The 144,179-nt window shown below is 37.0% G+C and overlaps 5 protein-coding genes and 2 long non-coding RNA genes across 7 annotated transcripts; 3 read left to right on the forward strand and 4 right to left on the reverse strand.

The window, feature by feature from the left end:
- The first annotated feature begins 17,429 nt into the window (after positions 1–17,429).
- Positions 17,430–18,179, forward strand: LOC110866910 (protein ANTAGONIST OF LIKE HETEROCHROMATIN PROTEIN 1-like). The gene has a single exon (XM_022116055.1). The coding sequence runs from the start codon at positions 17,430–17,432 to the stop codon at positions 18,177–18,179; it is 750 nt and encodes a 249-aa protein (XP_021971747.1).
- A 7,407-nt stretch (positions 18,180–25,586) lies between these two features.
- Positions 25,587–27,896, forward strand: LOC110868545 (L-tryptophan--pyruvate aminotransferase 1). Its single transcript, XM_022117738.2, has 5 exons — positions 25,587–25,768; positions 25,848–26,154; positions 26,256–26,536; positions 27,073–27,374; positions 27,541–27,896. Exons 1-5 carry the CDS (start codon positions 25,641–25,643, stop codon positions 27,717–27,719), a joined length of 1,197 nt encoding a protein of 398 aa, XP_021973430.1. The 5' UTR covers positions 25,587–25,640; the 3' UTR covers positions 27,720–27,896.
- A 3,275-nt stretch (positions 27,897–31,171) lies between these two features.
- Positions 31,172–38,145, reverse strand: LOC110868546 (AP-1 complex subunit mu-2). Its single transcript, XM_022117739.2, has 11 exons — positions 37,795–38,145; positions 36,288–36,437; positions 36,148–36,210; positions 35,888–36,064; positions 35,714–35,817; positions 34,777–34,884; positions 34,183–34,279; positions 33,950–34,047; positions 32,569–32,710; positions 31,656–31,778; positions 31,172–31,441 (listed from the first exon to the last, which is right to left on the reverse strand). Exons 1-11 carry the CDS (start codon positions 37,927–37,929, stop codon positions 31,343–31,345), a joined length of 1,296 nt encoding a protein of 431 aa, XP_021973431.1. The 5' UTR covers positions 37,930–38,145; the 3' UTR covers positions 31,172–31,342.
- A 25,123-nt stretch (positions 38,146–63,268) lies between these two features.
- Positions 63,269–63,855, reverse strand: LOC110868547 (uncharacterized proline-rich protein). Its single transcript, XM_022117741.2, has 2 exons — positions 63,684–63,855; positions 63,269–63,589 (listed from the first exon to the last, which is right to left on the reverse strand). Exons 1-2 carry the CDS (start codon positions 63,778–63,780, stop codon positions 63,411–63,413), a joined length of 276 nt encoding a protein of 91 aa, XP_021973433.1. The 5' UTR covers positions 63,781–63,855; the 3' UTR covers positions 63,269–63,410.
- Positions 63,856–71,435: 7,580 nt separating this feature from the next.
- On the forward strand, positions 71,436–86,976 carry LOC118485147. Its single transcript, XM_035981415.1, has 5 exons — positions 71,436–72,438; positions 84,246–84,686; positions 84,775–85,210; positions 85,308–85,879; positions 86,696–86,976. The coding sequence occupies exons 1-5, from the start codon at positions 71,436–71,438 to the stop codon at positions 86,974–86,976; spliced, it is 2,733 nt and encodes a 910-aa protein (XP_035837308.1).
- An 11,498-nt stretch (positions 86,977–98,474) lies between these two features.
- LOC118484683 lies at positions 98,475–98,907 on the reverse strand. Its single transcript, XR_004873961.1, has 2 exons — positions 98,848–98,907; positions 98,475–98,708 (listed from the first exon to the last, which is right to left on the reverse strand). It is a non-coding gene; the product is annotated as an uncharacterized LOC118484683 (long non-coding RNA).
- Positions 98,908–99,268: 361 nt separating this feature from the next.
- On the reverse strand, positions 99,269–100,058 carry LOC118484684. The gene is made up of 3 exons (XR_004873962.1): positions 99,756–100,058; positions 99,574–99,637; positions 99,269–99,402 (listed from the first exon to the last, which is right to left on the reverse strand). It is a non-coding gene; the product is annotated as an uncharacterized LOC118484684 (long non-coding RNA).
- Positions 100,059–144,179: the final 44,121 nt, after the last annotated feature.

The raw sequence follows: 144,179 nt of genomic DNA on the forward strand, positions 1-144,179 counted from the left end.
TGGTGCAACTGGTGCAGAATTCACCTCTGCAGGGTGACCAGAAGGTTCCCCTAACTGTGGTTCTTCAGGCACTGGCGGAAAGTGACTTGCACTCGAGTGGCGAGGGGTGCTGAAGTGGAATTCCCCTCCTCGGGTGGACATCCGTGCGCCTGATCTCCTACGCCTTGGCGGATCAGGAGGTGCTGGTTGAACTGGTGGCGGAGGAGGCGGTGGCGTAACTGCCACGAAACGCGAATCCTCGGAAGGATCCTGTTGCTGTTGCTGCTCATGAGGCGAGAAGTGATGAGAAGGTGTGAAGTACCAATCACACTGGTTAAACCTCGCCTGGTAACTGTCGGGACCTTGATAGGGTGTTCCATGGAAGGATGACCCATCAGAGATCTCGATTGGATGGTTGGGAGTACCTCTTGCAGGTTCTATGGGATCCGTGTCTTCATCCATATCTACCGCATTATCTTCGGAGAAATGGTCTTCAGGTCCTAAAGGGTTATAACCTATTGGTTCTTGGACATAATCAGCCGGGTTAAATCGGCCTTGAAAGAAAGGAGTAGGATCGCCATAGGAACGGTGCGAGGCAGATCGCTGAAGAGGTATAAACAAAGGTTGAGGGTTACTGGGATCGTTCTCCGAATTTGGTCCAAAAGAGTGACGGTATGAAGGTGTCGAACTGTGCGAGGTAGAATGTCTTGCAGGCTCAAAGAGGTTTCTCCTACGTCTCTGAGGTTCTTCGCTCCTCGTGCTGGAAGGAGCTCGCATGTTCGAAGGTCCGGCCTCGTGATCATTATGAGTAGTGATCGGCCCTTTGCCTCTTCCTCCTCTTCTAATTGCTGGTGGCATATTTCCTGCTTAACAAATCTTTAAATCATAATAAACAATAAAAGACAAACTGGAATAACAAATTCGAATTTGTCCTATGTTCCTGTCTAGACTCAAGTATGTGCAATTGTGTCATTGAGATTAAACACTTAAGGATAGTGTTTAATTCACTCAACGTTGGCTCTGATACCAACCTGTCACACCCCGATTTCCACGTGTATCACCGGTGGGCCCGGTGGGGGATTACCGTGACGTAGTTGGCAACAACATAGTCAAACCATACAATATATAAATGCACAGCGGAAGCAATAAGATAAATATATTTCAACCTTTGAATGTAATATCAAAGTATCACAATTGTCGAAATATAATCCACAGAGGATCAAAATAAATTATAAGTATTGTTCAACAGACGTAGGCATCTTAAGCTTGCGAGACTCTTTATTGATGCTAAGGAGAAAAATATCCAGCCAATTACGCTTAGAACCTGCATTTAATCTTTTTGGGGAAAATACGTCAGTTTACACTGGTAAATACATTCAACCGACACTTTTGTAAAATGTTTAATAAAATTGATTTGAATGCACAAGGCACAAACTCTTTATAACTTGGGATAATTTATAATTAAATCTTGTAAAAGAATTACATGTTACTATGCGTTCGGTCGCCCGGGCCGTGCCGGGTTAAAGGTTAATAGACACGCCACAAAACATAAAGCCGTGGCTGGAAAACCAACGGTTATACCTTTAATAATATAGACACATTACGGGTGCACGCCTACACCCGTGTGTCGGGGTCGTGGCCATTTCGTAAAATGATGCCAAGGATATCCGGGACATGGTCATTAAGCTCCCAAAAGCGTAAAGCCAACAAAACAAGTTTTTAAACGGGTCACATTGATAATACCCAACTACTAATGAGTTGGGGTCAATTGCCCGACCAAGCGGTATTTTAAATACCGTAACCCAAGCCCGTATAATGGAAAATAAGTTAAAAGTATTTACCTTTGCAAGTAATATCCTCAATCAAATAAATGCAAGTATCTTTTACTGGTCTCCTATTCTGGAACGAAGGTTTATAACAACCTATTAGAATCCTAACGGGTCTTTAATGTAGCCTTAGCTAGATCGGTTGGTTTCAAAGGATAATTACGGTTTAATCGCGTGAAAGGCGAAAACCGGGAATGGAATGTGGTTTGGACCCAAAAAGTTTGAAGACTTGTTTTATATGGGTAATGTAACCACACTCTGGATTTTGAGGTCAAAACAGTAAGGTTTGACCCATTTCGGCTAGTTTATGTAAACTAGTTACATAAACTAAACCGTGCGCGCAAAAGGCGTAACGGGTAACCGTAAGAGTCCTACACAAATTTCCTAAGTCAATATGCTTTAAAGAGGTTGTGGTATCAGTAGGATACCTTCCATAATGCCCGTAACGAGTTTTAATCCCAATATGTGTCACGTAGGGGTATTTCGGTCACTTTTAAAGATTATAAAAGAGGTTTCTGAGTTCTACAGGAAATCTGAGTTTTCCGAGCAGTTTATAAAGTCCAAAATACTCTATTTATTATTTAAAATCAGTAGCAACTAGAATCGGGTCAAAATACCTTGTAAAACTCAAGTTATGCTCGAAAAGGGTATATTCGGTATTTACCGAACCGATGCAATAACCGCAGGTTATGAGTAGGTTAAAAATAATTAAAAATATTTAAAAATCTCAAAATATTATTTTACATCAGTGGGTAAAAGGTTTGGTGTCGAAATTTGGGTTTAGATAGGCGTTATGCTAATTGCGCCATTTAATTACTAAAGTTTCCGTAATTGCGCTTTTTAGCATATCTCCTATTCTGGACCTCGGATTGGCGTGAAATTTTAGGGACACGCTTAGAAATTAGTGACTAAGGTTATTGTCCTTTCACATGTCAAAAATTCTCGTTTTAAATTGAAAAGGGCGTTACGGTCAACTTTTAAGCATTTAACGGAAATGTGCTAAAGACTCGGATAAACAACTAACCGGTCACAGAGGGTTATACCATCATGTAACCTGGCCCTAAGAGAGTCCTAAGGCATATCTAAATCATACCTTAACGGGTCAGAACTGAAGTCAAAGCAAAAGTCAAAGTTTTGCGACTTTCGGTTCCGAACCGGGTCAAAACAGTAAATGGTCGGATCAAACAAGCTTAGACTAGTTAATATACTTATTATCATGTTATATGAGTGTTAAAACAGATTACACGCCATCTACATTACTGATTATGCTTAAAATCGCAAAATAGCATTCTGTTGACTTTTTCTAAGCAAGTTTGACTCGACATTCGGACTAGTTAGAGTGGGAATCAGAGGGTGCCCTTTTAGGGGTTTAATGCTCACATGATTACCAACATATAACTACTTTTGATTCGACAAACCACTGGACCATTTGTGATTTATCGTCAAGTCAACCGTTAATTACGACGGATTGACTTTTAGGCTATAACTAAGCAAAAACTAAGCCACAAAGGGTTAGGCATACTTACAGAAGCTTGGTGCACGACCAGAGATGTTAGAAGAATGCTCTTGAGCTCCAGAAGTGGTCAAGAAAGCAGGTTTGAGGTGTGGTTCAAATATGTGCACTACATTGCCTTTTATAGTGAAAAATTGTGCATAAGATCATCACAACTAAGTCTAATTGCTCATGGATGATCAGCAGCTGTCCCTGAGTGTTAGGGGACATGTAGGGGGCGCCCATGCTGCCATAATTGCATCCAAGATCGTTTAAAATAGCAAACAGTGAACCTGTGTGAGTTTTCTGCATCTGGGGACTTGACGCGGCCCGCATTAAGGATCAGGCTAGGCTCACGCGGGCCGCCTGAATCCTTATGTCAGGAACCGGATCTTCACATGGCTCGCGGCCCGCATAAGCTTCCTTGTTTCTCTAACGCGGGCCGCCTGAGGCCTGTAATTCAAGATTTTCAAATCTTTTGCCATTATTAGCCTGACCTTTTGGTTTCGAAGGGGTAACTTTGCAATTTGGGCCTCGATTATTTACGAATAAGGGCCTCTTGACTTTTACCCGCGCCGTTAAGTCCCCGGTTAGTTTAATTACTATCCGAAAAGCCTTATCTTTCATTGTTGACGCTTCTAACCCCTTGCATACGGAATTGATCATAACTTTCTCGTTTTCAAACGGAACTTCGCGAAATTTATATCGTATATTCTTGTGAGCGTAATTTACTGTTACAAAGCCTCGGGTATGTTAAAGGGTCACTCAGAGGTATCACTTAAACATGTTGACACAATTAACCCCTGTAGTTTGTAATCTCTCACTTCCTTCCGCATTTCGTTCCGTACGATCCATGATATATCCGTTTGAAGGTATCAGCATCATTTAGGGTTACTGTACAGTGTATTTATCCCTCGTTGACATTTTTAACCCTCGAATTTACATACTTTCAATGTTTGTCAACTCTAGTCCTTTATTCAGTATTTATCACCACGTGTAAACTCAAGACACGTGTCAACACGTTATTGGACGCAAAAATTTTGAGGTGTTACAAAAGTTAACATATAAGCATGCATATTCAGCCCTTGGAAAAATAGAGAAAGACAAAAAAGAGCTAATCAGACGACACCAAATAGGATGCGCCGGCTAAGACAACTAGGGCGAAAAAGACATGTGTAAAGCGTAGATTAAATTCATTTAGCATATGAAAAAGTGAAGGTTAAATAGTCGGTGGATGAAAAAAAATGGGCTAAATAGTTGGCGACTAAAATTAGGGCGCTAAATCCCAGTCGACGGCTATTTCGTATTTGCTTTACACTTGTATCGATCTGACTGACTATTATTTAGTCCCCATTGTACTTCATCGTGAGGTTTTTTTTTTTTTTTTTTTTTTTTTTTTTTTTTTTTTTTTGCAGACTAAGTCATATATGTCTTGTCGGATCCTATTTGTTATTTTTTTTATTGTCTCTTCCTTCACTTATTTATTTTATTAACAACTAAATATGCATGTCTAAAAAATAAAAATCTAACTTATTTATTCTAGAAATTTTCTTTAGCTTAAAAGCAAATTTTTATGTCAAACTTTATCTACCACACTAAAAACCATGACAATTTGATGTTAACTTAAAGTTTCAAGGGATAATGAATTCCTAGAGTAAACTTTACTTATGAGTTTTTATTTACTTTAATGTAGGTTCAAAATTTTATTACTTTTATATTATTATTACTAGATTATAAACTTGTGTATAACACATGGTTATACAACAGAAGTGATATGATTATATAATCTGTAAAAAAACTGTATATAGCAGACGTATTGTTATAATCATAAGACAATTCACACAACTAACTTGAATTTATCACAAAGACCGACACATATATTAACTAATAAACTTAAATACCATAATAGTCCATGTATTATACGGGTTAAATACTGAAATATATGCAATACACCAGCGTGCGCACGCGCGCGCACACACACACATATATATATTCTTCATATGACTCGAACTATGTATTACATTACATACGATAGTGTATATAAATAATATTGTTTTTATTTCAATGTATATTCTAAATATAACTTCTATTTAAAGTAATGAAAATAGTGTTGTTGTTATGTCATAAATTAGATTTATTATTCTTATTAAGAAACTTTATGCAGATTTAATTAATAATTAGTTATTATAAAATTATAATCTAAGTTAATGGTTAATGATTTTATATATGACAAATAAATTTTTTCCATAGTTAATGGTTAATTTATTATGTCATAGATGAGTAAAAAAAACTAATAATATTAAAATATAATTGAATCTTTAGCCTATGTAAGTGGTTATGACTGGAGAGATTTCCCCCTTCCGATTTAGTAACATTTTTGGTATCGAATTCGAAAAATTTTGGGGAGCTAGAAAATTTGGGATGGATCACGTCCCGGCGACTGGAAGATCTGGAAGGGTTGTCAGCATATGGGACCCAAGCGTTTTCAATGTACATAATTTTGTCAAACATTCCAATTTTTTATTTACTATGGTTGTTGTGAAGGGGAGTAACAAAAGTTGTTAACATTATTAACGTGTATGCCCCGCAAAAATTACTCTGAAAACGACTCTTTGGGATGAATTTTTTTTTTTTTGGGGGGGGGGGGGAGGTCTTCGGAAGTTATTCGGGGTGGTGGGTGATCATGGGGGATTTCAATGCGGTTCGCTTTTTGGGCGAAAGAAGGAACTCTTTTTTCAATAAGAAATATGCTTCTAACTTTATTAATTTTATTTTCGAAAATGGTTTGAGAGAATATGACATGAAAGGGAGGAGATTCACGTATCTTAATGATCACGGAAACAAACAAGCAAAATTGACAGGTTTTTAGTTTGTCACGATTTTTTCTCAAAATGGCCGGTGGCTTGCCTTCGGACTTTGCTGAGGGTTCACTCGGACCACTGTCCTATTGTTTTGACATGTTCGAATAAAAACTTTGGGCCCAAACCCTTTAGATTTTTCAACTCCTGGTTGGAGAGAGGGGTTTTGAGGAGGTGGTTAGTAAAGCTATGGAAATTTTTAGCGGTGGTGGGGAGGCATATGTGGTATTAATGCAGATATTTAAGGCTATCAGGGAGGGTACTAAAAATGGAAAAGGAGGCTTTAGCTAATGATGAGGAAACGGAAAAGATTATAAAAAATGACCTAGAAAAACTAGATGAATTGCTTGAAAGTAGAGAGCTATCATAAGAGGAGAAATGGACCAAAGCGGAATATCTGAAAGATCTAAAGGAATTGAAGGATTTAAAATGAAAGATCTCAAACAAATAGCTAGAATAAGATGGGATTTGGAAGGGGGTGAAAACTCGGCTTTCTTTCATGGGTATATCAATAGTAGGCGTGCGAATAACAATATTCCTGGGCTTATGATAGATGGGGTGTGGACATCTAAACCTTCGCTAATAAAAAAGGAGATTATGGGGTTCTTCAAAAAGGCTTTCAAAGAAAAAACCAAGGACAGGCCTAAGCTTACTTGCCATAATACTAAGAGGTTGTCGGAGGAGGAAGCGGCTACCCTGATTGTTCCGTTTTCAAAAGTGAATAGATCAAGAATGCGGTTTTCGAATGTGGGGCGGACAAAGCTCCGGGGCCAGATGGTTTCAACTTCAAATTCATCAAAAAGGTATTAGCATTTATTTGAAAAGGATTTTTCTGAACTGTTAACTTCCTTTTACAGTAAAGGGTCGATCGCGAAGGAATGTAGGTCTTGTTCCGAAAAACAAGGATCCGGTGGGGCTAAGGATTACAGACCGATAAATTTGATTGGGGTGATTAGGAAAACTATATCCAAGATTCTAGCCAAATCGGTTAAAGAAGGTGATCGGGGGCATCATTTCAAAAAATCAGACGACATTTCTAAAAGGAAGGTATATCCTAGACAGCCCTTTAATGTTAAATGAACTCATTTCATGGATTAAAAAAGAGAATAAAAAAGCTTTTCTTTTAAAAATTGATTTTGAAAAGGCTTATGATAACGTAAATTGGAAGTTTCTTTTAGACATCATGGGTCAAATGGGTTTTCCAAGGTTATGGTGTAAATGGGTCGAAGGGGTTCTAGTTTCGGCTAGATCCTCGGTTCTTGTGAACGGGTCCCCTACTTTTGAATTTAGTTGTTCCAAAGGTGTTAGGCAATGAGATCCACTGTCTCCGTTTTTGTTCCTTCTGGTTATGGAAGCTCTATCTGGCATTTTTTGCAAAGCTGGGGTTGAAGGATTATTAAAAGCAATTCAAACTCCTAATAATGATTCGAAAATCTCTCATTTGTTCTATGCGAATTATTCTATTTTGATGAGGGAATGGGATAGGGATAATGTGGTAAATGTAACTAGATGCTTGAGAATATTTTATTTGTGTTCGGGTTTAAAAATAAATCTTCATAAATCTAACTTATACGGGTTGGGAGTGGAAGAATGTGAGTTAAGGGATATGGCTAAGGTGGTCGGATGTAATTCTGATAAAATTTTGATGTCTTATCTGGGGATTACGGTGGGAGCCAACATGAACAGAATCAATAATTGGACTCCGATTATTGAGGTTTTCGACAAAAGATTGTCAATGTGGAAAGCTAAATCTATTTCGATAGGGGGGGGAGACTCACTTTGATTAATTCTGAATTGGAAATTCTCCCTATCTGTTACTTTTCGTTATATAAGGCTCCGGTGGGAATTATAAAGATTCTTGAAGCGAAAATGAGGAAATTATTGTGGGCGGGAACAAATGAAAATAACAAAATGAACTGGGTGGCTTGGGATTGGATCATGTGGCCCAAATCAAAAGGGGTTGGGTATTAACAAACTCAAAGAGATCTATCTAGCTCTCCTTTTTAAATGGGGATGGAGGTACAGAGTCAAAAATCAAAATTTATGGAGAAAGGTGGTGGAAGCGTGTCATGGTAAAAACAATCAAAGGAACTTCCTTCCACTCAATGGAAAAATTACGGGATGTTGGAAAAATATTGTGAATTCGATTTCTAACTTAAAAATTAACGGGAAGGGTATAAACCGGTTGATTTTGGGTAAGGTAGGGAACAGGGAGGAGATTCGTTTTTGGTTGGACACTTGGATGGGCGATAAGCCTTTTGTGGAAAGGTGGCCACATTTCTTTGGTTTGGAATTGTTTAAATTGTGCAGGGTTACAGATAAAAGGAATGTGAACCTGGGAAATATCGAATTTGTGTGGAATTGGTCTAGGCAGCCAGAGTCGGATGCTGAGCTTAAGGAATGGCAGGAATGTCAGGAGGTTCTCCAGTAGGACGTCATTTTCAAATAATGAGGATTTATGGATGTGGAATTGATGTGCGTTAGGTGTGATATAATTTAGATGTATATTTAAGCCCTTTTTACACTTTTAGCCAAGTTTTAAATTTATAAAACACGATATTTACTAACACTAAGCACACATATGGGCAAGTGCACCCATCGTGGACGTAGTATAGTGTTGGTAAGATACCGAGGTCGTCCAAGGACACAAGAGCTTTTAGTACCGGTTTATCCTCAACGTCTAATCAAATCAAAAAGAAGTTATAAAAGATTTTTAAACTAAGAAAATAAAAACTAACTAAATGCTGAAAATTAAAATAAAATAAAAACAGATAGACAAGATGAATCACTTGGATCCGACTCGTGTATTAGTATAACCTTTGATTATTTTCGCACTTTTGCACTTGTTTAAGAGATTATCTTAGTTATTGTAGTAGGCCCCTCTTTTGAAGGCGACGTTACCCTCAACCCAGTAGTTTGAGTCAGCAAGGATACAATCCTAAAGGGTTGGATTATTGGAAGATAATGAATTAAGTTATTAATGCAAATTATGGTAGGCCCCGCTTTTGGCGGTGACGTTACCCTCGGCTAAGTAGTCTGAGTCAGCAGGGATACAGTCCTAAATAGCCGGGTTATAGTATTAATAGTAGTTAACTTATGAGGGGGTCAAAGAGTTTGGATCCCCGCCATCCAACACCTATGGGCGTTGAAGGAGATCCTACTAAATTTGACCCAGGTCCCTTGCAGGACCTCTAAACGCTGAACAAGGGCAAGACCCTTACCAAACTGTTCCCTTAACCCCCCACCAGGTAGCCAACATACCTCCATATAGACCGTGGAGATATGAATGGTGAAAATCTTTTATTTTATATAGACAGTAAAATAATGCCAAGACACCACGGACAAACGATAAGGAAAGATCACCTTCAACATAAGCAACTAGTTATTAAAGTCATTAATACAAAACCAAATAAAAAGTGCAAAAGATTAAAAATAAAAAGTATTATACTAAACACTTGTCTTCACCAAGTGATGTAAGAGACTTAGGCAAACATGGCCTTGATTGTCAAGAACTCTTACGATCAATCTTGGATCCCGAGACGACTCACACACTCTATGATGGACAATGGATGATGGTGGTGGATGATGGTGTTGTGATGGTGGTGGGTGGTGGATGAAGTGTGAGAGAGGTGGTGTGCCAAGGGATGAGTTGAAATGAAACCAAGCACTCCTATTTATAGGTTGAACAGAAGGCTGGGCACGGCCCCGTGTCCGCTGGACACGCCCCCGTGCCTGTCTGACACTCTCTCTCTTCATTAATTGTAATTCGCAATTACAATTAATGCGCCTGCTGTACTTTCGCCACGCCCCCGTGCTCACTGGACACGGCCCCGTGGTGGGCAATAGAAGCTTCTATAGGTTTGTCTTTTCTGCTGCTTCTTGGGCACGGCCCCGTGCTGGCTGAGCACGGGGCGTGTTCAGTCTTCTGACTTCTCTTTTCTGCTTGGGAAGATGCCGTTGAGGGGTCGGGCAATCCACTTTTGTTCCTTTTCTTGTATTTATGTTAGATTTAGCTGTCTTTTTGCTTCTTTTGTGAATTTGAGCTCATTTTATCCTGAAAATACAAAAGGAAGACAAAAACACTCTTTTTCCAACATTAGTACTTAAAAAGGGTTAGTTTTATGCCTCAATTGATGTAATTTATATGTTGCATTTTACACACATCAAATACCCCCACACTTGAACTTTTGCTTGTCCTCAAGCAAAACTCTTTAATATGTGGCTCACATTCCCAAATGGAATGGGTAGAAGAGAAGGTTTTTGGCTTGTCATAGAGTGTCGGGAATCCAAGATCTTTTTGGGTTTTATTTTATTTATTCACAATCCTATTTGTTATGATTTGTTTAGAACGTTTCATAGGAGAAATTACTAATTTGGGCATAACATGCCTTTTTTTAAAATTCCATTTATATACAAGTTCATATACCTCACGGGAGAAATCACTCACACTCGGCCGAAGGTGTATTTTTAGTGAATCACTCGAGAGCGGCGTGGAACTTATTCCTACCATAAGCTTGCCAAGCAATCAATCTTCCTCCTTTTTAACTTGTTACCTTTGTAAATATCAAGAGGACTTTTTGGGTATAGGCTTGGGCTAAAGGTGGGTGAATGGGTTAGTAGAAAATGGTGAAAAGCGTAAAAAGCGTCGGTTTTCGTAAAACACTTTGTTTTAGTGACTTTTTATTTCGAAGTATTTCTCCAAACAAGCTTTTGTTTTAATAGCTTTGTTTGTTTATTTCTGACTTCATCATATTTTTTTTAGTCACACGAAAAACCGAGCTTGTTACTAAAATAAAGGGTGAAAATAAAAAGGGTTTTTGGTGGGTGAAAAGGTTTTAGGGTAAAGAAATGAAAGGTTTAGGCTCAAAGGGGTTAACTAGGGGGATTTTGGGTAGGTGGTAAAAAAAATTGAAAAATAATGGTGTAGAAAGAAAAATGGTTAGTCCTAATGCCTCCATCATTTACTTACTTGGGTTTAAGTTGGTAAGGACCGGGAATGAATCGTCGTGGCAAGTTTTAGAGTCGTAAGAACCAAGCGGCTATTCACACAAGAAACGAAAAATGAACATTTAGTCTAAAGATGTAAATTTGTATGCTCAATAAAGGCTCAAAACTCACTTTTGTGGGAATGGGTTTTTATGTGATCAAGTATATATAATCGAACTTTAACCAAGCTTGTCATGCCGTTTCATAATTTTCTTATGTTGGTTCTTTTTATCACGACGCTATCGGTTGTAAATTTGTAAAAATATAACCTTTTTAGAACTTGTTATTCCCAAATTAAACCAAGACAAGTAAAAAACGAAAAGTTTTTGAAAAAAATTTGGGGTGATTAGCGGTTCCAATAGAGTTTTGTGTAAGGCTTGTTAATAGGACTTGCAAAATTTCAAGGTTTTAGCTCCCCCCCCCCCCACACACTTAAATTACACATTGTCCTCAATGTGTCCCAAAAATAAATTTTTAGGTTGATTGGATGTGTAATGTGGTGTTAAAAAGCAAAGATTTATGTTACTGGCAGTCTGGACACGGCCCCGTGGGGACCGGACACGGCCCCGTGTTCAGGTGTCAGTAACAAAAATTAAAGAAAAGAGACAGAAGCCTGGACACGGGGGCGTGTCTGGTGAACACGGCCCGTGTCCAGTTACCTGAACTGGGCATTTTTCTGCAGGGGGTTCAGCACGGGGCCGTGTTGGTTGGACACGGCCCGTGTTGAACCTTCTGTAATGGAGAAATTTATGTCGGGTTGCCTTGTTCTTGTGCATGGGGCCATTTTTCTCGTTCCCCTTTTCATCCTTTACCACCATGAGTGTGTTTTATTCATTATGAACCATCCAAATTTTAAAAACCATCATTTCATTGCAACCATAGAGAGACCGTACATTAAACTAAACAAGGAAATACTAAACCATGGAGTTCTAGCCTATACTTTATTCTAATTAGCAAAATTTCCAAGAAGCTACTAATCTTGGTTAGACAAGGCCTTTTTAAAACTCCATCTTCCGGGTGTGGCTTTCCTCACATGTCGGCGAGCCACTCCTCCACCTCCCTTGGAAGGAGAAAAGTAGGCTCATTGGCATCAGTTTGAGGAGTTTCGATTTCCACCGGGATCTCTTGTTGGTGCTCCACGGGAGGTTCCGCCGGAAAGTCTTCCCACCCGGTAGGGTTGTTAATCCCGAGTGCCAAGTTCCAATCCTGTTGTAGGAGGACTGGTTCCATCGGGGGTGCTACAAGAATATTTAACCTCTGGTGCAAGAGGTTAATTTCTTGGAAGCTGCTTTCGAGTCCCACAGTAAGATCGTTAATACGGTCGATTAGGACCTCCTCTACCGACGTCATTTCGTCGAGAGCCTCCCTTAATGCTATCACATAGTGCACAAGCGTAGCTTCAACGGAGGGCCTTCTTCCTCTTCGGCTGTTTGATGAATGTACGGAAGATGTTTCGCTGTTTTCACTTGACATTCTATGAAAAATAAACTGAAAAATAGTTTATTTGATGAAACAGTGTCTGGACACGGCCCCATGCTCATTGAGCACGGCCCCGTGTTCATCTTTCTGCAGAATTTTGAAGCAAGGAAACTTGAAATTTTAAGTTATTTTCAGAACTTGTGGGGTCCTTTTAAACATTAATAACTTAAAACAATGTTACATAACATATTTTTACCAAGATTCCTTGAACAAAACTCATTAATCCCTACCACAAAGTTTGAAGAATTCAAACTTTTAATGGTAGTTCTTGGAGAAAGATGGAGAAGAAGGAAATGGCTAGAAGAGGAAAGGACAAGATGGGTTGTTGGAACCTTCTTTTAGACTTACCTAGGATAGTTGAGAGAAGATTCCTTCAAATCTCTGTCCCAAGTTGGTCCAAATGTGCATAATTCTTGGCTGCATTTATAGAAAACGACAGCATCCTGGACACGGCCCCGTGTTCGTTGGACACGGCCCCGTGTGCAGGTGGAGTTCTGACACAGTTTGTATGTATTCTGACGTACTGATCAAAAGGGAATCTTTTGGTGGACACGGGGCGTGTTGGCTGGACACGGCCCCGTGTCGAGGGACTATTTTATGAAGTTGTCTAGTTTTTTCAAGGAACTTACCAGTATCGGGTGGCTCTTGATTGGTTGGAACAACCCCAAAGTGCCTAAGATACCTTAATTGTCCTAGACTAAGGCGAGAACGCAAGAGGTTGTCGGTGAGGGTAATTCCTATTTTCATTCTAGGTGGACAAGTCCAACCCTTTCCCGGGCTCTCGTTAAAGAAGGTGTATGCCGAATCGCTCAGGTCTATGTATGCACCGAACGAAGTCGATGGAGAGTCCTTCACGGCACAATCGGCACAGGGACGACTATCGTCCAAGTCTTCGCTAGGTATGAAGGTATTTTTGGGAGCAACGAGGTTGTCGGAATGCGGTTCCAACATTTCTTCATGGTCATCGTCTTGGGGCGGATCGATAAAATCCTTCCTAAGTTCTTTTGACCAATTTAGAATTAGCTCTTCTAATTGAAATAACTCGTCAAGGAGCATTTCCCCTAGAATATCTGGCTGGGCGCATTCGAGAGAGAGATAGTTCTTATTTTTACTTTCGCCCCTCTTAATGTTATAAGGAATCAGTGGGTCTATGTAGTGGGGCCTATAATTTAGAAAGTAACATTTTAATTCTTTATGTTCGCCTCCACATAATTGACACCACGTACCATAAGAGTGCCGAAAGTAAAAAGAATTACTATCACTCATGTTTATGTCAGAAATTACCAACCACCGGGATCTAACGGTTCTGTTTTCAGTAAGTGAATCTTGGGCACGGGGGCGTGTTGAGTGAGCACGGCCCCGTGTTCAGCTTACTGTCTGACTTAAAACAGGATTGCCAGTTCCAGTGATTGAGCACGGGGGCGTGTTCAGCGGGCACGGCCCGTGCTGAGCTCTGCAGAAGCTGAAAAATTAAGAAAAATCCTAAAAAAAATAAAAAGAAAGATAAAAGTATGATTAGGCCGTTGATTCCTAACTTTCTTAAAATCCTTGTGTCCCCGGCAACGGTGCCAAAAACTTGATGTGCGTTAGGTGTGATATAATTTAGATGTATATTTAAGCCCTTTTTACACTTTTAGCCAAGTTTTAAATTTATAAAACACGATATTTACTAACACTAAACACACATATGGGCAAGTGCACCCATCGTGGACGTAGTATAGTGTTGGTAAGATACCGAGGTCGTCCAAGGACACAAGAGCTTTTAGTACCGGTTTATCCTCAACGTCTAATCAAATCAAAAAGAAGTTATAAAAGATTTTTAAACTAAGAAAATAAAAACTAACTAAATGCTGAAAATTAAAATAAAATAAAAACAGATAGACAAGATGAATCACTTGGATCCGACTCGTGTATTAGTATAACCTTTGATTATTTTCGCACTTTTGCACTTGTTTAAGAGATTATCTTAGTTATTGTAGTAGGCCCCTCTTTTGAAGGCGACGTTACCCTCAACCCAGTAGTTTGAGTCAGCAAGGATACAATCCTAAAGGGTTGGATTATTGGAAGATAATGAATTAAGTTATTAATGCAAATTATGGTAGGCCCCGCTTTTGGCGGTGACGTTACCCTCGGCTAAGTAGTCTGAGTCAGCAGGGATACAGTCCTAAATAGCCGGGTTATAGTATTAATAGTAGTTAACTTATGAGGGGGGTCAAAGAGTTTGGATCCTCGCCATCCAACACCTATGGGCATTGAAGGAGATCCTACTAAATTTGACCCAGGTCCCTTGCAGGACCTCTAAATGCTGAACAAGGGCAAGACCCTTACCAAACCGTTCCCTTAACCCCCGACCAGGTAGCCAACATACCTCCATATAGACCGTCGAGATATGAATGGTGAAAATCTTTTATTTTATATAGACAGTAAAATAATGCCAAGACACCACGGACAAACGATAAGGAAAGATCACCTTCAACATAAGCAACTAGTTATTAAAGTCATTAATACAAAACCAAATAAAAAGTGCAAAAGATTAAAAATAAAAAGTATTATACTAAACACTTGTCTTCACCAAGTGATGTAAGAGACTTAGGCAAACATGGCCTTGATTGTCAAGAACTCTTATGATCAATCTTGGATCCCGAGACGACTCGCACACTCTATGATGGACAATGGATGATGGTGGTGGATGATGGTGTTGTGATGGTGGTGGGTGGTGGATGAAGTGTGAGAGAGGTGGTGTGCCAAGGGATGAGTTGAAATGAAACCAAGCACTCCTATTTATAGGTTGAACAGAAGGCTGGGTACGGCCCCGTGTCCGCTGGACACGCCCCCGTGCCTGTCTGACACTCTCTCTCTTCATTAATTGTAATTCGCAATTACAATTAATGCCCCTGCTGTACTTTCGCCACTCCCCCGTGCTCACTGGACACGGCCCTGTGGTGGGCAATAGAAGCTTCTATAGGTTTGTCTTTTCTGCTGCTTCTTGGGCACGGCCCCGTGCTGGCTGAGCACGGGGTGTGTTCAGTCTTCTGACTTCTCTTTTCTGCTTGGGAAGATGCCGTTGAGGGGTCGGGCAATCCACTTTTGTTCCTTTTCTTGTATTTATGTTATATTTAGCTGTCTTTTTGCTTCTTTTGTGAATTTGAGCTCATTTTATCCTGAAAATACAAAAGGAAGACAAAAACACTCTTTTTCTAACATTAGTACTTAAAAAGGGTTAGTTTTATGCCTCAATTGATGTAATTTATATGTTGCATTTTACACACATCAGGAATGTTGACAAGCAAGAAGGATTCTCGGTGAAGGCCGTCAAATTGGCTCTTATTGAGGGTAAAGGAGTTAGTCATCCCACTAACTTTGAATAGTGTAAATGGCTCCCGCTCAAATGCAATATTATGGCGTGGAGAGGTAATCTAGACAGATTAGCTACAAGAGTTAACTTAAGAAGAAGAAATGTAAATATCACTTCGGTTATGTGCCCATTTTGTGAAGAATTTGAGGAAACGATGGAGCAATTATTTACTGCATATCCAGTGGTGGAGAGGGTTTGGCCGGCTTTCAGTGCTTGGTGTAAATTGCCTCAGATGTATGCTTTCGACTTCAAAGACATTATGGAGATACACAATTTCACGCAACTAGGTAAGAAAGCTAAGAGTCTCATTCAAGGTTTGGTGATTATTTCGTGTTGGTGTACCTGGAAAGATAGAAATGAATTGGTTTTCAAGCACATTAGACGAAGCCCGCAAGAAATTTTAGGGGAGGAGAAATCGTGGGGTTATGGGTGGGTTAGAAATAGGTATTCTTGTAAGTATATTAGTTGGGCGGATTGGTGTAAATACCCAATGTATATGCTGTAATTGTTTACCCTTTGCCCGTTTGGGTCAGGGGTGTTGTTTGTTGTTTGGCCTTTTGTCCGTTTGGGTCGGAGGTGTGTTCTAATGAAGTTTACTTTTCAAAAAAAAAATATAAATATGAAGGCTCCAACGTTAAGGGTGAGCGGAGTGGTGCGGTAAACACCATCGGTAAGCGGTTTACCGATCGGTAACACTGCCGCCGATGGTGTTTACCGATCAGTGAAACATGGTGAGCGGTGAAGCTTTACCGATCGAGAAAGGTGGGTTGGTTTTGACCGTTGGAGACTTCAACGGCTATAAAGCCGTTTAAAACAAAAAATAATTTTTTTTTTAAATTTAACTATAAATACCAAACATTTAAATTCATACCCAAACACATTCAAATTCATACCCAAACCAAACCAAAAAATACCAAACATTTACCCAATCATTCCAAAACAAAATGGCGGATAAAATCCCATTGTTTTTTCCACCTGATAGTAGCGACGAATCATCCGGTAGTAGCATTCTTTTTTTCCAAAATCTCATCGAAGAAGCCGAACTTCAAGAGACGGGCACATCTAACCAAAGAAGATATATTGAACGTCAACGTGAGCTTGGGTATGAGACACTCATGGCGGATTATTTTGTCGAAGACCCGAAATACAACGGAGATATTTTTCGGCATAGGTTCCGTATGTCAAAACGTTTGTTTCTAAAATTTGTAAGCGAAGTAGAAGCGAACGACTCGTGGTTTCAAGAGGGCTACAATGCGCGAGGTAGGAAGGGCTTTACGCCGTTGCAAAAGGTTACATCGGCTATTAAATAGCTCACAACTGGTAGCACTCAAAACGAGAACGACGAGTACTTGTATATGGCCGAAAGAACTTCCCGCGAGTGCCTAGAATATTTTTGCGACACGATTTGCAAAATATACGCTCCAGAGTTCTTACGTAGACCGACAAGCCACGACATGACACTTTTATACGAAGCTCATGAGGAAAAACATCACCTTCCAGATATGTTCGGTAGCCTTGATTGCACCCATTTCGTTTGGCGAATGTGTCCCACAGAGTATCGAGACCAGTATATGAGAGGAGATCACCGATACCCGACTGTTATGCTTGAAATGGTTGCATCTCAAGATTTATGGGTTTGGCATGCTTTTTGCGGTCCACCAGGTTCACAAAATGATATCAATGTGCTACAACAATCTCTTTTATTTTTAACGGAACGAAATGGAACCGCGCATAAATGTCCATTTTACGTTAACAACCATTTATACAAACGTGGTTATTTGCTCGTGGATGGAATTTACCCTACATGGTCCGTGTTTGTGAAATCGATCCCATACCCTCATGAAATAGACGAAAAGAAGTTCAAGAGGCAACACGAGGCGGCAAGAAAAGACGTCGAACGACCTTTTGGTGTTATGACGTCGAAATGGGGTGTATTGAGTCGGCCGATGCGAGCAAGGAGCGTTAAAAAAATTAGGAATGTTGTGTACACGTGTATTATTTTACACAGCATGATTTTAAAAGACGACGGAAACGCGATAGCACCGGTACACATTCAGGATCCTCCGGTCGAGCCCGCTCTAGACGATAGGCTGTTGGACGAGCTTATGGATGAAGACACGCATTGGAGACTAAAACACGATCTCGTGAATCATCTCGCTAGTCAACATTTACCTCACCTGTTGGTCGATTCTGACGAAGACTAGTTTAATTTATTTCAATTTATTGTAATTTTAATTTTTTAACTTACTGTAATTTTAGTTGTTTTTAATTTAACGTAATTGTATTTTTAATTTATTCTACATTTATTATGTTAAAATACATGTTTAAATATTAAATATACTAGTTTAAAAAATAAAAAATAAAAAAAATAGTTTACCTAATCCAAGATAGGAAACCACCGTTAATGTTTTTGAGCAACACGTAAACTAATTAGGTAAATTAACGTGACACTGTTTGATTGATTAAATAGAGAGTTTACCTATTCCAAAATTGTAACCACTCGCATCACCCTAATGCTCTTACCTACTCTAGTTTGTGTAGTCTTAGAAGCAAATTTTTATGTCAAACTTTATGTCAGTACACTAAAACCTATGACAATTTAAAGTTAACTTAAAGTTTCAAGGGATAATAAATTGCTAGAGTAAACGTTACTTGTGAGTTTTATTAACTTTCATGTAGGTTCAAACTTTTATTACCTTTTTGTTATTGTAGTATGGAAAGTTGAAAATATTAAAATTCATCAAATATAAATTTGACTCTTAAAATAATAAATGCAACCAAAAAGTTATAGAGTGAGGTAGGATCCGGATACATGGAACATGATAAATCTTTCTATACTAATAAACAAAAATCCTTTTTGCACACGTGTCATTCTCTGGTAATTTCTTAGCTTTTAATTTTTATTTATTTATCTTTTTTATAAAATAATAATAATAATAATAATAATAATAATAATAATAAGAATATAAACATCAATTTAACTACATCTATTTATCTCTTTTATTTTCATAATTTGAAATTGATTTCTTTTTTCACTCTAAAGTTTCAATCTTTGGAAATTTAAAGTCTAAAGTTTCAATCTTTGGTATTTTAACCCCTTTGATTAATTTGATTTTTCACTTCTAATTTCAAAAGTTTACATCTTTTGCAATTTAACACCTTTGATTTTTTTTTTACTTTCAACCCAAAGCTTTTCATCTTTCGCAATTTAATCTCAACATTTTTTTTACTTTCAACATTAGTCTCTTATATACTTTTCATCTTTCATAAGTTCTCCGTTTAACGTGTCGTTCTAAATTTCTGAGTTAACACACCGCAACGTGCGTGTGGGGTTCAACGGTTTTTCATCTATTTTTTCCTGTTTGAAATGTCCGTTGCAGCACGTCTATTTTTTCCGTTTGATAGGTCTATTGCAACGTGCGAGTCAGAGATCGACTTAGTTATTTTTTTCTCGGTTTTACACACAGGCTCGTGATCATGTGAGAAACATTTGCCTTTAACTAACATGATATATAACTAATGAATCCCCCGCCGCATTACGGCTACAAACAAACAGAGTTGCAAAACATGGGCCGGTGGGTCTCTTATATTATTAAAATCCAAGATAACCATATTCTATTCGCATTATCTTATTAAACTATCTAATCTATCTACTTTAATAAAAGAAACCAATTTTTGGACACGTGTCATTCATTGAATGTATTCTCAAATACATACTTATCTTATATTAACTAAATAAATAATAAATTAATAATAAATCTTTTTAGAATTTTTAAAAGCTAAACATTAATTACTATATGTGTTTTATTATGTATTTACTTTTAGTCATTTAGATTTTAAAATCTTGATATCAGATTATTAGAGAATTTCATAACTAATACAATTAAGTGTCATTCATTGAATGTATCCTCAAATATATACTTATCTTATATTAACTAAATAAATAATAAATTAATAATAAATCTTTTTATAATTTTTAAAAGCTAAACATTAATTACTATATGTGTTTTATTATGTATTTACTTTTAGTCATTTAGATTTTAAAATCTTGATATCAGATTATTAAAGAATTTCATAACTAATACAATTAAACTTCCTAAAAAATGATGATAAACGTGGATTAAGTTATTCCATTTATATCTTAAATCAAACAAATTATATGTTTATTTAAAAATAAAATTCGGATAAAGAGAGGTTTGATAAATCAAATTGTGATAGATAGGAAAATACATGGTTTTAAAAATATAATATTTTTATTATTTAGTATATAAAATTACATTTATTCAACCCGTGTAATACACGGGGTTATAACCTAGTAATTTACTATTTAAAAATCATTTGAATCATGATAAAGTTCCTTATTTATAGTAAAAAAATCACAAATTTAAGCCGTATAAGGTATACATTTGAATGTTGAACTTTTTTTAGAATTTGAAGTTCATTTTCATGTTATAATAGAAGATAAATTCCACTAGAGAAGTTAGCCAGAAAAAAATGAGAAGTTGAAAAAAATGACAGTTTAGTTTAGGTCACACATATACAAAGAAAAAAATAACTAACATCTTTTTTCAAACTACTTTTATATTATTTACTAAAACATCCACCCTTTTTGGTTAATATTATTAATACCAACACCGTTTAGCAAACTACTTATTTATTTACTTAAACATCAACCCTTTTTAGTTAATAAAATATTAAAACCTGTTAATCAAGAAAAAGTTCCCACCATTTAAAACCCCTTTTTGGTAAGGAATGATATTGGAGTGAGGTTAGGGTGGGTTTAGCTAATTTCAACATCAAACCTAATTAGATAAGTTTGTCCAAAACTTATCGGGTTTCTACTGGGTATATCCGTAGATTTTAGATAAACCCGTTAATTTAAAAAATTACACGTTTGGTATACCCGATTTCAAAACTCGCCGTATATCTATCAGGTAACTACTGATCAATTACATTTAGCAGTATCACTATTATAAATAAGTAAAATAACTACATTGTATATAAATAAAATAACAAAATGTATATAAAAAATACTCAAATGGATACACCACAAAAATGTTTATTATAATACTTGATGTATTATATAGATACACCAAGTTCACTTCCCGTGTAACACACGGGTTGAACAATTTAAACTATATAATAAATATTTCGTGTAAATGCAAAATCAAAGATAGAGACATTTATATACCAAATTGACATAAGTGAATTAATATAAAAATGATGTATGTTAGTATTATAAAATTCATCAGATAAGCATGTAAACAAAGCTGCCTTGGATAGTGACTGGCCTTTGCTTAAATTAAATGTCATTGCAAAACCGATACATATTGGAAGTGGAGAATTATGGATATATGGCCACAATGCAACACAACAAAATTAGATGTTGATAGTAAAAACGGTCAGTGCTTATACACACTCCTAAACCGACCCGCATACTTTTCGGTAGCCTAATTAAAATCTCATACACAAATATATCAATATCAGAAAGGTAGACCAATTATAATAATAATAATAATAATAATAATAATAATAATAATAATAAGGATAAATTACAATTTTCGTCTTTTATGTTTGTATTAGATTGCAATGGATAGCCTTTAACTTCAATAATTACACTCACAGTCCTTTATTTGTAAAATCCATTACAATCTAAGTCCTTTGACTCTAATCAAGTTAATTTTTGTAGTTAAATCAAGTCACATGAATCGCACATGAGGGCAAATTAGTCCTTTCACCTTTTTAATACACCCCATCACCTTCACCTCTCCATCTCTTGACCCCATCACCGCCATCACCACCCCATCACCTTCACCCTCTCCATTTCTTGACCCGTGACCTAACCACCACCACCACCACCGGATCTGCCGCCATCAACGCCCCATCACACAGAAATTAAACTTCAATATATTATGAGATCCAGAGGTTTCTATAAATATAAAAGGCTTAAATAAAGATCCAACGGCAGAGTCTAAATCTAAATCTAATCAAACCCAAAACAATGGAGCCAGTAAACTCTGAATTCTCTAATAGGATTAAAAATCTCAATGTTTGCTTGCTTGCTTGCTTGAAGAGAATATTTCATCAAGTTTTAATATATGAACATAAAAATATGTTGCTTACCTCTTTCAGATTATTGATTCGCAGTTCTAAATCATTGTTGCTGGAGCGTAGCTGTAATTTGAGAGGAGTGACGAAAGCAACAAACGTCTTCAGATTATTGATTCGAAGTGAATAACTCTTAAATTGGAGCCCTAATCTCAGACTAAAAGCATCAAACGTTCCGAGTGACTAACACTAAAATTAGAGCCCTAATTGCTGCTGGAGGCGTAGCTGTAATTTGAGAGGAGTGAAGAACAGGGACGAAGTGTGACCTAATTGCTAAAGCCCTAATCTTCACCGATACCGTCATCCCGTTCGGCATTAGGATTTTCAACTTTCAAGTTTTCTTCATCATTAATCATACAATCGAATCTCACCAAACTGCTCAAACTTCAAATCAATCAAATCATCTTGGTGTTTCGGTCCTCATGATCCGCTCATGATACAGTTGTTGATTACGTCATCTGCTAGTGTTTTGATCTTCTAGTCCGCTGTTTAGTTCATCTAATGGCGGTTTATCGTCGTCTGTTGGTGATTATTGTTGTGTTTTTGTGGTTTGTTGCTTGTATTGGCGCGAGTGATGGTGATGCTGATCGGATGTTGCAGCGGCCATTGGTTTTGGGGAAGGAGAAACAGGGATGCGAATGGCGTCTGGTTGTTTGCAGCAGGGAAGGGAATGCAAGTTTGACCATTTCATTAGGGTTATGAAATTGGGGATGAGGTGGTGGTGGTTTTATTTATTAATTATTTAAATAAAAATGTGAATTGACCAAAATACCCTTAGTTGAATAAACTTAACTGAAAATTTTAACCTTGTTAATACTAAAGGACGTAGAGTGTAAGGGGTTTTGCAAATAAAGGATTGTGACTGTAATTATTGAAGTTAAAGGCTATCCGTTGCAATCCGATACAAACATAAAGGACGAAAAGTGTAATTTATCCTAATAATAATAATCTAAATTCTAATAAAAGACTCTAAATAATGTCACATGGCATTCTCTCCTTCCACCTCATAAATTTTATTTATAATTATTTAATAAATTTCTTTTAATATTAATAACTAATATATAGATATCACTTATTTTTATCCTTATATTTATCTAAGATTAATAAATAACTTCAATTTTACAATTTAGACCATTTGTTTTTTTTTTTTTTACTTTTAACCCAAAGTTTTTCATCTTTTGCAATTTAATTCAACTCTTTTTTATTTTCAATTTTGGTCCACCATACTTATCATATTTCCCAAGTTTTTCGTTTCGTTCTAAATTTTGTGAGTTAATGCACCGCAACGTGCGTGTGGGGTTCAACATTTTTTTCGTATATTTTTTCACGTTTGACTGGCCCGTCACAGCACATCTATTTTTCTCAGTTTAACAAGTTCGACCAACGCGCAGGTCCTGGATTGACTTAGATATTTTTTTCTATGTTTTACGTTTCGGTTTAATTTCTCTGCAACGAGCGTTTGTGATTCAAAGATTTTACGTCTGCGTTTTGCTCGGCGTTATTTTTTTCGTTTTTATTTAATTTGTTTTTACGAGCTTTTCCGGTGTTGGTGGTCGCTGACAGTGGTATAGCATTGGTACTACTTGACATAGTTTTAAAACAACCGCTGCAACGCATGGACTTAATACTAGTAGTAGTAGTAGTAGTAGTAGTAGTAGTAGTAATAATAATAATAATTGTAGCAGTTATAAATAATACAAATAGAAGTGATAATAATGATGCTAATAAAACAATAATATTTATTGTCATATATATATTAGAGTTATATTAAAAAAATATAACATTTATATGTATAAGAACATTAAATTAAATAGAAGTAGAAAGTATAACAAAAATATTAAAATGTAATCCATTAGAAATTACAAACATAAACCCTAAAGGGTGTTGATTGAATAAATATTTACCAAATGGGTGTTTTTTTTCCTTACCTTTTATTTTTAACTAATCTTTCATAATTTATTATATTCTCTTTTAATCTCAATAGACAAAACTAATTTTAAGAATATCTAAAGAAAATATGGTATTTTTATTTACTAACTAATATTAGGCTTATATAAATTATAGATATAAAACTATAAAGAAAACACTTTGTTAGATAATGATATTATATAAATGTTGTTTTAAGTTTTTTTTTTCTTTTTTTAATTCTTCTCGAAAGAATTTCCTTAAATTTTTAAACAACTTTTTTATAATTTTTTTTGAACGAACGAAAAGAAGCTATTTAATAGACAACTTTTTAGAATTCATATATGTATTTTAAATTCCCGTTAATTATTTATAAACCTTTTGTTTTTACGCTTGTTTAAACTATAAATGTATTTTTAAGAAAGTTTTTAAATAGTTTAGAAAATGTAATATGTAAAAGTATTTTTAATAGCATATATATGTTTTACAGAACATCAAGACTAAACAAAATGTTTGGTAAATGATTTATTTATATCATTTTATATATTTTTACCGATAAAAGTTTGGGAATAATTTGTCAAATCATGATATTTTACGTAACTTAAATAAAACTGTTTAAAAACTTATTTTATAGCTATCTATTCTTTTAATCTTACACCCGCAATAATGTTGGTCTAAAATTACAATGTTTGATGAGGAGTTTTAAAAAAACTAATTTACATAAAATTTCGAATTATTTGACGTGTGATCTTTTACAACTTAATAAAACAAACATTTTAAAAATAATTTACATAAAATTTAGAATGGTTTGACCTGTGTTTTTTACACCTTAATGAAACTAACATTTTAATAATAATAACTCCAGCTCATAAACATATTGATTCATAAAAGGGAACTTATTCAGGACTAAAAGTTCAATGATAAGATGTAATTAGATTAATTTGTTAATTTTTTTGAATTTAGAATTATCTATTACCGAGATTTCAAGATTTTCTTTTAATTTAAAATTAACTATGAAACTAAAGAGATTATGTTTTAGGCGGGAAAATAGAATTCTAGATAGCTTCAATGATTGTCATATGTCTCAAATTGGTTTACTTTATTATATCTGTAGATATAAATATCTAAAAAATAAAAGAAACTATATCAGGTATACAATTTGGTAAACGGTTACACTTTATCGGGTAATCGGGTTGGATAAACTTATATATCACTAAATCTCAAAACCGTCTTAAACCCATGAAAAAATAAAAACTAATCCTAAACCTTGTCTCATACTCTATTACTCTTCTCCAAACCCGTCGCAAATATGTGAGGTTCGGGTTGGATTCTCATCCCTAATTCCTCTTCTCCAAACCCGTCACAAATATGTGAGGTTCGGGTTGGATTCTCATCCCTAATTCAAAAATCACCGATGACCATATATTAATCTTGAATTTTTCACAACCTTTTTCCCATAAATCTGCAATAACGCTCTTTCCCAGTCCTGTGAAAAAGAATATCCGATTAATTTACTACATTAAAGTCTGTTAAATCGCATCTTTTAAGCTATTAATCCCATTATCAATCTCACGTACTATAAATAGACCATCAAATCATTCACAAACCAACACTCAAACTAACATACATCAACTACATTCCAAAAAATCACAATGGGAGGAGCTGATCAAGTGCACATCACCCGACGTTCATCGATGACAGCCAACGGCGACAACGTTAAGGAGAATCATGGAGGCGATACCAGAAACTTACCAGTAGACGCTGTGATCAATCTGGATCAGTAAATCTTTTATTCAAATTTAATATTTATTTGGTTTTCTTTTGTGAATCTTTTTTAATAAAAGTTGTGAAAATGACAGTGGTGATCCAACGATGTATGAGTCTTATTGGAGAAAAGTAGGGGACGAGTGTACGTTTGTGATTAAAGGGTTTGAATCTTTAAGTTACTTTTCAAACCCTAATAACCCTTGTTGGTTTCTTGAACCAAAGCTTGAAGAAGCGATTAAGAATCTGCATGGTGCGGTAGGGAATGCGGTAACCGATGGTTACTCGATTATTGTTGGGACTGGTTCGAGCCAGTTGCTGCAAGCCGTGCTTTTCGCGGTCACAACGCCACTTGAACATGCTAGCCAGATCAATGTTGTGTCACCTGCCCCTTATTATTCTGTATGTATAATCTATCTACATTAATTGTTTTATTATTATGTTACAAATTAAGATTATTTCCCACATTGATTAATGAATGTATCTGATAATAATAAATGTAGTCGTACCCGGAGATTGTGGATTTGGTGAAGTCTGGATTGTACAAGTGGGCGGGTGATGCCCATGAGTTCGAGAAAGATGAACCATATATCGAGCTCGTGACATCACCTAACAACCCTAGTGGTGTGATCCGAGGTTCGGTGGTGAACCGTGAAGGTGGGGTGTTGATTCATGATCTTGCTTATTATTGGCCTCAATACACCCCCATCACCTCTTCTTTAGATTTCGACATCATGTTGTTTACCGCTTCTAAATGCACTGGCCACGCGGGTTCGCGAGTTGGGTACGTTGTTATTTTACTTATATGGTAACAAAAAAATAGATTATTTTTTTGAAACGCAACTTTTATAACCAAACTCGCCCAGTTAGAAAAAAAAAAAAAAAAAAACTAACTTACAATGGGCATTTCATGGGACTATTCATCCAATGGACCATACAATTTTACATTTGTTTGAGCGACTAGAAAACACAAATAAGAAGTTTACGTTTTTTTTTTTCTAACCCCTTTATGTATTAATTCCAATCACCAATCGCAAATTACATAGATAACAGCTAGACGGGCAACAAACTGCGCCGTCATCCCCTTTTGAATAGAAAACCATAATCTATATTAATTACAAAAGGACCCACCTCCCAATATATTATATATGAATGTCAAACATGCATTAAAAACACTAGACTGAAATTTGCAAGACATAACAGAAATACACCCATACATTGGTTAAAAATAGTTTTTCATATCAAAATAACCATTTTATAGTTGTTCTTCAAGGATGCACATTATAAAGTTTATACTCATGCTTTTTGATTAATTAATAGATGGGCACTTGTTAAAGACAAAGAGGTGGCGAAAAAGATGACTAAATTCATGGAAGTGAACACAATAGGTGTGTCGAAAGAACCACAACTCCGCGTTGCAAAGATCTTGCAAGTGATTGCTGATCGATGCAAACGTTTTGGATCCCCCGAAGGCGATGACTTTTTCGAATACAACAAAAATTTGTTGACAGAAAGATGGGAGATTTTAAGGGAAACTGTGAAAAAAACTCAGATGTTTACTCTACCAAAGTATCCTCTCCAGCATTGCAATTACACTGGAGATGTTACACAAGCACATCCAGGTAATAAATAATTAACTGAATATAATACTAGTTTGACTTGTTATGGCAAATGTGCTAATGTAAGCTTTCAATATTATTAATAAATATGTGTCACATGCATAGATTAGTTAAAATGGGAATATAATTATATGGAAAACTTAATTTAATGTGAAATGTGTGATGACAGCTTTTGCATGGATGAAATGCAAGGAAGGAATCGAAGACTGTGAGAAGCTGTTTAGAAATCACAAGATCTTAACAAGGAGTGGAAGGAGATTCGGGTCGGATCCGGGGTTCGTTAGAGTTAGTATGGTTGGTAGAGATGAAGAGTTTAAGTTGTTCATTGATAGGCTTTCAATGATTTAGATCTTCAACAATGGTGATGGGAATCTTCTAATATAAATATGAAACTGGTGTAGATCCAGAATGTGAGGTGTTTGACTAGCAAGCCACCCCCTCTTTATGTTTAAGTATGTTATGCTTTTTAATTATGCTGAATTCCCTATCTATAATATATATCATGATTATGATGTCTTATTAATCTATTTATTATTATTACAATTTGTCTTGGGCGGTCCTGCATATAAATACCTTCAGGGTCTATGACCATCCGTAATGGGGTTTTTTGGGCGTTTTTCCCTTAAAAAACGCCCCATCACGCCCAAATGCCACCCCCAGGGAGTTCATCCAAGAAATTTGCTTTTGGCGTGATTTTTTCCACGCCTTGCATCATTGATTTTGGCCAATCACCATTAATCTTTCTTTTGTTTGTCCAATAAGATTTTTTGAGGGTTTTCTTTTTATTTAAATTTATTACACATCTTTTAACATAATACTCACATCCCCGCTAACTGGTCTGCCATATGGCGCAAAACGTCCAAGGGTAGGGACATTACCACTACACATGGTCTAATCAGCTATTTTTTACTAGAGAGCTGTCATATGGCACAAAACGTCCAAGGATAGGGACATTAACACTACACATGGTCTAATCAGCTATTTTTTACTAGAGAAATTAAAGTAATATAAAATATGAATATCATAAACGATATCAAAAGAAAACAAATATTATTGGAAAAACATGTATATTAAATTGTAAAAATAAATAATGAAACAATTTTATATATCATAAACGATATCAAAAGAAAACAAATACTATTGGTAAAACATGTTAATATATTAAATTGCCCCCATGATGCGAGGGAGTTTTGTACTTGTATATTTACAATTTGACGTATTAAAGTATGTGTGAAAGTCGTTTACGATACCAAAATATATATTTTCGAATATCAGAATGTTGAAGAAAAAACTAAATATAGGTGGGTTTAGAACTGAAAAAAACAACGAAAAAAAGTTATTAGACAAAAATAAATTTAATTGATAAATAAAAGATAATTTATACTAAAACAATTAAAATGGATTTTTTTTTTCAATTTGTGCTTTAAGATTTACTATTAAACAAACATCAAATTGTTATAATTGTTAATATAAAATATAAGTCAATTTCATATTGTTCTTAAAATATAAAATATAAAATATAAGCCATCATCATTTTAAGATCGTGTTATAAGTAGCATGTATAAGTAACCGAAATATAAGCATACATGTTATTAAACTAATAAATATTCGGTTTAGGGCCCTTCAACGCGGGTGGTACATATACCAACAAAATGCAAGTTAAAGTGGCAAAACTCCTTAACCAATCAACAAAATGTAGGTTCAAGTGGCAAAACTCAATAAATAAGATAAGGACAAGTGCAGAGCATAGTGAAAAAGTTTGCTGGGTCGATGTGGGACTTGTACTTGCGAGGAAGGGTAGTTGCAAGCAAATCTATTGAAAGTTCGAAACAATTGGCCACTTCTATCTCACGAAAGATGGCAAGTTTATCTCAGGGTTTAATGGTTCAAGAGAAACTCACTTTTTTTCAAGGCTGCAAGTTTATAAAACCAAAACAAAAATGGTACAAGCTTTAAGCTTAAAAACTAAAATCTTTTACTTCAAAATCAAAATGTATTTTTTAACAGCCTGCCTGCATGAATGAAGAAAGTAGAAAGAAACATGTGCAATATTATATATCAGTAAAAGGCCGGTTAATGATTAACAAGAACATGAATATATGATGGAGTCATCTGATTGAAAGAGGGACGATGATTATGGGTAATGGTGTATATTCCCTTGGCAACTGGAAAGCTAAATTTAATACCTCGAATAATCAGAAAAAGATGTTATAAAGTTAAATAGATAGCTTTTTGAGTGGTAATAGAATATAAATTATTATTATTATTATTATTATTATTATTATTATTATTATTATTATTATTATATCGTAAACTATAGCAAGTGCTAGTATCGTACCATTACCGTGATAAACCGAACTGATACCATCAGTACCACGTTGATCTCGACTAATTAAACAACATCGATGGCAGCATTGGTACTATTGGAACCGTTACTGATATATGTATTTGTCGTTTTATGTTCGATTTAAAACACATGTCGATATCCTTTTGGGCATATCACAATTTTATTTTTGAGTTTTTATCTTTCCGTTGCAATACCGAGCTGTAATGAACCAAAGTCATACGCAAGGGAATTCCGTTAGTTATATAACATCTAATCAAATTCGTACATTATTACAAATTATTGATATGATAATGGTACGAGTATGGAGACTTTTTATTAAAAAAGAAGACATTATTAGGTTCGTTTCACTTGTGCTAATCATTTGTTGTTTATTTTTATTATTATAAAATAAAGACCATCATCATTTCACATCGTATACATTGTAATAGAACTCAAATTCATAGCTAAACATAGATTTAATACACACGATGCGAATCACAATTTCGTATATAAAATTTGGTTTGTAATCATAGATCTATGATGCTTCCAACAAGTTTATCAATGAAATATTATATACGTCGGTCCCAGTGACGGATTCACGATTTTTTTCCAGGGGTTCCTTTTGGTAAATTTACGCTAATTCTCACTATTTTTTCCAAATCATACAGGGTTTCCATTAAATTTTTCCATTTTTTCCGAACTAAGATGGTTCCTGAAAACCCCCAAAACCCCCCTGATCAACCCATGGTCAGTCCCACCAAAACATCCTAGATGACATATTTTATTATATGAACCTCTATCAACATATATATACCCTATCTTATTCCATATTTTATCTTTAATTACTATCTTTTATTTATTGTAATCAATAATGTTTAGGTGTGCATAGGTTGTTTTTGGCTCAACCAGTTTTTAGGCAATAACATTTTATCTTTAACATACATATAGGCGTGCCATTATTAATCTAGTTGTTTACCAATGTTAGAAAATTCATGAACACATGCGAAGATAGTTAATTGTATAAGACCAAGTGTAGTGGGAGTTTTTCTTAGTCAATCACATGGTGCCACATTACCCAATGACTAGGCCAAACACCATTACGCTCCTACGAATGTGTAGTTAATGAAAGCCACACTGCCTACGTGACAGTTAAAACCTCCCTCACTAAGAGCGTCCCCAACGGGGATGAGGTGGCAAAGTCTAAATTTGTAATCCCATCCCCACAGGCCACGCATGCATTGTGGCAAAACTCCGGTTTGTAAAATTGAGCACATTAAGGGATTAACACCACCAACCCTTTAACGCCCTTCACTTGTATGTTGAATTGGCTTCACGGGCGTCATTTGTTGAGGTATAGTGGGGCTCTAACTCACTAAAAGTCTAATGAATTAGAAAAAAACGTTCCCTTTAGTAACATGAGCTTTTGCACATAAAACTGAAATCAAACCACAATTTTCGGTTAATCGGCTATGGCTTGATCAAATCATCAATTACTTAGTCGCTTCACCAAAGATTTAGTTTAAAAAGAGGAACAACACAACATCACATCTTACAAATTTCTTCTTTAGTCCATGAAACAACAATTGTGCCAAAAAAACACACCAACTAAAACCTATTCGCTTACAAAAACTACATTGGTTCATTCTCACACAAGTCTAAGTTCATATTCTCCGGCCATCGTTATATACCGAACCCATGGAAGAGCCTGGTAACCACTTTTTTCGATGATTTTCAGGTACCGAACCTGTAAAATTCCAAAGGATTAACTAACAAGTGAAAGTAAACCGAGGGTATTCATATGTATAAATACCTCCTAAATCGCTTACTTAAAAAACAAGATTATTTTGTAATCAATTTATCAACAAAACGGATAGGGACAGGTGTCTAAAGGGTCGGGCCACAGTAAAAGATTATCTATTTTGAACATGCCCTGTAGAAAACTAGAGAGGAGAGTTCACCTGTATTCCTGAAATTGTAAAATATGGTATTTCGAATTTAACACGAATAGGAGCTTTTCTCTCGGGAAGTGCTTCTTCGGCTGTTATACTGGGAAGATTAAACTCTGCTCTCAACATGTATTCCTATACAAGTTTTAAAGCGATCAATTTATGGCAAACATAAGAAATTCATCTTTGACTTGGTCAACTAGCAGAAACTGGGCGATAAAATAGGAGCAATCAAGTGTTTTAGAATTGATTACCACAATATTCACAAAAAAAATCGTTTCATATTGTGAAAAAAAGCGTAAATCCATCTGTTTATAATAATAATAAGAGTTAATTACTGTTTTCGTCCCTATGGTTTGTCAAAAATCACTATTTCAGTCTATTAGTTTAAAAATTGCGATTTAAGTCCCTGTGGTTTCACTTTCGTAACCATTTCAGTCCCTGTGGTTTCACTTTCGTAACCATTTCAATCCATTATTCTGTTTAGTACAGGGACTGAAATGGTTACAAGGTGGACTGAAATGGTTACGAAAGTGAAACCACAGGGACTGAAATCGCAATTTTTAAACTAATGGACTGAAATAGTGATTTTTGACAAACCACAGGGACGAAAACAGTAATTAACTCTAATAATAAAAAAATTAATAATAATAATTAAAATATAAATATAATGATGTAAAAAAAAATAACATGTTAACAGCAACAATGATGACAGGAATCATATGTTATATGTAATACGAGAAGCAGAAAATAATATAACAATAACTTCTAACATATTGCAAGAATTCAGTAAAATGAATATGTCATATTGTCATGAGAGATGCAAGTCAACAAAAAGGCAACTCAAATCTTGTGAGAAAATGAAGGTTTTGTTAGTGAATTGATATATAAGGAGAATTTTAGGATATGGTAAGAAAGTTATTACCTTGCCACCCGGAAAAGATTTTATTTTCCAGCAAAGGGCATCGTTTTCTGGTGCATAAGCAGCTGATCCCATGGAGGTCCGAATATTCGGGTTAATAGCATCAGCTGGAACAGGCAATTCAATTTCAACATTTGTTGCAGTGCTGCAAAATCAAATTATTCTCATGAGATAAAATCAGTATTTTTATTAGAGGTGAAAAGGGCGGGTTGGAAATGAACCAAACTGGCTTCGGTCAAAGTTAATACTTTATGTGGCACAACGGTTCGGGTAGGATTGCCTTGAAAAAATGTCCCTTCATAGATAAATGATATCAAACTAGTAACAATATCAATCTAAATTTGTGAATATAGCGATTGTATGCAATAAAAATATACTTTAGGTTACTTTCAAGTTTCATCCATTTCCGTTTTAGCTATTTTTATAAGGATCATTGGATTTTAATATCCAAACTTTGACCAATTGGCCGGCAATAATCCCAACTTAAAAGTCCCCCCCCCCTGCCAGTCCCAACTTTCAAGCTATTTTCCTCCACCAAGCCTTCAGTAATTGGGGTCTAACGCAGTTAGTGTTTTGCTGATGTGGCAGTTATTTACTGATGTGGAAGCTTATATGGCACCATCACCATCACCACCCACAACCACCGTCTGCCGCCACCACCACCACCCACCATGTTAGATATAGTTTGTAATAAGAGGGGTTAGATTGTAATAATGTGATACTTGGGGGGTTAGTTGTCTAATTGAAATAGTTGTAACAGTGGTAGTTGTTAGTTACTATCCTTCTCATTAACCAACCTGGTAGTTATAGTAACTAACAACTACCACTGTTACAACTATTACAATTAGACAACTAACCCCCCAAGTATCACATTATTACAATCTAACCCCTCTTATTACAAACTATATCTAACACACCACCATCACCACCACATCAACAAATAACCAGGTTTTGTGCCACATAAGCTGCCATGTCAGCAAAACACTAACTGGGTTAGACCTCATTTAGTAAAGGTTTGGTGGAGGAAAATAGCTTGAAAGGTGGGACCGGCAGGGGGAAATATTTTAAGTTGGGATTATTGCCGGCCAATTGGTTAAAGTTTGATTATTAAAATCCAATAACCTTTTCTATAATTGATTAATTAGATATAATAGAAACCCAAATTAACCCAATTGGCACATTTTTGCCTATTTCACCCATCAGAGATAAAGCCTTATAACCAAAATTGACTAATTTGACGTGTTTCCTTGTAAGCCAAATATCATGATTTGGCCAGTTATAGATCAACCATTCCCCGAAACCACACATACATAAGTAAATGGTCAAAACTGACACCTCCTATATTCTTCTCTAGACAGCTTTTCATAACTAAAAAAAAGTGTACCTACGCTCCTTGAATTGGCTCCGAGCTTTTACCATAATTTCCACACGGCTTTTAGAATGTCTTTCTACTTGAGCTTCCACCCATATTAGAGGCTTTACCTAAAAGAAACCATGGAATGAGTAGATTATTGTTAGTGGTTTGAAATGGTATATGTGATATTATAAAACTTCTAAGGATACACATGAAATTTAGAACTATTAGAAATATATAAGGGTAGGAGTTGGGAAAGCAACCTGAGTACTGAGTCGATACGTCATGAGGTCAAAGGCTCCATCAGGAGGTACAAATGATATTGTTCTATCATTTTCAAAACGAGCCAACCGCACACATCTACACCAAGTTTGTATATTGGCTGAAAACTAGTAACAGATAACGATAACAAAAAGGAAACAAAATATACCTATATATACGTAACATACGTAGTAGAAGTGGCCAAATGGGTCAGACGGGTTGGGTAATGGGTCAACATGGGTAACGTTGTAGTATGGGTCATGATGAATAACTGAAACATTTCCTTTTTTCGCTAAATTTATTGATTTGGCTCGTTTTGCTCACTAGAGATAAAAGCATACCCCAAATTTGAGCAATTTGACTCATTTCCTTTTACGTTAAATCTCATGATTTGACCCGTTAAGAAATAAACATAATCGAGATCTACCCATTCAACTTGAAACCGTCACCTTCAATATTCATCCTAGAATTAAATTTGGTTGTTTCCTTTTTAAGTGAAGTTTTTTATTTTTATTTTACCATATGACCTAGCGAAATAAATATTACCCAAACTAACCCATTTATAAGTACATGTTTTAATATTTAAGAAAACGTACTGATGGAACTTGATGTCATCCAAGTCAATAGCTTTTCCTTTAGTAGTCCTGCCTTGTGCCTCTAATAAAACTCTATCGTTTAGCCCAAGCTTACACTCAGGCATACCACTGCAACCAATAAACGCACAATCAATTATTTTTAGGGTTGTAAACGAACCGAACGTTCAGCGAACAATTTGTGAACCGTTCGGCGGGAGTTCATTTGTGTTCATTTGTTTAATAAATGAACGGACATGAACTGAGGCCGCGTTCGTTCATTTAATTTCGTGAACGTTCAGTAACGTGTTCGTTTGTGTTCGATAGTTCATTAGTGTTTTTAGTTTTTATTTTTATTTAGATACAGACAAATAAAATATTTAATAAGTATCAATGTACATTAGATTATGTTCATGAACTCTTGTTTGTGTCCTTTGTTTCCGTTTGTGTTCATGAACGTTCAATGCCTAAAATTAACAAACGAACACGAACACGTTCATTTCTTTAATGAACGAACACGAACATAAAATCTTGTTCGATAAGCGTTCATGAACAGTTCGTGAACGATAACACATATATTTCCTTAACGAACGGGCAAGGTCTTGTTTGTGTTCGTTCGGTTCGTTTGCAGCCCTTATTATTTTATAACAGATTATCACAAATAGTATTTGTAACTTGGCTCAAGTATAACACATTATAGGGAAAAAAAATGCACAAAATATAGACAAACTTTACATCTTTCCAGATTTTAGCGTACAAAATAGAAATTTATAGTTTATTACTAATTTCAGCAACCAAGATACAGTTATTATCAGACATAACTTTTAATGATCGCTTTTCAAATTTTATACAATTTTTTTAAGTTATTTTCACATAAAAGCTTGTTTATATTTCATGCAAGTTTATTGTGGTAAATGAAACACGGATACAAATGGATGCAAATAAAGATAAATAAATCAACCTCAAATACGTTCGCATCTTCAATGCTCCAATAACTTCTGATCTTACTATCTGTCCGTTACTGTTGACAAGTATATTCACATTCTCCACAACATCCAAAAACACCTGGAAAAAACATATACATGTATAAGCTGATCAAAATAATCACCTAACAAAATTACAAAAGTAGCCCTACTTCATTCTTTTTGTAATGTATTCCTTCACTACGCCAAGACACAGCATTTGTGACAGCCATGGGGGGCCTTTGTGAAACTTCCATCCTATATGCATCGGTCTTGATAAACTCGCTAAGAATTGTAGCTTCGGTGAACTGAGGGTAACCAAAGTCCATCATTTCATCAAGCAATTCATACTGCACGAAATTATAAGCCTTTGTTGAACGCGTTTCCTTCCGATAGTGTGAGTAAATATTATTAAATGATTATAGTTTCGTACCACTACAACAAAGTTATCTCTAAGTGATTCCTCTTCTAATTCTTCAAAGTAATGCTTAAATACCTGTTACCAATAACAAGTTAACAACAATAATCTGATAAATATCTTACTGAATAATACAACCAACAAATGCCACTTACATCAACGAGGCGGTGTAGAAACAGAAGAAGACTCGCAGCATTACAGTTCTGCCTGGAAGCCGTCATTAGATATAAGTTGTTGTGTTGAATGAACATATAAGTGACACCCTTGTCATACACAACTGGACCTTGAGAACCAGCATCATCACCCTGAAGTTCATCAAAACACCAAAATCTTATGATATGTACCACCTTCTCATGTAACCCATGCATCATCCCATGTTCCGTTTATTTTCATGCATTTCCTTTGCTTTTATTTTATGTTAATGAATATAAGTGGGTTAGTGTAGTAGTGGTTTAATTTGTGTCAGTTAAGTTTCTGTTTTCTTTGTAAGCCTATTAAGGCATGTGAATGTGATGTTTCGGGTTGAAGGTACGTTGAAAATTGCTTCGAAATAGCCTCCCTCTTTTATCTTCTGTTACCTACTTACCCATCTTCTGTATTCTTTCTATTCTATCTTTGATCCATATTATCTTAAAAACTAGTTATTAACATACTTATTTTACATAGCTCCATGATTAATAATAAATATAAAAAATTAAACCTTAATCTCAAATTCTCAATATACTTTTGTGAGATTAACGTAACAAAAGTACTTCTAGTTAAGAAATAAAATAAAACTACAAAAACCATGTCAAGTTAGAACTCAACAAACATATTTATTCATCAAAATATTGAGCTCAACTAAAGAGATCTCATACTCACTACCTATGTTGTCAATATTAGACTATATTATTATGGGCCCACGGGCTCAGTTAGGTTACTAGGCTTACTCGTAATCTGGGCCGGCCCTGAGAATTCGTGTACCATGTTCGAGCTCGAAAAAATGTGCCCGTAGGCCTTAACGAAATTGGGTATCGGGCTCACTAAAGGTCTAAATCTAATGCCAAAAAGGTTAATAACTAATCTAAACCATAAGAATAGTTTTGTAAGGGAGCCTATGTTGGTGTTTGTATGAGTGTACCCTATTAAAAAAATATTTTACAAATACATATCGGGTTCTTTTTCAGAAAAAAACGTGCCCCTCGAAATATCGGGCCCTGGCCGGTGGTCCTCCCCGCCCACCCTCAGGGCCGGCCATGCTCGTAATCTCTATAAATTGTAACCTACTCATTCAATAATGATCATTCAGGATTTCATAAACCAACATTCAAAAGCCCTTCCGGAAGGTGAGGTGCAGGAAAATCTCCCTACTGCCAACCAGACGCTCCAGCGACCTTCAGGCAAGATTCAGGCCATATTTCTATCAGATTCCGGCAAAATTTTAGCCAAATTTGGGCAACTTTCTGCAAATTCCGGGTAAACTGGTCTAAAACATCCAAAACTGGCCTATAAGAAGCCTAAAACCCCCCAAAATTAACTAAGAAACAAACAATACAATTTCCTTCATCTTAATTCTTAACCTAATTAGCCTAGTTTACAAAGTAATTGTGTTTTACTTCTCCTTCTAACTACAATTATTGATGGTATAAAAAAGAGCAATGAAGATGATAATATTATTAATACCTCTTTTTCAATGTGCTTGGTGAAGAAACGTTCGGCCTGAAGAGCAGAAACGTCTCCACGGTAGTCGCGCCACACCAGAACACGGCCTTTGATGTCAAGAAGGAACAGCGCAGAGGCCGCCCCTGCCATCGACATAGATCAGATCCGTCTTGTTTGATTTCGAATTCAGATCTAGTTTCCGATCGATCAGCTTGTGAATGAACGATAGATGTTATGTAACTGCTCGAATTCGCAAAACGAGTTTCGGATTTCGTGATCTATCTGTGTGCTTTATCAGCGTCTTTCATAAAGAAATCTCGAGCTGGTGATGATGACGCAGCTCAATCACCCGTGAGGTAAAAAAAAAAAAACCCCGAACCCGGACCCAGACCTAGACCCAGTATTAAAAAATCTGGGTTTTTTAAACCCGAACCTGATCCTACCCTACCCTACCCTACCCTATGGGTATACATATTCTCATCAGTACCTGAACCCGGGTACACAAAGTATGAATTCCCTGACCAATACCTAGACCTGGACCCGGGTATTAAAAAAACTCAATTTGTACACCTCTAGGTGATAACGAGTACATAGTTATAGTTAAGCCCATTTCTCTTATGGGAAGCCCACTTTGAGGCCCGGTAGCAAACTCAGATAGCTCGCTTTTGCTTATTTGTACACCTCTAGGTGATAGTGAGTACATAGTTAGAGTTAAAACCCACTTTTAACACTTAACGGATACCTACTTATTTGTGTATTTAGAAATTTAGGAATAAGATGGCCTTCGAAAACAAGAAAGTAACTCCACAAGATATTTATTAGCAAAACCAAAACTGACAAGAAACTAGAGAAGCTGAGGAAAATATAAACAGACCCAAAATACAAGGCAAAAAACATAGCCCTCAACACACAAAGCCACAACAAAAAATACATACCCCCTTACACCCCAAATTCAAAACCTCTCCATAAGTTCCAATCTTCACTATTGATTCTTGACTTGCTTGTAAGCCAAAATATAGACAACTCCTTAACATCATCAACTACTTTGTACTAAGCCACCCGCTTCCTACCAAATACCATATCATTCCTTGCCAGCCATAGCTTCCAAAGTATCGCTAGAGCAATCAAATGATTAACTTTTTGTCGTCCTTAGAGCTCCCAAAACCTTTAAACAACTCTAGCATCCACTTAACAGAATCAACCATCAGATTAAAAGTGATTTTTTATTTATATTGTTTTTTAAATAAATATTTAAAAATGCAGCTAATTTTATACTTTAAAAAACATAGATTATTATGCATTATTCTACATGTATAAGAATCGTCCATTTTCACATAAAGGCTTTAAAAGCCCAAATGTTATAATAACATCTAAACCATCATGGGTGTTCAAAATTCACAAAACAATTGTCCCATCTCTCATCCATATCCTCCCTCACCATCAACGGCAATTTCTCCAACAGGAACAAGTAATAAGAAATCGCCATTGCTTCGGTAGCTTCTCCAATGGTCAAAAGTAAACGGGTGGGGGATTCCCAAGTCTCAAACATTCACATCCCTTCTCCATGCCCACAGTCACCACCACACGGTGCCCCGTGCTCCCAACCACGTTGGGGTGTGGCGGTGTGTTTGCCGGTGACACGGCCGACGTGGCATAGCCACACACTCAACGATAACACATAGCCTATTAACGTATATTACTTTAGATATCAAGATTAAGAATTGATTTTAATGTATGAATTGTCAAGAGTTTCTTTTACGAGTCATCTATCTACTTTTCCTATGTATTAGTTGATAACAAGTTAGTTGATATATGCATTTTTTAGGCTTTTTAATTTAAAAGACATTTTTATATAATAATATCATATTTATGTAATTAAAAATTAATATTAAATAGGAATAATGGATTTTAATAATCCTAACTATTAGCCGTTGGCATGCAACGGTCTCAGCTTAAAAAATAACCAGTGGTGGTCCCACCTTTTCGTATATTGTAAATCAATGAACCTTTACTAAACCGAAAAGGATAATGAGACAAAAAGAAATTAAGGTTTTTTAGTAAAAGTCCATTAGTTTACAATATGTGAAAAGGTGGGACCACCACTGGTTATTTTTTAAGTTGTGACCGTTACCGGCCAACAGCTAATACTTTGGATTATTAAAATCCATTATTCCTATTAAATATAACATTAAAACATTTAAAATTTCCTATCTACTTATTTTATTAAATAATAATACAATATCATCATTATTTTAAAATTCGAGTTATTGTACGTTTTGACGTCGCTACGTCTTAGTGCAAAGTTAAGGGTGATGTAGTCGTTAGGTCAAACCCATTAAACAAATCAACCAGTGCTCAATTCCATTTCTTTTGTATGGTATAATTTCGAATTACTTTACTTATATAGGTTATGTAACACCTCGAAATTTTGTGTCCAATAATGTATTGACACGTGTCTTAAGTTTACACGTGGCATTTAATATTTAATAAAGGACTAATGTTGACAAACCTTGAAAGTGTGTAAATTCGAGGGTTATAAATGTCAAACAAGGGTAAGTATACTGTATAGTAACCCTAAACGATGCTCGTACCTTCAAACGAAAAAATCATGGATCGTACGGAAATGAAACGCGGAAGAAAGTGAGAGATTACAAGTTGCGGGGGTTAACTGTGTCAACATGGTTAATTATACCTCTGAGTGACCCTTTGACGTACCCAAGGCTTTGTAACAGTAAAATACGCTCACTAGTATATACTGTATAAATTCCGCGAAGTTCCGTTTTAAAACGAGAAAGTAATGATCAAATTCGTACGAGAAGGGTTAAAAGCGTCAACAATGAAAGTTAAGGCTTCCCGAATAATTAACAAGATAACCGGGGACTTAACAGTGCGGGTAAATAACACGAGGCCCTTAGTTGTAAATAATCGAGGGCCAAATCGCAAAGTTACCCCTTCAAACCCGAAAGGTCAGGTTATTAATTACCAAAGATTTCGTTATTAATTACCAGATTCTAGTCATGATTACAAAAGATTTAAAAAACCTGAAAAACCAACCTCTCGCGGGCCGCGTAAAGGTTTGGGTTAAGTTGAGGCGGGCCGCGAGCCTCCTGGTTGAACGCGTCTGATTTTAAACTTCAGGCGGCCCGCGTAAAAAGTGCATGGTTCTTCCATGCGGGCCGCGTGAGACGCCCAGATGCAGAATGTTTGGACAGACTTGCCTTTTGAGCTAGTGAACGACCAAATGAGCAATAAGTGAAGCATGGGTGCCCTCTACTTGCCTCCTAGCATCAAGGGCCACCTGCCCATCATCCATACTCACTTGTAGACTAATGTGTGATGATCTAGAGGCCTTTCATGCACTATAAATAAGCATGCTTGGTTCACAACTAAATCACACTTCAAAACACACCTTTTGCTCATTTCTCAAGCTCCCAAGCTTTCTTCTAACATTCCCAAGTCGTGCACAAGACTCTGTAAGTATGCCAAACCTTCTATGGCCTTGTTTTTGCTTAGTTTAGCCTAAAAGTCAATCCGTCGTAAATAACGATTGACTTTGCGATAAATCACGAATGGTTCAGTGAATTGTCGAATCAAAAGTAGTTATGTGTTGGTATTTATGTGGGTAATAAACCTCTAAAAGGGTTCCCCCTGATCACCACTCTAACTATGTCAAATGTCGAGTCAAACGTGCACTTAAAAAGTCAACAGAAAGTCATTTTGCAATTTTGTACATAATCTGTAATGTATATGCTATGAAACCTGTTTTGATGATCATAAAACATGATATTAAGTATATAAACTTGTCTAAGCTCGTTTGATTCGGCCATTTGCTATATTGACCCGGTTCGGAGCCGAATGTCGCAAAAGTTTGACTTTTGCTTTGACTTCAGTTCTGACCCGTTTTAGTGCAATGTAGATATGCCTTAGGACTCTCTTAGGACCAGGTCACGTGATGGTATCACCCTCTGTGACCGGTTCGTTGTTTGTCCGAGTCTTTTACGCATTTCCGTTAATTACTTAAAAGTTGACCGTAACGCCCTTTTTAAAATAAAACGAGTATTTTGGACACGTGAAGGGACCATAACCTTGCTTACTAAAATCTAAGCATGTCCCTAAAGTTTCACGCCAATCCGAGGTTTAGAATGGGAGTTATGCTAAATAGCGCATTTATAAGAAACTTTAGTAATAAACGGCGCAATTAGCATAACGCCTACCTAAACCAAGATTTCGTCACCAAAACTTTTACCCACTGTAGTAAAATAATATTTTGGGATTTTTAAAGATTTTTAATTAATTTTAACCTGCTCATAACCTGCGATTATGGCTACGGTTCGGTAAATACCGAATATGCCCTTTTCGGCCAAAACTTGAGTTCTACAAGGTCTTTTGACCCGATTCCAGTTGCTACTGATTTTAATTAATAAATAAAGTATCTCACACTTATTAAACTGATCGGGAAACTCAGGTTTCCTGTAGAACTCATAAATCCCTTTAAAAGTCTTTAAAATGACCGGAAAACCCCTACGGGGCGTATAATGAACTAAAACTCGTTACGGGCATTATGGAAGGTATCATACTGATACCACAACCTCTTTAAAGTGTATTGACTTAGGAAAACAGTGTAGGACTCCTACGGTTACCCGTTGCGCCTATTGCGCGCACGGCTCGGCATATGTAACTAGTTTACATAAATTAGCCGATACGGGTCAAACCATATCATTTTGACCCCAAAATCCAGAGTGTGAATATTAAACCCATATAAAACAAGTCTCCGAACTTGTTGGGTCAGAATCACATCCCATTCTCGGTTTTTGCCTTTCACGCAATTAAACCGTATCTATCCCTCGAAACTAACCGGTCTAGGCTACGGCTAATATGAAGACCTGTTAGGATTCTAATAGGTTATTTTAAAACCTTCGTTCCAGAATAAGGAGCCCCAGTAAAAGATATCTGTGATTTAACTGATAAAGGACAATACTTGCAAAGGTAAATACTTTTAACTTATTTTCCCTTATACGGGCTTGGGTTACGGTATATAAAATACCGCTTGATTGAGCATCAAATCTTCCATCGCTTAGGTGGTTAATTGAATAATTTGATCGGCTCATTTAAACAGTCTTGTTACTTAAAAGCCTTTGGGGGGTTAATGACCATGTCCCGGATATCCTTGGCATCATTCGAAGAAATGGCCACGACCTTGACAGTCGGGTGTAGGCGTACACCCGGTATTATGTCTATACTATTAAAAGACGTAGCCGATGGTTTACCCACCTCGGTTTTACGCAATGTGGTGTGTCTATTGATCTTTAACCCGGACAGGATCCGGGCTACTGAACGCATAGAAGGAACATGTAATTCGTTCACAAGATTATAATTTTAAATAATTCTCCCAAGTTATAAAAGAATTTGTGCCTCGTGCATTCAAATCAATTTTAATAAACATTTTTACAAAAGTGTCGGTTGAATGTATCTATCAGTGTAAACTGACGTATTTTCCCAAAAAGATTAAGTGCAGGTACTACACGTAATCGGCTGGCAATAGCTCCTTAGCATCTTAAGAAGTCTCACAAGCTTGATGTCTTATCTGTTGAACAATATTTTTGTTTATTTTGATCCCTCCTGTGGATACTATTCAACTACTTGTGATACATTTGATATTATAGTAAATGGTTGAATCATATTTATCTTTATGCTTCCGCTGTGCATTCATATATTGTGGTTTGACTATATTGTTGCCAACTACGTCACGGTAATCCCCCACCGGGCCCACCGGTGATACACGTGGAAATCGGGGTGTGACAGGTTGGTATCAGAGCCAACATTGAGTGAATTAAACACTATCCTAATGTGTTTAATCTCAGTGACACAATTGCACATACTTGAGTCTAGACATGAACATAAGACAAACTGGAATCATATTTTTTTAGTTAATCTTTTCCTTTTATTATGGTATTTAAAGTTTTAAAAAGCAGGAAATATGCCGCCAGTGATATTCCGAGGAAGGGGAAGAAGAGGCAGAGGAGAGATCGTTACTCATCACGATCACGAAGCCGGACCTTCAAATACGCGAGCTCCTTCGACCACAAGGAGTGAAGAACCGCAGAGGCGAAGAGACCTTTATGAACCTGCGAGGCATTCCACCTCGCATAGCTCGACGCCATCATACCGGCACTCATTCGGGCCAAATTCCGAAAATGATCCCAACAACCCGCAACCCTCCTACATACCTCTAAAGCGTTCGGTATCCCTCCGAAATTTTGACGACCCTACTCCATACTTCAGAGGTCAGTTTAATCCAGCTGACTACATCCAGGAATCTTCAGGCTTTGTTCCGTTAGGACCACAAGATCACTTCTCCGAAGATCACATGGACGAGGATACTGATCCGACAGAACCTGCTCGTGGTACGCCCACGCATCCAATAGAAATCTCTGATGGGTCATCCTTTCATGGTACACCCTATCAGGGACCAGATAGCTTCATGGCGTTGTTTAATCAACACGAGTGGTACCACACGCCACAGACATCACAACAGCCGCAACATACGCGAGATCCCTCCGAGGATCCACATTTCGTGGCAGTTACGCCACCACCTCCGCCACCGGTACAGCCAGTAATGCCTGATCCGCCAAGGCGTAGGAGGACAAATGCCCGTATGTCCACACGAGGAGGAGGGGATTTTCACTTCAGCACCCCTCGACACTCTAGTAGTAGCCACTACCCGCCACTACAAGAAGAAGGACCTTCAAGTCCTGTACAGGAGGCGAACTCCGCACCAGCTGCACCAACTTCGCCACCATTTGGGTATGACCACCCAATACCTGCATATACGAGTCCAACGGCTTACAACCCGTTCGAACCGTCATCACAAGCACATTACAATTACAACTATGAGCGCGACCCATATGTGGTAGGGGCTAGGTATAATGCCCGCTATCCAGACGGAGCATATGGAAACATGGGAATACCGGACTACTCAGCTCATGGGTGTCCAGCACCTCCTAGACCTCCAGTTCCGCAACAGGTGCCACAACCACGTTTCTCTCCTCCCGAACAAGAAGAAATACTCCACCGTTTGAGCCGTGTGGAAAGAGACTTCGAGGAAGAACGTAAGAGCCACCGAGGATTCCTCAAGGGCTTAGCAAACCTACTGAAGGGCAAGAAGAAGAAACGTGACCATTAGTCCTTATGTATGTTCTAATGTAATGTTATTTTAAATAAGTCCCTGCGTGGACGTTTATCGTATTTCAGTCCCTACGTGGACTTATCTTTTAGTCCCTGCGTGGACACTTATCTTGTATTAGTCCCTGCGTGGACTTGTCACTTATTTTAAACCTCTATGTAGGTATGTACTATTTAAAAGTCCCGTTTAGGGCGGTGTGTAATCGTATTAAAATTTTGGAATGTTATATTATGAATTTCATGTTGTTATTACTATATATGAAATAAATCAAAACCATTCCTTTTAATTTGATCTGCCTAAATAAAGAATCTTCAGAGTGAAACCTAGACAGGTGTCTTTTAAGATCCGGCTAAGATGGTAAGACCTAAGTAAAAGATTCTGATTCCCTGTTAACCTCTGTAAGCATGTTAACAATCATGACAGATGTGATTCGTTAAAGTCGCACACGTCATTCTTATACAAGAATCCTTTAAAGGATTCCAAAGCCCAAATTAATGATATAATAAATCATGGGTTAAATCATCAACAAAGATGATCACTTGTTAAACATCCATTAGCGATGTAGCGCCTACGGACCGAACTATCAAACGTCCGTTAGTGATGTAATGCCTACGGGCAATACATATTGTCATAATAAGGCAAAAGACAGTGGTGGTCTATGACTCCCTGTCAAGAGAAGGTAAAAGGACTACGGTTCAAACCTTCATACCTTGATTCTCCGTAATCTCGGCTAAATATTATAATAACGTCCTCGTGACTAGGCTTTTATGCCACTAGCAATATTAATTGTGATTAGGATAAGTATGTTCAAATCCTAAATAAAAAGTGAGTAACAAATTAACCGGATATGGTCTTCGTTACCATGGTTAATGAATTGCCATTAAAGACAATTCAATAATAAACTCCTAAATAGAATTTTCATTATCTTCTGCAGCAGATACAAGCTACTATGACGAATCCTAATGGAGGAAGTAGTCATACAAATGAAGATGATTATGATAATGCCCAAATAAATCTAACGGGCGCTCAACTCAAGGTTCTTGTCGACAACGCTGTGCAAGCAGCTCTGGATCGACAATATACAGAATCTCGAAGCATAACAGTTTCCAAACCACCATCAAAGCCAAAGACACAATCAAAATCCCACAGCAAACCACTATCCAAACCCAAGAAGGACGACGATAACCACTCGTCCAAGCCCAAGAAGGACGACGACAATCACTCGTCAAATGAAAATAGTGTTCGTCGCGAAAGGGAGTATACTGATGCTTCCCGTGCCAGGGGCTGCACATACAAGTACTTTGTGTCTTGTAAACCCCGAGACTTTACGGGGGAGAAGGGTGTCGTTGAATGTATGACGTGGTTGGATGAGATGGACACTGTGGTGGACATCAGTGGCTGCGCGGAAAGAGATGTAGTGAAGTTTGTATCGCAGTCGTTTAAGGGCGAGGCCCTAGCTTGGTGGAGGGCGCTGGTTCAGGCCTCGGGAAAAGCTGTGCTTTACAGCATGACGTGGGAGGAATTCGTTTCTCTCATCAGGGAAAATTACTACCCTCAGCATGAGGTGGAGAAGATAGAGTCCGATTTTGTGTCATTGGTGATGACAAATCTGGACTGCCAGGCCTATTTGACGAGCTTCAACACGATGTCTCGCTTGGTTCCTTACCTAGTCACCCCGGAACCAAGGAGGATTGCTCGTTTTATCGGGGGGTTAGAACCCGCGATAAAGGCTAGTGTGAAGGCCTCTCGGCCAACGACCTTCAGGTCTGTGACTGACCTCTCTTTGTCCCTCACGATGGACGCGATCCGACTGAGATCGCAGAGGAACAAAGAGGCCGAAAAGAGGAAGCGTGAGGATGATACCTCACGAAGGCCGGGAAAGAAGCACCGTGGGAACGGTGATGGCAAGAGAGGAACAGAGTCGAGAAAAGAAGGGCAACAAACCGGAGAGAAGCCTAAGTGCAAGAACTGCCAAAAATTCCACTTTGGGAAATGCAGGTTTGGGCCGAACTCACAGTCCCAGTCAAAGACGCATACTTGTGGGCTGTGCAAATCCAAAGACCACAAGACTGTGGACTATAAGAAGATTAAAGACGCGACCTGCTACAACTGTAGTGAGAAGGGGCACATCAGGAGCAACTGCCCCAAACTCGCCAAGAAGACCGAGGAAACCAAAAAGAATAACGCTAGAGTCTTCAAAATGGATGTGAAGGAAGCGTTGCAGGACGACAACGTAATCACAGGTTATCACACCCCAACCAATGGCGGAAACATCGGGATGAGACGAAGTGTGAAGATTGCTCGAGACATCATAACACTATTTGTGACAATAATTTAATAATCCAAGTTTCATTTCATAACTTCAACTAGTCAACATTACAAGAAATTCCAAATACAACAAGTTTAACCAATACAACATGATAACATAACAAAATTTGATACAACATATTCAACCCTAACGTCTATATGTGTATCTAGGCATCAACGCTACTTCTTTTATAGCATCATCATCAACCTGTAACATGTTTAAAATACAATTCAATGCAAAAGCAAAGGCGAGTATACAAGTTTGGTACGTACATAGCATAAGATAAAAAGTGTGAACAATTCCTCATGGCAAGCATATGATTCAAGATAAACATTAAATATGGCATGTGTCTAACATATCAAACCAAGAAAACGCAATATGCTCAAGACATAACCTCAAGTTTACGGGCGGGTCGTTAATCCTATAGCGCTACATATGTCAAGGTTTGGCTCGTACGAAGTTAATGATAAGTTCAACACATAAGAATAACCCAAGTTTAAAGTATCAAGTCATCACGTATACAAGCATGTTATAGGAACGTTCATGTGTTTAACAAAGTGTTCATGTGTAAGTTTTTCAATAGGTAAACATGTTACACCCCAAAAGTGGTAAAAGTAAAAAAAAGGGGGAAGTACGAGTATACTCACAAAATTGCACATGCTTTCCGATTATCCATGAGTGACGAGTTGTTAGAGAATAAGGATTTATTGGCAAGGTTTCTTGATATTTAGGAAGTGGTGAGATTCGGGATTTGGAAATTAAAGTATCAAAAGTATGTATACGAAAATAATATCTAGTTCTAAGAGCTCGTTTATGACACCATATTAAGTGGTTTCATGGGTCCCAATTTGCCCATTGGAATCATAACAAATAACTTAGAATCTTAGATATGTTAGCATAGGTTCATGACGAATAATCATAACTTGATTACCATCACAAATTCAGCCATGTTTTATATAATTATATGTATATTTATAAGGTAATAATATGACCTAAACTATGTCCAATCAAAGAATGTCATGTAGTATCATGTATTGTCAAGCATGGAGGTTGAAAACCTCATTATAAGATTCACCACTACACACACCATCATGAAGATGGTGGGAGGGTCATGAATAACAATAAAGTAAATCTAATCTAATCAAGTCATAAAAGTGTTCAAATGAAGGAGTGGAACTTAGTTTGGAAGGCCAAAGCCTCCATTTGTTCACACTTCACAAGTCACAAGTTCATCATATAGAAGATGATGACTTGTGCTTGTTTTCATCATTCAATTATCAAGTTTAAACAGAAATTAAATGGGTGTTTGAACCCAAAACTTTGATGGAAATCCCCTAAACACAAACCCACAAGCATGGACTAAGTTGTGAGCTTGGTGGGAACAAGATTCCACTAAGTTTTCTATCAAAACGTGATCATAAAAAGAAATAAAAACGAGCAGAATTTTATGTGTACTTTGGACCTCAAAAATGGTGAGGTTTCACCTTAGTTTGCCCAAGCAAACTTGCGAAAACCTTCCTAGAGGTTATCCAAGTGTTAAGAAGAAAGACACAAGAAGAAAATAGATGATGAAGTGAGTTAGAACTCACTTTGAATCCCTTAAACTTTCTGCTCAAAGCTGAATATTTTTGAGTGAAATAGAGTCTATTTTGAGAGTATTTAGAAGGTTTGTAAAGTGGAAAAATGAATGGAGGAAGTGTTTCTTATATAGGGAGGAATTAGGGTTAGGTTGGTTGGTATTAATTATAAGTTGGTGGGAGTTTAACCACAATAAATAAAGGAAATGGAGCCAAAGAAAATCACCCAATAACTGGCCAGCTTGCGGCCGCACATGATTCTGTTTATTACATATGTATTTATTTTTTTTTGTTATGAAATGGTAGTTGGCACATTAACTTGTATAACAATCTAGAAGTGAATTATAAAAAAAACAATAACTAATGGCAAGTGGATGGCAGGCCTTGGACATGGTGTAGCCGAACACCTGCCTTCCCATTTGGCAACACTATGTTTGATTTTAATTTTTTCTTTTATACTCACTACGGAATAAAATTAGTAACGTATAAAGAAATTGTTTTCATACTTGCCATATAGGAAGTTAAATAGAATATCTCAAAATTAGTATATTATTGTACTATTTAAAGATTTTTTTTTCTAATTCTTAGCAATTTAACTAAAGATAGCAAAAGAATGTCTGATAATGTGGTTATTTTTATCTACAAATGTCAAGTAAAATGCTTTATAAAATTTAAATATATTGATATAAATCATGACAACCAAACAAATATCGTTTGTTATCGTACCACTATGGTAACAAATAGTTACGATATCGACTAAATGCTCACCCCAACGCGCGTGGATATTTACTAGTTATTAATAAATGGTGCAGTAATTTACTAATCATAAGAATCTAGTTTATGTATTAATGTCTACACTTATGAAATGAATAAAGAAAATGCCAAAGATCAAAAGGGTGTGGCCAATTATGGCTACTTGCTGGCGTGAAGGGATTAGCTTATTATATATATATATTTTTTTTCCTTTTTTTTTTTTCAACTAACATACTATAATGTATAGTATAATGTTTATTATTTAATATCAATATGTAACTAAGTAATTTATTAAGCATATAAGTATAGTAAGATTTAATTTACATGAAATTAAGTAGTAAGTTGGCATAAAATAAAAGTATAGGTTGTGTGTTGTGAACGTATAATCAAGTGTTTGTATGTAATTAGCGTCTAAAGTCATGTATTTCTTTACGAAAAGCACGAATATGTATCGAATGAATGTATGAATCAAATGTCTAAATAGATTTAAATGTACAAGCATGATTAAATAAATGAGGTATAATTTGTACAAGATATTAAATTTTATTACAATCGAAGTTACGAATTACGAAAATGGAAGCGAAATACGAATACGATACGGATGTAAGTTCCCAAAAATAAGTAAATGAATAATCGTTCTAATTAAAGTAAGTTTCAAAACGCGAGGCGTTACAGTCTCCCATCCTTTAAGGAAATTTCGTCCCGAAATTTATTTAAAAGGAAGACCTTGGAAAAAGTGTTTTGACTAAAAAGAATGATTGGCTAAAATTGAGATTTTAAGTTTGAGACGTGTTGAAAAGGTATAATTTTTTTTTTTTTTTTTTGGGGAATGAAAGGATATGTTTGTTATGTGTGTTGGATAAACGAAAGTGACGCGTTAAGAATGAGGTTTCGTCGTGAATAATCGGATATCGCGCGTTTAGCAATGTGTTTGTGAGTCGTTAAAGTTTTATATTAGGTCTAAGAGGTCTGCAACACACTGAATTTCTCATGGCACGTTTACGAAAGTTTGGTGGCATGGTGAAAACACTTATGTATAGGAAGTACCAGCGGCGTATCCACCATGTTTTGACCATGTCACGCCCGTTTCGTATTCGGTATTATGGTACATTCCGTGTCTTCCCATACACAGTAGTACACTCTAGGGTTCTCATGCGCTTATCATTATAATCCCGTGTGCACCCGCGATTCTATTGATCGTCGCATGATCCGCATAGCTTGTAGTAGTTGTGTATGAATTAGGGTATACATAATTTAAAAATTAAGAATGGGTACGTGTAAGAATGTAGTATGTATGCAAGTCCTTGCTTAAGTATGTAAAGGACCCACGCAAGCGAATCCCTCGGATTACGCTCGTGTATAGGTACGAATGTTTGAATCATGTGTATGAATGAAAGCCCAAGCATAAGTATAAGTTTAATATGAATATGCACGTAAGTATGGGTATCACCATAAAACGTACGAGTAGTATGAGTATACGTGTAAGCATGAAACGTATAAATATAAGTATAAGCATGAAACACATGAGTATAAGTATGAATACGATTATAAGTATGAGCACAAAATGTATTGTTATGAATATGAGCGTGAGTGAAAGTATGAATACTAATGATTTCGTATATAGTATTAATTGAAACGTAAAACAAGTTAAGCATGTAAAAGTGTTCAAAAGGTTGAGCATGTAAATACGAATGATATAACTGAAATTTTCGCGATGCAACGACTAAAACGTGTATGATGATATGCATGTATAGTTGTTTAAACGAAACGTTGAGTTTATCGAGTCAAAATTAGATTGAGCTTGGTTTGAAAGGTAGAATCTAGCTTGCATATGTAAGAGGATACAAAGTACTCATTGGTTATGCATAATATATTTGGTAATGAATGGAATGCTACTTTTGTTTAAAAGGTTTTATGTAATTCGAGGATGGTCGGTTCCCATGAAGTCTTCTTGCCCACGTGTTTTGTAAATTGGTGTAGGAAAAAGGTTTTCGATAAAAAGTAAGTTCGTTTCATAAAACAAGAAATTATGAATTTAGGAGGTTCTTGTGAAAACGAGGATCCTTAGAAAAGAATTTAGCAAAAGGACTTAGTGATTGTTAAAAGCTTTAACAAATGATTTGTTGATGTTGAAAAGAGTATTTGGTAAAACGATCATATAACATCTTATTAGTAATTTGAGAAAGGTTAGTTTGATTTCGATTAAGAGTGGAAGTTTCTAGTATGATGATATAATATGAACGTGTTTTAGTTAATAAATCGGATGTGAAGTTCATGGGCAAGAGATTCACTAGACCGATTAAATAGCTAGGTAGCATTTCGTAAGGTTTGGAAATTCGTGTAGTAAAACGTTTAAGACGTGATTAAGTATCTCATGTATATGATCCATGTGAAATGTATAATGGAATAAGAATAAGTTTGATAAAATAATAAATTTTGAAAATCGCATGAGTAGGGATTTGGTTAATGATAAACAATTTAGGTATAAAATATGATCGAGTTTGCATAATAAGATATTTTGAAGAGACGTTTTGGAAACGATCACCTAGGTAAGGGAATCACCCCTAACTCGTTGGTGAGGTCGTTTTTAAGAAAAGGGGAGTGGAGTTAATCGTCAAGGTAAGGAAATCACTCCTATCTCGATGATATGTCTCCACTTGTCGTTACAAGGATTATGAATTTAAATTATATGAAATCATGCATATGTATAAATGTATGGAAAAGATTCAATATGTTGTGTGTGTAAAAAAAGAGAATATTGAAAGTAAATTCAAATTTGAAAGATTGCATCGTATAAAATAAATAATAGAAACACATGTTTGATCAAAATTTGGATGGTTCCAAAACGGAACTTTGACTAACCAAAGTGGTCGAAAAGTCTTTTGAATTTGAGGAGCATGCTTTGGCCTAATAAGTAAAATACTCTCGCCGACAAGTCGGTTAACGGTATTTACCCTTCCGGTTACTACATGTCCCAAATCAATCGAAATTTCGAGACTTGGCGGGATTTAACAAAAATATCAAGGAGTGGAACTAGTCGCCAAGGTGCGGGTTTCACCCCTAACTTGACGATTTCGTATCCTAAGTGTGGTTGGTACTCGTCGGGTCAAAATTTAATTTCAACACTTTGACGAGGGTCCACTAGAGTTTGAAATTCGAATTTCTCCATCAAGGTGAGGATTTCACTCCTAACTTGGTGGTGAATTCCGTGTAAAAAGAAAAGTAGAAGGATTGAGAGTCATTCACCAAATTGTGGGTTTCACGCCTATTTTGGGTGAACTCGTCTCGTTTGTGTAATATGTGTGTTTGTGGATTTAAAATAGTCGAGTAAAATGTATGAGGAATAGTGTATGTCGAAGATTAAATAAACAAGTATAAACACGTCAAGTATGGCTCATAAAGAATGACATATTAAAACAAATATTAACACATAATAAAACATGTATTAACACATAAGAATAGTATGTCAAGTATTAACACACAAGCGACATATATGTTTAAAAAAAAATCAAAGCGAATAAATGAGAAGCGAGTAAAGTAGTTTCAAGCAATACACAAGAATAAAGCTCTAAAACTATAGACTAGGTTAAAGCATTCCTACTTTCCCTAATTCCCTATAGTTATGGCTCTGATACCAATCTATCACACCCCAACCAATGGCGGAAACATCGGGATGAGACGAAGTGTGAAGATTGCTCGAGACATCATAACACTATTTGTGACAATAATTTAATAATCCAAGTTTCATTTCATAACTTCAACTAGTCAACATTACAAGAAATTCCAAATACAACAAGTTTAACCAATACAACATGATAACATAACAAAATTTGATACAACATATTCAACCCTAACGTCTATATGTGTATCTAGGCATCAACGCTACTTCTTTTATAGCATCATCATCAACCTGTAACATGTTTAAAATACAATTCAATGCAAAAGCAAAGGCGAGTATACAAGTTTGGTACGTACATAGCATAAGATAAAAAGTGTGAACAATTCCTCATGGCAAGCATATGATTCAAGATAAACATTAAATATGGCATGTGTCTAACATATCAAACCAAGAAAACGCAATATGCTCAAGACATAACCTCAAGTTTACGGGCGGGTCGTTAATCCTATAGCGCTACATATGTCAAGGTTTGGCTCGTACGAAGTTAATGATAAGTTCAACACATAAGAATAACCCAAGTTTAAAGTATCAAGTCATCACGTATACAAGCATGTTATAGGAACGTTCATGTGTTTAACAAAGTGTTCATGTGTAAGTTTTTCAATAGGTAAACATGTTACACCCCAAAAGTGGTAAAAGTAAAAAAAGGGGGAAGTACGAGTATACTCACAAAATTGCACATGCTTTCCGATTATCCATGAGTGACGAGTTGTTAGAGAATAAGGATTTATTGGCAAGGTTTCTTGATATTTAGGAAGTGGTGAGATTCGGGATTTGGAAATTAAAGTATCAAAAGTATGTATACGAAAATAATATCTAGTTCTAAGAGCTCGTTTATGACACCATATTAAGTGGTTTCATGGGTCCCAATTTGCCCATTGGAATCATAACAAATAACTTAGAATCTTAGATATGTTAGCATAGGTTCATGACGAATAATCATAACTTGATTACCATCACAAATTCAGCCATGTTTTATATAATTATATGTATATTTATAAGGTAATAATATGACCTAAACTATGTCCAATCAAAGAATGTCATGTAGTATCATGTATTGTCAAGCATGGAGGTTGAAAACCTCATTATAAGATTCACCACTACACACACCATCATGAAGATGGTGGGAGGGTCATGAATAACAATAAAGTAAATCTAATCTAATCAAGTCATAAAAGTGTTCAAATGAAGGAGTGGAACTTAGTTTGGAAGGCCAAAGCCTCCATTTGTTCACACTTCACAAGTCACAAGTTCATCATATAGAAGATGATGACTTGTGCTTGTTTTCATCATTCAATTATCAAGTTTAAACAGAAATTAAATGGGTGTTTGAACCCAAAACTTTGATGGAAATCCCCTAAACACAAACCCACAAGCATGGACTAAGTTGTGAGCTTGGTGGGAACAAGATTCCACTAAGTTTTCTATCAAAACGTGATCATAAAAAGAAATAAAAACGAGCAGAATTTTATGTGTACTTTGGACCTCAAAAATGGTGAGGTTTCACCTTAGTTTGCCCAAGCAAACTTGCGAAAACCTTCCTAGAGGTTATCCAAGTGTTAAGAAGAAAGACACAAGAAGAAAATAGATGATGAAGTGAGTTAGAACTCACTTTGAATCCCTTAAACTTTCTGCTCAAAGCTGAATATTTTTGAGTGAAATAGAGTCTATTTTGAGAGTATTTAGAAGGTTTGTAAAGTGGAAAAATGAATGGAGGAAGTGTTTCTTATATAGGGAGGAATTAGGGTTAGGTTGGTTGGTATTAATTATAAGTTGGTGGGAGTTTAACCACAATAAATAAAGGAAATGGAGCCAAAGAAAATCACCCAATAACTGGCCAGCTTGCGGCCGCACATGATTCTGTTTATTACATATGTATTTATTTTTTTTTGTTATGAAATGGTAGTTGGCACATTAACTTGTATAACAATCTAGAAGTGAATTATAAAAAAAACAATAACTAATGGCAAGTGGATGGCAGGCCTTGGACATGGTGTAGCCGAACACCTGCCTTCCCATTTGGCAACACTATGTTTGATTTTAATTTTTTCTTTTATACTCACTACGGAATAAAATTAGTAACGTATAAAGAAATTGTTTTCATACTTGCCATATAGGAAGTTAAATAGAATATCTCAAAATTAGTATATTATTGTACTATTTAAAGATTTTTTTTTCTAATTCTTAGCAATTTAACTAAAGATAGCAAAAGAATGTCTGATAATGTGGTTATTTTTATCTACAAATGTCAAGTAAAATGCTTTATAAAATTTAAATATATTGATATAAATCATGACAACCAAACAAATATCGTTTGTTATCGTACCACTATGGTAACAAATAGTTACGATATCGACTAAATGCTCACCCCAACGCGCGTGGATATTTACTAGTTATTAATAAATGGTGCAGTAATTTACTAATCATAAGAATCTAGTTTATGTATTAATGTCTACACTTATGAAATGAATAAAGAAAATGCCAAAGATCAAAAGGGTGTGGCCAATTATGGGTACTTGCTGGCGTGAAGGGATTAGCTTATTATATATATATATTTTTTTCCTTTTTTTTTAACTAACATACTATAATGTATAGTATAATGTTTATTATTTAATATCAATATGTAACTAAGTAATTTATTAAGCATATAAGTATAGTAAGATTTAATTTACATGAAATTAAGTAGTAAGTTGGCATAAAATAAAAGTATAGGTTGTGTGTTGTGAACGTATAATCAAGTGTTTGTATGTAATTAGCGTCTAAAGTCATGTATTTCTTTACGAAAAGCACGAATATGTATCGAATGAATGTATGAATCAAATGTCTAAATAGATTTAAATGTACAAGCATGATTAAATAAATGAGGTATAATTTGTACAAGATATTAAATTTTATTACAATCGAAGTTACGAATTACGAAAATGGAAGCGAAATACGAATACGATACGGATGTAAGTTCCCAAAAATAAGTAAATGAATAATCGTTCTAATTAAAGTAAGTTTCAAAACGCGAGGCGTTACACAGGTACTTTTCTCGTGAATAATATATTTGCAAGAGTACTTTTCGATTCAGGCGCTGATAAATCCTTTGTAGACCAAAAATTTTGCAAATTGCTGAACATGCCTATCAAAACCCTAAATGTGAAATACGAGGTAGAGCTAGCAGACGACACTGTAGAAACCGTCTCCACTATATTAGAGGGATGTATGATATCCATTAAGAACCATTCCTTTCCTCTATCTCTACTTCCCTTTAATCTAGCTGGTTTTGACATCGTTCTGGGCATGGACTGGTTGTCACACAACCAGGCCCAGATTGTCTGCAATAGAAAACAAGTTGTGCTAAAGACCCCAACTGGTGAATCGCTCACCATTCGAGGGGATACGCAGTATGGATTGCCCGAGAACGTATCTATGCTCAAAGCTTCAAGATGCTTAAAGAGAGGCTGTGTCATCTATATGGCACAAGTGATTATCGAAGAACCCAAACCAAAGATAGAGGACATTCCTGTCATTTCGGAGTATCCAAAAGTTTTCCCCGAAGACCTACCTGGGTTGCCACCAGATAGGCAAGTGGAATTCAGAATAGATATCATCCCTGGAGCAGCTCCCATTGCTAGAACACCCTACAGGCTAGCACCGACTGAAATGAAGGAATTGAGGACCCAGCTGGATGAACTGTTAGCAAAAGGTTTCATTAAACCGAGTTCATCTCCCTGGGGAGCACCTGTCCTGTTTGTGAAGAAAAAGGACGGATCGATGCGTCTGTGCATCGATTATCGTGAACTTAATAAAGTCACGATAAAGAATAGATACCCATTGCCAAGGATCGACGATTTGTTCGATCAATTGCAAGGGGCTAGCTATTTCTCGAAGATCGACTTAAGGTCGGGCTACCATCAGCTGAAGGTCAGAGATGAAGACGTGCATAAAACAGCATTTAGGACTCGCTACGGTCACTACGAGTTCCTAGTGATGCCTTTTGGGCTCACAAATGCACCGGCTGCGTTCATGGATCTCATGAATCGCGTCTGTAAGCCGTACTTGGACAAATTTGTCATCGTATTCATCGACGACATTCTTATCTATTCAAGGAATTAAGCCGACCATGAGAAACACCTACGATGTATTCTCGAATTGCTGCATCGCGAGAAACTTTATGCCAAATTCTCTAAATGTGAATTTTGGCTACGAGAAGTCCAATTTCTTGGACACGTCGTAAGTGAGAGTGGTATCCAGGTGGATCCCGTTAAGGTAGAGGCGGTCATGAATTGGCAAGAGCCAAAGACGCCCACAGAGATCCGTAGTTTCCTGGGATTGGCATGATACTACAGGAGATTCATTGAGAATTTCTCAAGGATTGCTGCGCCCTTAACTTCTCTAACCAAGAAGAAGGAAAAATTTAATTGGGGCCCTAAGCAGCAAGAATCCTTTGATATTTTGAAACAAAGGCTGAGCAACGCCCCTGTGTTGACGCTATCAGAAGGTACCGAAGAGTTCGTGGTTTACTGCGACGCGTCACACACTGGTATGGGGTGTGTGCTCATGCAAAAAGGCAAGGTGATTGCCTATGCTTCAAGACAGTTGAAGGTGCACGAAAAGAATTACACCACCCATGACTTGGAGCCGGGTGCCGTTGTATTCGCACTAAAACTGTGGAGGCATTATCTATATGGAATCAAATTTGTGATCTATTCAGATCACAAAAGCCTTCAACATTTGTTTAATCAGAAGGAGCTAAACATGAGGCAACGCCGTTGGATGGAGACCTTGAATGATTATTATTGTGAGATCAGGTACCATCCCGGCAAGGCGAATGTAGTCGCTGATGCCCTGAGCCGGAAAAAAAGGATGAAACCCATCCGAATCAATGCTAGGAGAATGGAAGTAAAGAATAACTTGATTGAAAAGATATTAGCTGCACAGCGAGAGGCTGTGTTGGAAGCTAATTATCATAAGGAAAAGTTAGGAGTAACTGAGGAGCAATTAACTCTTCATAAGGATGGACTTTTGAGATTGAATGGACGGATATGGGTTCCTATTTATGGAGGACTACGAGATGTTATCCTCCAGGAAGCCCATAGTTCCAAATATTCTGTCCATCCTGGAACAGACAAAATGTATCAGGATTTAAAGGCAAACTATTGGTGGATAGGCTTGAAAAAGTCTGTAGCCGTCTATGTAGCCAAATGCTTAACTTGTGCGCAAGTCAAGGCTGAGCATCAAAAGCCATCTGGCTTGCTACAGCAGCCTGAACTTCCTGAATGGAAATGGGAATGCGTAACTATGGATTTTATCACCAAGTTACCAAAAACGAGCAAAGGAAACGGCACAATATGGGTTATAGTCGATCGACTAACTAAGTCAGCTCATTTCTTACCCATTAAGGAGACTTATAACTCCGACACTTTAGCCCAGCTGTATGTTGATAAGATTGTGGCCTTACATGGCATACCTGTATCTATTATCTCTGATAGGGATACTAGGTATACGTCACATTTCTGGAAGAGATTCCAACAATCTTTGGGCACACGTTTGAACTTCAGTACGGCTTACCATCCTCAGACAGACGGTCAGAGTGAGCGTACTATTCAAACGTTAGAAGACATGCTGCGGGCATGTGCTATCGATTTAGGTGGTAGTTGGGATAAGAACCTACCCCTAATCGAATTCTCCTACAACAATAGCTACCATACCAGCATAAAGGCTGCGCCTTTCGAGGCATTATACGGTAGGAAGTGTAGATCGCCTGTTTGTTGGGCGGAAGTGGGAGAGGTCCAATTATCAGGACCAGAGATAGTTTTCGAGACAACGGACAAGATTGTCCAGATTCGGGAACGTCTCAAAGTTGCCCGTGATAGGCAGAAAAGTTACGCTGATCCGAAGCGTAAGGATTTTCACTTTGAGGTAGGTGAAAAAGTGTTACTAAAGGTATCACCCTGGAAGGGGGTGATGCGTTTCGGTAAGAAGGGTAAACTGAGCCCGCGATACATAGGACCTTTTGAGGTTATCGAACGGGTCGGGTCAGTTGCCTATAAATTGAACTTACCAGAAGAGCTCAATGGAATTCATAATGTGTTCCACATCTTCAATCTAAAGAAGTGTTTCGCTGATGAATCATTAGTGATCCCACACACAGATGTGCATATAGATGAGAGCTTGAAGTTTGTGGAGAAGCCTTTGTCGATTGAAGACCGACAGGTGAAAAAGCTCCGAAGAAAACATGTGCCAATAGTTAAGGTTAAATGGGATGCCCGGAGAGGTCCCGAATTCACGTGGGAAGTTGAATCCACGATGAAAGAGAAATATCCCTATTTGTTTGAGTAAATCTCGGGTCGAGATTTATTTTAAGGGGGTGAGGATGTAACACCTCGAAATTTTGTGTCCAATAATGTATTGACACGTGTCTTAAGTTTACACGTGGCATTTAATATTTAATAAAGGACTAATGTTGACAAACCTTGAAAGTGTGTAAATTCGAGGGTTATAAATGTCAAACAAGGGTAAGTATACTGTATAGTAACCCTAAACGATGCTCGTACTTTCAAACGAATAAATCATGGATCGTACGGAAACGAAACGCGGAAGAAAGTGAGAGATTACAAGTTGCGGGGGTTAACTGTGTCAACATGGTTAATTGTACCTCTGAGTGACCCTTTGACGTACCCGAGGCTTTGTAACAGTAAAATACGCTCACTAGAATATACTGTATAAATTTCGCGAAGTTCCGTTTTAAAACGAGAAAGTAATGATCAAATTCGTACGAGAAGGGTTAAAAGCGTCAACAATGAAAGTTAAGGCTTCCCGAATAATTAACAAGATAATCGGGGACTTAACAGTGCGGGTAAATAACACGAGGCCCTTAGTTGTAAATAATTGAGGGCCAAATCGCAAAGTTACCCCTTCAAACCCGAAAGGTCAGGTTATTAATTACCAAAGATTTCGTTATTAATTACCAGATTCTAGTCATGATTACAAAAGATTTAAAAAACCTGAAAAACCAACCTCTCGCGGGCCGCGTAAAGGTTTGGGTTAAGTTGAGGCGGGCCGCGAGCCTCCTGGTTGAACGCGTCTGATTTTAAACTTCAGGCGGCCCGCGTAAAAAGTGCATGGTTCTTCCATGCGGGCCGCGTGAGACGCCCAGATGCAGAATGTTTGGACAGACTTGCCTTTTGAGCTAGTGAACGACCAAATGAGCAATAAGTGAAGCATGGGTGCCCTCTACTTGCCTCCTAGCATCAAGGGCCACCTGCCCATCATCCATACTCACTTGTAGACTGATGTGTGATGATCTAGAGGCCTTTCATGCACTATAAATAAGCATGCTTGGTTCACAACTAAATCACACTTCAAAACACACCTTCTGCTCATTTCTCAAGCTCCCAAGCTTTCTTCTAACATTCCCAAGTCGTGCACAAGTCTCTGTAAGTATGCCAAACCCTCTATGGCCTTGTTTTTGCTTAGTTTAGCCTAAAAGTCAATCCGTCGTAACTAACGATTGACTTTGCGATAAATCACGAATGGTTCAGTGAATTGTCGAATCAAAAGTAGTTATGTGTTGGTATTTATGTGGGTAATAAACCTCTAAAAGGGTTCCCCCTGATCACCACTCTAACTATGTCAAATGTCGAGTCAAACGTGCACTTAAAAAGTCAACAGAAAGTCATTTTGCAATTTTGTACATAATCTCTAATGTATATGCTATGAAACCTGTTTTGATGATCATAAAACATGATATTAAGTATATAAACTTGTCTAAGCTCGTTTGATTCGGCCATTTGCTATATTGACCCGGTTCGGAGCCGAATGTCGCAAAAGTTTGACTTTTGCTTTGACTTCAGTTCTGACCCGTTTTAGTGCAATGTAGATATGCCTTAGGACTCTCTTAGGACCAGGTCACGTGATGGTATCACCCTCTGTGACCGGTTCGTTGTTTGTCCGAGTCTTTTACGCATTTCCGTTAATTACTTAAAAGTTGACCGTAACGCCCTTTTTAAAATAAAACGAGTATTTTGGACACGTGAAGGGACCATAACATTGCTTACTAAAATCTAAGCATGTCCCTAAAGTTTCACGCCAATCCGAGGTCTAGAATGGGAGTTATGCTAAATAGCGCATTTATAAGAAACTTTAGTAATAAACGGCGCAATTAGCATAACGCCTACCTAAACCAAGATTTTGTCACCAAAACTTTTACCCACTGTAGTAAAATAATATTTTGGGATTTTTAAAGATTTTTAATTAATTTTAACCTGCTCATAACCTGCGGTTATGGCTACGGTTCGGTAAATACCGAATATGCCCTTTTCGGCCAAAACTTGAGTTCTACAAGGTCTTTTGACCCGATTCCAGTTGCTACTGATTTTAATTAATAAATAAAGTATCTCACACTTATTAAACTGATCGGGAAACTCAGGTTTCCTGTAGAACTCAGAAATCCCTTTAAAAGTCTTTAAAATGACCGGAAAACCCCTACGGGGCGTATAATGAACTAAAACTCGTTACGGGCATTATGGAAGGTATCCTACTGATACCACAACCTCTTTAAAGTATATTGACTTAGGAAAACAATGTAGGACTCCTACGGTTACCCGTTGCGCCTATTGCGCGCACGGCTCGGCATATGTAACTAGTTTACATAAATTAGCCGATACGGGTCAAACCATATCATTTTGACCCCAAAATCTAGAGTGTGAATATTAAACCCATATAAAACAAGTCTCCGAACTTGTTGGGTCAGAATCACATCCCATTCTCGGTTTTCGCCTTTCACGCGATTAAATCGTATCTATCCCTCGAAACTAACCGGTCTAGGCTACGGCTAATATAAAGACCTGTTAGGATTCTAATAGGTTATTTTAAAACCTTCGTTCCAGAATAAGGAGCCCCAGTAAAAGATATCTGTGATTTAACTGATAAAGGACAATACTTGCAAAGGTAAATACTTTTAACTTATTTTCCCTTATACGGGCTTGGGTTACGGTATATAAAATACCGCTTGATTGAGCATCAAATCTTCCATCGCTTAGGTGGTTAATTGAATAATTTGATCGGATCATTTAAACAGTCTTGTTACTTAAAAGCCTTTGGGGGGTTAATGACCATGTCCCGGATATCCTTGGCATCATTCGAAGAAATGGCCACGACCTTGACAGTCGGTTGTAGGCGTACACCCGGTATTATGTCTATACTATTAAAAGACGTAGCCGATGGTTTACCCACCTCGGTTTTACGCAATGTGGTGTGTCTATTGAACTTTAACCCGGACAGGATCCGGGCTACTGAACGCATAGAAGGAACATGTAATTCGTTCACAAGATTATAATTTTAAATAATTCTCCCAAGTTATAAAAGAATTTGTGCCTCGTGCATTCAAATCAATTTTAATAAACATGTTTACAAAAGTGTCGGTTGAATGTATTTACCAGTGTAAACTGACGTATTTTCCCAAAAAGATTAAGTGCAGGTACTACACGTAATCGGCTGGCAATAGCTCCTTAGCATCTTAAGAAGTCTCGCAAGCTTGATGTCTTATCTGTTGAACAATATTTTTGTTTATTTTGATCCCTCATGTGGATACTATTCAACTACTTGTGATACATTTGATATTACAGTAAATGGTTGAATCATATTTATCTTTATGCTTCCGCTGTGCATTCATATATTGTGGTTTGACTATATTGTTGCCAACTACGTCACGGTAATCCCCCACCGGGCCCACCGGTGATACACGTGGAAATCGGGGTGTGACAGGTTACACTGAATTAGACTAGATACGTCAAAACATGCATTTTGATATAATTAACGCATCATATAACGTTTGTATTAATCCACTTGATGTTTGCAACGGGCCCGCGGCGCATCCTCCATGGGTCATATTACTAGTTTAATTCAAATAAGAATATTTATGGAAAAAATTGAAAATTAAGAACATTTATGATTCTTTTGATAGCAAATGTTATATTATTTGAGTTTTTAAAGAAGATGTAGATTGATTATTGAATTTATCATGATTCAAAACAAGCATAGATTTATTGGCTAGGATCTTACAATAATATTTCTACTTTTACATTAAAAAATAAACACAACAACATTCAAATACATGGAAATTTCAATATTGTTCAAAGTTCATTTGTACTAAGGTGCCGATGATGGTGGTGGCGGTGGAGGTGGACATGGCGTTGGTGTATGTGATGGTGGTGGAGGCGGGGATGGCGTTGGCTTTGGCTTCGGACTTGGATTTACACTTATCTTCGGGGGCGGTGGCGCTGATGAAATCCTTCTAAGCATTCTATTTCTACCGGAAAATGCATTTCCTACACGTAAATTCTTAATCAATATATTTTCTCAACCACCATTGCGATTGGATCTAAACATCGACAGAAACACCAAAATTAAACATAAATTTACCTTGGTCATATGAAGAATCTGCTTGCAAAACATTATGAATGATCAGAATAAACGCAAGCAATAGAGCAACTCCTCTTGCTTCAAAAGTCTTCTTCATAGTGGTAGGTATATTAATTTCTTCGAATGGTCCTTCTATAGGAAATAAATTACTATCTAGGCAGCCACACAACCCTACAAGTATTAATGCAAGATTGATATATATCAAATGCATTGTTGTGTATATATATATATATGGTAATATTTTAATAGGATATAAACTAGGGTACTTCTTGTTCATTATTGAAGAATAACACCGACAACTAATAACGAGATCAATGTTTGGTGGAGAAATGTTTGGCCTACTGTAGTCGGGCTCGGGTCACACCATCATGCGGCCTTTGATGTCAAGAAGAAGCGTCGAAGAGGCCGCTCCTTCCATCAATTATCGAAAACCAGATAGGTCAGATCTGTGTTGTTTGATGATGAAGTAGGTCATTTAGGAGTTATAAAAACAGTTTAAAAGTTAAAACCAATGTAGGTAGTTATTACAACTTATCTTTTTTTAACACAACAATATATGTAAAGAAAAATTTATTCGTTGGGCTCAAATAAATATTCCGGTGGGCCTTGAAATGAATTTACTAATTACTAAGAATGTTGTTGACTTTGTTCTAACGATCAAAAATAAGAATTAATTAATTATACAGATTGGACATGCGATTTGGTCGTGTTGTATTTTTAATGTATACATTTTCTGTCACACCCCGAAATATCAGAGCTTGGCGTGACTGGACCGGTATCTTCATTGCACAGCGGAAGCAAAAAGCTAAAACTTCTAAACAGTGAACGCCTGCTAGGTACTCGAATTCCCATGGGTTCTCCTATTCCAACCGTTCCTTAGGTTTAAAAAATGCAACCTGAGAAAGAACATGCGAAAAAGTCAACATAAAGTTGAGCAAGCTTATAGTTTGTTTTGAAAAGATTTAAAATAAATCTTTTTGATAACCGGTTTCAAAGTTGTTGAGAAAATATAGTAAAATTATTTTCTTGGCATGATATATGAAAAACTATGAGTCTAGCCCACAATAGTCTTTGTGCATTTTGCACGAGAGAGGATGGGCCGAGCCCAAAAGAGTATTTGTAAGCAGGACCAACACATCCTCTTACTTGTACATAAGTTGAAAACATTATCAAAGTTTGTAAATACATGTATTATGAGTTTGCGTCAAATGAATGTTAAAAACATTTGATAGTTATAGTGTTGTAAGTTGGTATGTAAAGCGTCTATGAAAATGTTGATCATTAATGTTTCGCGAGGACATTAATATATGCGACGACATAGGAGGTACTCAACCCGCGTAGGCAATTTAAGTGTCGAACTCTCGACGCTGGATACAACAGCACTCTAAGTGGTCACCCATGGACCGTGAGTGGGGCTCGCCCGTACCCATTAGATCTAACCTTTGTTCCTTGGTCCTCAAAAGGATTAATGGCACCTCAGTTACAGCCTATGCTCACATGATCTAAGAGTTCATTCCATAACTTAATCATACCTAAGTTTGACATGTATTTCCCCTCCGAAAGTTGTAAACCGAAACGTTGAAAGAAAAGGGGGACATGATCTCTCTGAGTTGTCTCGTTTTTCGTACGTAGAACAACCCAGTCCCGTTGTAGTAACTAGGACATTCTCGTCACTAGTCATGAAAATCATGCACGTTTGCGAAAATACGCGTTTGTTTTGTAAACCGGTATGTTTAGTATAAACCTTTCGTAAACCTTTCGAGTTCGTTGAAATTCGTTTGCAATATGATTTATAAATATGTGTTTTCGTTCATCGAAATAGTGTTTTCTTTTGCAAAAACTTGCATGTCTTTCCACCCCCGAAAACATTTATAAAATGTAAAACCGTAAAAAAAGTGGGGGTTATGAACTCACCAATTGCGTTCCATGCGTATGCTAGCAAACCAAATGTCCAAAATAATTCCCGACCTACACGTGTCCTAATTCAATAAGACACTAGGTTTATGTACGTGTCTACCCGACAAGTCGTTCACCAAACTTGTTTAGACAACGAGATGTTAACCTTTTTAAATAAAAGTGTTTAATTCTTACGACGTGTTGGTGGGTGGTTATCTGAGAATTCCCAAGTATTTATATATATTACAACAAATATATATATAGTGGAATAGATACTCCTTGTAATTATGCTAGTATATTTAAGACCGTTTTTTTTTTGTAAAATATATAATTATAATTCACCAAAAGTATATATAACCTTCACTAACTTGACTTAAATGTCATTTGACTTATAGAAATATATAAATATATATTTCTCCTCATGAAAGAACCAAATTTGTCTACGTAGGTTATATTAAGGGTGTTGGTTCTAATAACACACTTTAGGATCATCTATATATATATATATATATATATATATATATATATATATATACACATGTATGTGCCCAGATAAAAAAAAAATATTTGACAAAAGCCATATGCTACTCCTTTGAAACAACTTGATGTCCATGTGTATATATCCACAAAGATGTGTGTATCTAGAACCGCAAGTTTACGAACATTTTACAAGTGAGTAATAATTAAATATAGCATCAAATCTTGGATTATCTTCATATGTATATATACACAAAAAAAAAACTTATATACGTTGGTTATAACAAGTGTGAATATGTTTTGTGATATGTATATGGACAAAGACTTGAGTTATTAATTCCAAAGATTAACATGTATACGTTTATACATGTATGAAAATAGCAAGATATAATCCTTTTAGTTTAACTTTTAGATTATAAACATATAATATAGACAAAGTTAGGTTCATATCATATAAAATCACAAAACAAAACCTCTTACAACACATATACATATCCACGACCACCCTTCACATACATATACACTTCATATTTTCATTTTTAACAAGGGTTTTCTTTGAAATAAAATAGATTAACATCTCCTTGGTGAACTAATACTTGTAGGAATAAACATCTAACAAGATTTATAACCAAGTGAGTTTAAGTTCTTACCAAGCTTAGAAACTCCTTAAAAATGATGGATAGAAGCCTTGTAAGTTAAGGTGTAGCTCCAAAATCCTCCTAAACCTTCTAACACCTTAACTTATATATAATTTTAGTGTGGTTTATAAGGGATTTGTGAGATTCTAAAGTATAAAAGAAATAAGGTTTGGGTGGGGGGTTTGGCCTCCGACAGGAAGAGGGAGAAAAAGAGTTTGGTGTTGTGTGTGTATTTTTTTTCTTATGAATGAAAGACCCCTTTTTTAAAAAAATTCTTACAAGGACCTTACAATACAATCATGCTACCACCTTACTTCCATGCACAATTTCTTCCAAGACTAAACAAAAAAAGTCAAGGGGAATGGGAGGGCATGTGACCGTAAGGGGAGTGATTGGGGTTGGTGATTTGGTTTGACAATTTGGATACTTGAAATGATGGTAATTTTAGATATTTTGGTCATTAGGGAAGTTGGAAGGATTAGGACCCTAAATTGGGTATTAGTCCCTAATCATCACTAACTAGTTCACTAGCATCGATTAGTTAGTGATTTGGTGCCATACTATTATTATTTTGGCTAGTTATTCGTCTAACTAACGGAAGTTTATAAAATAAAACCGGGGTTTGTCATATAATTATTCGTATTATATCTTTTATCCCCTAACATACCATACATTAACCAATGTCACTTATTGATTATCTTTTAGAGTTCGCTTGGTGAAAAGCGCTTTTAGAACAATTAATTTTTGTCAAAATTAATTTATAAGCGATACGAACCAAAAGTATGATATTCAATATCCGCATTATGTTTTCATTTATTTTTCACACCGAACATATACTAGTGCCATAATTTTAATGTTCTAGGCACATTGGACCGTAAGTCGTAAATAGACGTGTTCGTTCGATTAGTGGTGTTAAATCGCGTAAAACGGGTCGTTTCGTCGTTTCATGTCGTTTTGTGATCCGTTTTCAACTACAGATAATAAAATTTGAAAACAAAGTTAAATATATCATAATATTTCAGTTTTTAAGTTAATACGCGTGTCCGGTGCTTCCGTTTCGTTGCCGGTGCGTTCCTGTAGTCGTGTTTTTTTCGTTCACGTTTGCGTGTTGTGACATTCGAGAGCGTCGTAAATTTCGCAAAACAAAATCCATAGGTTTAAATTATACGTATAAAATTCGTATTTGTTGGCGTGGTCAGTATTTCGTATGGCACCAGTTCGTTATCGTTTCTCATTACGCAGTTCCTCCGCAGATCATCATTCGCGTACTGTAAAGTCGAGTAGGCGTTCCTAGGCATTCCAATACGCTAATTAAGTTAATTTGTGCTTTAAACACTAATTATTATCGCCTTGAACGTTTGTTAATCTCGTAATTAGAAACCGTTAATTACCGGTTATTACATTTCACAAGCGAAAAACACTTAAGTAGACTATCATCATAAAGTTATACACGGGTGTAACAACTAGGATATTACAATAATAATATTCATACTTTTACATTAAACAACGGCATTCAAATACAAATATTGATGAGCTTTGGTTACACTTCAAAGGGTCATCTGGACTAAGCCGCTGATGGTGTTGATGGTGGTGGAGGTGGAGGTGGGGATCGCTTTGGTGACCTTTGCTGCGGATTTCCTCTTATTTTTGGGGGCGGCGGCGCTGATGAAACCCTTCTAAGCAGTCTATTTCTACCGGAAAATGCATTTCCTACAAGTAAATTCTTAATCAATATATATTTTCTCAGCCACCATTGCGATTTGATTTAAACATGGATGGGAACAACAAAATTAAACTTAAATCTACCTTGATCATGTGCAGAATCTGCATGCAAAACATTATGAATGATCAGATTAATTATCACAAGCATTAAAGCAACTCCTCTTGGGTCAAAAGTCTTCTTCATAGCTCTAATCCTTTGCTTTGATTTTTTTTTTTTGGGTGGGCCTTATATATGGTGTACTATTATTAGTAACCATCTTCAACGTCAACTGTTTTAATACTCTCGCCAACTTCTCTATTTTGAATTCTCGTAATTATTGTTCAATACGCGTAAAGATTGACTATCTTTGATAAATTTGACTTGATTTATATTTAAGTTATATTATAAACCTATGTATTTCATAGGTTGAGTATTAAATTTTAAAAATATATATATAAAAATCATAAATTTGTATATAACAGTTATGAGTTATGTTTGAGGTTCATTGGGGAACACTAAAAAAGTGGGAAAAGTGGGGAACCGACTCAAATAAACTCTGATTGGACTCATTCCAGCGGCGTTGGAACCGGCTCGTCGAACCCTAACTAGGATCTCTTAACCCTAAACCCTAAATCATAACCCCTAAACCCTAAATATATTAGGGTTTGGCTTTTAGGGTTTAGCTTTAGTATTTAGCTTTAGGGTTTAGGGTTTAGCTTTAGGGTTAAGTTTTAAGGTTTAGCTTTAGGTTTAGCCTTTAGGGTTTAGCTTTTAGTGTTTATAGTTTAGATTTTACGATTTAGCTTAAGTTTTAGCCTTATTTTTTAGCTTTAGGGTTTAGAGTTTAGGAGTTATGATTTAGGGTTTAGCAGTGGCGGATCTAGGATTCCGACCAAGCGGTAACGTTTTATAAATAGGCGGTAACGAAATCAAAAAAACGTCAAATTTTTCCAAAATTTATACTAAAAACGTCAAAAATTTTCCGACCAAGCGGTAGCGGAGGCTACCCCTTGTTCCTCTTTACATCCGCCCCTGGGGTTTAGGGTTAAGAGATCCTAGTTAGAGTTCGACGAGCTGGTTCCAACGCCGCTGGAATGAGTCCAATCGGAGTTCGTTTGAGTCGGTTCCCCGCTGTTCCCCACTTTTTTAGTGTTCCGCAATGAATCAGTTATCAATCAAAAAATTTGTTACATAAAATATTGAAATAAAAAGAATAGGTTACAAATCAGTTTTCCAACTATTGTTTTCTATTATAAACCGATATGATATTGTATATAGTTTTTAGAAAGTCGGGATCTTTGTTCTTAGTACTACCAAGACATTATATGTTGGGATTAAGTAAAGGGTTTCCTTTCACCATTCGAGTTTTTTTCGAAGGAGTTGCATAGGGTGCTTGAATAATTATTGCTGAGAAAGGTGTTCTTAAGGTATATTACGTTAAGTACCCGTGAACCATCCATTGGAGAAGAACGCCTTTCGATTAAAAAAAACTTGAGATGGCTAATTATCTTATGTAGCTGCAGGGGTTGTATCCTTTGACCAGATTTACGACAGTTTTCATTTTTTAGAGTTTTTGTCCATAATGGTTCTTAATAATTACATGTCAGTTATTTCTTTCTTTATTTGAAAATCATAAAGGTCAAATGACCACAACCGTTTGAACTTTGAATCTGAAATCAACCAAACCAGACGGCTCTCTTAGGTTTGGGTGGTTGAGATGGTTTCAATGGTTTATAAAAGGGTGAGGGTATTGGTACATCCTCCAAAAGTAATGACACCCCCCCCACCCCCCAAGCAGTCCCGTATAAGGCAATGAGGGTTGTATAGGGTTTGAGTGCATTAATTATGTCAGAAAAAGTAAAGTTATACGAGCCTCCCTCATTGCCCTATGAGCGCTGTATTAGAAAGGTGGTAGTTGGAGCATTAAACCCTATACGCCTCTCATTGCATTATACACTGCTCATTGGTACTATAATCTCTGAATTTAAGGTATATTGCTGACAAGACAGCTGAGTTCAGACTGAAAAGGCTGAAAAGGTGATCCGCATATACGCGCTCATGGCCCTATACGCTGCGTATTGTTTCGAATTTTTTCCTTTTACCCCAAGCTTACGGGATTTATGTAATACAAATGTTCAAAAATCCCAAAAAAGTGATGAAAATGATAAAAATTTTCAAATAAACGGTCTGGTTAAATTAGATTCGAATCACGATGTCAAATTGGGACTTTGGATATTTTTTTGGTGAAATTTCGAATGAGTCTCCGAAAGCGTTTGGTTACCCGGCGTTGATCGAGGTGAGGAGGAGGTGGTTTCCGTGCGTCCGCAACACGCCGGAACTTACCATTCGCATCAGGAAGGGAGTGTGCGGTCCGTGGTGCCTGATTTGAACCAGGTAAAAAATTCATATTGTCGTTTTGGTTATTTTAGTATAACCATTAAGTTGTTTCAGGTCGTAGAGGAGACGGGACCATCTTACGTGGCTCAAAGCTATCCGCAACAGGAAAAACATGCATACGGGACTTACCATTCCCATCAGGAAAAACAACGCAAGCTGAAAAAGTCCGAGGAAGGTGCTTTTGACATCGAGGAAGACGAGAACGAAATCGAGAAAGGTGTTACACACTTCGAGGAAAGTGACCAAGACGAGGAAGATGGTGGTGGCTGGGACGATGGTGGTGGCTGGGACGATGGTGGTGAAAAGGACGATGGTGCTAATGACCCGAAAAAACAAGGAAAGGTATAACATTACCGTCACTTACGTGTTATTCGTTATGTATAATGTTTATTAAATTTTAGACAATTTTGATTTTGTATACGTGTTATTCGTTATGTATAGGTTTATTAGAAGGGTGCCTAGTAGAATTTAGAAAAAGTTGATTTTGTTTACGTGTTATTCGTTATGTATAAGGTTTATTAGATTTTAAACAAATATAGTTTTAAACATAGTTTTAAATTACCGTTGTTTCAGGTATTTGCGACACTTCACGAGTTAAAGAATTGGGCTTACAAAACAGAAATTGCGAAAGGTTACGTCATTATGACCCAACAAACGGTAACAAAAGGTGAAGATTCGTCAGCAAGGACAGTGAAGATATGGTTGCAATGCGACCGTGGAGGCACATGCAAAAGTAAAGCAACAGTTCGGCGTTCTGGTAGCAAGAAGATTGGGTGTCCTTTTAAAATGATAGGGAAACTAGACGCAAGTAGTGGCAATTGGAGCTTAGTGGTGAAGCAAAAGGATCATAACCATGAGCCTGCGGTATTTCTCGAGGGTCACACGTTTGCAAGAAGGTTGACCCCAGACGAAGAATTATTGGTAGAGAGACTTTATATTCAAAACATGGAGCCTACGAACATACATTTAACCATAAGAAAACAAAACCCACAGAGCGTGTGCATTCTACGAGACATACAAATCGTGATAAAAAAGATTAAAGTCAAAATGTACGGTGATCGGACTCCAATGCAGATATTGGAGCAAATGTTGCATGAAGGAAGGTATGTTTACCACACCCGGGTGAATCCCGAAACAAATGCGGTCGAGGAGGTTTTTTTTGTTCATCGGTACTCGTACGATATGTGGCGTGCTTTCCTACATGTGTTGATGGTTGATACCACTTACAAAACTAATGAGTATAGACTTCCGTTTGTTCAAATTGTGGGTGTGACATCGACACACAAGTCGTTTTGTGTCGCTCATGCTTTTATCTCTAAAGAAAAACATGATAACTTCTTGTGGGTCCTACAGAACCTCAAAGGATTGTTGGAAGAGGGTATGGAACCGCGCGTGATAGTAACAGATTGCGATAAAGCTTTGATGAATGCTTGCGATAAACTATTCCCAAAAGCATCCAAATTGCTATGTCGGTGGCACATCTCACAAAATATTCTAAAACACACCAAGGCAAAATTTGCAACGGCTGAAGAATGGAAAATATTCAAGCTTTCTTGGTCTCGATTGTGTAATTCTCCCACTGAGACGCTATACAATTATAACTTTGAGCGGCTATTTACGCGACTGACTGACGACCATAGATCAGGTACGTATTATATTACAAACTATAGGGGCCTATTTTGACATTTTATGAAACTATAAGTTGAGGGACTTGTTTGTCATTGTTTGAAACTTGCTTAAAAAATGGTTAAAACAAAGTCCAGGGACTAAACTGTCATTTATTGAAAGTTATAGTCTAGGGGTTATTTTGACATTATTTAAAAGTACAAAGTATTGGGCATAAAATGTAATTAGTAAAATCTAAAGTAAAAGGGTTGAAATAGCCTTGTTTGAAACTTATTTTAACTCTAAAATCTTAACCAAGTTAAATGTTGAATAAGAAATCCTTAAAAAAAATTAACTTGGTTAACTATGTTAATTAGAATAACAAAAATGGTTAAAACCAAGTCCAGGGACTAAACTGTCATTTATTGAAAGTTATAGTCTAGGGGTTGTTATGGGTGAAATTCTGAGCCCATATCCTGGGAAATATCTTGATATATATCTTGTTTATGCTGTATCTGTTTACATCCGGGATGCTAGTTCAGGATATTGGTAACATCCTGATTGGTATCCTCGGGATTCCTAATGGATTATGTGCAGGCACGTGGGTTAGAAGCTAGCAACGTTAACAAGACCTATTCCACGGAAGACTCGGTCCAAGTCGTTCAAGGGAAGACGTTGAAGCCGTATTACTCGGTCCATAACGTTCATAATGGAATATTCGGAGTAGCCCATATTTGTAGGGATTATTGTTTGTAATTCGTTACTATAAATATGTGGGTATATCAGATCAACTAGGACATCACAATCACACTCTCTACACTCGCTCTCTCGCAACTTTCACTTTCATACAAATTCATTGTAACACTTAGCGATCTGATCTATATCCTGCACTGTATCCTGAAGTTTAAAGCAATAAGAAGAACGAGACAGCTGCGATTGTCAGCTCCCGAGGTTTTATGCCGGCGATCTAGATTGATCAAGGGCTTTCCTCGTACATCTTGTGTCATTTACTTTACTTTCTTGCTCGTTGTTTGATCGAAGATACAGCTCAATATCCTGAGCCGTATCCTGAACACTGTTTTTCCAAACAACATAACCAGCATATTTTCAACACACTTTTTAGCACACTACCTCACTTAACTAATTTGATCACTTAATTTCTTCGGTAATTTTTGACCAAAACAATTTGGCGCCATCCGTGGGACGAGTGGTGCTCTCTTTACTAAAAATCTCGGTGAAATCGTTAATCGGTTTTCTGTTTTCAAAACTTTTTGCCACATTGTTTACAATGGCCTCAAGATCAAACATGAGCTCTTCTACTGTGTCTGCTACAACTTCTGCAACAGTTGGTTCGGTGCTTCCACCACCTCCTCCAAGGATGCCAGCCTCTACACAATCTCAAGACGTTATCCCTACTCGGAGTGTCCAGGGATCTGCTCCTGTTTTAGCTTCTAACGATGAAATTCTAACCTTGTTTGGAAGTGTGCAGGAACAAATGAGGCAGCAACAGGAAACGAACCAAATGCTTTTAAGGGAAATACAACTCCTGAAGTCTGGCTCGAGCAGATCTGCTGAGGATAATGTCACTCAATTACATCCCAGAGCGTTGAACTTTAGTTCAGCTGTGTATACTGAGGATAACAGGGGGAATATTGTGCCCAGCCTTCCTCAGAATCATACTCCTGAAATACCCTCCTCGGTCAGGATATCAACCATGAGGAGCTCAGGATATGCTCCAGGATACGGGCAAAATCCTCAAACGGGTAACGTATCAAATAATAATAATGCTATTACCACTAACAGTGTTGGATCTTTGCAGGATACAACTGTAACGTCAGAATTGTCCAGGGAGCTTCAGAAATTAAAAGATATGATATCCAGTGTACCTGGGGTGGTGCAGCCAATTCCTGAAGTATCCCAGGATAGCCACAGGATATCTCGATTCGTGCATCCTATATGTGATGCTGAAATCCCAAAAAGATTTCAGACTCCGAACATGAAGCTTTACGACGGAACCACGGATCCTGAGGAGCATATTGCCCAGTATAGGGAAAGGATGGAGATCAACCCTATCCCTCCAGAGCTCAAGGAAGCGTGCTTGTGCAAGGGTTTTGGTTCAACCTTGACAGGATCGGCTTTGAAATGGCTCTTGAATGTTCCTCCACATTCGATTACATCTTTTGCTCACTTAGTAAATTTATTTAATAGTCAATTTTCTTGTAGTAGAAGCTTTGAAAAACTAACAAGTTATCTCTACAGGATAACACAAGGGCCTCAGGAATCCCTTAGGGATTATGTGAACAAGTTCAGCCGGGAATCACTAGACATTCCCCATCTTGATGTTCCAACAGCTGTGCAAGCTTTCAAGATGGGGCTGCAAAAGGATTCTCAATTTTATCAAGACCTTGTAATGAACCCATGCAGGAACCTGGATGAAGCCCGGAACAGGGCTCTAAGATATATTCGGTTGGAGGATGACAGAAAGATGCAAGAAAGGATGAATGCATCCTCAACATACAAGTCGACTAACAGGAAATCGGAATCCTCATATAAGCCATATCGCTCTAAGCCATATGGCAGAAATGATAACAAGAGAGTAAACGCTGTTGAAGACGAGGATCCTGAAGAATATCCTGAATTATCTGAATATTGTTTTTCTGTTAACATACCTGAACTAATGTATGCTATGCAGGGTTTGGGAGACAAGGCAAGATGGCCTAGGAAAAATCAGCAAAAAGCAGATTGGAAAGACAAATCGAAATGGTGTGCTTTCCACGAAGATTTTGGACATATGACCGAAGATTGCATCGCTCTGAGGAAAGATATAAGCTATCTTCTAAGCAAGGGGTATTTGAAAGATCTCTTAGGAAGAAAGAAGAATAAGGGTCAGGATACTGAGAAGGATCCTGAGCGAGCGGCATCACCTCCCGCCGATGCCAAGATAATCAACTTCATTTCAAGGGGATCCGACATTTGTGGAACTTCGTATTCGGCAGCAAAGAGACATGCAAAGGAAGCTAAAGCCGAGAGGGGAGACAAACCTGTCAGGATGACTACCCTCACAACTGACAAAGTGATCACTTTTGATGCAGATGACAGGGATACTGTCCAGGATCCTCACCATGATGCTCTGGTAATAATCTTATATGTGGCTAACCATTTTGTACGCAGGATACTGGTTGATAATGGCAGCTCCGTCAACATAATACAACTGGAGACTCTGAAGAGACTGAATGTGTCTCCGATGGATATCACTTCAAAGTCCACTGTGCTCGTTGGTTTCAGTGGAGAAGCTAGGAACACAGTGGGAGAGATAAAGCTGCCCGTATATGTCGAAGGAGTCAACAAGATGCAACGTTTCTGTGTGATGGATTCTCTATCCTGCTATAACATCATCCTAGGAAGACCATGGATCCATGATATGAAGGCCGTACCATCAACATATCACCAATGCATCAAGATCCCTACCCCTTGGGGGGTTGGCAAGATCGACAGTGATCAGCAGGAGGCGAAAGAATGCTACTCATCCTCGATGAAATCCTCAACCAAACCTAGTGCAGCATAGCAATTAAAGACGCGGGCCCAGGATATCGTGGAGGATCCGGAGCAGGATGTGAAGAAAATTATCCTGGACCAGGATAATCCCGATATTTCGGTGCTCGTGGGAACCAATATCCCTCAGGATATTGAAGAACAATTAATTAACTTTTTGAAATGCAGGATGTCAACGTTTGCATGGAAGCATGAGGATATGACAGGTATATCTAAAGACATTATCACTCACAAGCTTGGAATTGACAGGTCATTCAAGCCTATACAACAAAAGAGAAGGAAATTCGCCCCTGAGCGGAATGCAATTATCCAAGAGGAAGTTGAAAGATTATTGAAGTCCAGGATGATTAGAGAAGTCAAATTCCCTAGATGGCTAGCAAATGTAGTAGTGGTTCAAAAGAAGAATGGGAAGTGGAGAGTCTGTGTAGACTACACAGACCTGAACAAAGCTTGTCCAAAAGACCCATTCCCTCTGCCTCATATAGACTCGATGGTGGATGCCACTGCCGGTCATGAAATGTTGACCTTCATGGATGCATCCTCAGGATTCCAGCAGATTCAGATGGAACCTTCGGACCAGGAGGATACTGCTTTCATGACACCAACAGGTATTTACTGTTATACTGCTATGCCTTTCGGTTTAAAAAATGCAGGTGCAACGTACCAGAGATTGGTGAACATGATGTTTAAAGACAAACTGGGGGACACCATGGAGGTGTACATTGACGATATGGTGGTCAAATCCAAGAAAGCTGAGGATCATCTTCAGGATATTAAAGGGGCATTCGATATCCTGGACCAGTATAATATGAAACTTAATCCTGCAAAGTGCCATTTTGGAGTGGGGGCAGGAAAGTTTTTAGGATACATGGTAACAAAAAGAGGGATAGAGGCAAGCCCGGAGCAGATCAAAGCTATCTTGGATATAAAGTCACCCTCGAATTTGAAGGATGTTCAACGGTTAACAGGACGAGTGGCAGCCTTGAATAGATTTATTTCAAGATCCTGAGAAAAGTGTAAAGAATTCTATGATATCCTGAAAAAGAATAAGAAATTTGAATGGGGCGAGAAGCACGAAGCAGCCCTGCAGGATTTGAAGCAGTATCTCTCAACCGCGCCTCTATTGATGAAGCCCGAGGATGGTGAACCATTATCCCTGTATCTGGCAGTATCAGGGAATGCAGTAAGTGCAGTACTCGTAAAGGATCACGAAGGTCAGCAGTATCCTGTTTATTATGTTAGCAAAAGTTTGTTAAATGCTGAAACTAGATATTCTCACCTAGAAAAACTAATACTGGCTCTAGTAATGGCATCAACAAAGCTTAGACATTATTTTGAAACACATAGGATTCATGTTAAGACTAATTATCCTGTTAAGAATGTGCTTAGAAAACCGGAAATGTCAGGTAGAATGGCTAAGTGGTCTGTAAAATTAAGTGCCTATGATTTAGTATATGAACCTAGAAATGCCATAAAGTCTCAGGCTTTAGCTGACTTTGTGGCTGATTTTAGTAGTGACATTCAGGAGGAGGTAGACCTAGAAGTCCAACAGTTGGGAGAATCCTCAGGATCCTGGACATTATATACTGATGGTGCATCTAATGTAAGAGGAGTAGGATTAGGAATACTACTAAAATCGCCACAGGGGGACATAATACCCCAGGCTGTTAGATGTGAATTCCCTGCTACTAATAATGAGGCAGAATACGAAGCTTTAATCACAGGATTAGAATTGGCTAAGAATATGAATATCAAGAATTTGCAAGTATATGTTGATTCCTTGTTAATTACTAATCATTTTAATGGATCTTATGCAGTCAAGGGTGAGAAACTAATTGAATACCTCGGTATTCTTAAAAAATTAGCAGGATATTTCGATGTTTTTACACTTGAACAGGTACCAAGAGAGGATAACGCTGAAGCAGACACACTGGCAAATTTGGGATCATCAATCAGGATACCAGAAGGAATCCCAATACCGATATTACATATCCTGTATCCTGCAACGGATCCTCAGCATAAGGAAGTAACAAGTATTCAAGATCCTAAAGTGGTGTATCCTGAAGAGGATCCTAAATCCTGGACAACTCCAATTATGAGATATCTCAAGGAAGGACATATCCCCGAAGATGAAAATCCTAAGGCATTTAGGATGAAGGTATCACGATTCACTATCATAAATAATATTCTATACAAGAAATCTCTTGCAGGACCATACTTGAGATGCTTGGAGGATCCTGAAGCCAAGGAAGTACTTCAGGATATACATGAAGGGGATTGTGGTAACCATACTGGGGGCAGGTCATTATTTTCAAAAGTGCTAAGGACAGGTTATTATTGGGCAACAATGAGGAAAGATGCCGCAGAATATGCTCGAAGATGTGATGCATGTCAGAGGCATAGTAACATATTGCATCAACCAGCTGAACCACTATATCCTGTAGCGTCCCCTTGGCCGTTCATGAAATGGGGGATGGATATAGTAGGGAAGTTACCAAAGGCTCCGGGAGGAAAAGTCTTTATGCTGGCAATGACGGATTATTTCTCTAAGTGGGTTGAAGCTGAAGCATTTGTTCAAGTTAGAGACCAAGAAGTAGTATCCTTCATAAAGAGGAATATCCTGACCAGGTTTGGAGTACCAGCTGAAATCATTTGTGACAATGGGTCCCAGTTTATAAGCAGAAGGACTACTGACTTTTGCAAGAGTTGGGGAATCAAAATGATAACGTCTACTCCGGTACATCCTCAAGCGAATGGACAAGCTGAATCTTCAAACAAGATAATAGTGAATAACTTGAAGAAGAGACTTGGAGCCAAAAAAGGAAGATGGGCAGAGGAATTACCCTTTGTGTTATGGGCTGACAGGACGACGGTGAAAAATGCAACCGGCCAAACTCCATTCTCCTTAGTATTCGGAGCAGAAGCAGTAATTCCAACGGAAATGGCGATACCTGCTGCAAGATCTATCCTACAGAATCCTGGGCAGAATCCTGAAACCTTATGTCAAGATTTGGATACCATAGACGAAAAAAGAGACGCAGCAAGGCTAAGGATGGCAGCATATCAACAAAGAATATCCAGAGCATATAACAAGAACATAAGGACTAGGAGATTTCAAGTTGGTGATTGGGTGCTAAGAAAGGCTTTTCAGAATACTACTAATCCTGCCGATGGCAAGTTAGCTCCGAAATGGGAAGGACCATACGAAGTTGAATCAGAAGCAGGGAAAGGAGCATACAGACTCAAGAATATGGAAGGGGATATGCTACCAAGGTCTTGGAATGCTATACACTTAAAGCTCTATTTCAAGTAAGAATAGAATTTAATTTCTATCCCAGAATGGTATGTATTCTATCTCTTTTAAATATATTTGTTTATTATCTTGAACCCAATACTGACTTAGGCATCGGAGGGGTGTTAGCCAAGCTAACACCCACCTTAGTTTACAATTGTTTTGCAGCATATGCTCCAGGATATAGCTCCAGGATATAGCTCCAGGATATGTACTCAGGATAACTCGGAAGATTAGAGGATTGGCCCCCTCTCTCTCGTTTAAGGGATACTGATCCCTTCACAGGTTTAAAGGTATTCACCTTTCTCCCGAATTGGGTTTAAACACCCCGCCTGGAGCGCAAGTTATTCAGGGATAGTTCAAGGTGGCGGGACCAGTCCATGTAAAAGTGGCTGATAATTTCGTTACTGTTGGCTATATCCTGAATCCTAAAGGTATATGAGGATTGATCACCCTCTCTCGCGAAAGGGTATTTTCATACTCTCTAAGGTTTAAAGGTTTTCACCTTTCTAAGTCTTGGAGTTTATACACTCCCGCCTGTAGCGCATGAAACTCAGGGTTTATCCCCAGTATACTAAGGGTTCATTTCAAGATATCAAGGGTTTTGCCCTGGGGTATTTGGAATTCATTCGAGTCAAAATATGAATACATTTGTGTTTCTGTGTCAAGCACAGGGGACATACATTATACTATTCAAAGGATGGATTCAGATTTATAAGAATGCACTGGGGACAAGCTTATAATGGAAAATTGAAATTGATTCTCTAAGAGTCTCTGGTATGATCTCTCCTTTTTATTTAGACAACTAATAGGTTGTATTTTAATATCCTTATCAGAATATCTTTCAGGATATCTACCGGGATATGTTTATAATATATTCTCAAAAATGTTCAAACAAAACAATTTTCACAAGTAAAATGTATAACAACAATAATAAAGTCAAAAGAGGAGTTATATTATTAACATATCAAAAGATGTGCTCTTAATTTCACCTAAAAACAAGGCCCATCCACTAAGAGCACTAATAGTCCATTACCATATTTACCCAACAGTTGAAGGCTTCATCTCAAACCGAGACCCATCCACCTCCAACTGTTGTATTGTTCAAAAGCCATGCAGGAAATGTAAATTGTTCAGGGGCAGAAAAGTAAAGTGCAGAAAAGTAAATTGTTTAGGGATTACAGACCAACATCAAATCTAAAAAAAAGTGGGCTCCGGCCTAAGCATCAACATCCATCATCGCCCACTCAGATGCCCTCACACAGCGGCATCCTCTCCAGCCTTCCCCGGCTTCTCAGCACCAGCATCCTCACCAGCATCCTGTCCAGCATCCTCACCAGCATCCGCTCCAGCATCCTTCTTATATCCAGCCTGATCCACCGCCTCTGGTGACTTAGAAGACTCACCGGCTTCAGCTGGGAATGGCACAGCTTTGCCTCCGAGCTCCTTCAACTTGGCCACCCAGGATTCAATTGGCCAAGATGGACAAACAAGACCCGTCTCCTTGGCCTCGTAGGCCATCTTGATGCGTGCTTGTAACAGGGAGACGATAGCGGAAGTCTTGATTCCCTCCCGGAAATTGATCATGGCTTGATCATGATCCATTTGAACGGTGGCAAGTTTGACCTCAGCTTCTTGGGTGACCTTCTTCAGCAGGCTTTCGTAGTGCCGGCTCTTCGCTTCAGCAATGGCACCTTGGTCAGCGACGGTGCTTTCAAGCTGTTTGATCCTGGCTTCATGGAGTGCAACAGTGCCACATGCGTCATTGTACAAGTGGAGCAAATGCTGGAGGCCCTGCACATCAATAACAGGTACAAGTTGGAATATACGTGTATAATGACTAAGATATCCTATCAGGATATCCTGTTAGGATATACATGCAGGATATATGTGCAGGATATACATGCAGGATATGTGTCAGGATATTACCTTGTTAAGGAAGGATGTCATTGGCTCTAAGGAATCAGTGAAGCTGAGTTCATCATAGGAGAACCCTTCTGAGCTTGGAGCACTGACTTCGAGACCCTTCCTCTTTTTCGCTGTGGAAGCACGAGTCCTTGGGTTGGCCTTGGGAGCTGGGAGTGGCTTGGAGCTAGTAGCGGCAGGAGCCTCCTTCTTGACTATGGTTGGAGTTGGATAACTTTCGAGTTCTTCAAGATCTAGATAGACTGGAACTTTGCTGGAATCTGTACATGGGAAGTAAAATTCTAGACCTCTCCTAAAAATATCAAATAAAAACATGTATGTACAGGATATCTTGCAGGATCCTTACCAGACATGTTTGCGCTTGAAAGAGGGCTTGGAGTTGGTGGAGATGGGTTGAAACTTCTCTCTGCCTCTGGAAGGAGTCTGATGGCGTCTATTCTTTTTTGAGAATCTGCAAGGGGAGGTGCTAGCTTCCTAAAACCAGCTGTACAAGAAAATGACAAAGTCAGTTCAGGATATAAAGCAGGATAACAGGCAGGATCATCTTTAAACCCTAAATCCTACCCTTCTTCAACCAATTCACCGGGTAATCCGCTCCACCAGGGATTGAATCTCTTTTTACAAAAAAGAATTTGGATTTCCATTCCTCTTCATTCCTGGTGGCTCGGAGGATTAATGGGTCACTGGAAGTAGAGTAAAATAAGAATCGACAAGAGCCGTGGCACCTAAGTCGGTATGCTAAAGGAAGGTCATGAACGGAAAGATCAGGGATATGGTTGTTCTTGATTTGATCAAGAACAGACAAGACTCGCCAAAGCATTGGCATTGTCTGACTGAAGCAGATTTTGGTGACATTAAAGAACTCGGTGATGAAGTCCGAGAAAGGAAATTGCAACCCTAAGGTGAAGGGAAAGGCATTAAAACACAACCACTCGTCGGAAACCATATCTGATCGGATTTCCCGATCAAACGACCGGAACACCGTCCCTTTTTGGGAAGATGCCGGAGGTTTTAAGGGCTGACAAGTGTGCACCGTCAAAAGTGCATATTTCTTTCTCCGGATCCTGGAGAATATTTTGGTGGATGAACGTGGGAGCAGAGTTGCCGGAGCTAGATCTTGTCTGCCTTGCCATATTATTACCGGAATATTGGGAAGAATGAAAAGTGAAGTTGAGAGAGAAATGTTTACCTTTTTCTCTTCGGTAAAGGTTAAATGAAGATGAGGATGAGAAGATGTAGGGTATGATGAGTAAATATAGGCCGGGTGGTTGAAAGCTGTCACATCAATAGTCTTATCTCTTAATTGCCTCGACCATTGTGAAAAAATGTAACCGTTAGGATATCAAACGGTAACATTTTTGGGGACAATTGTTATGGGTGAAATTCTGAGCCCATATCCTGGGAAATATCTTGATATATATCTTGTTTATGCTGTATCTGTTTACATCCGGGATGCTAGTTCAGGATATTGGTAACATCCTGATTGGTATCCTCGGGATTACTAATGGATTATGTGCAGGCACGTGGGTTAGAAGCTAGCAACGTTAACAAGACCTATTCCACGGAAGACTCGGTCCAAGTCGTTCAAGGGAAGACGTTGAAGCCGTATTACTCGGTCCATAACGTTCATAATGGAATATTCGGAGTAGCCCATATTTGTAGGGATTATTGTTTGTAATTCGTTACTATAAATAGGTGGGTATATCAGATCAACTAGGACATCACAATCACACTCTCTACACTCTAACACTCGCTCTCTCGCAACTTTCACTTTCATACAAATTCATTGTAACACTTAGCGATCTGATCTATATCCTGCACTGTATCCTGAAGTTTAAAGCAATAAGAAGAACGAGGCAGCTGCGATTGTCAGCTCCCGAGGTTTTATGCCGGCGATCTAGATTGATCAAGGGCTTTCCTCGTACATCTTGTGTCATTTACTTTACTTTCTTGCTCGTTGTTTGATCGAAGATACAGCTCAATATCCTGAGCCGTATCCTGAACACTGTTTTTCCAAACAACATAACCAGCATATTTTCAACACACTTTTTAGCACACTACCTCACTTAACTAATTTGATCACTTAATTGCTTCGGTAATTTTTGACCAAAACATGGGTTATTTTGACATTATTTAAAACTACAAAGTATTTGGGCATAAAATGTAATTATTGAAATCTATAGTATAAGGGTTGAAATTGCCTTGTTTGAAACCTATTTTAACTCTAAAATATTAACCAAGTTAAATGTTGAATAAGAAATCCTTTAAAAAAAATTAACTTAGTTAACTATGTTAGTTAGAATAACAAAAAAAGGGGGTTTCTTGTATAACCCGCCCCTTAGCAAGGATCGAACCCGGACCACTCGTGTAAAAGCACCCTTCTTTACCAGTTTATCCTCCTGTCCAGGAGCTGATATATACCCTAACATTAGTTGTTTTATACTTTAAAAAAGAAGTTAACTTAGTTAACTACGTTAATTAGAATAACAAAAAAGGGGGGGTTTCTTGTATAACCCGCCCCTTAGCAAGGATCGAACCCGGACTACTCGTGTAAAAGCACCCCTTCTTTACCAGTTTATCCTCCTGTCCAGGAGCTGATATATACCCTAACATTAGTTATTTTATACATTTCTTAAAATCCAACCGGGCACACACCTTTTATTTTATTTTGTACGTTTTTTATCGCTTTTATAAAAACTAACATTTTTATAAACTCATATACATCAAACCTGTTTTACTAAAAATATAAACTATAATTATTTCCGGTTTTATCTAATTATTATGAATTAAGTTAGTTTTAATCTTATTAAATTCAATAAAAATAGTAAACTAATTTTATAAAACCTGAAAATTTTTATATAATTATTTTAACATCAGAATGATGTTCGAAAATATAAAATTGATATTTTTCCCAAAATTCGATTTTTAACCAATTTAATCCAATAATTACATAGTTGTATTTGTTTAATTAATTATTTAAAAATAGTTAATTTATCAGAAAAATTTTGTTTCAGCCTTTGGTTGGGGTGTTACAATACAAACATTACAAATCGTTATATTCTGTTTTTTTTTCTCAGGAGTTTTGGACTATTTGTATACTGTCTGGCTACTACCCTATAAAGAAAAGTTTGTTACAGCCTGGACTAACACAAGCCCTAACTTTGGTCAACATACAACCAACAGAGTTGAAAGCCAACATGCTAAGTTTAAGAGATACCTTAAGGGGCCAAACAGCTCGCTCCATAGACTTGTGTGGCTTGTTGACAAAGTTGTAGAGTCACAACGCATACAAATAAACCTCACTTTTCAGGATAGCCGGTCCTTGAAAATGGGGGACCACATGATATCATTCTTTGATAACCTACGTGGTAATGTTTCCCTGAAAGCACTAGATTTGTTGCTTGTGGAGAAGAAAAAGATACGTACGTTGCTCGCAGCAGGGGGGACTTGTGGTCATGTGCTTTTTACGAGTTGTGGGTTGCCATGTGCTTGTCGGATGGAGTGGTGGGAAAATACAAGTAATAAAAACAGGCTTCAACCGCTTATTCTACTTCATATGAATACCCACCCCCGCCCTCATTTCTAACTATTGTTTTTAAAATACAGATTGCAAAATTCCTCTTGCCGCCGTAGACAAATTCTGGACAAAACTAGATTTCAATGCTGAAGAACTTAAGGAAGACGATAATAATCTTCGGGAGGAAATGGACAGAGTCATGCAACAACTGAAGGCGCAACCACCGATAGTGTTAAAAAGTATGTTGTCGAAGATAAAGGAGGTGGTGAATCCAAGTATGGCTGACCATCAACCGCCTGAGGTACAACAAGATACTCGGGGGCGCCCAACCTCTAAAGCACAACAAAAAAAGAAGGAGAAGGTTGCGAGACGTAAAGATACCCGGTCCGAAGCAAAAGGCAAAAGCCAAAAGAAGGACGAGGACGCTCAAAAGCCAGCAGTGCAACGCAGTCGTTCAAAGAAAAATAAGGCTAAAAAGACAGTTGAAATTATAGATGAAGATTTTCCACTGTTGGTGGGGAATAGGTACGTCAACAATCATTGACCTATATAATATCCTACGTACTTCCATACATACATTTTCCCTGATAAAGATTTTCCACAATATATTTTACAATTACAGGTACAAAAACATGATCGATCATTTTAAGGACTGGCTTCCATCTATGTATCGAAAATACATAACACATATGGAAGATGCCCAGCCTGACGGTAACTGTGGGTTTCGATCGGTGGCTATGGGTTTGGGGTTGGACCAGAATGCTTGGATGTGGGTCCGCCAAGAGCTACTGGATGAGATGTTCATTAACAAAGCCCGGTGGATGCCTCTTCTTAACTCTTTTGATCCGGGATTTTACACTACAGTATATCGATCAATAAACTGGTTGCACGTGGAACCTGCACCAATGGCATGCTGGATGTTCTTGCCATACACCGGATTGTTGGTGGCTCAAAAATTTGGTGTGGTTGTTCAACATTTAAGCAATGGTGTTTGTCAAACATACTTTCCCATGTTTGATGGTCCGGCGGAGGGCCATTCTGTTCTTTCGATTGCCTATGTGGAAGATGGCCATTTCATCATGGTTAAGTTAACGGATGATGGTCCGATGCCTCCATCGAATGGACTATGGAATATGTATCGAAGTACTGAAGCTATGGAGTGGGAGACAATGTACATGTCTCGTCTTTCAGAGGGTAAGAAGTTACTTCGTAGTAATAGAAGTGTACGAAGAGACTTTATTAACTTGTTGTAGGTTCTCGTTGTAACACGTAAAACTGTTTAATCGTATTATTATGTTTTATTTTTTTTATTTTACATTCTATTATCTTTTGAATATAGTGTAAGCAACATTTATTTTATAAAAAATGTTAATTACATTGTTTTATAATGTAAAAACACTTATTTACATCACTATTTTTATTAAAAGAAAGGCATCATATGCAGCATATTGGGCAATGAGAGGTGTATACCAGCCTCTATATGCCGCTCATAGCACAATAAGCGGCTGCTGGTAAGCAATCTATAAGCCACGTATTAGCCAATGAGGAGTGTATACCAACACAAACAACATTTCAGCTCACTAAAGAGGGAAAACTAGATCAAAATCAATTCAAACACACACACACCAAAAACACACACAACTCTCTCCCGTATACCATTTCTATCCCGTATCGAACCATACGGTGCGAATTTCCACAAGAGGTTAGTAACATCTTCATCTTTCCTTTTTGTTATTGTTTTTTACGGTTTTTTTTGTTTGTTCTGAAATATTTTGGTTGTGGTGTTTGGCGGTAGAGGTGTTTGACGGTGGTGGTTGTTAGAGTGGTTTAGGTTAGGACGGTGGTGGTTGTTAGAGTGGTTGAGGTTAGGACGGTGGTGGTTGTATCTATGGGTTAGGGTTTGACGGTGGTTGTGGGTGGGCTGTGGTGGTTGTGGGTTGGCTGTGGTGTTTGTGGGTTGTCGTAATTTTATTAATATTCTGACAAAATATTAACTTTTAATTGTTGCAGATATGTCGTCAGATGAGGAACAACAGGCACCAAATGGTGGTCCGGTATTCAATCCGATGGCCGGGGGTAATTGTGAGCAGTACGATTTTTTAGACTTCCCCCAGCGTAGTATGGAATACAGACGTTTTGCCAAGTTCCAGGGTATGAGAGTGAGGCAGCAGAGGGCGTTGTGTTGGGACGCGTTACGGGAGTGTGACGAGGAGCAGAGGGCCCGGGGTATAATCGGGGAAAATAACCCGTGGGATCGTATGTTTTTTTTATGCGGCTGGGCCTTCTTATAGGCCTATGGTGGTGGAGTTCCTCTCCACGTTTATCTATCGACCACGACCTGCTGAGCAGCCTAACTCAGATATGGACGATCCGATGGTGGAACCACCCCCTGCCGAGGTAACTTTCTGTTTATTCGGGGAGCGACAGAATATGTCGCTGCGTCAGTTTGCTTTGGCCACCGGATTCTACACTGATGAGGAGTTGGTTCAGGATATTTATACCACCGCGATCACATCTATGCCTGATGATCAGTTGCTTGCTTGGTGGCCCACCCTCTGTGATGTACCCTTCGGTCATAAGGCCCGTGTCTCGTTGATTACTGACCCACTCATTCGCTACATACACCGTTGCATTGCCAAGGCGATATCTGGGCGCGGCAAAAGCAACGAGTGGGTCACGAAAAACGACCTGTTCTATCTTTACTGTTTATTCACGGGGACGCCGTGCGCCCTCCATCGCTGCCTGGCGGAGTATTTCGCCTCATTTTCCCGACGTCAGAAGCGTGGCGGATTGCACGGAGGGGCGTTCATCACGCGTATTGCCCAGCATTGCGGTCGGTATTTTCCATTCATCGGGGAGTTGCCACCGCCTGCCCCTTTCGAGTATTTGGGTATTAGGACGATGAGAGGGATGAACTTGGCGGTGAACTTTTCGGTCATTGGTTATCGGTTTGTCGGTGAGAACGATCAGATTTTCGTAGTCCAGCCGTTAGTACATCAACATCTGTTGGACGCTGCGGAGGTGGATATGCCTCATGTTATTGATGAGCCTGTTGGAGAGGGTGACGTCGAGCCTGAGGTTGAGCAGGGGCATCCGCAGGAGCCGCCACAGCATCCTCGGCGCGTCTATCATGCGATGAGGTTGCCTCAGTCCACTCAGCGTCTCCTCGAGAGGCTTGTGGCGGGTCAGACGGCTGTGATGGGGAGGTTGGCGCTGCAGGATCGGCGGATGGACCGGATGGAGGATATGATGGAGTGGATGATGGCTAGCGAGGCTGATAGGCGTAGCGAGGCGGGGTTGCCAGTTCGAGACCCGCCACAACCACGAGTGTATCCGGGGTCCGGCTCGGAAGCCGGCCCGTCCCGCACGCAGGCAGGCCCTTCCGGCACGCAGGCAAGCCCGTCCGGCACGCAGGCAGGCCCGTCTGACACGCAGATGCAGTTGATACGTTATGAGGATAGTGGTTCTGATGACGGTGACGAGGAAATGGCTTAGGAGTAATATTTATCTGTTTCGTTTGGTTGTATTTTGACGTTTAATGTGGTTGTACGAACAAATATTTATTGGTCTTTTGTTATTTATGTTTAGTTGTATGCCCGGTTGTTTTTGTATAAACCTTTAATCTTTTATCGCATGTATGGATGGTAACATGTTTAATATTTTATCAGCATCTATGTTGTATTTTGGGTTTAATGTGGTTGTACGAACAAATAGGTATTGGGATTCTTATAACGAAGGGGTATATTGGTCTTTTTTAAAGGTATTGGGATTCTTATAACGAAGGGGTATATTGGTCTTTTTTAAAAATGCTAAGCATGTGCAGAAGGGGTATAAACGGTTATAAGAATTTCAGGGACTGTATTTGAAAAATTAGAATTACAGTTAGTTTTTAATAACTGTGCAGGGACTGTTCTTGTGCAAAACAAACCTCAGGGACTGGATTTGAAAAATTATAATTACACAAAAAAAGGGAGGGGTCATGTGGTTGTACGAACAAATAGGTATTGGGATTCTTATAACGAAGGGGTATATTGGTCTTTTTTTAAAGGTATTGGGATTCTTATAACGAAGGGGTATATTGGTCTTTTTTTAAAAATGCTAAGCATGTGCAGAAGGGGTATAAACGGTTATAAGAATTTCAGGGACTGGATTTGAAAAATTAGAATTACAGTTAGTTTTTAATAACTGTGCAGGGACTGTTCTTGTGCAAAACAAACCTCAGGGACTGGATTTGAAAAATTATAATTACACAAAAAAAAGGGAGGGGTCCTTCTGTATCGGACCGGCCTCCCATGGGATTCGAACTCGTACACCTTGCATAGAACACACAAGCCTTAACCAGTTTATCCTCCTGTACAGGAGCTGATAAATTGGTTATAGTATTTCATTTATACACTTCATACACTTTAAGGTGCTCATTGAACCATACGGCTCTCATTGAACACAAACACTTTCCCAACTTCAATAAAGGGGTAAACTAGATCTAAAATTTGAAAACTTACCCTAAAACACCAAGAACACACACACAAACGCTCTGGACCACACGATTTTCACAAGACAAACTCTGGACCACACGATTAAGGTTAGTTTGTATTTCAAATTTTATTGCTTAATCTTCAAACTTTTTTTATATTTTGGTTTTATTTTCGCCGTTTGTGGTGGTGTTGGGGTTCACGGTGGTGGGGGATTGGTGGCGGTGGGGATTGACGAAGGTGGGGGATTGACTGTGGTGGGGAATGGTCGTGGTTGTGGTGGTGGTGGTGGTTGACGGTTGTGGTGGTGGTGATGGTTGTGGTGGTGGTGGTGGTGGTAGTGGTTATGGTTGTGGTGGTGGTAGTTGTGGTGGTGGTGGTAGTGGTAGTGGTTATGGTTGTGGTGGTGGTGGTTGTGGTGGTGCTGGTGGTGGTTGTGGTGATTGACGGCTGTAGTGGTGGTGGTGGTGATCGACGGCTGTGGTGGTGGTGATGGTTGTGGTGGTGGTGGTAGTGGTGGTGGTGGTAGTGGTTATGGTTGTGGTGGTGGTAGTTGTGGTGGTGGTGGTAGTGGTTATGGTTGTGGTGGTGGTGGTGGTTGTGGTAGTGGTTATGGTTGTGGTGGTGGTGGTTGTGGTGGTGGTGGTGGTTGTGGTGATTGACGGCTGTGGTGGTGGTGGTGGTGATTGACGGCTGTGGTGGTGGTGGTGGTGGTTGTGGTGGTGGTGGTGGTGATGGACGGCTATGGTGGTGGTGGTGGTGGTTGTGGTGGTAGCGTAACCCTACCCGACTCCCAGCCCGACACGTTTGTTGGGTCTAGACTTATATCATCGTTTTTTTTAAATGTGCATATGTTATTTTTATTATTATATTTATTATTTTTAACAATATATTTTCGGATGTCGGGTCTAATGCTATAATTATATGTTTTATTAACAGGATATCGAAAGTCGGTGTTTTGACGGTGGTGGTAACGGAATTCTTATGAAGAAGTACACTGCGTTCATATTTCAGATTCAAACGCTTAACTGCATTCGTATTCCAGATTCATGCACCGGAACGTCCACCAACGACAATGCTTCTGCACCCACAGTCTGTGACGGTGGATGTAGATATTTACCGGTGACTGTGAGGGTGAACTGGAATGTTCTTCCACCTCTACCAATGACAATGCTTCTGCATCAGCAACCTCGAGGGGTTCTTCATGTTCTGGAACCGGTTACTGAGAATTCTTCAGCAACAACGAGGGAGTGCCAGATCAGGTCGAAGGTTTACCATGGAACGCATCCTTAAACTTGATAGCAGCAATATGGTGACCGAATAGAGATCTGAATAACCGATACAGTTTGCAAGAATTTAACAATATGTAACAGTTAGCGATTTAGGGTTTAGGGTTCAGGGTTTAGTCGTTACATTTTGTATTAAAATGACATGTTTTGTGTATTAATATAAAACGGTGTTTCGTGTTTTGTGTACCCAATAATTAAAGACATTATAATAATTGGTAAATAAAAAATTTGACATTTTCTAATACACAAATTCATTTCATAAGATATAACATCGTTTTTTTAAATGTGCATATGTTTTATTATTATAAGTTGCATAAACTCTCAAGACATAACATTCCGCTAAATAACCAAAATACGAGAGTCATTACATTCGTTTACATAAGTTGCATAAACTTAAATACGGCTAACGACAAATACAAATACGGACAAAAAAAACAAAATCCAACAGATTATCAAACAGGTGTCCCTATTAAGAACGACCCTTGGATTTTTATTTTCCATTTCTGCTACTTGCTCTTTATACATTCGAACCTCCTCTCTCAAAAACTTGACTTCGTTTTCAAGTAATGCTTTCGTATCCATCAAACCTCGGATGACTTGAACTGACCGAGGACACATGGGAGGGTCGATCCACGCAAAGAATTTGCACCGAGAACGCTGAAACCGAAGGCGAATGAATATATATCATTACCACTATACAAACCATAATGCATAAGTTACAACAACCATTGCATCAAGATGTTTTTAAAGTACATACCAATTGCACGCAGGTGTAAAATTGACGCCCAGGATTAATATCCGTCCAAGATGTTTTTATCCCAGCTTGCCTTCCACATCTACACATAACCATTGTGAATGTAAAAATGGATATGGATTACACTTTCTCGTACGTAATATTAGAAAAAAAAAGAATCAATACGCCACTCATAGCACAATGAGATGCGTATAAAGTACAAAATCCAACCACTTTTTCAGAAAAAGTAAATACATATGCCTCACATAGTGCTATGAGGTCCGTATAAAAAAAGTTAGGTAGTGTATATGCCTCACATTGACCTATACGGTCGTATACACTGACACCTTTTTAGAAAAAGTAACCGGTTACCCTTTCTTTAACTAATTTACGGAGGTTAAGGCTCATGCTTAGTCAGATATTCACCCAACTAGATCCCCAAAAAGTTCTTGGACCACACGAGACCAACGTTGGACCACACGATGAAGATCCGGAAGTACACACACACGCACAGATTCTTTGTCTCTCGTATTGTTATCGCTCTCGTATCGCTCCATACGCTCGGAGTATTTAAGGTTTGTTCGTATTCTGTATTTTTATGTTTAATTTTCATTTTTTCTCTGATTTTGGTGGGTTTTTGTGGTTGACGGTTGTGTTGTTTTGTGGGTGGTGGGCTGTGGTGGTTTTGGGTGGTTAGGTGGTGGTTGACAGTGGTGGTGGTGGTGGTGTTGTGTAGTCAGTGGTGGCTGTTGTGGTGTTGTGGGTGGTAGGCTGTGGTGTTTGTGGGTGGTGGGCTTTGTTGTTGGTTTGTTAAGGTTGACGGTGGTGAGGTGGTGGGATGTGGTGGTTGAGGTGGTGGGTTGTGGTGGTTGAGGGTGGTAGGTTGTGGTGGTTGACGGTGGTGAGGTGGTGTTGTGTTGTGGGTGGTAGGCTGTGGTGGTTGAGGGTGGTAGGTTGTGGTGGTGGTGGTGTGTTGTGGTAGTTGGGATGGTGGTTTTGGTGGTGGTTAGGTTGTGGGTGGTCGGCTATGGTGGTGGGTGGTCGGTTGTGGTGGTAGTGGGTGGTCGGCTATGGTGGTAGTGGGTGGTCGGCTATGGTGGTGGTGGGTGGTCGGCTGTGGTGGTGGTGGTGGTGTTGGTGGTGGTGGTGGTGTTGTTTGTTTGTTATATTTTACAATATAATTTCTAATATCGAGTCTAACACTATAATTCTATGTTTTTTAACAGGATATTGAAAGTCAGTGTTTTGACGGTGGTGGAAACGTAATTTTTATGGAGAAGTGCACTGCGTTCATATTTCAGATTCATGCGCCGGGACGTCGGTCTAGGGTGAGGTGCTTGGCGGTGGGGGATGCATCATCCAACGTCAATAGTCAGGTCACCCGGTGTAGTCTTGACAGCATCTACCGACGCGCGGCAGTTCCGTCACCGGTATCTACCGACGCCTAGTAGTTCCGTGACCACCATATACCATTACGCGTCTGAACCGGCTTTTAAACCGGACGGAATCTACGGAGAAGCTGTTCGATTTCACGGTTTGTTTGAGAACCTGATTCAGATACACAACTGTCTCTTTGCTTCGTCCACTAGAACTATTTGTGTATGCATTCTTTTGGTTTTACCAAAAGAATGCATACACAAATAGTTCTAGTGGACGAAGCAAAGAGACAGTTGTGTATCTGAATCAGGTTCTCAAACAAACCGTGAAATCGAACAGTTTCTTCGTAGATTCCGTCCGGTTTAAAAGTCGGTTCAGACGCGCGATGAAATAACCGATTCTATTCCCAACTCACGACATTGCATTATATTTAAAATCTCAATTGATGAAGGGTTTGTCATAAGAACAGGTTCATCAAATCGAGAATCAACTTCTTCATCATATTTTTCATGCATTTCCATTAGCCACAGTTGTACGAAGAAACTGTTCGATTTCACGGTTTGTTTGAGAACCTGATTCAGATACACAACGGGTTCGTGTGAATCTAAGTAATAATATGTAATAGTTAGCGATTTAGTGTGTAGGGTTTAGGGTTTCGGCTATGTATTGTATTACATTTTGTATGAAAGTGTTGTGTTCTGTGTTATTTTATCAAACAATGTTCACTTACATTTGCGTTTTGGATTATAGAGAATTTTACGTTTTATAGTAACACTTGATAAAAAAAATGTAGAAGTTTTATAATACTAATTAAAAAAACGGTGACGTTTTATAATAACACTTGATAAAAAAATATAGAAGTTTTATAATACTAATTAAAAAAAAATGGTGACGTTTTATAATAACACTTGATAAAAAAATGTAGATTGACAGATAATACTAATTAAAAAAAAATGGTGACGTTTTATACTAAGAGTTGATAAAAAATGTAGAAGTTTTATAATACTAATTTAAAAAAAGTTGACGTTTTATACTAAGACTTGATAAAAAATGTAGAAGTTTTATAATATTAATTATAAAAAGTATTGACGTTTTATAATAATAATTAACTAATAAAAATGTTGCCATTTTTCTAAATATATTAAATAAAAAATGACATTTATATACCTTCCTTTTATAACAATAAATAATAATAAATATAAATGTTTATATTTTTTTTTATTTTAACAACAATTTAAAAAAAATATATATAAAGTTTTTTTTAAATAATATTTCATCCCAATGAAAACCCACACATCCCCCCAATTTTATTCCACACAAAAGAGCCAATGATTGGGCAATCATTGGCTGACACCCAATCATTGACAATTAATAGGATGTGTGAAAAAGTAACCAAAAAGTAAACGTATAGGGCAATGAGGGGCTTATCAGGTGGGTCCATTTTCAGGCGTATAGGGCAATGAGGGGTGTATAGGGTTAGGGGATGTGTGGATAAATTTAGGGGATGTGTGGATAACCAGACCCTTATAAAAATGTTAAATGCCTAGCCCCTGGTACAATCTTAAAGCTTAACCTTATAAATTATCTTTATTAAAAATGGTTTATTAGGGTGGAGATACAATAGAAAGTTTATTTGGCTAAGAAGGTTAGGAAGTGTTCTTGACCATCCATTTAGTTATTCAAGGGCTAAGATTAAATAAATGAAATTGAAGCAAAAAAAAAAAAAAAAAGAGGCGCGTGGGTTTGTTAAGGGCATTCTAGTCAATCCACCACAATAGTTTCTCTCTCCTCCAATTCCCCCCAATTTTTTAAACGTTAATAACTTTTTTCATACGACATTATTTTTTTATAAAAATTGCACCAAAAAAACGAGCGTTTTTTTATCTTTAAAACGAGTATACTATTACTATATTTTTGAAAATTTTTTTTGAAAACCCAGTTGCGTAAAACGCAATAGAGAAAACCCAGTTGCGTAAAACGCAATGAAAAAAAACGTAAAAAAATGACTTTTTCTAAAACGCAACGCACCAAAAACACAAAGAAATGTCTTATTTCTAAAACGCAATGACCAGAAAACACAAATAAATGTCTTATTTTCTAAAACGCAATAGCCTAAAAACACAAAATAAAGTGTACTTTCTAAAACGCAATGGACTGAATGTGTTTTACCTAAAACGCAATGCACCCAAAACACTTAAAATGTCTTATTTCTAAAACGCAATGGCCAGAAAACACTTAAAAATGTCTTATTTCTAAAACGCAATGGCCAGAAAACACTTAAAAATGTCTTATTTCTAAAACACAATGCCTAGAAAACACATAAAAATGTCTTATTTCTAAAACGCAATGGCCTAAAAACACAAAAGAAACTGTTCTCTCTAAAACGCAATGAACTGAATACACATCAAAATATGTTTACCTAAAACGCAATGAGTAAAAACACTTCAAAAATGTTTTATTTCTAAAACGCAATGACCAGAAACTGTTGTTCACAGAACCAGAAATTGTCTAAAACGCAATGACCAGAAACTGTTGTTCACAAAACCAGAAACTGTTGTTCACAGAACCAGAATCTAACTAAAACGCAATGACCAGAACCTGTTGTTTACAGAACCAGAAACACTGTCTACGAATGCAGTTTTGTATGTGAATTGTCTGAACTAGGAAGCAAGAGATAAAAAACTGTATACGAATGCAGTTTTCCAGAGGCAATTTACATAAAATTTAATTTTCTGATGCATTTTTATTAAAGCAGTTTAATCGGAAAAAAAAATTTCCGAGCTGCCAGGGGCTCTGCCCCTTGGACCCTGCTACCAGGGGCGCTGTCCCCGGACCCCCGCCAAGATCGTAAAACGCAACGACTAAATCAAAAACCCAAATCATAAAACTGAAATTAAAGAATTTTTTACATGGATCGAAGCCGATTTCTTCAACGATTAACGAAATTTGAATGATAGAAACACTTATCAGCGATCGAATCGAACGGATCGAGTGATTATCTTCAAAATCATGAGAAAAAACGAGATTTTGTATGAAATTAAACTGGGTTTTCTTCAAAAAAGTTGAAGAACACATTGATCGGGTGTTTGAATCATTGATTGTTGACGAAAATCGCACTATAATGTAGTGATTATTGAGATAGAAAGTGAAGGAAAGGTTGAAGATGGTGGGTTTTGAAAATGGTGGGTTTTGATGTTACTGGGGAGAAGAAGGAAGAAGAAAGGATACGATTGACTAGAATACCCTTGCTCTTTATTTTAAATGTTGCCACATGTGATAATCATATTGCTTCCTATCATTCCTAGCCAAAATAAACTTCATATTTGATTTTTTCCCTGGTTTATTAATCAAAAGATATTATTATTACCATATCTACACTAGTTTGTTATATTAACTTCAAAATTTGAACAAAATCTATTTGGGCTCCCCTGGGTTACTGGGTGCACATTTTGGTCCACTACCGTGGATTTTGCCAAATCGAGACTACTCATATAACTGTGTAGTATGACCCAATTTATTTCTTTGCGTTCGTAGGTTCATTCATGTTGTTACTATATAATACGTTAACATAACCCGTCCATCAGATGGGTATTAAACTAGTTTATTATGATTCAAAACAAGCACAGATTTATTGGTTAGGATCTTACAATAGTATTTCTACCTTCACATTGAAAATAAACACAACACGGACATTCAAACACTAGGAGATTTCAATATTGCCGAGCTTTGGTTACACTTCAAAGGGTCATCTTGACTAATTAAGGCGCTGATGGTGTTGGAGGTGGAGGTGGAGGGGGATATGGCGTTTATGTATATGATGGTGGTGGAGGTGGGGATCGCTTTGGCGGATATGGCTTGTACTTGTAGTGCGGATTTCCTCTTAACTTTGGGGGCGGTGGCGCTAATGAAACCCTTCTAAGCATTCTATTTCTACCGGAAAATGTATTTCCTACACGTAAATTTTTAATCAATATATTTATATTTTCTCAACCACCATTGCATTTTGATCTAAACATTGACGGAAACAACAAATTAAACTTAAGTTTACCTTGATCATGTGCAGATTCAGCTTGCAAAACAACATGAATGATCAGAATAATCGCAAGCAATAGAGCAACTCCTCTTGTGTCAAAAGTCTTCTTCATAGTAGTAGCTATATTAATTTCTTTGAGTGGTCCTTCTATAGGAAATAAATTACTGTCTAGGCAGCCACACAACCCTATAAGTATTAATGCAAGATTGATAAATATCAAATGCATTGTCGTGTATATATATGTGTTAATATTTTAATATTTATCCATTATAAATTATCAACATGTTGATGCATAGAGTAGTTGTACTCTAGGTTTAGGGAGATTTTCAAAAAAAATTGATATAATTACACTTTTAACCTAAAACTATTTTGGTTTTTTACTTTTAACCCCAAAGCTTTTTATCTTTGTCAATTTAACCTAAGAACTTTTTTTACTTTCAACTTGGTACCCTATACTTTTCATATTTCGTAAAAATTCGTTTGACGTTTTGTTTTAAATTTTGTGAGTTAACACGACGCAACGTTCATGTGTGGTTCAACATTTATACGTTTTGTTTTACGTTTCGTTCTAAATTTGGCGAATTAACATTACGCAACGTGCGTGTGTGGTTCAACGTTTTTATGGTCGTCTATTTTTTCCCGTTTGATAGGTTCATCGTGACGCACGGGTCCTAAATCGACTTAGTTATTATTTTCTATGTTTTATGTTTCGGTCTAATTTCTCCGCATTAACACGTCACAACTTCAGTGTTGGTGGTCGCTAGCGGTGTTGTGGCCTTGGTGCTATTTGTCATGATTTTACGCCCCCACCGCAACGCGGGGGGCTTAATACTAGTTTTACCTTTAAATTTTAATTAAAAAAATTAATTATTATTCCCCCCCTTCCACTTTGGCTTCGAATGCGTTATTAACTTATTATATAGGAAACATGGCTTTTGACACAATTATTAGATATTTTTCCAAAATACGATTCAAGGTTTTGATTCGAGATGTTCATTGTTTTCAGTTCATTAACGATTAGGATATTTTTTGTTCATTGTTGAAGTATAACACAGACAACTAATAATCGGTGCATTTTAGGTACTTGTTATTTAATAATATTTATAATATAATATAAATGCACCAATATCAGTATAAAACATATTGTATTAAATTGTTTTTATAACTAGAGGGTAGGCCCGTGCGATGCACGACATGACCAACAGTTAGTGTCCTTCATTTTGTGGTGCGTTCGGGAAAAATGTTTATGCATGGATAAAAGGTGATTAGCCAAAAGACAATGTAAGAGAAGCCATACAAAACGTCATAAGAGCTTGTACCATAAGCCAGCCACACAAAACTTAAGGCGTGCATAGCACAAGAAACTTTGTTTGCGGAATGTGTTTAAGAACAAACTTGTATGCCAAGTCTAAAAACATACATTACAGGAAAAAAACTTAAAGGAGTTCATAAAGCTTCCGGTTTATTCAATAATTCACGAAATCTTCAGCCGCTAATGCATGCCCATGTAGTCGCCCTTCCCCTTAGTAGTTTCTTGTCTACAACAGGTTTAAGCAAGTAAACATAAGCAACGGCTATGAGTTAGTCAAATCAAATATCTTAACATATGTGCACGCATGACTCTCCATACATGACTAACCCATAAAAATCATTGAGAGAACTCACTATCATATGAAAACCTTAAATCATATTACAATATGCTACAATAAATTAAATAAAACCAGACTAAATTGTAACAGCCTAAAAACTTGAAATGACTATTAAACGAACTTAAACATAGATAAATGAAGGTAAATGAACACACATAAACAAATTTTTAAGTGAACTAACTTATGAGTGTAGCGACTGCAGTATGCACGTAAAGAAACATGAAACAGTAACAATATAGATTACAACCAGTCTGCCATTATTAACATCATAGATTTCTTATACATAAACTTTAACGCTAAGTAAAAATATCAACAACTACCATGAATATAAACAAAAGGTATTATAAGACCAATAAAGTATAGAAACAAAATGGAAGCGAGCGAAGCAAAGCAGGTTAATTGGGCGAGGGAAGACTCTGTGTACTAACTTGCTTCTTTTATTCGGTAGGTGGGCACTCGTCATGAACCACCTAAGATTTAGAATGCAACAATGAGTGAAAGATATATGGTGTCAAAGTGTACATACCAAAAGCTATTCATCTTATTTGCTTAAAAAATTTATATTGTAGAGTTGGCATAGTATAGTACTATAGCAGTATGATTTGCAACCTTATTGTGATCAAGTGTGAATGAGACCATTGAATGAATAATGGGAGTAGCAACAACAAATTTGTAGATTTGGCCGGCATAGGATGCCATCCTTGCCTTTCACGACCTTTGCTTGATGAGATACCCATGAAGTGTGAGTTAAACTCCTATTTGTGGGTTCTCCTTCAAGGCCTTTTTGCTGATTATTTTAAGCCAGTTTACAAATGATGAACATAATGGTAAGCGAAGTTAGTTGCTTGTATTTCTTGAAGATAGAATACAAATATACTGATAATATGAACATACTGCAAATAATGTTGCGGTATAATGTTCATAAGGCATGCAATTATGCTCCTTTGAATTATCAGCCACCTTCAAAAAAATGAAAAGATCTGTTAGTAACAATCTTCTTTGCCATTCATTAACACATTCAACAAAAAAGCTCTCATTCATTAAAAGGCCACAAACAGGATGAAATCATGAAATAAATCAACACAAAATAAACAAATCATTAAATAAGCTAAAATATATACTCACAATAGGACAATCCCGCCAAAACTCAGATAATGATTTCCTCTGCAGGCAAGGAAAAAGACAACTAATATTAGACCAGAAATAGCAGAGCACAACAATTCTTCCACAATTAGAACAAAGAGACCACAAATTTAGTAACTAAAACATTATGATTATGCATTCTTATTCATATACATCAAATAAAATGAAAACCAATGAAAGTATGAAACTCACATTTCTCAAATAGCTGAACTGAAACGGAGGCAATGCACCTGTATCCACACGGTTACTGGTGTTCCTCAGTGAAAGCAAAATATCCATTTGTGACACCACCGAATATGTTATTATTTCCACGAACTCTTTCTACATCAAAACTCAAAATAATGCGACTAAACAAACTGGAAATAAAAACGTACCTGAACCAAATCAGAATACGAAAAGAAAAAACCCTTGCAATCAGACCTATGACACGAATAAAAAAGATCTGAACCCAATCAGAGGCGAGATGTATATGAGTATTTAAACAAACAAACCAACTAATCGTGCACGACTATCTCCATATAAGCGACATCCGGTCAGAATCGTGGTCGGAACCCTTTCTTTATCTTTCAGATGGTCCGTAATTGCTCATCAAAGTAACATTCCAAAATACATAAAACAGTTAAAGGAATTGCATATAACCATATTCAATACATATATTTGCATGAAACTTTTTTATAACCATCCAGTTATTAAAGACGTATGAAGCTCTAAATCAGATAAAGACAAAAGAAAAAAAACATACCAGTTGAGAGAAATAGCAGGGAATAGAGCAACCGCACCTCGAAAAGTGATAAGGAGTCCCTTGCCGGAGGAGTAGAGGAGAAGAGCAGGCGGAAAATGCGGATGACACTTCGTATACCACCTTCGATCCTCTGTTACCTTACCTTGACTGAAGTCGTTACCCCATCACATCACCCGGTTCGTTCTTCGGAACCCTAGTCGTCACTCAAAGATGTGGCTGCTGACCACCGGCGAACTACCGTCACCATTGTCACTATATGTCACCCTTGAGCGGTGATGTTACCCCCATCACCCTCGTCGTCATCTCCTGAGTAACAGATGATCACCGAGTAATGTAGCCGGCGACCGTCCACTCTCTCTCCAGGCCCCTCTCTCTCTTTCTTTAACCCTGGATGTATCTAACTTTGTAGACGTAGTGTTATGTGAATGCGAATGTGAAAAGGAAGTAAATAATAGTTGATAAATTGATAAATAAATAAATTTTAATTAAAAGTAAACGATTCAATTGCAATTGCAAGTTGTAGGAAACTCTTTAGTTTCCAAGGAGTTATTGAGAAAAAAGGGTAAACAGGAATTAATGTTAAAGTTAAATAGGTAAATTACTTCTCTTTGAATTCCATTTAATATTTTTTAACTTAAAGACTTCTAATTTACCTCTATTTCATTATTTGTAAACTTTTAGATTATGATTTTGGAATATATTTTTTAATCAATATTGTTTTAAGTGTTGAATTTATAACATCATAAATTTTGACTTTAAAAACATTCAAAATAATATTGAAAAAACTGTTTTACAGCAAAAGTAAATTTTTAAACCATGGTCGCATGACTGTTCTCTTTAAAAAAAATAATGCTTAAGAGCTATGACGTATTATATATAAGCAAAACTTTCAATTTTCACATAACAGAGGCAGAAGCTTATAAAAAAAATAGGTAGGGCTTATAAAAAAACAATTCATATCATTAGGTTAATATCTTATTTGTAAACAATTATATTACACATTAAATCATAAAATATGTAAGTAATGGTATTAGAAAGGGGAAAAATGTAATAATCATTTAATAAGTTCATTAAGGGTAAAATAGTAATTCAATAGGAGTAATTTTAATAAAATGGGTAAATATGTAATATGTATGGTTTAAAAGGGGGAAATATGTAATTGATTTTATGGGTTGAGTATATATGTAATAAATGATCTTAGGAGGGGGATATATGTAAATGACCTCATTTAAAACAACCATAAATTTTGGTTTTAAAATAGAACATATAACTAAACTTTAGAATATATATAGATTAATAGATTTTAAGAAACCATAAGCTTAAAAGATGATTTTTTATTAAATATATGAATAATACAATAAAGTGTGTATCACAAAGATTGTGTCGAGAAAAACTTCAAATTATTATAAGTTGAATTAAATGGAGTCTTGAAGTTTAATTAACTTTTATGATAATGATAACTAATTTAATTTTTTTTTTTTGAACGGTGACTAATTACTATTGTTATTCTTGGATTTGATAATGAAGGAAACAAAAAGATTTGATGACAAAGAGTAAGATCAGATGACAGAAAAGATTTGATGACAAAGAATAAGTTCTGATGACAAAGAGTTATTTTATAATTTACATAAAACGTTATTAGTTATTACTACATATGAGTTATTTTTAGATAATGTTTGTATGATTTTATTATAATGATGCATGTTTTTTATTTAAGTCTCTGCATTATCAATGAGTATTGTGAGAAAGGATGCACGATTTTTTTACGATACAAATACATGAATTGTAGATGTTCATGATGTGTTCAAAATATACAAAAAAAAAAAACATAACATATTACTTCTCTTTCTAACTACGATTGTTGATTAATAACTAGGAAAACTATCAAAAAGAGCAATGAAGATGATAAATTATGTTTGGTGAATCAATTTTCGGCCTGAAGTGCAGAGAAGTTGCCACTTGCCACTGTAGTCGGGACCGGTCCACACCATCACGTGGCCTTTGACGTCAAGAAGAAGCGTCTGCCATCAATTATCGGAAACCAGATAGATCAGATCCGTGCTGTTTGATGATGAAGTAGCTCACTCAGGACACAATGGCTGAGTGTAAGTAGAATAGTGGATGGTCAAGCCCAATTGATCGTATGGGAGGCCCATTTTGCAGGCATGCAATCATGAATCTTGTCATGTCATATTGTGATGTGACCTTAATGAGTTAAGTCTATTAGTGGCCCGATATTGGACTGTGAAAATGGTTGGTGATTTTGTGTGCCCAATGTTTATCCCCTTAAAATGTCACCCTAATTAGCATTCATTCATAAAGATGTAAATTATATAAAGGGGTTGTTTGACAACTTTTAAATGGTTAAGTGCTGAAGTAGTAAGAGGTCCGAATCATTAAGTGCTGAACCAGTAAAAGGTCTGAATCATTAAGAGGCAGTATAATGCTTAACCCTTCAGAGGTAAATGTCACACCCTAACCGATGGCGGAAACATCGGGATGAGACGAACAAATTGCTCAAAACATCATAACACTATGTGACAATATTAATTTAATTCAAAATTTCATTTCAAGACTAAATGTCATACAAGATTCAAATAAAAATAGCAACATTGTTTCAAATTGTAACATAACAACAAAAGATAGATTAATCTAGGTGTGTATCTAGTCCACCCTAAATCTTGTTTCGTCTTGAATATCATCTCAATAATTAACCTGCAACATGTATTAAAATAGAGTTCAATGCAAAAGCAAAGGCGAGTATACAAGTTTGGTTACATAGCATAATAGAATAAAAACTCATATCTACTAAGTGAATAAATTTACTAGCAATGCAATTTTGGCGTACTATATGATCAAACCCAAGAATACAACGCATACAATAGCCTAATCCCAATAGTTTAGCGGGGTGGTAATGTTTAACTTAACAATACCCAATAGAATAGCGGGCGGGGCGTTAATCCTATAGCGCTATAATTGTTAAGGTGGGCTAGCAAAGTTAATGAGCATATAACGTTCCAAATCGTTCATAGAGCATACAAGCATAGCAAATATTCACAATAGTTTCATGTCACGTTCATAGATAGAGTATGTTTTGTTTAAGCATAAAAGTTGTTTTGAATAGGTATACATGTTGCATCCCAAAGTGTAAAAGGGAAAAAGGGATCGAGTATACTCACGGTTTACAAGTCTTGACTTGGAGATCCGAGAGTAAGTTTGGTGATGGATTACTTTGGAGCACCTAGTCCTTCTACACGAGGAAACATAGGTGTGTGAGTTTGGCGTTCAACGGAAGATTATAAATTCGGAGTTTAATATAACATAAAGTAGAATAAAGTACGATACGAAAAATAATCATCTTTAACTTAGTAACCCTTGTATGACACTATGTAACCGCTAGGGTTAGAATGTTTTCATGGGTAGTACACCCATTAGAATCATACTTTAGAGTTTTAGGTCTTAGATGTTATCCTACTACTTTAACATATAAACACAAGTTTAATGTTAAAGGTTCGAATGAGTGTATGTACATATTTAGGTTAAGTATTACATATTACTTAGTTCAATAGTTCAAGTAGGAGGTAGAAGATTAGAATCTTCGTTTAGGCACCTCGAGTTATCATGGATGTCATGTATGGGGTAGGAAGAACATGCTTCCATTTAGGAACCCCTTGAATGTTTACCACTTCACTTGATGTAAAAACAACCAAGGAGGGTCACGAACTAGGATTAGTACAATAATACAAACAACCTAAATAAAGAGAAATCATCAAATCATGTGAGGATTTTACGTTGGAACAACCCAAGTTGTTCCATAATCATTTCTCATCAAGAACCAAGCTTGAACATGACTTGTGGGTGAAATACCCTAATAAAAATAGAAAGTATTTGAGGTTTTAACCTCTGATTTATAGTGTCTCAACCTTGTTTTTAAGCTTAACCAACTATAAGAGAGGTTGTAAGCATTAGGACATAGGCTTGAGATGTGTTAGACACAAGTTGGATGAAGTTTAAACAAGTTTGAAAGAGTATGAAACAAAACAGAAAGTTCTTGGACCATTTCAGAGCAATTCCAGGTCTGATTTCTCCAAGGAGAAGTCAAGGAATCAAACTCCATTATTATCCAAGCAAGTAGGAAGAAGAATCAAGTAATTTCGTTAAGAAATGAGCAAGTTATACTGACTTTAGTGCAAGGGTATGAATCTGTCCGAAAATGCAGATTCTTGCTAGAACTTGAGAGTGTTTAGGAGAGATTTGAGAGTGTTGAAAGTGTCCAAGTGCTTGGAGGACCTTGGGTACTTATAGGGGAGTGATTAGGGTTGTTTTGGGGGGATAATTAAGGCTAAAACTCGGTTTAAACAAGGAAATCCCGCTCAAAAATGAACTTGGTCGCGACTGTCCAAGTTTTCTGCAGACTTGAGGTCCATGCGGCCCGCCTGAGATATCAGGGTAAGTCCACGCGGGCCGCCCGGGCTTGTTTATTCGAAATAAGTTTCAAAAAGTTACAATTTAGCCCCCGGACTTGTTATTTTGGTGATTTTAGGGCATTTAATGACTATTCTTGCCACCAAAGCATAGTTTAAGGTAGATCTAAGTATGAGGGGCATAAACCAAGTATAATTAAGTGTATGAGGATCGCATGCAAGTATCGTTTACGTTCAAAACACGTTCAATGCATAAGTTTGGTTTAATTACAAGTTTAGCACATAGTTTCCAAGAATAACGTTCAAGCACAATATTGATTCACCAATCAAACATACGAGCATAATTAGAGTGCGTACAACATAAATGTAACAAAATACAAGTTTCATTAATGATCCAAGTCTTGGTTTGATAACGATTACGAAGAAAGGAATGATTACAAGAATACAAGGTTTCTAAAAATAGAAATACGAACAAAACTTTCTATAAATGGAAAGTACAAAAGAGCCGGGCGTTACAGTAAATGTCTGACCAATTCAGATTAGAGGTTTTAACCATTCAGACTCTGTATAAAACTTAACCATTCAGAGGCAAATGTCTGAACCATTCAGACATCTGCTCACGAAACAAACAGTCTGAACCATTAAGTGCTGAACCAGAAAGATATCTGAACCATTAATAGGGATGGCAATGGGTCGGGTTTGGGTCGGGTATTGGTAATCCCATACCCATACCCGGTTGTAAAATCGTGTCCCATACCCGACCCAATACCCGTCGGGTATATGTCGGGTAATTACCCGTCGGGTACCGGGTATACCCGCGGGTGTCGGGTATACCCATTAGTTTGTTAAAAGGTATAAATTGAGATTTCCAAATACATTTTTTACTATTATAATTATTATATAATTTTATTTATGCAACAACTATTATAAATTAAAATATACATTACATACATATAAGTTTTATCATAAATTTATAATAACTTTATAACATTTATACACTTATATGTATATACTTCACAACACACAAAATATAAATACTATCATCAAATACATATGCTAAAAGAAAATTTATTTTTTCACATTATTAACATACTAAAATAAATCACTAATAGATAAGGGTTAATGAAAAATCTACTACTTCTAATAAAGTAAAATAATCTTTAGCCACTTGTCATTAGCTTAACTCATCAGTTGACACGTGGCTTTATATTGTTTCCCCAATTTTTCTTTTGAGCGGCAAATTGAATACACGCTTTGTATTCTTTGTTTCTCAGACCAAAATAATTTCCTAAATCCCACACAATCATTCTCTCATCTTCTCTCAAACCACAAAAGAGTTTCCATCTGATCAAAAACCCTAGATCTATAACTGATGTGCGTGAAGTGTGTTATATTTTAGATGTATATTTAAGCCCTTTTTTACACTTTTAGCCAAGTTTTAAATTTATAAAACACGATATTTACTAACACTAAACACACATATGGGCAAGTGCACCCATCGTGGACGTAGTATAGTGTTGGTAAGATACCGAGGTCGTCTAAGGACACAAGAGCTTTTAGTACCGGTTTATCCTCAACGTCTAATCAAATCAAAAAGAAGTTATAAAAGATTTTTAAACTAAGCAAATAAAAACTAACTAAATGCTGAAAATTAAAATAAAAATAAAAACAGATAGACAAGATGAATCACTTGGATCCGACTCGTGTATTAGTATAACCTTTGATTATTTTCGCACTTTTGCACTTGTTTAAGAGATTATCTTAGTTATTGTAGTATGCCCCTCTTTTGAAGGCGACGTTACCCTCAACCCAGTAGTTTGAGTCAGCAAGGATACAATCCTAAAGGGTTGGATTATTGGGAGATAATGAATTAAGATATTAATGCAAATTATGGTAGGCCCCGCTTTTGGCGGTGACGTTACCCTCGGCTAAGTAGTCTGAGTCAGCAGGGATACAGTCCTAAATAGCCGGATTATAGTATTAATAGTAGTTAACTTATGAGGGGGTCAAAGAGTTTGGATCCCCGCCATCCAATACCTATGGGCATTGAAGGAGATCCTACTAAATTTGACCCAGGTCCCTTGTAGGACCTCTAAACGCTGAACAAGGGCAAGACCCTTACCAAACCATTCCCTTAACCCCCGACCAGGTAGCCAACATACCTCCATATAGACCGTGGAGATATGAATGGTGAAAATCTTTTATTTTATATAGACAGTAAAATAATGCCAAGACACCACGGACAAACGATAAAGAAAGATCACCTTCAACATAAGCAACTAGTTATTAAAGTCATTAATACAAAACAAAATAAAAAGTGCAAAAGATTAAAAATAAAAAGTATTATACTAAACACTTGTCTTCACCAAGTGATGTAAGAGACTTAGGCAAACATGGCCTTGATTGTCAAGAACTCTTACGATCAATCTTGGATCCCGAGACGACTCACACACTCTATGATGGACAATGGATGATGGTGGTGGATGATGGTGTTGTGATGGTGGTGGGTGGTGGATGAAGTGTGAGAGAGGTGGTGTGCCAAGGGATGAGTTGAAATGAAACCAAGCACTCCTATTTATAGGCTGAACATAAGGCTGGGCACGGCCCCGTGTCCGCTGGACACGCCCCCGTGCCCGTCTGACACTCTCTCTCTTCATTAATTGTAATTCGCAATTACAATTAATGCGCCTGCTGTACTTTCGCCACGCCCCCGTGCTCACTGGACACGGCCCCGTGGTGGGCAATAGATGTAACGCTCCGCTTTTTCGTAACCTTTTGTAATTAGAATACGTGTCTTGTACTTCTATTTTTGGAAGCTTGTTCCTTTTGTATTTCGTATTTCGTTTTCAAACCGTTGTAAAACCGAGACTTCGATCGTAATGAAATTCTATTTTTTTATGCTTATACGTATCGCAATACTCGGGTTATACATTACCAATCTCGAATGCATACGCGCGACTGATACTCGACATACTGGTACTCATAACTTATACACACTTGTTAACTATTAAATATGTGGTTAATAATAATAATATAATACTATAGTAATCATCAACGTAAGTTGATGTTATATATTCAAATATTATATTAAACAAAAAAAAATGTATAAAAAGAAAATGGCCGAAATTGTGGCTGTTGTTTATTTACTGTTTTGAATTTTGTATTTATAATTTCCCAACCCATATTGTATATTTGATTGAGTAGTAAGTTAGGTAAAATAATTATCTAACATAACTAATAAATATGTTGTACCACCTAAGTTGCAACATACAAAAAAAAAGGGAAATGTGTTGGCTGTGACAGCCATGCACCGAACTGCCAAGACTATATGGAATGTTTGTTTGATTATAATTTTCCAATCACATGTTACTACATTCAATTAAATAGATGGTGGGTGAATTATTTATTCAACATATTTAATAAATATCCTACATTAGCTAAGTTGGACCAATCAAAAAAATAAAAAACAGCACATAGGCAGCAGATTACGGCCGCAACTATGTGTGAATGTTTATTGTTTTTTTTATTGCTAAACAACCAACTAACTATCTTAAATGCTCACCCAACTTAACCCTAATCATTCCCTATAAATACCACTCTAATCCCAGCCACTTTTCCATTTTACAAACTCTAATCTCACTCTCAAAACTCTCTCAAACTCCATAAATTCGTAGCTGAAAGTGCAGGTTCGGACAGAAGTACCAAGCTCCACTAAAGTGAGCATAACTTCTTCATTTCTCATCCGTTTTAGCTCATTCTTTTTCCTATGTGCTTGGATCGACCTTAACTTCGATTCCATGGGTTTTTCACAGTAAATAAGTCCCTGGAACTTCGGCAAAAAGGCTCCAAAGTTCACTGTTCATTTCTGATTTTCATCTAATCTTTACTAAACTTGTTCAACTTGAGTCTAACTCATCTCAAACCTATGTCCTTATGCTTATAACCACTTCTATGGTTAGTTAGGCTTAAAAACAAGGTTGAGACAAACAAAATCAGAGGTTAATCCTCAAATACTTTCTGTTTTGTTTAGGGTTTTTGACCCACAAGTGGTGTTTAAGCTTCAAGCTTGATAAAGGTGTGATTGTGGACTAACTTGGGTTGTCCAACATAAAATCCCCACATCCCTTGATGATTTCTCATAGTGTAGATGTTTCTTATTCTTGTATTGATATTAGTTCATGACCCTCCTTGTATGTTTTTACATCAAGTGTAGTGGTGAACCATAAGAGGTACCTAAATGGAAGCTTTCTCTTCCTACCTCCTACATGATTTCCATGATATTTAGAGGTACCTAAATGAAGATCTTAATCTTCTACCTCGTGCTTGAAATATTGGACTTAATAATATGTATAAAAATATATGTAATATATAAGCACATAATCCAAATAATCGAATCTTAAATGATGAATTAGTGTTCATATGTCCAAGTACTAGATTATATCATCCTATAGTATGATAACTTGTTACGATTCTAATGGAACCATGTTCCATGAAACCATATAAACTCCTTGGAGTACATAGTGTCAAGAACAAGTATCATATGTATTAGATGATTATTTCACATGTTATTCTCATATGTTATTTTCATGATTGTTTTATTCCGAATCTCGACTCTAAGCATACTTGAACTTTAACCCTTATACATTCGGACTCTAAATCTCTACTCGTCAACAATTGGATAATCGGAAAGCATATGCAAACTTTGTGAGTATACTCGCAACCCCCTTTTTACGTTTACCACTTTTTGGGGTGTAACATGTTTTACTATTAAACTATACATAAACTTATTTTTTATGCAATGCACAAAACAATCCTTATACATGAATACTATGTTATGATACTTGATGCTTACGTGGACCATACTTATGTGATATGTTTTAGTCATTAGCTCTCACGAGCCTCCCTTCGACATGTATAGCGCTATAGGAGTAACGCACCGCCCCCCTTAAATTTGGGTCATGTTGAATTAATTAAACTTTCTTGCGTAAACAGAGGTTGGCTAGAAATATTGCATGCCACGCTAGGTTGATCTCGTATAGACTAAGTTGCCATGTGGATTCGTTTTAAACTTTTACACTTATACTTATGCTTAAACTTGTATACTCGCCTTTGCTTTTGCATTGAATTGTATTTTAAACATGTTACAGGTTGATGATGACGATGCTATGAAAAGAAGTAGCGTTGATGCCTGATACACATATAGACGTTTAGGTTTAATATGTTGTATCAATTTTGATTATGTTGTTACGTATTTCCTTTGAACATGTTGTTATTTGAATTTCCTTGTATGTTTGACAATTTATCTATGAAATGAAATCGGTTTATTAAATATTGTCACAAATAGCGTTATGATGTCTCTAGCAATCTTCACACTTCGTCTCATCCCGATGTTTCCGCCATTGGTTGGGGTGTGACAGGTTGGTATCAGAGCCATAACTATAGGGAAATAGGAAAAGTAGGAATGCTTTAACCTAGTCTATAGTTCTAGAGCCTTATTCTTATGTTTTGCTTGAACCGCTTGCATAATACATTATTTACTCCTTATTTACTTGCTTTTGGTCTTTTAAACATATATGCCACTTTCGTGTTAATACTTGCTTTGTTTGTTAATACTTGTTGCATTATTCCATCCTTATGTGCTATCCTTTAAATGCATTTTTCGTATTATTTCTTGCAATACTTATTATGCTTATACTTGTTATTACTATTTTGAGCATACGTCTTTTACTCATTTATACAAACATCAAAGCCACTCGTATTACACAAACGAGACGACTTCACTAAAATAGGCGTGAAACCCACAATTTGGTGGACGACCCTCAATCCATCTACTTTTCTTTTTACATGAAATTCACCATTAAGTTAGGAGTGAAATCCTCACCTTGATGGAGAAATTCAAATTTCAAATTCTAGTGGGGCCCTTGTCAAAGTGTCGAAATTAATTTTTGACCCGACGAGTACCAACCACACTTAGGATACTAAATCGCCAAGTTAGGGGTGAAACCCGCACCTTGTCGACTAGTTCCACTCTTTGATTTTCATTAATCCCGCCAAGTCTCGAAATTTCAATTGAATTGAGGACATGTAGTAACCGGAAGGGTAAATACCGTTAACCGACTTGTCGGCGAGAGTATTTCACCTATTAGGCCAAAGCATGCTCCTCAAATTCGAAAGACTTTTCGACCACTTTGGTTAGTCAACGTTCCGTTTTGGAACCATCTCAAATTTTAATCAAACATACGTTATATTATTTATTTTATACGATGCAATCTTTCAAATACGAATTTACTTTCGGTATTTTCTCCTCACACACACACAACATATTAAATCCTTTTCACACATTTATACATATGCATGATTTCATATAAATTAAATTTGTTTTCCTTGTAACGACGAGTGGGGACATATCATCGAGATAGGAGTGATTTCCTTACCTTGACGATTAACTCCACTCCCATTTTCTTAAAAACGACCTCACCAACGAGTTAGGGGTGATTCCCTTACCTAGGTGATCGTTACCAAAACGTCTCTTCAAGATATCTTATTATGCAAATTCGATCATATTTTATACCTAAATTGTTTATCATTATTCAAAATACCTACTTATACCGACTTCAAAATACATTGTTTTATCAAGCGTACTTCTTATTATACAATCTATTTTCACTCAACTCATATACACGAGATTCTTAATCATGTCTTAAAACGTTTTATTACTCGAACCTCCAAACCATAACGAAATGCTACCTATCAATTTAATCGGTCCAATGAAACTCTTGCCCATGAACTTCATATTCGATTTAATAACTAAAACACGTTCACATTATACCATCATACTAGGGACTTCTACTCTTAATCAAAATCAAATAAACCCTTCTCATACACTTATAAGATCTTATGGATGTTATATGATTGTTTTACCAAAGACTCTTTTCAACATCAACAAATCATTTGTTAAATTTTAATCACCAACCCTTTTGCTTTCTAAGGATCGACGCTTTCACCTCCAAAATTTAAAATTTCTTGTTTTGGTGCAAATGAAGCGAACTCATTTTAACTTTTCCTACACCGCTTAATTCGCCATTCAAATTTCAAAAAACACGTGGGCTAGAAGACTTCATGGGGACCGACAATTTTCAACATACGTAAACTTTTGAAGCCAAAGTAGCATTCCCATTCATTACAAAATACATTATGCTTAACCAATGAGTACTTTATATCCTCTTACATATGCAAACTAGATTCTACCTTTCAAACCAAGCTCAATCTAATTTTGATTCGATAAACTCAATGTTTCATTTAAAAAACTATACATGCATATCATCATACACGTTTTAGTCGTTGCATCGCGACAATTTCAGTTATACCATTCGTATTTACATGCTCAACCTTTTGAGCACTTTTACATGCTTAACTTTGTTACGTTTCAATTGATACTATATAAGCAATCATTAGTATTCGTACTTCCACTCACACTCATATTCATAACATTACGTTTTATGCTTATACCTATACTTATACGTTTCATGTTTTTACTTATATTCATACGTTTCATGCTTATACGTATGCTCATACTACGTTTAATATCTATGTTCATACTTACGTGAATAATCATACCTAAACTTAAACTTATGCTCGTACTTTCATTCATACTCATGATTCATACATTCGTACCCGTACGCGAGCGTAATCCGAGGGATTCGCTTACGTGGGTCCCATACATACTTAAGCATGGACTTGCTTACATACTATATTCTTATACGTACACGTTCTTATCTTTAAATTATGTATACCCTGATTCATACACAACTAGTACAAGCTATGCGGATCCTGCGACAATCAAAATAATCGCGGGTGCACACGGGATTATAGTGATGGGCGTATGAAAACCATAGAGTGTACTACTGGGTATGGTAAGAAACGGAACGTAACATGATACCGAATACGAAACGGACGTAACGTGGTCAAAACATGGTGGATACGCCGCTGGTACTTCCTATATATAAGTGTTTTCATCATGTTAGCAAACTTTCGTAAGACGTGCCATGAGAAATTCAGTGGTTTTGCAGACCTTTTAGACCTAATTCAAACTTTAAACAACTCACAAACGTGTTATATCCGATTATCCATGACGAGACTTCATTCTTAGCACACTACTTTCGGCTATCTAGTACATATGCCATTCCTATACTTGTATTCGTTTATTAAGAGTCAATCGTCAATTCCATATACGCAACTATACATTTCCAATTATGTTTAGTACCTCAAATCATTTTAGACAAACGAACTCCTTTGCAAACCTATCTTGTCATTCTTCAAAATATCATACTTTTTACGTTTCAAAATTTTCGAGTCTCAATTCTTGATAATCACATTTTGTCGAAACTCTTTCAAGTCTTCCTCTTACATAAATTTCGGGACGAAATTCCCTAAAGGAGGGGAGACTGTAACGCTCCGCTTTTTCGTAACCTTCTGTAATTAGAATACGTGTCTTGTACTTCTATTTTTGGAAGCTTGTTCCTTTTGTATTTCGTATTTCGTTTTCAAACCGTTGTAAAACCGAGACTTCGATCGTAATGAAATTCTATTTTTTATGCTTATACGTATCGCAATACTCGGGTTATACATTACCAATCTCGAATGCATACGCGCGACCGATACTCGACATACTGGTACTCATAACTTATACACACTTGTTAACTATTAAATATGTGGTTAATAATAATAATAATAATAATAATAATAATAATAATATAATACTATAGTAATCATCAACGTAAGTTGATGTTATATATTCAAATATTATATTAAACAAAAAAAATGTATAAAAAGAAAATGGCCGAAATTGTGGCTGTTGTTTATTTACTGTTTTGAATTTTGTATTTATAATTTCCCAACCCATATTGTATATTTGATTGAGTAGTAAGTTAGGTAAAATAATTATCTAACATAACTAATAAATATGTTGTACCACCTAAGTTGCAACATACAAAAAAAAAAAAAAGGGAAATGTGTTGGCTGTGACAGCCATACACCGAACTGCCAAGACTATATGGAATGTTTGTTTGATTATAATTTTCCAATCACATGTTACTACATTCAATTAAATAGATGGTGGGTGAATTATTTATTCAACATATTTAATAAATATCCTACATTAGCTAAGTTGGACCAATCAAAAAAATAAAAAAACAGCACATAGGCAGCAGATTATGTAACAACTGTCACTAAAACCCGTAATTAGGATAATAATTATCCAATAAGAAAACCCTAATTAAGACACCCAAATAATTTGGCATAAACCCTGAAATTTCCGGAACAATCGGAATCAGGATCAGGGCCCCTAAAATTCGAGGGGGGCAAACCCTAATTGATAATTATCTAATTAAAATCGTTGCTAAAAGCTGATTGGCTGAATCTTTGACTCACCAAAGCTAAGACCCGAACTCAGCTAGGCTAGAAATAGGTTGCACCCTTTACGGACCGTAAAGGTTAAGCCTTACGGACCGTAAGCCTACCGGTCAGCCTTACGGACCGTATGGGTTAGGTCATACGGTCCGTAAGCGAGTCGAATTTCTGGCTATAAATAGCCGACCTTGGCACTTAACTGTTGAAACAAAAGCGACGTAGAATCGCTGTCTGTACGTCGAGTTAGATCGATTACAGTCCACAACACACACACACGATCACGAGGTGCTGCCGCAATCAGGGTAATAACTCGATCGCTATTAAGATTCAACGTCCGATCGATTATAACTATCCAACGATAGTCCGGGTGCTGCTCAAATTGAGCTTGTACTTTGATTATTCGTCGTGATTTCGACTTGAATATTAGAGTGCTGTTCGAATTCGGACTATTCTCTGTTATTTGTTGTGAATCCGATTGAATTATCGAGTATTGCACTGATTAATCGTTGTGAGGGTTTAATCTCGTGAATTGACGTAACTGCTGTATTAGTTACTAACCTGCCTGTGTGTGCATTGTGTTAAACTAGGTTTAATCAAGGCTAATCAGTAGGCTTATATCTTGCTCGTAATCTGCAATGTGAGTCATTCTTCTTTTAAAACTATTTTCTCACAGATTGTGAGTAAGTTGTACAAAACTCCAAAGTTATTTTCAAAGTTATAAGTGCAGGGATTAAGTCTTTGTAATCACCATATTACAGCCGGTATGTGGGGTTTTGTATACATTACTTGTTTCCCGTCACACTTGGACAAACGGGTGGCCAAGGGGTGATCTGACCACAGTCACAGACACCATTGGACAAATGGGCTAGCCAATGGTTGGTCGAGTGACAAATACTGTGGGTAGTTGGTTTGATATCAGAAACATTGTAATCGCTCTTAATACTGTAATTTATAACTAACGGGTCGTTTTAGAAAACAGAATGATTCACTCAGTATTTTCCCGCTGACAAAACCTTTTTCCAACATGTTTCAGGTGATCTATGTGATCCAGGAAAAGTGCAGTAAAGCACTACAAGCTCAGAGAAGTGGCTCATTGTGAATAAATAAATAAAACATGTTTTGGAAAATAATGATTTCTGTGTGAAATCAACTTATTGTAAATTATGGGATTTTATCCCTAAAAAACTTTGTGTAATATATTAAACGAGCATTTTACGGTGAAAAGATCCTGTAATAAAAGACTTCCGCTGTCGCATAAATCAGATACCACGGGATTTCTGTCCCGCAGCCCCAGGAACGGGTCAAACCGGGCCGGGGGCCGTGACAGAAATAAGGTGGGATCAGAGCTAATTAATAACTATTGAGCCACTGATCGAGCCACTGATTTAAGCCTATTACTGAATTAAGTATTTAACCAAATACTTAATCCTACTAGCTGTCATTCTGTGATTATATGTTTTATTAACCAATTATTTGTTAGTTACAGTATGGGTAAACAAAAGCTGTCTGCTATCTACCACAAATTAGATATCGCATCTTCTTCTAAAAACCCAGTAAAACTAGAAGAAGGAATCTTTGTCCGCAAGGCAAACTATGAGAATCCTCTTTCCCCAGAGAAAAGGGATTCGATACTTAAAAAGAGTCAGGAGAAAAAGAAACCCCGAACCAAGAAAGTTAGGTTTAACCCAGAAGTCCAGGAATTGGGTAATAGTTCACCTTGGGAAGACAAACTAGACGAAAAATGGGCAAATCTCTATATGCTAGCTACTGTAGCAGAAAATGCAAATCTCTAAATATCTGATAAGTCGGGGCTAGTAAGAAAAATCACTATCCAGTAAATAAATAAAATCCTAGTGTGTTTATTTCTGCTGTCCTCTGTATAAATTAATATGCAATAAAACTTCAGTGTTTGTTTGTTAAACTTTGTTCCAAAGTTTTAACATTACATTCTTGTATTTTGCATATATGCTATGCAGCATGAGTGAGATATCGAAAGCATTTCAGAATCTCAACTTATATCCAGTACCTATCGAAGTCTCTTACGACTTTACTGGTTATATTGCTGACATAGAAGAACCTGTGGAATTCCAAGCTCCACCGCTGGAAAAAGCTAAACCTAAAAAGAAGAGAAGATACGTAGGGTGGAGGAAAGTACGCCGTAGGAAACCAGCCACTAGGAGACTTCCTAAAATAGAAAATCCTGTGAGCATGAACAAGGGAAAGGAAATAGAAACTGGAGAAAGTTCTAAACCACCAGAAAAAGAAATAGGAATAGATCTTAAGCAAAAGGGAATAGAGATTGGAGAGAGTTCAAAACAACCAGAAGCACGTTCCAGGACGAAATAGATCGCCTACTAGAAAACTGTGATGTCATAAGCCCGATTCGCAATAATTTGTACCCTTACCCGGCTACAGTCCAATTTCCCTTAAATGTAGCGCCATCTGTTCCAGAACCTTTAATCCACACCCGACCACTGGGCGAACTGGAGGAATGGTGGACAAATGACTGGCAATTCCAAAGCATAGTTAATAGTCCTTATAGTTTTCTTCCACAATTCGATCCAGAACCAATCCCTAATCCTCCCATGAGTAATGAAAACCTAGCTGAACTTCGTCAGTTCGGTGAAGAACCGATAGGTACAGGTAATAGGATCAGAGAAATGGGAGAGCAACTATCTTGGAAATACGATGAGAGGGAGCATCGTTACTAGAACTATCAGTCAAACCACGAAAAAGTCAGGAAGCCATATTGTATAATAGTGTAAATAAGTAACCTAAAACTTTGTAAAATGGGCAATAAAACTTTGTAAGATACGGTGTGTACGGATGCATATACAATATACAATAACAAAATGAAAGTCGAGAAATCGACAATTTTGGTTATGCTTGTATGTTGTAATAATTTATGCGTTCATCTGTGCTAATTTTGTTATTAATAAATTAGACACTAATAATTCCTACTAACTAGCAGATGGAAAACGCTAACAATGAACCAATTAATGAAGTAAATCAATCCGAGCAAGAACAGGAAGATCAATATATAACCCGACAAGATATCAAGCACTTTATCGCCCAAGGGATAGCCCATGCTATTCCAGAAATTGTGGCTGCTGTTCAAAAACCTGCAGAACCACAACACTTGAATCATAGTAAACGTACTCTGGAAAACAACGGCAGTAACAACATAAATGGAGGCGGTAATCATAACGATCATGATCCGCAACAAGTCCCACTTCTAAAAAGAATAAAAGCTGCAACACCTGGTTGCACTTACAAAGAATTTCTTGCTTGCAAACCCACTGAATTTGCAGGTAACGAAGGGGCAACTGCAACACTGCGCTGGTTAGAGAAAACCGAAGCAGTAATTGCAATAAGCAAATGTGCCGAAGAGGATCAAGTGATGTATGCATCAAATCTGTTCAAAGAAGGAGCACTAGAATGGTGGAACACGATCCTCCAGGCAAAAGAAAGAAGGATAGCCTATGCCATGAGTTGGGAAGAATTTAAGAGTCTTGTAGAAAGAAAATTCTGTCCCGAATATGAAAAAGATCAAATGGCAAACAAATTCTTAAGTCACCGCATGACAGGGGTAGATTGCCGGGGCTATACTTCGACATTCTTTGAATTCGCAAGGGTAGTGCCAACACTGGCTTCGCCAGAATCGGTACTTATTTCCCGTTACATCTGGGGGTTAATTAGTGAAATCCGAAACATCATTAAAGCTGCGAGACCTCGTACCATTGATGATGCTGTAGAATTAGCTAACACCCTAACGGATGAATTGGTGCGCACAAGAGAAGAAGATCGTAAGAAGGAAATAGCTCAAAAGATTACCCAAGGATTTCGTATGGGTAATACCAAGAAAAGAGGAACAGGGCAATCCTCATCACCTCCTTTCTACAGAAATTGCAAAAAGAAGCATTATGGACAATGCAATATAGTTTGCAATTTTTGCAAGGCAAAAGGACATCGTGAAGAAGACTGCAGGAAGAAAATAATAATTTGTTATAACTGCAGAGAAAGGGGACATTTCCAATCCGAATGTCCTAAGCTATCTAAACCAGTAGACAACAAAGCTAAATCAGCTGAAGGAGCAACCAAGAAGAATGCACGCGCATTCCAGCTGACCACTCAGGAGGCCGAACTCATTCCAGATGTGATAGCTGGTACGTTCCTAGTACAGGATGTGTTTGCAAAAGTATTATTTGACTCTGGCGCGAACCAAAGTTTTATTAATACTTCATTTTGTCAAGCTCTTAAATTACCTTTAACCACTCTTAGGCAGATTTTTACAATCGAAACAGCAGAAGGAAATTCTGTGAAAATAGATACAGTTTGGCAAAAAGGAAAAATAGAACTATTAGGCCATAAGTTTTCTGCAAATCTGTTACCAATGAATTTAGCCGGATTCGATGTAGTATTAGGAATGGATTGGTTAATAGCCAACCATGCACGAATCCTATGTGATAAAAATGCCGTAGAAATTCAAACTCCTTCAGGAGAGGTAATTTTAATTACTGGAGATAAATCTCGAAAGCCACTGAAATTTATTTCAGTAATGAAATTGGCAAGATATTCGAGAAAGCAGGAAATGGTGTATATGATTTCAGTAATCATTGACACTAACGATAAGAAACTTCAGGATATCCCGATAGTCTCAGAATACCCCGATGTTTTTCCAGAAGAATTACCTGGATTACCACCTGATAGGGAAGTAGAGTTTAGAATTCATTTAATTCCAGGTACTACACCAATAGCCAAAGCACCATATAGATTAGCACCTACCGAAATGCTAGAATTGAAAAAGCAATTAGATGAATTATTAAGCAAAGGATTCATACAACCTAGTTCATCCCCTTGGGGTGCACCAGTGTTGTTTGTGAAAAAGAAAGATGGATCTATGAGAATGTGTATCGATTATAGAGAATTGAATAAGGTTACGATTAAGAATCGATACCCACTACATAGGATTGATGATCTTTTTGATCAATTGCAAGGAGCTAGGTATTTCTCTAAGATAGATTTAAGATCCGGATATCATCAGTTGAAAGTACAAGAAGAAGACATACCTAAAACTGCTTTCAGAACTAGGTATGGTCATTATGAGTTTACAGTAATGCCCTTTGGATTAACAAATGCCCCAGCAGCATTCATGGACATGATGAATCGAATCTGTAAACCATACTTGGATAAATTTGTGATCGTTTTCATCGACGATATACTTATTTACTCCAAAAGCCAAAAAGAACATTGTAAACACTTACACGTTCTCTTAACCTTGTTAAGAAAAGAAAGGCTTTATGCCAAATTCTCGAAATGTGAATTTTGGCTGCAAGAAGTACAATTCTTAGGTCATGTGGTAAATCACGAAGGTATCCATGTAGATCCTGCTAAGATAGAAGCAATTACGAAATGGAAAGTTCCACAGACAGCAATGGAGATAAGAAGTTTTCTAGGCTTAGCTGGATACTATAGACGATTTATCAAAGATTTTTCTAAGATAGCCGTACCTTTAACCAAGTTAACCTGTAAAGCTGCTAAGTTTGAATGGGGACCTAGACAAGAAGAAGCTTTTAAGATTTTAAAGCATCGATTGACGAATGCACCCATCTTAGCTTTACCAGAAGGAACCGAAGATTTCGAAGTATATTGTGATGCTTCAAAATTAGGATACGGATGTGTGTTAATGCAACGCAAGAAGGTAATTGCGTATGCTTCTAGACAATTGAAAAAGCACGAAGAGAATTATACGACTCATGATCTAGAATTAGGAGCCATAATTTTTGCCCTTAAGATATGGAGACATTATCTGTATGGAAGTAAGTTTACTGTTTATACAGATCATAAGAGTTTAAGATATATATTTGGGCAAAAAGAGTTAAACATGAGGCAAAGAAGATGGATGGAAATGCTAAGCGATTACGACTGTGATATCCAATATCACGAAGGAAAGGCAAATGTAGTTGCAGATGCCTTAAGTCGTAAGTACCATGAGAAACAGAAACGAGTCCGTGCTCTTAGGTTAAGTCTACAAGTAGATTTAATGGAACAAATCAAAGAAGTTCAGGGAACGGCAATCAAGGACGATGCCGAAGGAATGAAAGGTTACCTAAAGGAATTAGAACAAGGAAAAGATGGAATTTGGAAATTCCATAAGAAACGAATTTGGGTACCTAAGCAAGGAGAGTTAAGAAATAAGATTTTAGAAGAAGCTCATAAATCTAGGTATACCATGCACCCAGGAAATAATAAGATGTACCAAGATTTAAGAAATAATTTCTGGTGGATAGGAATAAAAAAGGATATAGCCGAATACGTATCCAAGTGTTTAACTTGTTCACAAGTTAAGGCTGAACACCAGAAACCCTCAGGATTACTACAACAACTAGAAATGCCTATATGGAAATGGGAACTCATAACAATGGATTTTGTTACAAAGTTACCCAAAACCAGAAGAGGTAATGATGCGATTTGGGTAATTGTAGACCGATTAACCAAGTCGGCTCATTTCTTACCAATGAAAGAAACCTTCAGCATGGAAAGATTAGCGCAGCTGTACGTGGACGAAGTGGTATCTTTACATGGAGTCCCACTCTCTATTGTATCGGATAGAGATAGTCGTTTTACTTCTCATTTCTGGACAAGTTTTCAGAAAGCAATGGGAACTCGATTAAATCTAAGTACTGCATATCATCCACAAACAGACAGACAGAGTGAAAGGACAATACAAACTTTAGAAGACATGCTCCGAGCATGTGTAATTGATTTTGGTGGTAATTGGGATAGCCATTTGCCATTAATAGAATTCTCCTATAACAATAGTTATCATTCAAGCATCGAAGCTGCACCATTCGAAGCACTGTATGGACGCAAGTGCAGAACTCCAGTATGTTGGGCAGAAATAGGAGAAAGTCAATTATCAGGTCCAGAAATTGTACAAGAAACTATTGAAAAGATAACCCAAATCAAGGAAAGACTGAAAATGGCTCGAGATCGTCAGAAAAGTTATGCAGACAATCGTCGCAAGCCTTTAGAATTTCAAATCAGGGACAAAGTACTTTTAAAAGTCTCTCCTTGGAAAGGAGTAGTACGATTCGGTAAGAAAGGAAAGCTAAGTCCAAGGTATGTTGGACCATTCCCCGTGATTCAACGAATAGGACCAGTAGCTTATCGTTTACAACTACCAGAAGAATTAGCTGGAGTACATGATGTATTTCATGTATCCAATCTCAAGAAATGTTTATCAGATGAATCCCTGGTAGTCCCTCTTCAAGATGTAGAGGTAAATGAAAAGTTGAAATTCGTAGAGAAACCATTAGAGATCGAAGATCGAAAAGTCAAATTTCTCAAGCATAAACGACTGGTGTTGGTCAAAGTCAAATGGAATTCAAGGAGAGGGCCAGAATACACTTGGGAGCTGGAATCAGAAATGAAGCGAAAATATCCTCATCTATTCCAGTAAAATCTCGAGGACGAGATTTTTCTTAAGGTGGGGAGGATGTAACAACTGTCACTAAAACCCGTAATTAGGATAATAATTATCCAATAAGAAAACCCTAATTAAGACACCCAAATAATTTGGCATAAACCCTGAAATTTCCGGAACAATCGGAATCAGGATTAGGGCCCCTAAAATTCGAGGGGGGCAAACCCTAATTGATAATTATCTAATTAAAATCGTTGCTAAAAGCTGATTGGCTGAATTTTTGACTCACCAAAGCTAAGACCCGAACTCAGCTAGGCTAGGAAATAGGTTGCACCCTTTACGGACCGTAAAGGTTAAGCCTTACGGACTGTAAGCCTACCGGTCAGCCTTACGGACCGTAAGGGTTAGGTCATACGGTCTGTAAGCGAGTCGAATTTCTGGCTATAAATAGCCGACCTTGGCACTTAACTGTTGAAACAAAAGCGACGTAGAATCGCTGTCTGTACGTCGAGTTAGATCGATTACAGTCCACAACACACACACACGATCACGAGGTGCTGCCGCAATCAGGGTAATAACTCGATCGCTATTACGATTCAACGTCCGATCGATTATAACTATCCAACGATAGTCCGGGTGCTGCTCAAATTGAGCTTGTACTTTGATTATTCGTCGTGATTTCGACTTGAATATTAGAGTGCTGTTCGAATTCGGACTATGCTCTGTTATTTGTTGTGAATCCGATTGAATTATCGAGTATTGCACTGATTAATCGTTGTGAGGGTTTAATCTCGTGAATTGACGTAACTGCTGTATTAGTTACTAACCTGCCTGTGTGTGCATTGTGTTAAACTAGGTTTAATCAAGGCTAATCAGTAGGCTTATATCTTGCTCGTAATCTGCAATGTGAGTCATTCTTCTTTTAAAACTGTTTTCTCACAGATTGTGAGTAAGTTGTACAAAACTCCAAAGTTATTTTCAAAGTTATAAGTACAGGGATTAAGTCTTTGTAATCACCATATTACAGCCGGTATGTGGGGTTTTGTATACATTACTTGTTTCCCGTCACACTTGGACAAACGGGTGGCCAAGGGGTGATCTGACCACAGTCACAGACACCATTGGACAAATGGGCTAGCCAATGGTTGGTCGAGTGACAAATACTGTGGGTAGTTGGTTTGATATCAGAAACATTGTAATCGCTCTTAATACTGTAATTTATAACTAACGGGTCGTTTTAGAAAACAGAATGATTCACTCAGTATTTTCCCGCTGACAAAACCTTTTTCCAACATGTTTCAGGTGATCTATGTGATCCAGGAAAAGTGCAGTAAAGCACTACAAGCTCAGAGAAATGGCTCATTGTGAATAAATAAATAAAACATGTTTTGGAAAATAATGATTTCTGTGTGAAATCAACTTATTGTAAATTATGGGATTTTATCCCTAAAAAACTTTGTGTAATATATTAAACGAGCATTTTACGGTGAAAAGATCCTGTAATAAAAGACTTCCGCTGTCGCATAAATCAGATACCACGGGATTTCTGTCCCGCAGCCCCAGGAACGGGTCAAACCGGGCCGGGGGCCGTGACAGATTACGGCCGCAACTATGTGTGAATGTTTATTGTTTTTTTTATTGCTAAACAACCAACTAACTATCTTAAATGCTCACCCAACTTAACCCTAATCATTCCCTATAAATACCACTCTAATCCCAGCCACTTTTCCACTTTACAAACTCTAATCTCACTCTCAAAACTCTCTCAAACTCCCTAAATTCGTAGCTGAAAGTGCAGGTTCGGACAGAAGTACCAAGCTCCACTAAAGTGAGCATAACTTCTTCATTTCTCATCCGTTTTAGCTCATTCTTTTTCCTATGTGCTTGGATCGACCTTAACTTCAATTCCATGGGTTTTTCACAGTAAATAAGTCCCTGGAACTTCGGCAAAAAGGCTCCAAAGTTCACTGTTCATTTCTGATTTTCATCTAATCTTTACTAAACTTGTTCAACTTGAGTCTAACTCATATCAAACCTATGTCCTTATGCTTATAACCACTTCTATGGTTAGTTAGGCTTAAAAACAAGGTTGAGACAAACAAAATCAGAGGTTAATCCTCAAATACTTTCTGTTTTGTTTAGGGTTTTTGACCCACAAGTGGTGTTCAAGCTTCAAGCTTGATAAAGGTGTGATTGTGGACTAACTTGGGTTGTCCAACATAAAATCCCCACATCCCTTGATGATTTCTCATAGTGTAGATGTTTCTTATTCTTTTATTGATATTAGTTCATGACCCTCCTTGTATGTTTTTACATCAAGTGTAGTGGTGAACCATAAGAGGTACCTAAATGGTAGCTTGCTCTTCCTACCTCCTACATGATTTCCATGATATTTAGAGGTACCTAAATGAAGATCTTAGTCTTCTACCTCGTGCTTGAAATATTGGACTTAATAATATGTATAAAAATATATGTAATATATAAGCACATAATCCAAATAATCGAATCTTAGATGATGAATTAGTGTTCATATGTCCAAGTACTAGATTATATCATCCTATAGTATGATAACTTGTTACGATTCTAATGGAACCATGTTCCATGAAACCATATAACTCCTTGGAGTACATAGTGTCAAGAACAAGTATCATATGTATTAGATGATTATTTCACATGTTATTCTCATATGTTATTTTCATGATTGTTTTATTCCGAATCTCGACTCTAAGCATACTTGAACTTTAACCCTTATACATTCGGACTCTAAATCTCTACTCGTCAACAATTGGATAATCGGAAAGCATATGCAAACTTTGTGAGTATACTCGCAACCCCCTTTTTATGTTTACCACTTTTTGGGGTGTAACATGTTTTACTATTAAACTATACATAAACTTATTTTTTATGCAATGCACAAAACAATCCTTATACATGAATACTATGTTATGATACTTGATGCTTACGTGGACCATACTTATGTGATATGTTTTAGTCATTAGCTCTCACGAGCCTCCCTTCGACATGTATAGCGCTATAGGAGTAACGCACCGCCCCCCTTAAACTTGGGTCATGTTGAATTAATTAAACTTTCTTGCGTAAACAGAGGTTGGCTAGAAATATTGCATGCCACGCTAGGTTGATCTCGTATAGACTAAGTTGCCATGTGGATTCGTTTTAAACTTTTACACTTATACTTATACTTATGCTTAAACTTGTATACTCGCCTTTGCTTTTGCATTGAATTGTATTTTAAACATGTTACAGGTTGATGATGACGATGCTATGAAAAGAAGTAGCGTTGATGCCTAGATACACATATAGACGTTTAGGTTTAATATGTTGTATCAATTTTGATTATGTTGTTACGTATTTCCTTTGAACATGTTGTTATTTGAATTTCCTTGTATGTTTGACAATTTATCTATGAAATGAAATCGGTTTATTAAATATTGTCACAAATAGCGTTATGATGTCTCTAGCAATCTTCACACTTCGTCTCATCCCGATGTTTCCGCCATTGGTTGGGGTGTGACAATAGAAGCTTCTATAGGTTTGTCTTTTCTGCTGCTTCTTGGGCACGGCCCCGTGCTGGCTGAGCACGGGGCGTGTTCAGTCTTCTGCCTTCTCTATTTTGCTTGGGAAGATGCCGTTGAGGGGTCGGGCAATCCACTTTTGTTCTTTTTCTTGTATTTATGTTAGATTTAGCTGTCTTTTTGCTTCTTTTGAAAATTTGAGCTCATTTAATCCTGAAAATACAAAAGGAAGACAAAAAAACTCTTTTTCCAACATTAGTACTTAAAAAGGGTTAGTTTTATGCCTCAATTGATGTAATTTATATGTTGCATTTTACACACATCAAATACCCCCACACTTGAACTTTTGCTTGTCCTCAAGCAAAACTATTTAATATGTGGCTCACACTCTCAAATGGAATGGGTAGAAGAGAAAGTTTTTGGCTTGTCATAGAGTGTCGGGAATCCAAGATCTTTTTGGGGTTTTATTTTTATTTATTTACAATCCTATTCGTTATGATTTGTTTAGAACGTTTCATAGGAGAAATTACTAATTTGGGCATAACATGCCTTTTTTAAAATTCCATTTATATACAAGTTCACATACCTCACGGGAGAAATCACTCACACTCGGCCGAAGGTGTATTTTTAGTGAATCACTCGAGAGCGGCATGGAACTTATTCCTACCATAAGCTTGCCAAGCAATCAATCCTCCTCCTTTTTAACTTGTTACCTTTGTAAATGTCAAGAGGACTTTTTGGGTATAGGCTTGGGCTAAAGGTGGGTGAATGGGTTAGTAGAAAATGGCGAAAAGCGTAAAAAGCGTCAGTTTTCGTAAAACACTTTGTTTTAGTGACTTTTTATTTCGAAGTATTTCTCCAAACAAGCTTTTAAATAGCTTTGTTTGTTTATTTCTAACTTCATCATCATATTTTTTTTTTTTTAGTCACACGAAAAACCGAGCTTGTTACTAAAATAAAGGGTGAAAATAAAAAGGGTTTTTGGTGGATGAAAAGGTTTTAGGGTAAAGAAATGAAAGGTTTAGGCTCAAAGGGGTTAACTAGGGGCGTCTTGGGTAGGTGGTAAAAAAAATTGAAAAATAATGGTGTAGAAAGAAAAATGGTTAGTCCTAATGCCTCCATCTTTACTTACTTGGGTTTAAGTTGGTAAGGACCGGGAATGAATCATCGTGGCAAGTTCTAGAGTTGTAAGAACCAAGCGGCTATTCACACAAGAAACGAAAAATGAGCATTTAGTCTAAAGATGTAAATTTGTATGCTCAATAAAGGCTCAAAACTCACTTTTGTGGGAATGGGATTTTATGTGATCAAGTATATATAATCAAATTTTAACTAAGCTTGTCATGCCGTTTCATAATTTTCTTATGTTGGTTCTTGTTATCACGACGCTATCGGTTGTAAATTTGTAAAAATATAACCTTATTAATCCTAGGATTCCAAACTTAAACTTTAGACAAGTAAAAAAAAAATGAAATTTTTGAAAAAATTGGGGTGTTTAGCGGTTCCAATAGAGTTTTATGTAAGGCTTGTTAATAGGATTTGCAAAATTTCAAGGTTTTAGCTTCCCCCCACACTTAAATTACACATTGTCCTCAATGTGTCCCAAAAATAAATTTTTAGGTTAGTTGGATGTGTAATGTGGTGTTAAAAAGCAAAGATTTATGTTACTGGCAGTCTGGACACGGCCCCGTGTCCGCTGGACACGACCCCGTGGAGAACTGCCAGTGACGAAAACTTACAGAAAGCGAATACGAGGGCGTGTTGGTTAGACACGGCCCCGTGCCTGGCAAAATTTTGCAGGACAGTAACCAAACAGCAGGTCTGGGAGGTGAACACGGGGGCGTGTCGGCTGGACACGTCCCCGTGTGGACAGTCTGTAAGCCTAAAAAGACAGGTTTCTTCCCCCGGTTTCTCCATTTTGGGCGTATAAGTGCTAAGGTCTAGCACTCCAAGCCTCGGTTTGTACCTGTTTCATCACTTAATACCACACCAAACACACAAACATCCTACATTACCATAGTTAATTGTCTCAAGCATAAAGTAAAAGAAAAATAAAACGAAAAATAAAAGTAGTCAAGGAAAGTAAATTGTTCAACACTTGGCACGCAGGCCATAAACTGTTCGATAGAAAAAAAGGACTTAAACCTGTGGGCTCGCCATCAACCCGCTTCTGTTCCTTCAAACCTCCTACTCCATGTCTTCATCGCTATCCTCACCTCCATCCCCATGCCCCGCCATATACTCCCGGATGCTACCGATATCGTCTTGTATATCGTTGATGTTGCGTTCAATAGCTCCGACCCGGTGGTATGTGTTGTTGGCGAGGTTGTAGGCGTTCCTGGTACACATGAGGTTTTCCTGCAAAAGATCATGTAAGCTTTGGAAGTTAGGAAAACCGCCTCCTTGTGAGGAGGATTGACCCGCATCACCATGGGGTTGGTACTGGTAGTGGGGAGGTGGTGCGTGAAGAACTAGTGCCTCCTGTAGGTTCCATGCATAGCCTTGTGCCCTTTGGAAGCTCACCGTCCCGTCTTCTGCCTCATAAAGTAAGTTCATGGCCCGGCAAATGTGGTAGTCAACTCGCCCGACCATGGGCTTCTTTCAAAGGACCTCGGAATTCGCGTGAAATGCTTGAAAAGACGGTACACCCACCCCCCGAAGAAGATAGGTGTTGGAGCGCGAGCAAGGCGATTGAGATGCATGTTTCGTAACAGGAGATATGGAACGTCGAGAGGCTTCCGGTTGTGGATACAGTGAAGGACAACCAAATCTTTCAACCCTACAACGCCACTACTGTCGTGACGTTGGTTAAGAGAGTAGGTGAGGAGCCTGTGAATGTAGCGGTAGAGCGGGTCCCCCAGCTTAGTACTCTTGGTGCTGCTAGGGTTGTAGATTCCTTCACCGATTTGAGCCCATGCGGCTTGACGTTCATTTTCATCCAAGTCTCGTAATCCCCCGGTATTTTCCTCATTTCCCGATTCCTCTTCCCCGTACAGTCCTATTATAGATCCAAACTGTGCCATGGAGATCGAGTACTTTGTCCCCCCACACCGAAACGCGACCCCTTCATTGTCGAACGGGTCACACCTCGAAGTAAAGGTGAAGGTACTGTAGAACTCCATGGTGCATTGATGCACCGATCGGAGCCGAGTGTTCAATGCAACTGCTAGTGGTCCCGTAACGATGTTGTTGAATCGGTCCAGCTGGTTCACCATGGTTAACAGGTCCGTGCATGCTCGCCTGGGGTACTCCTCGGGTCTTGTTTGAAGTATTTCGTATCTTGCCCTAGCATCGAGCTCGCTTGCATTGAACCTTGTGAACTTAGCCATCTGAAAGAATACACCAAAAATTAGCACGAAACAATGAGATTTTTAAAAGAAACTACAAACAGTAGGCTGGACACGGCCCCGTGTTCAGCGGACACGGCCCCGTGTCCAGGCGTCTGTAACCTAAAAACTTCATTTTTCGTCCCGGTCCTGAAAATCTGAAAATTTTCAGCCAAGTAGTTGCGGTTTCCCCCGAAAATGAAACCCTAAATGTCGTTTTTCCCAAAACAATCCGTTTACCCTTCCAATTTCATCTTTTTCGGTTCAAAAACAAGGGTTTGAGGTTTTAGTGAGAAATCGGACAAATCTATCAACAATTCAAGTGTATTTACTTCCTATCATACTAATCTAAACTACTACTAACAGATTGCATCAAAAATTTGAAGTTCGATCCGGATGAACTTGAAGAACCCTAGATTTTTCCCCAAATTTTTGATGTTTAACTACATGCAAGTAACTAATCTAACTACTAATGATGATAGAATCATACTCTGATGTTGTTAAACGTGGAGGTGACATCGAAAATTTGCGGAAAATTGCCTTGAACCAGAGCGTTTTCGGCGAAACGGGGCGTGTGGAATGAGGTAACTGTTATGAAAAGAGGGTTTTATCCCGACAGTTGCCTCGACACGGCCCCGTGTCCAGCGGACACGGCCTCGTGCCGAGCAAAAATAATTTTTTTTTACGTGCTCGTGTGCATGCCCCTTTTTCCGAAAAATGGTTAGAAGACTTACCAGTTTTTGATGTACACTCACTTGTTCGTAACATGTTGGGTATGATGTGGATGCTTTTTTATTCGTTAACCGTTTGAAGTGAGATCTCCTCTTCTTCATACTCAATGGATCCCTGGTAGAGTTTTAGCCGTTGGCCATTGACTTTAAATGGTATCCCATTTCGAGCTTTAATTTCTACTACACCGTGAGGAAAAACATGGGTGACGGAAAAAGGTCCTGACCACCTAGACTTTAGTTTACCAGGAAATAATCGAAGTCGTGAATTAAACAACAGAACTTGATCTCCCACCCGAAATTCATTAGACTTAATATATTTATCATGTAAATTTTTCATTCTTTCCTTATAAATTTCGGAGTTAGAGTATGCATAGTTCCTTAATTCGTCTAATTCATTCATTTGACAAAATCGATTTTTACCGGCAGTTTCTAAGTCTAAGTTTACATTTTTATTGCCCAGTAGGCTCTGTGAGCTATTTCTACCGGCAAGTGACAGCTTTTTCCATAGACGAGCTTATACGGGGTTGTGCCTAGAGTGGTTTTATAAGCAGTTCGAAAGGCCCATAAAGCATCGTCCAATTTATCAGCCCATTCCTTTTTATTCAATCCTACGGTTTTTTCAAGTATTCGTTTTAAACCTCGATTAGTCACTTTGGCTTGCCCATTTGTTTGAGGGTGATACGCTGTTGAGACCCGGTGATAGACCCCATACCTTGTTAATATTTTTTCGAGTTGATTATTGCAAAAATGGGTACCTCTATCACTTATCAAAACTTTTGGTGTTCCAAACCGAGAAAATAATTTTTTCAGAAATTTTACCACTACTCTTCCATCATTTGTTGGAAGAGCTTCGGCCTCCGCCCATTTAGACAAGTAATCGACTGCCACAAGTATATATTTGTTTCCTTTTGACGGTGGGAAGGGTCCCATAAAATCGAGTCCCCACACATCAAAAATTTCACAAACGAGAATGCCGTTTTGAGGCATTTCGTTTTTGGAAGAAATATTACCTGATCTTTGGAAAGCATCACATGCCTTTACAAGGTTTTGTGCATCCTTGTAAATGGTTGGCCAATAAAATCCTGAATCAAATACCTTTCGTGCGGTACTAGCGGCACCATGATGTCCTCCGTATGGACCTTCATGACAATGACGGAGAATTCTTCGTGCTTCATTACCATGGACGCACCTTCGGATGAGCTGGTCGGCACACATTTTGAAAAGATAAGGGTCTTCCCAAAAGTAATGCTTTACATCAGCAAAGAATTTCTTTCTTTGGTGATGCGGCCACCCTTTGGTGACTATACCGCTAGCTAGATAATTAGCATAGTCGGCATACCATGGTTCTTGTCTACTCTCCATCATCTCCAAGGACTCTGTGGGAAATTTTTCGTTGATTTGCTCATCCCTGGTTGCCTCCAAAGCTGGGTCTTCTAGGCGTGAAAGATGATCTGCAGCAGAGTTCTCTGCTCCTCTTTTGTCCTTGATTTCGATGTCGAACTCTTGGAGGAGTAGAATCCATCTGATCAAATGGGGTTTTGCGTCTTGTTTCTTGAAGAGGTATCTGATAGCTGCATGGTCTGTATAGACTACAGTTTTAAAAGAACAAGGTAAGAACGGAATTTATCAAAAGCAAATACCACAGCTAGTAATTCTTTTTCTGTAGTTGTGTAATTCTCTTGTGCATCGTTAAGTGTTTTACTAGCGTAATAAATTGGGTGAAAATGCTTTTCTTTTCTTTATCCCAAGACTGCTCCAACGGCAAAGTCACTTGCATCACACATGATCTCGAAAGGGAATTTCCAATCGGGCGCTATCATGATAGGTGCATTGACTAGCATTTCCTTTAGGGTTAGAAATGCTTGATTGCATTCCTTGTCAAAGATGAAAGGTGCATCTTTTTCAAGTAATTTTGTTAGAGGTCTTGAAATTTTTGAAAAGTCTTTGATAAACCTTCTATAAAATCCGGCATGCCCTAAGAAACTTCGGATAGCTCTAACGGAGGATGGTGGAGGTAATCGAGAAATAGTTTCTATTTTTGCTCGATCAACTTCCATACCTTCGCTTGAGATTTTGTGACCAAGTACTATTCCCTCCGTTACCATGAAATGGCATTTTTCCCAGTTAAGGGCGAGGTTAGTTTCCTCACATCAGGATAGCATTCGTTCGAGGTTATCGAGGCATTGGTCATATGAGTCTCCAAAGATAGAAAAGTTGTCCATGAAGACTTCCATTGTCTTTTCTATCATATCATGGAAAATGGCTACGATACAACGTTGGAATGTTGCAGGTGCATTACATAGACCGAACGACATGCGTCGATAGGCGAAGGTTCCGTAGGGGCATGTGAAAGTTGTTTTCTCTTGGTCTTCTGGTGCTATCGGTATTTGAAAGTAACCTGAAAAACCATCCAAGAAACAATAAAACTTATGACCGGATAGTCGTTCTAACATTTGATCAATGAAGGGCAAAGGAAAGTGGTCTTTCCTTGTTGCTTCATTTAATCGCCTATAGTCTATACAAACTCTCCATCCTGTGACGGTTCTTGTCGGTATTAATTCATTTTTCTCATTAGTTATTACCGTCATACCTCCTTTCTTTGGGACTACTTGGACGGGAGTTACCCATGGACTATCGGAGATAGGATAGATTAGTCCGGCGTCAAGTAGCTTGATGACTTCATTTTTAACCACTTCTTGTACATTGGGATTTACTCTTCGTTGTGGTTGAATTACTGTTTTGTAATCATCATTCATTAAAATTTTGTGCGTGCACATGGAAGGACTTATTCCCTTAATATCTACAAGCTTCCAAGCGATCGCGTTTTTGTGTTTTTTAAGAAGATTAACTAATTTCTCTTTTTCTATGCTACTTAATTTAGAAGAAATAATTACAGGTAAACTACCATCTTTGTCTATAAAAGCATATTCCAAACCTTTAGGAAGTTCTTTGAGCTCAATGGGTGGGTCTTTAGGAGACACCTTATTTTGTTGCTCATTTAGATCAAGAACCTTAAAGGTTTGTTCTATGGCGATCTCTTCTTCAAGAAAGTGGTCATCCTCTTCAATCGTATCGGGTGGTTCATCTTCATCTTCAATTAGGGGGTCATTATTGCCAAAAGGATATTTCATTGAACGCTCAAGATCTATGCTCCTTTGAATGCCCCTAACTGAAGAGGTAGATTTTTGAATTTCCGTTTTTTCAAAGCTTTATGAGTTTGTACAAACGGTTTTCCCAAGACTAGAGGAGCGTCATCAAGGATGACAAAGTCGGTTGGGATTACCATTTGATTTGTTTGAACCAAAACATCCTCAACTACACCGACTGATTTTATTACTTTCCGATCGGATAGAAAAATGGGTATTTGAAGTGGAGAAAAATCACTAATACTTAATTTTTCAAAAATGTAGTTAGGCATTATGTTAACACAAAGATCTTTATCAATGGTGATATTACTAATAAATGAATTTTGAAAGAAACATGGAACCGGTGTAATGTTAATTTCAAAAGGATCTTCTTTTATTAGCGAGGTTTGATCATTAGTTAACTTAACACTTACCATTTCTTTGATTTTAGCACTAGTGTTTAACTCTTTTAAAAACTTTGCATGAGGGGTTACTAAACAATGATTTTCGAAAGTAGGTGACAATAGATCAATTTTTTCAAAATTAGACTCTTCTTGTAATTTAACATTAACGCCCTCACCTTTTTCGTTGTTTAACTCATGTGTCGGTTTTTCACTTTCTTGTTCTTCCATTTTTACTTTTTCAACTATCTCTACGTTATTATTACAATTTAATTCTTCTCGTGTGCGGGATTCCTCTTCCCTTGCGCGAGAGTCTTTTATGCAACGTTCGATAGTTCTAATGTGTTCTAATATCCTATTGGTTACTCCGATGAGAGAAATAATTGGGATCCTCAAAGCTTGAATCCGGTTGTTCGATCCTTGGCTCCTCATAATACTCATATGAAGTAGATGGGTCACACCATTGTTCTTCATTGTAAGTATATGATGGATAAGGATTGAAACTTTGTTCTTCATAGTACTCATATGAGGTGGGTTGTTCACGCCATGGTTCCTCATAATAAGTGTATGAAGGTGGTGGCTCATATCTTGAATCTTCAAAGTATGAGTATGAAGGTTCATACCTTGGTTCATCAAAATATGAGTATAAAGGAAGAGGTTCATACCTTTGGTCTTCATAGGATGTGTATGAAGTTGATGGTTCGTACCTGGGCTCCTCATAATGGTTGTAAGAATTGGATGGTTGATATGCATTACTATATTGAACCGAGTGTGTGTTACGACAATTAGTGCAATAATTACCCCTATAATCATCCTCATCATAGGTGTAGTTGTAACCTCCTGAGTATTGATCCGTAAGAATCACTCAACAGACCACAACTGAGTCTCGGGACCAGAAAACAAAACAAAGATGGAAACAGAAGCTGGACACGGCCCCGTGTTGGGTGAACACGGCCCCGTGGTCAGGATCTGTATCTGGGCGTTTTAATTAAAGTTACTGGTCACGTTGAGCACGGGGGCGTGTTCAGTGAGCACGACCCCGTGTTCAGACTCTGTATCTGGGTATCTAACTAAAAAAAATGCAGCACGGGGGCGTGTTCAGTGAGCACGGCCCCGTGTTCAGTCTACTGTAAATGCAAACTAAACTAAAATGCAGAAAAATGTGCGCGCGTTTTTAAAAAGGTTTTGAAAAACTGATTAGGCCGTCGATTTTAAGCTTTCTTAAAATCCTTGTGTCCCCGGCAACGGCGCCAAAAACTTGATGTGCGTGAAGTGTGTTATATTTTAGATGTATATTTAAGCCCTTTTTACACTTTTAGCCAAGTTTTAAATTTATAAAACACGATATATACTAACACTAAACACACATATGGGCAAGTGCACCCATCGTGGACGTAGTATAGTGTTGGTAAGATACCGAGGTCGTCCAAGGACACAAGAGCTTTTAGTACCGGTTTATCCTCAACGTCTAATCAAATCAAAAAGAAGTTATAAAATATTTTTAAACTAAGAAAATAAAAACTAACTAAATGCTGAAAATTAAAATAAAAATAAAAACAGATAGACAAGATGAATCACTTGGATCCGACTCGTCTATTAGTATAACCTTTGATTATTTTCGCACTTTTGCACTTGTTTAAGAGATTATCTTAGTTATTGTAGTAGGCCCCTCTTTTGAAGGCGACGTTATCCTCAACCCAGTAGTTTGAGTCAGCAAGGATACAATCCTAAAGGGTTGGATTATTGGGAGATAATGAATTAAGTTATTAATGCAAATTATGGTAGGCCCCGCTTTTGGCGGTGACGTTACCCTCGGCTAAGTAGTCCGAGTCAGCAGGGATACAGTCCTAAATAGCCGGATTATAGTATTAATAGTAGTTAACTTATGAGGGGGTCAAAGAGTTTGGATCCTCGCCATCCAATACCTATGGGCATTGAAGGAGATCCTACTAAATTTGACCCAGGTCCCTTGCAGGACCTCTAAACGCTGAACAAGGGCAAGACCCTTACCAAACCGTTCCCTTAACCCCCGACCAGGTAGCCAACATACCTCCATATAGACCGTCGAGATATGAATGGTGAAAATCTTTTATTTTATATAGACAGTAAAATAATGCCAAGACACCACGGACAAACGATAAGGAAAGATCACCTTCAACATAAGCAACTAGTTATTAAAGTCATTAATACAAAACCAAATAAAAAGTGCAAAAGATTAAAAATAAAAAGTATTATACTAAACACTTGTCTTCACCAAGTGATGTAAGAGACTTAGGCAAACATGGCCTTGATTGTCAAGAACTCTTACGATCAATCTTGGATCCCGAGACGACTCACACACTCTATGATGGACAATGGATGATGGTGGTGGATGATGGTGTTGTGATGGTGGTGGGTGGTGGATGAAGTGTGAGAGAGGTGGTGTGCCAAGGGATGGGTTGAAATGAAACCAAGCACTCCTATTTATAGGCTGAACAGAAGGCTGGGCACGGCCCCGTGTCCACTGGACACGCCCCCGTGCCCGTCTGACACTCTCTCTCTTCATTAATTGTAATTCGCAATTACAATTAATGCGCCTGCTGTACTTTCGCCACGCCCCCGTGCTCACTGGACACGGCCCCGTGCTGGCTGAGCATGGGGCGTGTTCAGTCTTCTGCCTTCTCTATTTTGCTTGGGAAGATGCCGTTGAGGGGTCGGGCAATCCACTTTTGTTCCTTTTCTTGTATTTATGTTAGATTTAGCTGTCTTTTTGCTTCTTTTGTGAATTTGAGCTCATTTAATTCTGCAAATACAAAAGGAAGACAAAAACACTCTTTTTCCAACATTAGTACTTAAAAAGGGTTAGTTTTATGCCTCAATTGATGTAATTTATATGTTGCATTTTACACACATCAATAACGTCGCACATTTCATCTTCTTCAATTGATTTCTTCAATCCTCTTATTTGATCGAAGAATTCTTAAATCGGTAAGCTTTTAGCCACAATCCTCCAGTTTTGAGGTTACTCTGAATCACAATTCTCTGTCGTATCTTGGTGAATCGAAGAATTCTTAAATCGGTAAGTTTTTAGCCACAAATACGATCCATCTTATTGTCTAATTCATCCGGTTTTTGTATTCATTATAGTTCGATTCAGGTTATATTAGTGTTTTTGTTCAATCGTAGTGTGGATTTTGGGGGAGTTTTTAAAATTTGGAAACCCTAATGTTGAAGACCGATGGTACTGTATGTTTGATTTTTGTTTAATCATTTTTTTTGTAGTTGATTCATGCATTTTAATTCTGATTGGATTTTGACCTAATAAGCTGCTTCTCGAAACCCTAGAATCTATCGCCGTTTTGTTCATCACTCTATCACATGTTTGGTAAATATCCAACAGGTATTTTCATGGTCGTCGTGTGCGTTCTAAGCACCGAAAAAAGCCTCCGAAATGGTAATCTATATCTTCAATTTGTGAACAATCTTTTTTTTAATTTATAAGTTTTTTATGTTGAAGGCTATGGTTCCGACAAGTTGATCCTGAGCAAGTTGCTAGGCGTTGTTCATCTCAGTTCGATATCTCTACAGAGCTGGTGCAACTTGCAAGATCAGGTAATTGGAAATTTGTATGAAAAAAAAACCCTTATATTTTACAAAAAAAAATGGTATCAAGTTGCATATCTATTTTTATTCATATTGTTGTTTTTCCTTTATAATACAGGTGGGGAATTTGATTTGATTGCAGCAGTTAGTTGCAAGTGAGTTATTGATTAATGTTTTTTTGCAAGTGTTCTTATGGTTTGTATATTTATCATCTTCAATCCAAGTTTATTGAACATGTTTTAATCCAGTCTTTTGTACATTGGTTGGAAATGTTTGCCAGCTCTCAAAATCAAAATGACCTGAATGGCCTTCCAACACACGACTCTTGGTAGGGCTATTTTTGGAATTTTTTCAAATTTTGAAGAAATTGATCGTTAGAATTGATTTATTTACTTCAAATTCAAATGCTACTCAATTAAGAGCATTAAACCTCATTTAATTGGCATAATTTGAATTTAAATTTGATTTTGACTTTGATTTTGATGGATACAATTATGAGGATTTTACTCTAATTTATTACAATTATGCCATATTTGACTATTTTTCCTTTTTTGGGATTTTGTAGGTAGATCTTAAGTTGAAGATATGTAGAGGTGCTTCGGTTCGAAAAATTCTTTTATTCAAGAAGCTAAATCTTATTTTCATGGTCGTCGTGTGCGTTCTAAGCACCGAAAAAAGCCTCCGAAATGGTAATCTATATCTTCAATTTGTGAACAATTCTTTTTTAATTTATATGTTTTTTATGTTGAACGCTATGGTTCCGACAAGTTGATCCTGAGCAAGTTGCTAGGCGTTGTTCATCTCAGTTTGATATCTCTACAGAGCTGGTGCAAGTTGCAAGATCAGGTAATTGGAAATTTGTTTAAATAAAAGAAATAGCTAGAAAAGAATGTCAACTGCATCATTTTTGTTGCATACAACAACCTTCTAAACAACATTAATAAAAAAATGGTATCAAGTTGCATATCTATTTTTATTCATATTGTTGTTTTTACTTTATAGGTGGGGAATTTCATTTGATTGCAGCAGTTGGTTGCAAGTGAGTTATTGATTAATGTTTTTTTTTTGCAAGTGTTCTTATGGTTTGTATATTTATCATCTTCAATCCAAGTTTATTAAACATGTTTTAATCCAGTCTTTTGTACATTGGTTGGAAATGTTTGCCAGCTCTCAAAATCAAAATGACCTGAATGGCCTTACAACACACGACTCTTGGTAGGGCTATTTTTGGATTGTTTCAAATTTTGAAGAAATTGATCGTTAGAATTGATTGATTTACTTCAAAATCAAATGCTACTCAATTAAGAGCATTAAACCTCATTTAATTGAGATAATTTGAATTTGAATTTGATTTTGACTTTGATTTTGATAGATACAATTATGAGGATTTTACTCTAATTTATTACAATTTTGCCATATTTGACTATTTTTCCTTTTTTGGGATTTTGTTGGATCTTAACTTGAAGATATGCAGAGGTGCTTCGGTTCGAAAAATTCTTTTATTCGAGAAGCGAAATCTTATTTTCATGGTCGTCGTGTGCGTTCTAAGCACCGAAAAAAGCCTCCGAAATGGTAATCTATGTCTTCAATTTGTGAACAATTCTTTTTTAATTTATAAGTTTTTTATGTTGAAGGCTATGATTCCGACAAGTTGATCCTAAGCAAGTTGCTAGGCGTGGTTCATCTCAGTTCGATATCTCTACAGAGCTGGTGCAAGTTGCAAGATCAGGTAATTGGAAATTTGTTTAAATAAAAGAAATAGCTAGAAAAGAATGTCAACTGCTTCATTTTTGTTGCATACAACAACCTTCTAAACAACATTAATAAAAAATGGTATCAAGTTGCATATCTATTTTTATTCATATTGTTGTTTTTACTTTATAATACAGGTGGGGAATTTCATTTGATTGCAGTAGTTGGTTGCAAGTGAGTTATTGATTAATGTTTTCTTGCAAGTGTTCTTATGGTTTGTATATTTATCATCTTCAATCCAAGTTTATTGAACATGTTTTAATCCAGTTTTTTGTACATTGGTTGGAAATGTCTGCCAGCTCTCAAAGTCAAAATGACCTGAGTAGCCTTACAACACACGACTCTTGGTAGGGCTATTTTTGGAATTGTTTCAAATTTTGAAGAAATTGATCGGTAGAATTGATTGATTTACTTCAAAGCTACTCAATTAAGAGCATTAAACCTCATTTAATTGAGATAATTTGAATTTGAATTTGATTTTGACTTTGATTTTGATGGATACAATTATGAGGATTTTACTCTAACTTATTACAATTTTGCCATATTTGACTATTTTTCCTTTTTTGGGATTTTGTAGGTGGATATTAAGTTGAAGATATGTAGAGGTGCTTCGGTTCGAAAAATTCTTTTATTCGAGAAGCTAAATCTTATTTTCATGGTCGTCGTGTGCGTTCTAAGCACCGAAAAAAGCCTCCGAAATGGTAATCTATATCTTCAATTTGTGAACAATTCTTTTTTAATTTATAAGTTTAAAACATCAACTTTAAAACATTAATTGTTTCAAATTTTTGTCAAACTGAAGACAAACATTTGTTAATGATTTACTTTGTATTATTAATGCCACATGATCATCTAAACTTTTAATCCTAATGATTGTCATTAGAATAATATTACTTATATGTTTAACCAATCATATAGGTAAAGCACAATGTACCCTCGGTTGGCACTTCCAGTTTGAAGAAACATATCCTCCCGAAGAAAGGTCAAACATGGAATTTTCCCGTAGATGCTAAAAATTTTGACTTTACACGTAAAGGAGAATATAGGCTGTTATGATTTTTCGTTTCTTAAACTTTCGATTTACATTTTAGTAATTATTAAATAATTTTAAACAGCTTTGATTTTTAATGTACGTTGTTAAATGCAGCGTCTTCCTGTCGAGGTTGCTAATCGAGCTGGGTTTACGAAGAAGAAACATTCATTGAAAGTTCAGAACTTGGAAGGACATGTTGTTGTTTACACAGCCAAGACTAAAAAAACGGATGTGCGAAACGTTATTCGGTTGACAACTGGGAAAAATTTATGGCTGACAACAACTTGATTGATGGTGTGATGCTTTCACCTTTGTTACTTCGAAAAACACCATAATCTTGAGAAACGTCCGACCCGGTTAGTAAAACTTTATATATCTATAATTCGTAGTTAACTGGTGGTTGATATGAACTAAGCTTTTGTTTGTTGGTTAACGTTTGTGTTTTGAACAAGTACTTTTGTTTATGTTTCTTATCGTATGCGTTGCTATGCTACTCATTGATGTTTTCAATATGTATGTCTATAACTTAATTATACCATTTTGTTTGTATGAAGCGATATTGGATTTTGTTATGATAACTAATATATATCTTCTAAATGTTACCTATCAAAGTAAAGATTAAGTTTCAATCATGATGATATGAAGCCATGTTATTTAAAGGTATTAATTAAATTTAATTGGTTTTGGAAATCAATTTGATCTATCCAGTACATATTATTTTTAAAATTTTTTCCCTAATTTATGTAAAGACATTATAATTATAAGCATAAATCTAAGCAATGTAAACATCTATTATTTTACATACAACCCACCTAATAATTTTACAACGTACTTTAAAAGGATATTTGGGAAACAAGTCATTTGGATACAATGTTTTATTTGATCAATAAAGACACATGAATATCTTTTTACACAAACAATTTGAATTTCCAAATTAATTTATTCTTAAAAACAAACAACTTGAATTTAAAAACCACAATAACGTAAAATTTAGTACTTTCTTTTATTTTTTAAATCAAAGTATATATATCTTTAAGGTTTCGAATTTGTTAAAAAACTTAACATTAATAATTTATATTGTATCTTTAATTTTTTTCGTTTGTTAATATAAATTTATAAAATATTTTGTAAATCAAACAAACTATTGAAATTTGTCTCTGTAATTTTGAGTATTTCGTGTATGTTTACCAATGTATACCCCATAGTCGATACATAGATTTATTTTTTAATTTGAGTTAATGATTTTGTTTACAAATTGACAATGTATTATTATGAAGTAAGATTTTACCTAATATGTTTAACTTTTATAGTTTAAAAAACCATTTTTTACTATTAACATTAACATTATTTTTGGGAACTGCTTAATCAGATAAATTTGATTACCTTGATTTGATTACTTTAGTAAATGTTTTTTAGAATCAAAATTTAAATTTCAAATTTCATTGCTAAATTTTTTAACCACCATCTATTATAAATACTTTTCTTTCATTTTCTTTCATTCACATCTAACATTTGGAGTTTCTGTGAATTGAATTACGATCAAAGGTATGTGTATTATCCATTTCATCATTCATCAATTTATATTAATATCGACCTAACATATTATGCTTTCTTTTCATCTGTTTTTTTTTTCGTTTTGGTAAATTTTTTGTCTCTAATCATAGATAGAAATTCTGATCAACCTTTTTTTAAATATACATAAACTATTTTATTTGATTTGTTATATCTTCTATTGTTATATCTATTGTAACATATACATAAACTTTTAATGTATATTACAATTACAATTCGTATTTGTTGTTCATTTTTTCATTGTTATAATGACATTATTATACATATATGTATGGTTTAAAGTAACAAGTAAAATTAACGTTCTTATATGTTTTAATACAATTTTTAAGATGGTTACGTCTTTCTAATATTAAGGTTAATTGCCTTTATTGTTACACATAATCACTTTCTATTATAAATTTTTAGTCTCATCATAGATAGAAATTCTGATTACATTTTTTTAACATATACATAAACTATTTTATTTCATTTTTTATATCTTCCATTGTAGCAAAAGTATATCATAAAATGGACTTTTAATGTATATTACAATTACAATTCGTATTTGTTGTTCATTTTTTCATTGTTATAATGACATTATTATACATATATGTATGGTTTAAAGTAACAAGTAAAATTAACGTTCTTATATGTTTTAATACAATTTTTAAGATGGTTACGTCTTTCTAATATTAAGGTTAATTGCCTTTATTGTTACACATAATCACTTTCTATTATAAATTTTTAGTCTCATCATAGATAGAAATTCTGATTACATTTTTTTAACATATACATAAACTATTTTATTTCATTTTTTATATCTTCCATTGTAGCAAAAGTATATCATAAAATGGACAAGCTTGGGTCTGAATTGATTGTGGACGAAATTTTCACAAGGCTGCCTGCAAAAGCTATAGGCCGTTCAAAGGACTTTCCAAATTTTATCGTAACGAACTGTCAAATGATAATTTTGAGATTATGCATTCTCGGCGAATTCTAAGTTCGCTACAAAAGAAGCTTCTCTCCTTAAAAGATAACTCAATTGTTGTTGACAACATAGTAGGCGGGAATTTGCAAGCCGATACAACCAAAACCATAATTTCTCCATTGAATGTCCATCCTTCTTTCTTACGTGTTATAGCGTCCTTTAAAGGTCTGCTATTAATTTGCAATGAAAGGTTTTGTTGTGAGCTCATACTTTGGAATCCAACAACAAGGCGCTTTAAATTTTTGGCCGATGACTACTTTGATCGTAATTTCGAGCGAAACGCTGATATTGGTGGAATGTACTTTGACAACTCGAACGATCTCAAAGTTCTTCACATCAGACGTTACCGTAATGTTGTTAATGTTCGAGTTTACTCACGTCGTCGTGAGTCATGGAGAATGATAAATTCATTGAACGTAACTAATTTTGCTTCAACATATTACTCATGGTCTCCCGGAATTTATTCGAGGAAAAACATATATTTCATGGTTTCCAATTATTGGTTTCCACCAGGTGAGAAACACATAGTAGCTTTCGATGTTCTTTCCGAAACTTTCAGCACTCTTTCTTTTCCCGAGGTTTTGGAAGTGAATCCTTGGCAAGGACATTTTTTGAGCATTGCAATGAAGCTGCATATGATTGTTGTTGGATGGTCTGATAAGCTATTTGCTGATTTGTTCAAATTTGAAGATGAGGCTTGGATCAAGATGTTTTCTTTCAATACGCCTCATATTGTTGATTATCTTGAAAGGCGTCGAAGGACTAATATAATTCAAGACAACAAGTAGCTCATAACAAGCATTTGGGGTGAAATTGTTGAAGTTGACCTTTGCAACGAATCTTTCAAGTACCTCGAACATGTTGATGACTACACTGGTCCGAAAGGAGCCTTATTTATCGAGACCACTATGTCGCCTATAGTTTAGAAATTTTTATTTTATTGTTTCAAGTTTTTTTATATTATATCCTTCTTAACTTGAATAACTAAAGACCTTATTATATTTTCTTTTTTCATTGGTTTAATACAACATTTGAAGTTATGTGTTGACCTCATTTCTTTTTTTGTCGGTTTGTAATATTTAAAAAATAATGAAGGTTTCATATACAAGTACTTAATGTGTAACGAACATCATGTAGATGTACTATTGGGACGTGCTCAAATCTCTCAAAATATTAGGCTTAACAAATCACACTTTAACGCTTCTATGTTTAAATTATTTTATGTGTTTAGTTGGTGTTTAGCCACCCGCGAAGCTCGCTGGGTCTTAGGCTAGTAAAAATATAAATTAAAAACTTTGGGTATATGATCGGGTATATAGTTCGGGTAAACGGGTATGTGGTTTCGGGTAATCGGGTCGGGTATCACCTAATCCCATACCCGCGGAAATTTTTAAAACTAATCCCATACCCGGCCCAATACCCGTCCCATCTGTGTCGGGTTTCGGGTATACCCGTCGGGCTCGGGTATTTTTGTCATCTCTAACCATTAAGAGCCTCATTAAGAGGTAAACAAACAGCCCCAAAGACTTATATTAAACGGGTCATGTTTAGATCGACTGGTTTAAGCCGTTTAATTAAATATGTCGACCCATCAACCCGTTTGATAAAACATATCAACTTGCCTAACCTTTTTAATTAAGCATGTCAACACGCCATCACTTTATATGTTACAACCCATCATTTCAATTAACATGTTTACAACTTGACTACGATTTGTTAAACTGTTTGACACAGTGAGTCATGTTTGAGTTACATGCTTTATGTGTGACGGGTTAGCTAGGCTTGATGTTTTGACATAGTAAATATGGTCGTCGTGTAACCAACACAAAACCCATTAACTCCATGTCTCCATGGATTGAAACCCAAAGGTTTAGTCAAGTTTTAATATATTTTTCAATTTGTAATATTAAAATAAACACGTTTAATTTGCCGATAATTACTCGTAACTTTCTAAGCGGTTGCTCATTTGACTTATTTGATAAGCATATTTAACGTCTTGTAATAAGTGGATGACCCATATCAGTAACAAAAGAAACTTATGTTTACCCTATATTAACTAGTTTAATACCCATCCGGTGGACGGGTCCTTTACCATAATAATATACCTTGATCTCACATCGGTTATAGCTTTTAAGACCACACGGAATGGGTGTGGAAAAGCAGCGTGGAAGTCACTCCACGTCGGCACACCAGCCCTTGTATGGCATGGAGGGCGGCGTGGTGGGTGAGGCGAGGCAATCTTTCACCGGTGTTGAGGCATAAGGGATGACGACATGGCATGTTGTGGTTGGTTGGTTATTTCTTTGTAACACGATCAAAGCTCTATAATTTGAACATATGCCAAATGAATTGTATAAAAATTAAAGAATTCACTCCAAGTTAGGCATTAATCTATTTCTAATTTTGAAAACACCAGCAATTAAAAACAAACATAATAAAATATAAATTAAACTAAGTTGTCGAAAGAAGATGATAATTTAAAAAATAATCATTACTAATGACAGGCAAAACCAAAAGAGAATGTGTACCCTCTGGGAGCATCTCCTAGATCTCAAAATCTGAAACATTGAGTATATTGATTACTTATATATAATTAAACATCAATCAAATAATAGTTGTTCAGTGAACATGTAAATCATAAAAAAATGTATGATAATTTACCTGATATTTAAGAAAAATACAAGGTATCCGTCAAATTAAAGAGGCTGACCCATTGCCTTTGTTCATTAAACCATTCAACTCCTTGGTCTTTTGATAAATGTATGCTTTTGGGCGT

The sequence above is a fragment of the Helianthus annuus genome, chromosome 12 (genome assembly GCF_002127325.2).
Source record: "Helianthus annuus cultivar XRQ/B chromosome 12, HanXRQr2.0-SUNRISE, whole genome shotgun sequence".
In the NCBI taxonomy this organism is placed as follows: domain Eukaryota; kingdom Viridiplantae; phylum Streptophyta; class Magnoliopsida; order Asterales; family Asteraceae; genus Helianthus; species Helianthus annuus.

Bases quoted from the DNA above. Each gene is read 5' to 3' on its own strand.
- LOC118485147 (XM_035981415.1), top strand. From the start codon at position 71,436: ATGACCCAACAAACGGTAACAAAAGGTGAAGATTCGTCAGCAAGGACA. The intron at 72,439-84,245 runs GTACGTATTATA...TTTTTTTCTCAG, and splicing joins GACTGACGACCATAGATCAG to GAGTTTTGGACTATTTGTAT. The intron at 85,211-85,307 runs GTACGTCAACAA...TTACAATTACAG, and splicing joins CCACTGTTGGTGGGGAATAG to GTACAAAAACATGATCGATC.
- LOC110868545 (XM_022117738.2), top strand. From the start codon at position 25,641: ATGGGAGGAGCTGATCAAGTGCACATCACCCGACGTTCATCGATGACA. The intron at 26,155-26,255 runs GTATGTATAATC...TAATAAATGTAG, and splicing joins CACCTGCCCCTTATTATTCT to TCGTACCCGGAGATTGTGGA. The intron at 27,375-27,540 runs GTAATAAATAAT...GTGTGATGACAG, and splicing joins TGTTACACAAGCACATCCAG to CTTTTGCATGGATGAAATGC.
- LOC110868547 (XM_022117741.2), bottom strand. From the start codon at position 63,780: ATGAAGAAGACTTTTGAAGCAAGAGGAGTTGCTCTATTGCTTGCGTTT. The intron at 63,590-63,683 runs GTAAATTTATGT...ATTTACGTGTAG, and splicing joins AGATTCTTCATATGACCAAG to GAAATGCATTTTCCGGTAGA.
- LOC110866910 (XM_022116055.1), top strand. From the start codon at position 17,430: ATGACACTTTTATACGAAGCTCATGAGGAAAAACATCACCTTCCAGAT.
- LOC110868546 (XM_022117739.2), bottom strand. From the start codon at position 37,929: ATGTCGATGGCAGGGGCGGCCTCTGCGCTGTTCCTTCTTGACATCAAA. The intron at 36,211-36,287 runs GTAAGTGGCATT...TATTGGTAACAG, and splicing joins TTCTACACCGCCTCGTTGAT to GTATTTAAGCATTACTTTGA. The intron at 31,442-31,655 runs GTGAACTCTCCT...GGAATTTTACAG, and splicing joins TTACAATTTCAGGAATACAG to GTTCGGTACCTGAAAATCAT.